The following is a 121,896-nucleotide window of genomic DNA, read 5'->3' on the forward strand; positions in this document are numbered from 1 at the left end:
CCAATGTCAAGGTGTCTCGCTAATGAGCAGGATTTAACAGTCACAGTCAATCATGACCAGAGAGGCTCTCAGCTGAGAAGAAGAGCTTGTTAATGGATGATTGGGAAGCACGCAGCACATATGTGGGACAGAGCAAAATTAATGGAATGAAAAGATTTAAGTCTTTTTTAAAAAATGGCAAGTAATTGACTGTAAAAATCAGATTAAACGTTTTTTGCAGAAAGAAAGCAGGAAAACAGAGGAATAGTTAAGGCGGACAGAGAGAAAAAGAAGGAGAAAGACAGAGAAAGAGACTGGAATAAACCAGCAGAGAGCTGTGTGCCACTGTGGACCTCTGCACTGCCACGGTTCCCCAATCCAACAGAGCAGTTAAGCATTACTTGCCATACAGATGTATAACTTGTTTGTACTGTGCTATGTAGGTGGAGAGGTGCGACTGTGAAGCAGTGTATGTACGTCAATTTGTGTGTACGTGAGACAGAGTGAGAAACAGAGAGAGGGGGGAAATGAGAGAGGGAGTATGTGTGGTTAACTTGGAATGTGGGTGGCGGGGGAGGTCGCTGGTTTGACCGTTAAAAATTCCACACCTTGAAATAACATATGGATTGCAAACAGCTTCCACTATATTCCCTTGCTTATTTCAATTATAGATACCATATTTAAAATAATTAAATAAAAATGGCACTTAAATATTCAGTTTAAATGAATGTATCAGGAGCCATATCACAGAAACTTCCCATCTTAAATCTTAAGATAGAATCTAAGATAGGACTTTTCCTAATTTGATATTACAGATGCAAAACCTTACTAACTTCAGGAATCTTATCTTACTTCATCCTATCTTATCTCAAGTTATGAAATCCTAAATACTTAATCCAACATCATTTATTAATTTTGATGTTTGTTACCTAACAACCGTTATTTTATTTTAGTCATTGAAACATACTGAAACATACATTGCAAGATACAAAAACTAGAGCAAAAACAGCATTAACTTCAAGAAAGATGATGACAGTCTTGACCGCCATCCATTCTGTAAAAGCATTAATGGAGCAGCCATGAAGATAAATCACTACTGTTAGCTACTGTTAGTTAATACTACCATTAGCTTCTGTTAACAACCACTACCAGTAGCTAGTTACTAAGTTAAAAGAGAGTTAGGAAAGCTTAACGGTTATTCTTAAAGTTAGGAGAGTTTATTTAAGATTTTGGGAAGTTAGGATGCATGTGTAATACACTTTTTACTTTGGGAACTGTTGATCTGTAATGGCTTTTTAGTCCTAATCCTAATTACCATGGTCACCAAACCGTTAAGACAGGATCTGCAAATTAGGACTTTTCTGTAATACAAGACATATACAAGTTTCCAGACAAGGTCTCCCAACTTCTAGCCATCTGCCTTAGAAAGAAAATCTGTCCATTTAGTTCTCAAGACAAACCAAAGCCTGTTAAAGATGCCTCTCTGCATGGTGCGTCAATGCCTGAGGGGGTCAAAACTCCAGCAGAGCAACCGACCACACAGTGAGGTCGAGCTATATGAAGAGAGGAGGCTCCAGAACCAATCGTGGATGCTTTTGATCCCCAGCTGAAGAGGATGTCCAGTTTGAAAGTGCTGAGCCCCACAACATCTTTGACTGATGTTCCGCCTTCATGCAAGCCACAGATCAAAGGCTGAAGGTCAGCCTTAAAGGGTGAGGCACTCTAACTGCACTGTGACTCCACCACACACAACACGCAGCATGACAGACGCAGCCCTCTGCACCCGGACGCTAAACACAGGCTGCGAATATTGACATATGATAGGTGACCATGGAAAGAAAGTTCACCGGAGAGCTTACATAGTCTGCATAGTGAAAAACTCTGAATTTAATGTTATTCAAAACTTCTAATTAGCACTCACATATTCCCCAGAAACACACCCTGAGAGATAGATAGCGAGTGTGGTGACTGATTGAGACAGCTGCCAAACCATGCCAAGCCACAAAACACTTTCAGGAAAATAGATTACAGGCATCGCAAGTCGTAACTGTTTGCCTGCTACGGGGAGTTAACCACAGCGCCACTTCAACCCAAGACTCTCACATTGTTCCAGCTGGTTGCAATAAAATGACTGCTGTGTTAAGTAGCGTGTTGTGTGGCAATAAGTGAATTTGCAATCTGATTGTATGTATATAAAATAAGGCAGTCAAAAGCTTTGATACTTCAGTACTTTTTCAATACCACACTTAAAACAATAAAATATCCATTAATTTTTTGCCATTGGTAATTTTATTTTTTTAATAGTTTAAAATTCTGGTATCATGACAACTCTGGAAGAAAAACATTAGTATTGTTTTATTTATAGAAGTCCTTGGTGCATATTTAGAATTTTATGAATAATGTAATAATGCAGCTTGGTCTGCCATAGCCAAAAAGATCCATCGCCAATAAGCTCAGCAACAGATCATGTCTAATGCTTAGTAGGTTTGTCCTTCATTGATATACTGATGTCTTGATTTATGCTTTATTTTCCACTGTTCTGACAGTTCAGGACTGCCTGTTCTGGAAAGTGTGTTATGTCTGCTGTTAACTGGAATGTATACTACCAGTTTAAAAGCGTCTGGCTCAAAATGTGGATGAATGATAACTTTTTTTTATAGGCTAAGTCATTAAAGTAAGCCCTTTATAGGCTACTCAATACTGAGGCATGTAGTCATGGATCATCTAATGTCCTGTTACACCCTTTTACTCATTGAAAAACCCACTTCTCTGTGAAGACACTATCAAAGCAGCCAGTAAATCTCTCTTTAGCTGCTCTTCAACTGGGTAGGGGCCTTTTCTCTTGTCAGTGGATCGGGGTGTGCTGTTTTTCTTTTAAATATAAGTCGTCTGACAGGGCTCTGCGTAACATCCAGTAGCACTTTGGAGCAGCTCTACCTGTGCACTCTCAGGCACATTGGCGCAGTTTCCACCATTTTTTTCTGCCTTCTCCCTCTGCTGGATGAGTTTGAATCCTGATGAAGAACAGGTGAATCTTGATCCTTTAAATGCCTACATGTTGAGGTTGGCGAACTCTCGTAAATATGATGCAAACACAACATGTGGTGCACCTGCAAGCAGTGGTCTAATGGAGAAATAGTACCCCACTTGTTGCTGTTTCACCAAGGCTTATTTCCACTGTCTTGACGAGCAAGCCTTTTTAAATAACAACGTTTCCTTTTCCCAAGTTTCCTGCTGGGATATTTGAGTATTTATATTTGTTATGCAAATTAATGAAACAGGAGAAGCTGGTTGATTCACATGGCTGTTGAAGCTTGAAGAGGGATGTGTCACACAAAGTAGGATCATTTTTAAGACATTACTAGTGATGGGATAGTTTAAGAACTTAATAATACTTAACTTAATAATAGAGCCTATTTGCCAAAGGTGTATCCTCCTATGTGCTATAGAGATTTTCAAACTTTTTCATGTAAACAACACTCAAAATAGATGTTCATTAGACAACAGACTGTCAGTTTAAGAGGATTTGGTCTCAAGGAATGATAGTTCTTTTTAATTTTAGGTTTTAAGATAGACTAAAACTAAGATCACCAAAAATTACAATCAATCAGTGGCCAACCCTACCTCTTCACTTGCTTCAACTTCCAAAATATTCTAAAAAACATTGAAAAACTGGAATGGACACATCACTCTTTTCTGACATTTAATAGACACCGAAGGCCTAGATTAAACATGACAATTAAGTTTAGTCTTTGAAATTTACCGCTAATAAAACAATTTGTGCAGGGGCAAGTAAAAATTGACTTTGGGCAAGTAGATTTCTGACCCACTTGCCCAAGTGGGCAAAAACCACTGACCTAGCTCAAGGGTTCCCAAACTTTTACATGTCAAACTTCCAAAAAATGTGATAAAAGTTACAATATTCTGTTCCTCCTTTTGCTGGGGACCACCTAAAATCTAAAATGTACTCAAAGACCCCCGGTTGCCCCTGTACCACAGTTTGAAAACCACTGGCCTATGTTACACCCCTAAAAATGGTGGAAATTATAGTAGCAGTATGCTAGTTAGTAAAAACTTTTTTTTGTTTTTGTAAACTTTGCTAAACTTTGCTGTGATGGTCTATACTAGTTTTTATATTCAGAACACCTCCAGTTTGATAGAGGGGTTTCTCAAAATTTAAAATCAGCTATGGACATTATTAACTGTTGGTCACAAAAAGAGGGAAAGACTGTGACTTACTGTGCACCTTAACATTTATCATCCTGATCGCAGGAAGATTGTTTCACCTGACTAAATATACTGCCTTTCTCACAAGGGGAAAATGAGCTCTAATTCCCAGTAATAACATACAATGCAAGGACCATCCAGAAAGCTGCATACAGGTAAAAACGGTCAAGGTGTGACAAACCCCAGTGTGCTAAATTAACGTTAACAGCCTGTAGCAAACACAAACACATGGGAACACCCCAATAGATGCAGAGCACATACCCCTTGTTTGAAAGGATTATCTTGAGGAATCCTATCTGAGATATTTATTGCTAAATGTTGGGTTTGCAGATAAGCCTTCCTTGTCAATCAGTAATCAAACTAGGAACACAATGGACAACCCTTCTCCCTCCAAAGAGTGTGATAAAAAAAAAAAAATAATAAAAAAAAATAAATTCTCCTTTTGCTGGGGACCTCCTCCAAACCCACTCAAGGACCCCTGTTGGTCCCCAGACCCCAGTTTGAAAACCACTGGGCTACTTTACACGCCCAAAATTGGTGATTATTACAAAAGTAAAGTACTGGTAAACTTTGATACACTGAAGGTTTAGGGTAGTTTTTGTAATTAAAAATAAACTTTAATTCAATAAAGGGGGTGATTTAGCTGTTATTTGTTTATTAAAATTACCTGCTGACGTTATTAACCATTGGTCACGAAACGGAGGACAGGCGTTACGTTACATGTGTACGTTACCATCCTAACGGCAGGGAAATGGTTTCATCTGACAAAATGTGTCCTGCCTTTCTCGCGAGGGGAAAATGTGCTCTTATTCCCAACAATCAACGGGCCACGCAGTAAATCACGTACAGGTAAAAAAAAAAACAAAAAACGTCCGTTTAATTAACGCTAATAACCTGAGGTAAAGCTGAAACGACGGTTGGTACCGCGGCACAGGTACAGTCCAAACGTCACGCGCGGATCACTGCGCAAAGTATCGCCGCATAGCATCCACTCCACAACTGTTATCCGTCCGTTACCGTCAAACATACCTGCTGGTCTGCGCGGCTCCTCTCCGATGGCGTCCTCTGCGGCAGGATACGAAGACTAGGACATACCGAGTTAGCCAAGAGAGAGGTGTAGCCCAGGTTTAACGCCTGTTAGCCGCTGGGTCCAACGGCTGGGGTGAAAACGGTCCTCTATCCACATACAGTACAGAGAGGTTGCGTTCAGCAGCCTTGTACCGCTGCCAGCTCTCTAGCCATGAGTTAGTACGGAGATATACGCCCCCTCCAACCGCTCCATCTCTCTCCACATCGCTCCCTCCCTCTCATTTTTTTTTCTTACAAGCGGATAAACACGACTGCCTGCCTGCAACCTACAGCCTGGCACGTCTGTTACGCAACAGCAGTCCGGCACGCAGGTTCAGACTGAGCACCGTATCACTCACTTGATCTACCTTTTTTCAGAGAGCCTGTTTGGACAGTGCCCAGTGGATCTATGACGACACTGGCATTGACATCATCACAGCATGCAGCGCCACTATGCAGGTTCTGGGGTGTTTCTCGCACATTATAGCTGATAATAAACTGCCATATGCTGGAAACTGTGTTGTTAAAGTGGTGTGAAAGGAGTGTCATGTGGGGACAGGTGAGGAAGGCACTTGACATTTCTGGCAGAGTGGTGCAGCAGGAAGGAGGACAATAAGGCTGGGAACAGAGCTGTGCATGAAACCCTATCTTCCTCTCCTCCCCTGCCCTCCAACCAGGGTTTGTAAAGGGGATGGAGCCTGAGCTACTGTTTCCTCATGCTGCTGCACCTTGGCTCTGTGCCTGCCTCCTCTTCATCCCCCCATCTGATTGTTTCTCTCTGTCTTACACAAACACAACACTCCAGTTTGGACATGCTGCTGAGGCTGCAGCTCTGCCTCTGATAGATCCCAAATGCAGATATAAGTTCACAAAGTATTTCTAACTAGGAACCCATCTCACTCTGTATCTTTATTTCCCTCTTTGTGTCACTTTCATTAGATTGTACTCACTGTACGGCTGAGTCCTAAAATAACCTGTGCGGCTCAGAGGATTGTCCTAATGCCATTACATTACTACTGAGCCAGCAGGAGGGACACTGAAGGGTTTGGACAGGAGGAGCAAGAAGATGGTAATCACATTATTGCATATGGATTATGACTAATATTCTATAGGTAGGGGATAAGTGATCAAACCCTACATATTTAAAAAGAATAGGGACAAGATGTCATGTAATGTAGGTTATTAGCACATGTAAGCATTTTGTGTGTGTGTACCCCCTGGTTGTTTATCATATGAAATGATCCAGTTATGATGCTGCTGTAATAAGATTACTGTAATCCAGTGTACCAGAGGGAGGTCTGATTCATATCTGACATTCTCAAACAATAAAATGTCGCTGAGGAATCTCTTTTGCGCAAGTACGCTCTACTCTTCTTGTCTGAATGTTTACCAGGCATTGTTTGAAATAAGTGTGAGTAGCTCAGCAGGGCCTGAACTCTGGTGGTCCCATGTTCCTTCCTCCTAAAATTAGACCTTTTTTTTTTTTTTTCAAAATTAATGCCCTGACATGAGGTGTCTTCCTCTTGTCCCAGTTTTCAACAGTGTTCCAAATTAGTCTTAAGGCAGGAGCTCAAACCTACCATTTTGTCAAGCAATTCATAATAGGTGACTGTACATTATGACACAGAGAGGCCTCACCGGGTGTGGTCCTTCTCCTGAAGTGTAAACATACATTTTTCATGTGATTTTTAAAAAAAGTCCATCCTGTATGGCAGTGTATTGCTGCCATGCCAGAAAAAGAAAAACAGATGATGTAATAATGTGAAAATTTTCTTGTTATAACAAAATAGTTTTATGTTATTACAACACAACAACATATCACTTTAAACTTGTCATATAGTGTTTGTGACGTTATAACATGAACTGTTTCATGTTATAACGTGATAACATATTGTTATAAGGTGATAACTGATATTTATATAACAATATGTTATAAGAATATAAATTGTCATGATATAACTTGAAACTTTTTATTGTTATAACAAGAAAATTTTCTTGTTAGAACGTGATAAGTATATATTTGTATGTTGTAATACCATGAAAATATTTTGTTTTATACCATGGTCAGGATGAACACTCTGATTGGCTGAAAGATGTGCATAAGTTCTGATAATGGACATCTACGAAGTAGTTCCAGTGAAAATATCTGTTCACTGTTCCAAATTAATGCGCAGTCTCTATCTTAAATGAGTAACCATAGCAACAGGGACACAGCCAAAGCTGCTGTTTACAATTTACTGAAACTCTAAATTTACCACGCTGATTGCCTCATCTTCTGACATAAACAATCATCTGACATCCTGTTTGCCAGTTGACATTTTTTCTGTGAAAATCTTGATATTGATTTGAAGACACTGACATGGCTGGATAGCTGGCAAGGGCCTCCATGTCATCCATTAATCCCTGATGACACCTTGTCAGGCCTTATCCCTTACATAACAAATATATCGCGTTATAACACTATAATGTGATACTAATCCATTTTTCCTTTTTTGTTTTGCCCTCTGTAGTCCTGAACTAGCTTGTTCTACTGACACAAAAAAAAATTTGAATTAAATAATTAAAAAATTCTTGTGTGTTTACATGCCCCACTTATCTGAAATTAAAGCCTTTCAGCCCATTAGCTTACACATATATTGCGTTTGACTGACAGCTCCTGATTCATACGGGAAGTTTTTTTTTTTTAGCAGGCTTTAAATACAGTGAGAGGGGAGCAATATTTAAAGATTGCAAAATGAACAAATTCTTAAAAAGGAGGGAGTTAGCTGCACTGACACTGACACACACCAAAACCACACATGGAACTCATACTACCCCACACCCATATCCATATATACTATGGATAGTGTTTCTATACCATCTTTGTCCAGGAATGTGGTGAATACATTCCACTTAGTCATTTGAATTGATCGTAGTGGGGGCTCTGAAATTTAACTCTGCAGCAGACGGAACCGTTTCTTTCTCCCAATCTATAAGGCATTGAACCTTAATCACAGCCAGCCACGTGGGGATCCTATCAGATGGTAGAAAGTATTAATTTTCTCCACAGAATAAGCCTCTTTCATTAAGAGCAACCAAGACCTTCATATGCTAACGTCCGTCCTCACACATATGAGTCAGAAAAGCTTAAGATCTATAATGGCTCTGCCAGCTCTGTGCTCTCTGTCCTTCTCTCTGTGGCTTTCCCCTCACCCTATGGTTGTCTAGACACCAAAGAATAATCTCCCCGACTTGAGGCCCCAAAGAGAGACTTCCATGTGGGGGCCGCTCTCCCCCCGTCCCCCATGGCTGCCTCCAGCTGCATTGGGTTTCACCACATCCAAGGTGAATCAACACAAGTCTCTTTAAATTTTATCCATCTTAGGTATTGTATCAGAAACTGTTATATAATACATCTGTAACTATTCAGGAATAATAACATCCATCATTTTAAGTAGCAGACAGAGTTTGGATGTACATAGAGAACATTTTTTGGGCTCACAGGGAAGAGAAACCCCTGAAAGAAACTGGATATGAACAAGGATAATATAGATATTAATAATAAGGCAGACGCTATTTGCACCTGGACTGGAATAGCCCACAATGTTATTTGCACCCAGGGTGTAAAAATGAAAATCTATCTGACTATGAAATCTATATGACTCAGGCACAAATCATGGACACAGAAATGTCAAAGTTTTAGTCCCTTCCTCATTCTGATGTATCTCACATGTCCTGTGTTTTCCTGGAAGTTACAGCAACTAGTAACTACCTAGTAATGGCTAGCAGGAAATGCACCATTACCTTGAATAAATTACAGATTTCTCTATGTATTACTATAGTGGAAAATATCTGGGATAATGTAAGCACACAACTCAGCAAAATATATAACGTGTCTTGTGTTTTTAGACATTTTAATGCAAAATGTAACACATTATTTACCTTGCAAGGCAGCTGGATTTGCAAGATCATGCGAGAATCCATCTTACCAGGCTTCAAGTTATTTGTTTACGAAGCAAAAGTGGTGCAGTCAGTCAGCGTCCTCTGAGGGACTATGGCAGCTACAGGCTTTAACTTTGAATTTCTTTTTATTATTGAATATCTTACTTAGTGGGTTGAATTTGGTCATGCAATAATGTAAATTACATATTGAACATATACTCCAGTATTTGCCATACTTTTAAATTCCCGTTGTTTAAATTCACTGGCCACTTTATTAGGTACACCTGTGAAATCACAGGCAAATCAGTACAACTGTTCTGCCATTAAATCTACTTTGACGAAACCTATGATGACCTGTTATTGTTGACACTGTCATGAGGTGTTAATTAAATTGTTTCAGTATTGAGGTCATAGTGGTAGTGTTGTACTGCACTGCATTATATGAGAGGTGTTTCTAATATTGTACATGCATGTCTTTCTTGTAGTTTTGCTGTCATGTATTTCATATAAGTGTGCATTCTTATTATCTCTGTCCTCCTGCTTTGCATGTTTAAGTTAGCATCTAACAATGCAGCACAATGTTTTCTTTTTGTCATTTTATTTGTTTTAAAAGTCTTGCATTGTGGTCCTCTTTGTTGCAAATTTTAAATAGTAGCTGACAATGTCCTGAAAGTGTCCTGCACTAAATATTTTCTTTTCATATTATTGTACTATTATTCTGCATACTTATAAATTATCTTAGTAACTTTGTAATTTCAATCTTACATTCTGTTTTTAGTGCATCTTTGTAACATCTGTCTAGGGATTACAGATTAAAAAATAGCCTCTTGGCAAACTCTGGCGCATTCACAGTAATGTTTATTAATGTGCAGTCCCTGTTAAATAAACCAACAAATCAATAAATAAAATATTCTGCCCCCCTTCAGGTATGTAAATAGGGAGCATAAAAAAATGAAGAGAAAACTCTCAATTTAATGCATTCCAGTACAACACTTTAAGGAATGCCTGCAATGCGGCCTGGTAGCTCAGTTGGTAGAACATGCACCCCATGTACTGAGGGTGTGAGTCCTCTGCAGTGGTCGTGGTGTCCACTCCTGACATGTGTCCCTTTGCTGCATGTTATCCCCCTACTCTCACTCCTCATTTCTAATCATATCTTAAGCTGTCCTAAGTTTGTACCCACCACACATGATTTCTTTTATCTGGAGAACAAGCTTTTTAGGCCAAGTCATCTATGCAGCAATAAAGTACCTCATTATAATTATAAATACACTTGGATTAGATTTATTATTAAATTTTCTATTGATTGATAAATCTATCTAGCTCACATTTATATCATGGTAATGACCTCTTTATTATCTCTTGTTGTCTTAGTCCACTGTGGGAATTGTTGCTAATCGATGAGCTGCACTGCTATATGGCAAAACTGGATTTTCTGCATCAGTGTGATGACGTATTTGTCAGAGATTTAATTCACTGGACTAGCCAGAAACAAAAATAACCATCTTGTTGTTTTATCCAAAAACAGCTTTCTGATTTTTGAAAAATTTAGCAGTATCAAAACATATATATCAATATACTGATTCCATACTGTGATAGAGGATTTTATGTCTATCAGCCATTCCAGGGGTACTTAATTTTGAGAGTACATTCACACTCGACAATCGGACCCGCACATTTCTCTCACTCAGCAAAGACAAAGCCACCTCACACATTCTATCACTTTGGGACAAACTAATTCAATCTTCCTTCTGCACATCTGGAAATAGGCAGAGGCCTTTGTTCACTGCTGGCGCTCCAGAGGTGGCGCCCCCTGGTGCCTGCGTGTGCACAAAGGGAGATGTCCTTTCAACTGCACAGTTCCTTAGGGCAGAACACAAGCTGAGACCCATCTCTTATGTAATGCAGAGGCCACTGTTGTGTTGTTTTAGTCTTTGTATGTCAACATGCATGCGCACATGGCTTTTTCTTTAAAATTCATGCCCTAACCTCCAGCACACTTTAACCTCTCTGTGTCTTTTTTTTTTTTAACCCTCCTGTCCTCTCAAGTCTATTTTTACTCTGCTTTTCTTCTTCACCATGACTCTGCCCTAAAGCTGGGCCCCAGCTTCTGTCCAGCTCAAACTGGAGTGGGGATGAAAGCTGACTCACATATTCATTAACATGCATGGCTGCACACATTTCCACAAATAAACAACTTCTATGGATGTAAGATGTGCATACAGACACAGAGCGCAACAACTGTACACAGAATGCACCTGTGCACTTACGTCAATATGACAGAAAATATGTGCTTCAAATTAGAGGTAGAAAGAGGTTTGATAGCCATGCAAGCCGATATTTCTCCATATGTTTTAAACAAACTAAAATATTGCTCGGTCATTGCCCTAAAGGGACAAAAATAGGTCAAACGCCTCAGAGAAGCTGTCACCAGAGACAGTCATGCTGGCCCCCAGAGGTGACAGCAGATAACTGCAGTCCCTGCTATAAAAAGACCAGCTGACACAGTCAAGTAATGCCTATAGATAAACATACAGACACCATGGCACTCCACTGCCACCCAGCTAAACAGCTTTTTATGAGCCAACACACAGTCACACTATTTTAATGCAGGGAATGCACTGAGGAAACACAACACACCATTTTGGTGTCCGATGACCTTTTCAGACATGCATACACACGCCCTGACGTGTTGGTACGTGTTGTAACAAGAGCCACAGGGCATCACAGACTGTATTCACCCTGGGAAATAATTAAATTTATTCTCAAATTAAAAAAAAAAGGTTGACTTTAGCAAATAGCCTTCTATCTGACAGAGCAATTTCTTTTAATGCATACTGCCACCTAGGGGACTTTTCTGGCAACATTTAACAGAAGTGAGAGCCAGTATGGGCTCAGATGTAAGTTCGGATCACCTGCTGTGATGCTGTAATCAGTATTTAAATTAATTGTACTTCATGTTCACCTGCATTGTGAATACGTTGAGTTTTTAACGAGAAGGACTTTTAATTAAGTGAAACATGAGTCAAATTAAGATACTAACACTAAGTGAGTTGGGAACTTGGATCACGGTAAAAAATGTCCACTGCACTGGTCTCGATGATTGTAGTAATGTGGGCATTTTTATCTAAATACATACACAGAAAATAGTACACGTTATTTTTATTGTAGAAAAGTAGACACAGTAATCAACATAAACATATGTAAACAAAAACCCTGAGAAAAACGCTTTGTTTTATATGATATTCCTAACAAATTCTTTTATCATTTCATTCTGGTGGATTTCTCTGCACAAAGTTTGTATAAAAATAAATGGTATTGTAATCTGATGTCAGTCCTCAGGTAAAAGGTGTGTTTTTACCTCATACTACTCTCTCATTCTCGACAGACGTCTTTGCTTTCTTGCGAAATGCTGCCTTAGTTTTCAGTTTCTTCACAGTTCTGTTTCCTTCTGTCTTAATTTTGCTTTTCTTGCATATTTCCTCTTCAACATTTTCCTCTTTCTTTGGCTCCTCCAGCTGTTGCGTTTCTTTCAGCTTCTGGAACTTCTTGAGATCAGCACAGAACAACACCTAAAACAGGTAAAGACTCTGTGGTTACTACAGACAGGCTATAAGAGACAGAAACTCATGGGACAAGTACTGATGACAGCACTCACCGACTGTGCCCAGCCAGCATAAGGACCCCACAGCTTCCTGAAAAAATCCCCTGTGTAGAAATATAACATTGGACGATGTTAACAATTACAAAGAAGAAATCTTCAGTGTTCACAATCAGTGTCACACTGTCAACTGATGAAGTGAATAGAGTCCAGCTGATACATATGGAAAACTGATATGAAAACCTTTTTTTCCCTACATAATAATGCAGAAAATGATGCTTGGGTTGAGTTAAATTTAGCACGAGGGGGAACATTTATGAGGATAAGAGAAGCTCTCTGGCAGGTGTGATGCTGAGAAGCAATGCTTCTTGTTTTGGACCTGCCCCTATTGAATAAAAATATTAAAGCATTCATAATTTGATTGATACTGAACAGTACAGATGGTTATTAAGCTATTTATTTTGTTTTTATTTATTCTTTATTCTCTCAGTTTTCATCTCTAGAATTGGTTGACAGTTGTTTCATATTGTAAGAATATTTAACTTAAAGTTATTTGTTTAAGAAAGCAGCCTTCTCAGTATATTTGCATAGTAACATCAATGTAAAATCCACATAGAAAAGATGTGCTTTCATTCCATCTCAAAAATTCACTATAACAGCAACCATATTGGTAATCCGTGACTTTTTTCCCCATTAAAATCAGTATTGTCTAAAAAATCTCTTATGGGCCGGGCTCTAATGAATACTAACCAATATCTCTGTGAAGTTTATCAGTGATGCTCTTTTGTCCATTGCCCGAAGCATAGTTGTAGTCACGTTTAGCGATCTGCCACACGTGTGTGTCTATGGGCACAGCTTCTGCCTTATCCAGGGACATCAGACATACACAGTCTGCCACCTACAGGGAGACACATAATCTTAATAATTACATGTAAATGTTACAATTTCGCTTTTAGGAGCATATAAAGGGCTAACAAGGTATTTTCCTTCTACCTTGGTGCCCACACCAGGGAGCGTATGCAGAGCATCACGGGCCTGCAGATACGGAGCACTGCGTAGACCTTCAAGCCACTGGAGTCCGTGTGTGTCCAAAATCTGCTTAGCACTCTGCTGAAGGAACCGAGCCCTGTATCCAAAACCGAGATCTCTGAGACACGCCTCCACACTGCTGTCTGCCAAATGTAGAAAACAACACAATTATGATGACAATAGGTAGGCCTTGTCTGCTTGATAATTAAATTAAATTCACATTCACCAACCATTAAAATATTTTTTTATTTGGCTACTTTGCTCTATGTTGGTTTAAGATTTTTTTTTTCAACATTGGTAAATTGGGAAATGTCACAACTCCTCTCAGAAGTGTAGGTATCCAGCTGCATGAAGAATCTAGACATTTGAATGAACAAACATTATTGTTTGACATAAAACCTGGACCAAAATGCATGTAACACTCTGGTATCAACAAAAGAACTGAACTTATTATTCTACTTCCGTATGATGGAGGCTGGATAGTAGGGACACCTATGTGAAGTGTGGCTTTGCACCACTGAATTGAAGACATTTGTTTTTTCTTCTGCAACATGACTGCAACATGAACATATTGTTCCATTGTCCAGGATACAAATCAGGGTCTCCTGGTAGGTTTCTTAACCACTGAACCAAAAGCAAAAGTGAAAGATCAATTACAGACTGCCTGCACACAGCAAACCCTACAACACTGGTAATAACATTCTTGAAAGATTATAAACAGGTCTGTGCAGAAAGATTATAGCACCTGCAAGTGCAGATAGGGAAGGGAAGTCGTAATATGAGGTTTGATCCAGTTGACTCAGTGGGGCACCGAGAGCCTGGCATAGCCTCTCTATCATGCCCTGGATGCGAGAGATGTGGTTGTTGGAGGTGCAAATGAAGGAGAAGAGGCATTCAGTGGGGTCCTGACGCAGCATCCGCACACCTGAGGAGAGACCAAACAATATATTTAAGACAAATATTAACTCAAGCATCTTACTGTGTAATAAGTGATATCATGAACACACATACACACATACCTGTGAAGATGTCTGCAATGCGCTTGAAATGGGGGTCTGCTGCTCCCCACTTCTTGTACAGGTCCTCCAGGTTCACATTCAGCTGGAAGTAATCTCTCAGCATCCCTTCTTCCTCCTCAGTGACCTGCACTGAGGTCACAGCCACTGGCTCCTCTTCCTCCTTCAAAGCTCCTTTGAATCTCTTCTCTGACTTGTGTTCCATCTGAAGAGAAACACCAGCTCTCCTCTTCCTATCAATTCCCTCCACATGCCTGTCCTGGCTTTTGTAAACGTGGTACCAAAGAGTGTCATCTGTTTGAGTCAGGGTCCAAACTCGTCCTCCCATCACCCCAGTCCAGTGTCCCTCTGCAGTTTCTCTCCAGCTGGTGGTTGAGAGATTAGTTAATGCAAAGACACATAGGATTATCTATAACACTAGTTGCCAACCTGATGGTAAAAAAAAAAGGCATCAGAGGGGGTCAAAAAACCTTGTTGTTCAAAAGTTCCCCTCCTCTCAAAAAGATGTTTGTATGTATCTTCTTGTTCCCAGCAAATTTGGATTTGAGCTGCACTTTGCAGAATGATATCTGTGCAGAGTTTGACACTAGAAGGATGTTTTCACATACATCTGCTCATGGTGTGCCGACTGAAAACCCCATCACAAATAAACCATTCTGAACAAATGTTCATGAAAATGTGATGTGGAAGTGCATATATACTGTGAATAGAATTTATTGCAAGTTGAAAAAGTTAAATGTGTAGATTCTGGATTTTTTTAACTATGGAGAAGAAGTATTTTTAAAGATGTAAATTATATTCAGAGAGCCTTCACTCTTTGCTAAGTAGCATCATCCTGCCTTAAACGTAGACATTTAAAATAACCAAAGAGCTGACAGAACAGTTGCAAAGAGTCAGGGTGAAGAAAACACAGAATTTGTGAAAAAAGGAGCCTATTAAGTATGCATGGTTGTTAAAAATAAAAACAAAGACAATGCAGAGAATTGCATAAAAAGTTCCTAAAAACGACAGAAAAAATAATCTCTTATGCAATATCCAGATGAATCAATCTGCGTTCCCATTTAGGTTACTATTTTAATTAATTAATAGTTCATCCGTTGTTCTGTTTATTGCTATGCATTGATTATAGCTAATGTCAAACATTCATAAAATATGTCACGTGGTAAACTGTACCCTATTTCGTCCGTTCTGTATCTCTCCTGTTGATCATGATGCTGACAGACCACCTACCGAAAAGACTGTCCGCAGGCAAGGGTGAGGTCCAGACGCAGCTCTGATTTTGGACAGGCCAGAGATCTCCACAATTTCGCCCCCGATGACAGAACTGCATGTTTGGCCATAACTGTTAAGATGCTAACAGTTAGCCTGCTGTCTACTAAGAAGTTAAAACAAACGTATACGGACCTACCACAGTGCAGTGTGTATTATACAGCTCATTGTGCTGAGATAAGTGTTTGTGTCAGCTTAAAATATACCACGCATCTCTGTAAAGTGATTTTACGAGGAGCTACAACTTCAATGTACATTTCATAATAATAGCCGCCGGGCAAAATAACTTTCGCGGAGTTGTTTTGGCTAACGTCGACAATAATGGACAACCATAATCTTGCACTGCGTTGCGAGATTGAAAATGTTTGAGAAGAATAGTGCTCAAAAAGTGAAAACTTTTGGTATTTGTATTTTAAAATATTATTTAATATTAACAATAAATAACTATTGTCCGCATTTCATGTTAATAATTATGAGAAACTACTGAAACATCAATCTGATGCAATTTTGCTCAGATTCCGGTTGCCCCTCCCTTACCGATGTCAACACAAGTGCTGATTGGCTCTCTCGCTCGTAGTAGGCGGTAACTTCAAATCAGCTAATAGATGATTGGTCAATGTCTTCCGTACCTACGTTATCCTATTGGCAGTTTATTTTGTACGTCATTTTTCCTTTGCGGTGTACAGGAAACCGCTTCCTCTCTCTGAGAAGAAAGCTGTGTGGCGGTGGCGTGTCTGTCTGGCTCCGAGCAAGCCGGTGAATAAGGTGGAAAAATGGCGGATACGTTGGCACTTTTCACTTCAATTGGGCTCAGTGAGCAGAAAGCGAAGGAAACGCTGAAAAATGAAGGGCTGAGTTCCACGTTAAAGGACGCAGTTATTCAGGTACGAGCCAACGCATATGGTGAAACTCAACTTCCTGAAGGGGCAGCTGTGAAATGTGATTGACGTTCACTTGTGACTTACATGTACTTACTTTTAGCTGGCCTGTTGTGTTCATCCTTAGTTATTCTCACTTTTTAAAGGTACTGTAACTATGAGTTCAGAGGCACATACTTATTTTACTTGTGGTTGACTTGTGTCTCGTAACTCCTGAGGAGTTGTTGTGGCAGCGTCACTAAACTGTCACTTTCACATTCGTAAGGTTGTTTGGAGACCAGCCTCCCAGGGTCAAGATGAGGGAAACAATGACGCTGTTTTTTCCTGTCTGACGTGATATTGTCTTCTAGAGCGTAAAACATAAACAATCAGCAAATCCTCATATTTTAGAAGCAGGAACCACCAAATGTTTGATATTTTTGCTCAAAATAGACTGAAATGATTAATCAATAACCAGAATAATAGTTGGGAGTTAAATTTCTTGTGATCACTAATTGATTAATTGACTAATAGTTGCAGCTCTGTTCTTGACATGCACACATTCTGAAGGGGGAAACAATTAATTCTGATCTTTTCTGATTGGTTTCAACAGGCCCAGCGTGTCCGTGGGGCATCAGGAGTGGACAAAGCCATGGGTACATTGTTGTACAGTATGGCATCTCGCCTTAAAGACACCAAACGCCTGGGATTCCTCTCAGACAGTATAGCTCAGAGCAAAATCTGCACAGAGCTACAGCTGGCAGGTAATTTCTGACATGTTGGAACTGGACTGATGACAAAGTGAAACATCTAATAACATGACATATGTGAACATTAATCTTTTCAGGTCTTTCTGCACACCCAAATTTGTTGGGGTATAGAAGACCATTACATTATTTATGTCAACATGTTATGCCATCTCTTCTCTTTATTTAAGAAGGAACAGTTCATATTAATTAACATGAGCACTTGGGTCATCATGTAATTGTGCTAGATTTAGACAGAGAGGCTCATTTTCATCTGCATTCCCTGGCAGTTTGATGGCAGATAAAAAAACATTAAAAGCACAGAAACACAGACAAATATAGTAAAGCAACGACATAACCACATAGCATATAAAAACATTTAAGAAAGCACACAAACACACATAAACACAGACAGTTAGCAAAAATAATGACACACACACTACTTCAGATTATGACAACAGTTTGAATTTCTAGTTACCACTGTTTAATTATGATCTGAAGAGAAAGAAAGAGATGTAATATTCTCAAGTTCTGTGAGTGTAGTGTTCCAGGTATGTGCTGCTTGATAGGGAAAAGCTGACTGGCCCCTTTTTCTTTATGGTATTTGAATTTAATGGTGTGCTAACAAGTCTGGGCTACACCACACTTAATTTATATAAATACACAGTGAAAAATATGCTGACAACACACCTAATGCATATTCTGAAGGAGGTTGGATAGGTGGAAGGTGTTCTTGTTCAGGCAGAATGAATGAGTGCCAGCCTGATTCTATGTACTGATTAAATGAATGAGATAGCTGTGTGGACATGAGTGACTGGTGAAAATGACTTCTGTGCCTGCCAGCTCCACAAATGTCTCCTCCCTCTTTTTCTGCAGCCGCACTGGACTTTATCAAGAGTCATCCTCAGGACCCCATCAATCAGAAGGAGTTTGAAGAAGCGTGTGGAGTCGGCGTGGTCATCACACCAGAGCAGATCGAAGATGCCGTAAGTGCTTATGCTGACCAGAAGTATGTCTTTTTTTTTTTTTAAAGTTAAGATTTGCTGTGTGTGGTGTGTTCAGTGACATTGGTGGAATGTTGTGCAGGTGGAGACAGTGATCAAGAAGCACAAGGAACAGCTGTTAAAGGAGAGGTACCACTTCAACATGGGACTGCTAATGGGTATGACTTCACGCTTGATTAGTTAAACATTTAAAGCCTCACAAACAGACAGAGTGACTCACTGACCTTTTGCGTCTATGGCAGGAGAGGCACGCGGTGCCCTGAAGTGGGCTGATGGAAAGGTCATCAAAAATGAAGTGGACATGCAGGTGTGTTTTGAAAAAGAGAATATCACAATTAGTGTCTGTCATTGTCTATGTTTACATGCACACAGATTTTCTACTATTATTCTCAACTGATACAAGTTATATAAACAGTATATCCCATTTGGATATTCTGAATTAGTTCTTGTTCCAACATTTTCTGATGAAGACATGTGGAATATGCTGATATTAATTGGGTTTTAGACGCATTCTTTGGACATGTATACAGTGCATTGGATGTTCATCATAAGGCTAATCACAGTATGCATGTCAACAGGAATATTAGTTTAATTTTTATTTTCATTATCCATGTAACGGCTTACTAGGTATATTGTCTTTTTCAGACTAAAATCAAAGCTTTAGATGGATGTAAACATCGTCATCATGCTTGAATTTATCCATCTGTAGTTATTAGTTTATTCCAATTGTAACTAACACTGTTTCTGGTCATAAAGGTCCTACACCTCCTTGGACCCAAGACAGAGGCTGACCTGGAGAAGAAAGCTAAGGTAGTACACCTCTCATTATTTTAAGTAATAGTTAGACATTTTAGGAATTGCACTTACTTGCTTTCTTTCTGCACCTAGCTGAGACATAGTCAGCACATAATCCTCTCTCAGGCCTAAATACATCACAGATTTACTTATACATTACAAAGCACCCAAACCCCTCAGGTCATATGAGGCAGGCTTATCCGGTGTTTCCAGGATCAAAGTCAAACTAGATGAAGCAGGTTTTTCATTTCTGTGCTCTCACCTGTGGAACAAGCTTTCTGAATACCTGTGGTCTGATACAGCTGTCACCCCATTTAAATCAGGGCTTACATTATTGTTTATTGCATCATCCCAGTAAAGTAGACATGTAACTTCTTGTTAAAATAATCTTTAGCTATTTATTTGTTTGTTTTCTTCCTTTTTTTATTGTATGTTAAATGAAATTTTCATGTCTTCTTAATGTCTTACTTTTAATGTATTTCTGTGCTTGTGTCTGAATGGTATTATATAAATAAACTTGCCTACAGAATCACAACTTGAGGTGCTGTTGAGCTGATTTTGTTACAATTCGTAGAGCCATGCTAGCTGTTCCCCCTGTTTCTGAACTTCATGCTAAGATAAGCTAACCAGCTGCTGGTTGTAGCTTCATATTTGTTACATGTTATGAGAGTGGTATTGATCTTCTCATTGAAGTCTCTGCAAAAAAGCAAATAACTTTATTTTCTAAAATGTCAAACTATTTATTTAGTTAGACTCTGAATGTTTTCAGTTCGTCTGTGGTTAATATTTATCTATTTTGCAGCCCCAGAAAGTTAAAGTCACAGAGAACGAGGCAAAGGCGAAGAAAGAGGAGGTGGCAGTGAATGGTAAGCAGCAGGCAAAATGGATAGCAGACGGGAGTGTATTTAATTGTTTATGTTTGTGTTTTTTTAACTGTGTTTGCTGGATGTTTAGGTGAGGTGATGGGTGGGGAGGGAAAGTCGCTGATGGAGCAGCTCAGAGGAGAAGCATTGAAGTTCCATAAACCAGGTGAGAAGGAATCACCTAAAACGTTAAGCAGCTTTTACACTGCGTGGTATGGTTCGGACTCTGGACTGATAAGTGAAGCTGCTTTCAGTTTACATGTGTTTAGTAGTGTCACTGCAGTAAATTCTGTTAATATTTAAGCAGAAAAACAAAAAAAAGTGTAGATATAAAGTTGATAGGACATAGTCAACAGATTGAAGTAATCAGTGAAGTTGCACTGCTGTGCACACAGCATCACTGGGCATACCAACAGCCCAATCCCTAGTAATCGGTATGTTAATTTTTATGACCCACCCAGTTATCCAATCCACAGATTACCTGCAGTGCCCATGGTTTGTCACTGCGATGCGTGCTAGGGTTGGGCCGACGGATGACCACCAAGCCTTCTCCCATCGTCACATCATGATTTAAAAGCTCCCAAATGCCAAATGCAGAAAGACTTTCTGTTTACTGTGTAAAACCTTGTGAGTAAAAAGCCAGTAAGAGTGATTTATCAAACAATTTAGCACTTTAGAACTGATGAGTAAGGATTGTCAACCAGAGAGAGGTAAAATGAAGGATGGTTTTATTATTTTAATTATTATTATAGCTCCTCACACCCGATTTACTAAAAAAAAAAAACAGCTTGTTTAATCACACTTTTTACTGTGCAGTGAAACCGTGGTTTAATTTAGGTGCAGGCATAAAAATTATTTTTGAGCTTTGTTGCATTGTGATGCTTTACTGTGGACATCATCATATGACACTTTGGTAGACGCCCAATCCTAGTTAGTGCATCAGTAGTCTGCACTGTTTTCACATCACCTTGTGGTTTCGGCTCAGCTCACTTGGATCCTCGATTTAGGCGATACCAAAAAAGAACCAGATACTATCCACAGTGGAAAACAAAAAAAGAGTGAGTAGAACCGAGCCATACCATGCAGTGGAAATACTGCTGCTGATGCTTCATAGTGCATGTAGAGAAATTTAAAGGATTAACTGTTTGTTGATCTGTCATTCTTGTCTTCCACCACACAGGAGAGAACTATAAAACTGAGGGCTATGTGGTCACACCGAACACAATGAACTTGCTCAAAAAGCACCTGGAGATCACTGGTGGACAGGTACGAATGTTATACGTATCACTTAATCTTGTGGAGAAGAAACGCATTCTGACTGACTGTGACTTGATTTTTCTCCTTTCCATTTACAAATTCCTTCAGATTCGTACTCGTTTTCCTCCTGAACCCAATGGTATCCTTCACATTGGACATGCCAAAGCTATCAACTTCAATTTTGGCTATGCAAAGGTACAGTTCTGTCTGTCCTCTAGCACCACCACATGAGCTATTAAATGCTTTCTGCTGCTGCTGTTTTCTGTAACATTTGTCTCTTCCTGTAGGCAAACAACGGAATTTGTTTCTTGAGGTATGATGACACAAATCCAGAGAAAGAGGAGGAAAAATACTTCACTGCCATCAAGGACATGGTAGAGTGGCTTGGTGAGTTTGACTCTGTTTTTACACTTTTCTGATCTGATGAAAGTTTTCATTCATGGAGATTCTTATCAGTATTAACTGTACTTTATAGGATACAAACCTTATGATGTCACACATGCGTCAGACAACTTCCAGCAGCTCTACGACCTCGCTGTGGATCTTATTCGCAGGTGAGTGTGGAATCTGTTTATGGGTTTGTAGACTTCCACAAAACTTGTAGATGGTGTTTGATTTTTGTCTTTGTGTTCCTTTAGGGGCCATGCGTATGTGTGCCACCAGAAAGGCGAGGAACTGAAGGGCCATAACGTTCCTCCGTCTCCCTGGAGAGACCGACCCATCGAGGAGTCCCTGGTGCTGTTTGAGAGGATGAAGAAGGGCCTGTTTGCTGAGGGAGAGGTGACGCTCAGGATGAAGATGGTCATGGAGGACGGGAAGATGGACCCTGTGGCGTACAGAATCAAATACACGCCGCATCATCGGACAGGAGATGAATGGTATGAAAACCTGGACTGTGTTTCATTTAAATACAGTATCTTTGGCACAACAAGCTGTGTGTTTTACTGACACACGTTTCCATCTTTCTCTGCAGGTGCATCTATCCCACATATGACTACACCCACTGTCTGTGTGACTCTATTGAACATATCACACACTCCCTCTGTACCAAAGAGTTCCAGGCCAGGTATACATGAATTCTCCTGTGACTAGTTAAAATTCAGCTCTATCATAATCTTTCATGGAGGCATGTAAATACATCGTTAATGTTCATGTTTGTCCTTGTTTTTGTTTCTGTGACAGGCGCTCGTCATATTTCTGGCTGTGTAACGCTCTGGATGTGTACTGCCCCGTGCAGTGGGAATATGGACGCCTGAACCTCACCTACACTGTCGTGTCCAAGAGGAAAATCATCAAACTGGTGGAGACTGGCATTGTCAGGTAAAATAGCATTTCTTTTAGTCATCTGAATCCATTCTATTAGTTATTTCTTTTAGATAAGAGAAGATATGTATGTTTGTTTATTTGTTTGGATAGCTGTGCCCTAAAGCAAAGCTTGTCTAAGATAATTCTTTATTTGTCCCACAATGAGAGAATTTGCAGTGTTACAACAACAAATGGGATAGAAAAATAGAAAGACGTGTCATTAAATAATAAATGACTAAACGAGCAAGATACAAACAGGAGGATATATATGAGAACAATATAAAGAAGAATTGTAGTCAGTTTGTCAGTTTACGTTGTATTACATCACATTACAAAACAGTCTGTTATTTTAATTATTTATTTTTTTTTACAGTGAATGTAAATAGTGAACTTTTAAAATACTTGAAGCATTTGTCCACCAGTGCTAAGAAAGTCTGTGGTTACAAGCAGCGGCTGAAGGATGAGAATTTGCCCTATTACTATAATATTGGATTTGTCAATGTCATTCTAAAAGTGGGTCTTTCTGCTATCATTTACATTCATAAAGTCATAGTGAGCTGCCAACTCTGGTCTCCTTCTATAAAAATTATCCCAGCGAGTTCAATGCGGTGCAGTATACAGGGTTTAAATTTGGAAATAGAGAGTTCTGCTGTAAGACCGGAACTTGATATTTGCAGATACACTGAGTTGAGATGTCGGGAAAGGTCGTATCAATCCTTACCAACTACCCTGTTTTGTAGTTTCTGTGTCCTGTGTTACTTTTAAAATAAAGCACCTGGAGCTGAAACGATTAATCAGTTAGCGGTCAGCGAGTTGATCATTTACCAGCCATTTTGCTGGTGGACAAAAAAAGTTCATTTTGAACCCTGGTTGTGGACAAAACAAGATATTTGAGGATGTCATCTTGGGCTTTGGGAAACACTGACAACATTTTTCATAATTTTCTGACATTTTATAGACCAAACAAGTAATCGATTAATCAAGAAAATAATGAACACATTGTTCGACATTGAAAATAATTGTTAGTTGCAGTTGTTTACTTAAATATGAGGGTAATTTTACATGTTGGTCTCGTGACTGAACAAGGGCTTGAGTAACCTTTACATTAAAGTTAGAACAGCAATCTTACCAGGTCAGATACAGTAACATGTATGCTACACTTTAAGCACAGCACAACCCTGAATGAACAGTGTGTCTTCATTAGAGCTAAGAGAGAAAATATCACAACATCACATTTATATCTTCCGGGGCAACTGGATAAGAAACTGCCTAATTAAACTAATGCATACAATCTGCACGTAGTGAGAAGGGATCGTTTTTTGTTTTGTAACTGCAGAGACTGGGACGATCCCCGACTCTTCACTCTGACTGCCTTGAGGAGGAGAGGTTTCCCACCAGAGGCCATAAACAACTTTTGTGCTCGGGTATGCAGAGTGGCTGGAAGGATGAATGGCTGGATGGACGAACCAGTAATTACATGTATGAGGACTTTGGTGCTGTGTAATAATATGTTACATCTGCTGGCAGGTCGGAGTCACGGTTTCCCAGACGACGACAGAGCCACACCTTCTGGAGTCGTGTGTGAGGGACGTGCTGAACGACTCGGCACCCAGAGCCATGGCTGTGCTGGAGCCGCTCAAAGTCACCATCACTAACCTCCCTGAGAGCTCAAAGGTATAAAAACCACACAGAGATTACACATTAAACTGTTCCCTGAGGACTCGTAATATCCTGTTTGTTGTGGGTTTGTGCTGAATCTTCCTTCTGCCGTCCTCTTCTGTCTCAGTCAGACATACGAGTACCAGACTTCCCTGCCAACGAGGCGAAGGGAAGCCACGTGGTTCCATTCTCACGCACGGTCTTCATTGAACAGAGTGACTTCAGAGAGGTTAGAGAGAAAAATCCAAAAAATAAACACTCTCATTGTAAAAGTATTGTCTGATTTTTGGGAAGTGGACAGAAGATGATGATGATGATGGATGACTCCTCTTGTTCGTAGGTGATGGAGAAGGGCTACAAACGTCTGACTCCAGAACAGCCTGTAGGCCTAAGGCATGCTGGGTATGTCATCTCCGTCCAGAAGGTCATCAAGGTAAGACTCCAGATCAGGCTTTAATCTTGGGAAACTTTGCTTTTTAACTTTGAATGATCTTTGACTTTATTTGGTCAGTTAATTCTCTTAGCTTAATAGCTTTACTTTGAAAGCACCAAATGACTTGTTTTAAAGGGACAGTTCACTCAAAAATGCTAATTTTAATTTAAAATTAAAATTAATTTTAAAATTAATATTTTGCATCAAGTTATGTTTTTTTTGGGTAAGGTACCATGTAACAAGTGGGATAATATACAGTTAGCAGGTCATTGTCAAATAAAGCCCTTCAGAAACCTGTTGGGGTTTATTTTGCAATAATGGCCGGCTCACTGTATATTATCTCTTTCATAACATCTGATTTAATGTGATGAAGAAGTAAAATAATCACTTTGAGTGTATGTGTGTAACTATGTGTATAACTGCTTGAATTTAACTTTTGAAAAAGGTGTAGGAACCCTGAATACAGTGAGCAGATCATCAGATGTTTTACTGATGTTTACCTCTGTCACTGTCCTAACACTCACTGCATCCAAGCCGAATCCTCCCTTCTCTCTGATGGGCTTAATGCTGGAGAACACAAAGGAGAAAGCTCTGCACACTATAGTTAGTCTCCAAATAGTTTAAATCTCTTAATTAAACTTATTTGGAGCCAAAAGTGTGCTGACCTTTCTCCTTTTTGTCCCGCAATTTTGTATTGCACTTGATTATTTTCACCAGGGTGTGTGCATACTTGGTCCCTGGAGAGCCTAATGACGTCGCCTGTCAGACATCTGTCTGATTGATGTGGGAAGAGAAAGGGAGCATAATTTGCGACTACGAATCGCCATGTTCCTCAGAAATTAATGGGGAGCAAAATCCGTTGTGACTGCACCTTCACTGAGTAGCTTGTTCATAATGGGTGGCTGTGGCTCAGCTGTTAAAGCGGTTTGTTCAATAATCACAGGATTGATCCCTGGCTACTCCAGTCCATGTCAGAGGTTGCGTTAGAATTTCTTGTTGTCTTTTAGCCTGGCCCAAAATCTCTGCCACAATGGTCATGATAACACCGGCTCCTGCCACTGATGTAGCAGCTCTTGCTCTTGGCCCGGTAAGGACTTAGTGCCACTCTGGAACCAGTTTTCAGGGCTGAGAGGCGGTTTGTTAACTGTCAAAACACAGAGAACTGGTTCAAAATTAGTCTCTGAACCAGCCCTGGAACCACTTTGGTTGAAAAAGGCTATGAGGGTGTGTGTGTGTGTGAGTGACTGAACAGATGAATGAGCGCAAATTGTGAAGCACCTTGGGTAAAGGCACTATTTAAATACAGTCAATTTACCATTTAATGCAGTCCCAAGTAATGTTTGAACATTTCCTCGGAGCTCATTGCAATGAAATGTTAACCAAATGTGTGATCTTGGTATTCTACTTTCTGAGAGGCGTTTGCTCCCCTCTGTGGGTGTCTTAACTTCTGTTTACCTTCACATGTGCTTTGTCTTTCAGGACGGTCAGGGTAAAGTGGTGGAACTGGAGGTGAGCTGTTGCAGCTCTGACACTGCAGAGAAACCAAAGGCCTTCATCCACTGGGTCAGCCAGCCACTGGTGTGCGAAGTGCGCCTTTATGAAAGACTGTAAGTCACAAAAATCACTTGCTGTCATTCATTACCAATACTCCTTGTATGAAAGCCCTTTTATTGAAAACCTACTGTCTGTGCAGATTCCTCCACAAACATCCAGAGGATCCATCTGAAGTGCCCAACGGCTTCCTGAGTGACATCAATCCGGTGAGTTCCTTTGCGCTCCTGCAGGCCTGGTCGGATTAAATGAGACGTTTCAGTGGTCATAGTGATTTTTTTGACGTATTTCTTCTTTTTGCCATTCAGAATTCCATGCAGACGATCAGCAGTGCCTTAGTGGATACCTCAGTCAAGGGAGCAAAACATTTTGACAAATTCCAGTTTGAGAGAGTTGGTTACTTCTCTCTGGACCCCGACAGCACCGCAGACAAGGTACAATAAGATTAAAGAACTCTGAAACTGTTTTTGAGTTATGTATTACAAGTGTTTGTTGGTGGGAACTTCTGTTTTTGGTTCATTTGAATAATTAATTCTGTAATCTACTCTGATTTAAAAAAAATTTGGGGTGGGAAACATAACTGTAATCTTTCTTTCGCTGCAGCTCATCTTCAACAGAACGGTCACCCTCAAAGAAGACCCGGGCAAGATCTGATTGACTGAGATCAAGCTGCACTTCCTGCTTCCCATGAGCCCACAGATACATGTTCAAATTGTTTGCATCTCTTAATGTGTAACATTGGTGAAAACACATACTGATCAGACTGAGACTGACTGATCAGATAGTTATAATGATGCATCCATATTCATAAGAGAACTGTAGCAAACAAAATTACTGTACTATCACTTTGCTCAGTCTCAAGCTCGATCAGTCAGTGTCAGAGTCCGCTACATTGTTTTTCTATATCTGCTGCAATAATAATTCATTTACAGTGTTTCCGCTTTGTTGAATGTATGCAACTTTATTCATTGTTCAACAACGACCTCTTGTATGCTAATTTAATTTTTGGCTCTGCGCTGGTGTTACACGGAGGAGATGCTCTCAAATGCCATACATGACTTTCTTACAAAGGTGGCGTGTCACTGCCAAACCACCATATGTTTTTTAAGACTCAGAGGGGTTCATGTGTGTCCTTTTGACAGGAGACGAGAATAAATATTACTCAAAAAAAAACCTGTGACGTGTTTTTTGTGATCAGCTTTGTATTTTATTGAATTTGTTACATGAAACTTGTACACGGAGTATGAAAGACAAGGGTTTTTATATCCATAAACAATGTTTAACACAAAATATATACGTCACCATAGCCTTGCAAAGAAGGAGACAGAAAAGGGAAACAAAAACACAAAATAAATGTAATACTGCATGAATGGGTTTCCTTGTTATAGCAACAGTCTGCTATACCGAAATAACAGACCTTAGAATGATGTAACTGACCAATCAGAATCGAGTATTTAACAAAGCCATGTAATAATGACAGAGTAAATACTGGGCAAGTGCCAATATTAGTCAAAAAGGATGCTGTGCATTGATGCATAAATCAGAAGTTTTGAATATAAAGAAAAAGAAAAGGCAAGTTATAGGTTGTAAAATAGCTTTCACCCTATGGATATAAATCTGTGAAAGAGAAAGCCATGCCCTCTCCTCCACTTTTCCCAACAAAAGTAGCAGGCATTTGATCCAAACAGACACAGGGTGGGAAATGCAGACCACGCTGAAGTGTAGCGCGTGGGAATTAACCCTCAACTGCCCAGAGCTCCCTGAGCACCACCCAAATATTCGCCGCATCTCCGTTGGACCACCTTAAAAGATTCAGAACCCAGTGAACCACTAGGAGCGTCTGTCTGGCATAACAGGGTTTTAAGGTGGACTGACATCTACCTCATCTTGTGTGCTACTTTGCCTGCGTGTGTCGCCTTTAACAGACAATACAGCTAGCGCCAGTTACCGCGATATCGTGTCGTGGAAATATCGCGAGAGCGCACCAGAGTTACAAATCGCTCGCTCATTGGTCTGAAGGTAGTGTTGTAAGATGGCGCCCACAGAAATATGAGTGGTCAAGAAAAAGGGAAAATAAAGCTAGCCATCTAACGAAAATCAGAAAAAACAAAGAATAAACCACCCACAGAGAAACATCAATAGCACTTCACTTCCCTGCTCGTTGGAAGAGGAGCGACGTTTGGAGGGTAGAGACGCGGTTGTGGGCGGCCTGAGCCTCGGCCCGGTTGAGGAAGAGAGGTAGCTAACGCGCCCGCTAACGGTAGCATGCTAGCTCCGGAGATAACAGAAAAATGTAGTCGATGCAACGTTACCCACCGGAGAGTCACTGCAGTTCCCATTGTTTTATGTCTATATGTCACCCGCTACACCGCTAATATGCTATTTTTATACACAAATGCATTGTAACGCTGTCAAACACAACCGTAGCTGAAATTTATTTGCAAACAACACGCGGCTAGTTAGCCGCGTACCTGGCTAACCTAGCTTGTTGTGTAATCAGCTGTTAGGTTGGTTGTTATTGAGCTAATGCACCATGCACATAATCGTAACTTAATTCGTGTGTAAAACTTGCATGTTTTCATTATGTAGCCGTTTCCATCGCTGCTTTCAATACTGCATCTGATTTGGAAAGTGGCCGCGCTTTTGTCCCTGCTCGTACACACTCAGCTAGAATTAACCCTTTCCTATTACCATCTGTCTGGTGCGCCCTGCCAGTTATCTGTATGTCCGATTGCAAACACACTAAAGCTTTAATTGATGCCAGTTTTGTCCTTTTTATTACAATTACAGAAATATACGTTGCTGTCTTTTTGGTTTTCAGGTGCGTTTTGGTTGTTAAAAGGGCAGTTCACCCACATTCAGTGCAACCGCAGTGAACTGTCCCTTTTACGTTGTGACAGCGTTATTAAAGTGTGATTCACGGTCATTCACTGTTGATATAGATAAGTTAAAAATGTTAATCTTAATTGAATTCTGCCTTTTCTCAGATCCCCAAGATAGAAGAAGATACTGTCAGCTGCGATGAATAACTCCCTGGATGGTACAGGCTCCTATGAGGAGCTTGTGAGGCAGAAGGCTCGGAGCATCCCTCAGCATCGCATGAAGGAGTTCCTGGAGTCTTTGGCCAGTAAGGGTCCAGATGCCCTGCAGGAATTCAGCCAACAAAGCGGAGATACTACAACCACCACCACCACCATGGTCTACCAACAAGAGGCTAACTGCATCTACACAGACAGCACAGAGGTGGCGGGGTCATTGTTGGAACTGGCTTGTCCGGTAAATCAGCTTACTAAATGATCACACATATGGCTGCGTGTAGTGTAAAAAAAAAAAAAATAAATAATAATATTATATCCTATATTTAATTTGATACCCATCATTTGAATGGAAGCATTCCTTCAAAATGCATATATTTTTATTAGTCACCACAGGCATGTAGTATAGCCATTCTGTCAAACCTTTTGTTGACATCTTACCATACTAAATTGTCAACTTCATCAAATGCCATGTGCTCTACCTCACCACATGACAGACTATAGATGTAGCCAGGGGTGGCAGGACAAAATTGGTTCTTAGATGCATTGCATTTGACTATTGCAAAATTATGCATCGATGCAGAGAAGGCAATAATCGGAAATTTAAAACCCAGTTCTCTACATAATGATTACCTCTAATAAGCGTGTAAGACTGTACTGTATGTTCTTCAGGATGAAACCAATTTGATGTTGGTTTTGGTGTTGATGGCTGAGCATTAGCAGCTGCAGATGGACACAATCCAAGCCGCACACACTAGTGTGTGGAGACATTTTGCTGGCTATTAAGTCAAAGGGAAAAAAGGAACTGATTAAGAGCCACAGTGTATACAAATTGTGTCTATCTAAACTGATTATGGAACCAGTGTTTCCCACAGAACTACAGTTTACTTGTAGGATTTTATAACACATATGTGTTATTAATTAATGTATTAATTAGAATAGAATAGAATATTTATTAGTTTATAATTATCCCATTTCCAGTAAGTTATTTCTTATTTCACCATTTTGATGTACTTCACCTTATTTTAGTGTTTATTCAAACTACTTTATTCTGCTCACCTTTCTTTTCCCTTTTCTCACAGACACACTCTTCTGGTCTCATGCTGCACACAAACACTGGGGCTTGTCCCGCCCACACCAATGTATATATCTGACCGGTTGACTTTTTTCATCAGCACTTTGTTTTATAAAGTTGCACAAAAACACAACTCTGGTTTTTAATTTAATTTTTTTTTCACCCACTGTACTGTTTTTACAGCAGCTGCTGAGCTGTGAGGAGTAGGCTTCTTTTTAATGACATCACCAATTAAAATAATGTAAACCAACAAAAAAGAAAAACAATCTGTTTAAGAGATCTGTCTTTAAAATGAAGCTCACTGACATACGCTGTCCTTTGATGCAGGTTCAGGTGCAAGTCCAGCCACAGCAGCAGCAGATACAGGAGTCGACGTCTCAGCAGCAGTCTGTACAACAGAGTACAGAGCAACAGATAGTGCAGGTTTGTACCTTTACTTACGCCCCTGTGTGATGTCCCACCCATGTGTTTATCACTTAATTCTGTTCAGCTACATCCATGGCCAACTAATTTTTCTCTCTGTTTTCTCCATATCTGTCTTTTCAGGTGCAGATCCAGGGCCAGCAGCAAGGTCAAATGCTGGGTCAGGTCCTCCAAGTGCCCTCTGGCTCCCACCAGCAGCTTCAAGGTGTGACTACTGCACAGCTTATTCAGCCTGGAGAGCTCACAGAGGAGCAGCACCAACAGGTACACATGACCTCAAAACCATGGCAGAACTGCAGATTTTGTCATCGACCAAAATTTGAATTTATTTACCAGTTCATTGTTTCCCTCCTGTGTGTTTTAGTTGCAAGCCCAGCTGGTGGCAGCCGTTGCAGGAGGACAACAGATTCAAATCCAGACAGTGGGGGCTCTCTCTCCCACACAGCAGCAAGACAACACTGAGAGGAGGGTACTGGGAACAACCGTTGCCACATCACAGGGAGCAGGCGTCCTCCAGCCAGCCAAGAAGCGTAAGGTGGACATGCCCATCACTGTGTCCTATGCCCTGCCAGGTCAGCAGGTAGCCACAGTCTTGGCTATCCCTCAAGGACAGGGCCAGCAACAAAGTTACGTGTCCCTGCGACCGGACCTGCTAACTGTGGACAGCTCCCACCTTTACAGCGCTACAGGCACTATCACCAGTCCCACAGGGGAGACCTGGACAATTCCTGTCTACTCTGCTCCTGCTGGCTCTGGAGGCCGTGAGCAGGTCACACACATTGCCATCCCCCAGGAGGCCTATGGGACAGTGCAGGTTGCGGGGACAAACACTACAACAATGACCACAATGCCAACACAAGTTACTGTTGAAAACGACAAGCTGAAAATCCCTGCCAGTCAGAGTCAGACAGCACAGGCGGTCTCCAGCATAACCAGCGCTGGAGGAATGGGAGGCCAAGAAGAAGTGGTGCACACGCTGGCCGCAAACACGCTGTTTCCTGCCCAGCTGATGAACGGAAACATTCACATCCCAGTGGCAGTGCAGGGATACTCCAATGCTACACAGTCCCTCATCTGGGATCCACAGCAGCAGGTGCTGCACACACAGGGGCTGTCGGGACAGGACGCGCAACAGCTACAGGTATGAACACTGGAGTTGAGCCAAAGGTGTCACAATTTTAATTCTAAATTGTAAATTGATCGAAATGAGCTAAATCGATCAAAATCAAAACTTCGAATGCAGATTCTCCCAGTAGTTTTTCTCTCTGCTGGAGTTGCAGATGTATCAGATTCTTTGGTTGAACTTTGCTCTTCGTCATCACTGCGGTAATATAGCAGCATTTCATAAAACCCAGTTGTGAAAAACGAACCAGGATGCTGCAGTAACATTGTTTGAAGTGTGACTTTTTATTTCTGTTCTGACAGCACACACAATACTTTAAAGCAACTATTATGCTTATCTCGTAACTAAACTTCCCCTTAAACCATGCAATGATCTGTTGATCTTTATAAGTCCTGACTCAATATGGTGCAGGCATTGGTGCTGAAAAAACAATGCTTAAATCAAATTGGATCAAATAGTGACCTTTAAAATTGAAAGTCAAATCAGACTGTGGATTTTGAGAATTGTGACACCTCCATGTTGAGCTGTTGGCCTTTTATTGTAAGAATGGATATTAGTGTTGGTGTGTTTGTGTCTGTACAGGGTCAGACAGTGGTAGCCGAGGTAGATGGACAAGGCCAGCAGCAGGTGCAGGTGCAGGAGCTGCTGCTTCCTGCCACTCTGAAGCCAGAGGAGGGGCTGGATGTGTGGCGGCTGTGGGCTCAGCGGAAAAACGCAGAAATGGACAAATCAGACAAAAATAAGCTGGCCCCAATTGGCCGTAAGTGCACATATACAATGGTTCTTATAGTGGTAAAACAATATAATGCCATTGTCTCTTCTCTGTTTTCACCTGTCAGCCCAATCGCTAATACGTGTGTGTGTGTGTGTGTTTTAGGACGCCAGGCACTGCGTTTCCAGGAGGACTTGGTGTCTTGTGCAGTAGCAGAACTCTGCATGGGTCTCTCATTAATGACAACAGAGGCCCGGGGGCTGGAAGGGGAAACTTACGAGGCTGATGTTCTCTACTATGTATTTCTCTGCATACAAAAAGTAATTCCCTTTGCTCACACACATGCTCTCTATTCAACAAGCGTTCCATCTTTGTTGGTACTTTTTGGTTTTGATGTGCAAACACTGTTTGACTGCAGCTTTTCCCCCTCCAATTTTCCCTGCAGTATCTGTTTGATAACGGTCGTGTGGATGACGTTTTCTCAGATCAGTACTATACTCGCTTCGCTCACAGTCTGCACCAGATCTTGGAGCCGTGGAGACCATCTATTCATCCCTTAGGTATGGACAAAAGTTGTTTCACAAACTTGGAATTAGTGCACAGAATTAGCACCAGCCACTATGGTTTAGTATGTTTTGTATCATGTGAAATTGTCCAGCAGATGAAAATAGCAACAGCCAAAATGTCCAGTGTAAAAAAATGCCAAATAGACCATATAATATATAAAAATACCATATTTACAATTAATTTGAGTGAGTTACTTTTCAATTCAGTATTGATGTTTACTGCGCACAGAGCTGAAATAAACAGTCACATGGAAGAATTACATTAATTAGCACATCTGGCTGAGTGGTGCTATACACAGTACTAAAAGGAGTGGTGGGGGATTTAGCATTTAACCTTTTGCTTTGTTATATATGATCAAATCTCCTACGTCCAGATGAGGAAAGGACAAGGACATGAACTTGACACATAATCTTTTTTTCTCCAAGTGAATAAATAGGGTGTTGTCAGTCCATGTTTTTTTTTAAAGCGCTTAATAAGAAAATGTGACACAGACTTGCAGTCCTAGCTGAGAGACAGGCAGACATAGCGAATGCTCATGTGGACTGTGATATTTCATTGTATGGTCAGTTCTAATAGTTGACTGTTGTGCATAAACATGGTTAAATCACCTCAAATGAGACACAGTTTCACTGTGCATGTAAATGGCTCATAGTTGGTGACTGGTAGATTTGCGTCACTGACCAAAAAGAAAAACAATGGTAATCTAAGAGTGAAATTTGAACGTTCACTGACAGTTGCTTGCACAAAAATGAATGCACAAATCATCGGTGTTGGTTATCTGCCCCCATCTCAATCCAAGCTGATTTCCCTAAATCAGTGTTTCCCAATCCTGGTCCTCTGGATCCCTGTCCTGCATGTTTTAGATGTTTCCCTGCAGATTCAAATGATGAGCTCATCATCAACCCTCTGCAGAAGCCTGATAACAACCTGATCATCCGAATCAGGTGTGGTGGAGCAGGGAAACATCTAAAACATGCATGACAGGGATCCAGAGGACCAGGGTTGGGAAACGCTGCCCTAAATAATGCAACAGTGTAGTTCAAGAACATACTGACTGTAATGGTCTGGTTTGTATAGTATCCCCCAGTGTTTTTTGTGATATTCATTGGGAGTTGAATGTCAGTCTTGAAGTTTGTGGGCTTCAAACAGTGCCAAGGATTTTCTCTGAATGAAATTAAAATGTTTAAATTCAGTTTTCACTAACTTTGAGACTTCAGATTCATGGTAAAGCTGCAGATTGTAACATTGTCACCATACATAGTAATTTAGGATGCTGACTGCTACTTATTTGTTGGCATCACTCTGTGGCTAAGTTCAGAGAAAATTGTTTAAAAAACTATATATGTTCTCTTTAACTGATAGCAGTTGTCATTGATTAAACATGAAGTGATGATTTGTTTTCCTGTAACTTCATAATCTGCTGTTTACCTCCTCTGCCAGGTTATGTTATTCCCAGCCATGTGACAGAGGAGATGCTGTGGGAATGTAAACAGCTGGGAGCTCATTCTCCCTCAACGCTGCTCACAACTCTAATGTTTTTCAACACCAAGTGAGTTGCACTGCTTTCTTACTTGTTTAATTCTGTATGTACTACTATACGGCCTTACTGACACATACTTTTAGTAGTATTTTATATAGTCATTACTCACAATACAATAAGTAGAAGCAGTATATAATAACAATGTAATATACACATATATAAACAGTATAACATAGGCTGCAGTGAAGTTATTAAGAAGTGACTGAAAAGGCCTATGCCTCATAGTTTACCAATTAAAGCTACCCTCATGCTATAACAAAAGTGATGATGAAAAAACTAATTCACATTTGTAAACCTCAGAAATGACTTTATAATCCATCCTTTTGAAAACCAAAAGTGAGTTACACATTCTTAAGTTTCTATTTATTTGAATTTCTGTCATTTTTGTAAAGTTGACTACCAAAAATCTCACATTTGTATTGTACTTAACTATATTTGTATTGAGGGAAAAAAGCAAACTTTTGCACAGTCTGGGAGTGACTTTTAATTAGCTCTGAACATTATTTGTTGTTGTAATATACCAAGTCATTTAAGTGGGGTGCACTATTCTGGAGCAAGATTTATCATTATTTAACAATTAAATAAAACCTCCTTCAGTGCTCCTTCAGAAGATTTACATCGGATCAGATGTTTTTTCAGTGCACACACAGAACAGAGAGCTAGAGGACTGTGTCTGTTCACTTTGATAAAAAGTTTTATTGGTTTAGAATAGCACTCCCCCCTTTAAATTTCATAGCATGTGATGACTATGTGATCATAGTAATCAGCCATAATAATATATAAGGTTTGTTTTTGTAGCAGTACTATTGAATTTATAGTTGTAGCAATAATGTTTGTTATATACATCTGCACATAAGAGCATATATTAATCTGGAGCACAGATAATTCCCAACCTTTTTTTATTCTGTATCTTCCACATATGGGTTTCAATCAGCATGCGCTGGCCAGATCAGTCGAAGTATTTAACATATATCTTTTTAACAGGTATTTCCACCTGAAGACAGTGGATCAGCATTTAAAAGTGGCCTTTTCTAAGGTGCTGAGACACACCAGAAAGAGTCCCAACAACCCCAAAGACAAGAGCACCAGCATCCGATACCTAAAGTCAACAGAGAGGTTCATAGGACAGAAAGGTAAGAGTGAACACGAATTGTATTTGTACTGTTGATGTGTGAAAAGAAACACAATTTTTGTAACGTCTATATGTTTTTCTTTGTTCAGTCACAGATGACATGTACTCAGAGCAGCTGGAGGACCCAGAGAACCCGCTGCGATGCCCCATCAAGCTCTACGATTTCTACCTCTTCAAATGGTAAATATAAAACCAGGAAGGATGAAAAGGGATATCAATTAAAGGGAAAATACATTTTTATCAGGACTGTAGGGATGTTGGACTCCAGAAATGTAGTGGTCAATCCCAGTATCAATGAAATTCAACGATATTCAACTATTCAACAATAAAAAAAAATTTGGTACTTTATTGCTGCATAGATGACTTGGCCTAAAAATTTTGTTCTCCAGATAAAAGAAATCATGTGTGGTTTGTACAGACTTAGGACAGCTGAAGATATGACAGGAAAGGGAGGGAGAGAGTGGAGGAATGACGTGCAGCAAAGGGCCACAGGCAGGAGTTGAACCCACGGCCGCTGCAGAGCACATGGGGCAAATACTTGACCACCCGAGCTACCTGGCCACCCAAAGTGTTTCTTTTCAACTGAAAAGTTCAATGGCACCGTTTTCTTACTGGCTTTTATGAATTTTTAAGTAATCCCTGACAATTCACCTCAAACACAAAGTATTTCCATACATGACAAACAAGTTCCATCATGATTTCCAAATTCTGGCATGGTCTTGATACTGATGCGTGTGATGAAACATGGCGTATAAAACATGTAAAATTGCCTCCTAATTGCCATATAGTGCTTTTGCCTCTGGCCAGGGTTAAGGTTATCAATTCACGATAAGAGTCAAGAGTTTCTCTTTTGAGGTGGTGCTGCTACTGCTCCCCTTTTAAATAAAAATCTTGTGTTTATGTTATTGACATGGGCTGTGGAGTGCACGTTGCACTCAATGTTCAAGTGATTAAACTTGTGAGAACACTGTTGCTAGGCAACTGACAAAAACATGGATTCTGTTTATAATAACTCTTCTTTTTTATCCTCTCAACCACAGTGAATGATTTTCTGTTTTCTGCCTCTTATATCGGGAATAAAGGCAACTAACTTCTTTGGCCTCCACTATTTATAAAAGTGTCAGCGTCCTTCATGACTTGTGAATAGGGAGAAAAAAAGTCAGAAATGCCACAAAGTGAATAAAATGCCAAATGGAAATTGGTTTTGCAGTGAGGGTGCGCAATATAAACGTGAACCGTAAAAATGACAGGACGTAGTCCACCTGTGAGAGACACCCAATACCATGGCATTACACACACAGACAGAAGAAATGCAGTAATATACAGAACAAACCTGCAGTGCAAGTACAAGAAATCTGTCATATGAACACACAGCAATAAAACTGGTCTTCTTTAGTCTTTTGTTTCAAATTTAGCTTTTTCTATCAGTCCTTACAGCTGCATTTTATTCAGCAACTTAAATGTTAAGATTGTGGAATATGGTAACATGAAGGAGGCTGCATGTCAGTTAGAGCTGAAATCATTAGTCAATCAATTATTTTGACCACTGATTCAGGGTTGCAATTAACAATTATTTTCATTGTTAATTAGTTTGTAATTTATTTTCTCGATGAATTGATTAGTTGGTGGTCAGTAAAACATCAGAAATTTCTTATTTTGTCGAAAACCCAAAGATACTAATTTAGCTTTCACCGTCAGTCCTTTAATCTGTTCAATTTTCTCTTTTATTCAGATTTTGGAAAAGTAACACAATTAGACCTAAAATATTTAGTTGATTGACAGAAGTCGACAGTCAGCTGTTTTGATAACTGATCACTTGTTTCAGTTTTGTTCCCAGCAAAAATGTCAGACATTCACTAATGCTGTTGGTCAAAGAAAACGCACAAAGACGTAATCATGGGCTCTGAGAAAATCCTCCCAATTTTGGGACATTTTGTACGTTAAATGATTTATGGAGAATATGCAGATTAATCCATAATGAAAAATAATCGTTATTTGCAGCCCTGAGGGAACGAAGGACGACACTGGCAGAATAAGTGACAGATTATAAATACTCTGAATATTCATTGGCAAGGGACTTGGGGGGGGGGGGGGTGGGGGGGGGGGTGAATGTGTGAGGCAGGAGTTACTGAGTGAGGTGGGCCGCACGCCTTTGATTAGACAGTGTTACATTCTTTTTTGTATAAATGTTATCGCATAAATTGTGCCAGAAATATCACATGGTGATGTAGGAACAAATGTTCATAGGAGCATTTGCAAGTGTTAATTTTTGACATGTACTTCTGTCCAGCACCTAGTATTTATCATGTTTGGGTGTGCATGCTTTTGTAAATTTTTTGCATGGCATAAATTTGTCTTAACCAGTTAACTCTATATCAGCATTGGCCTTCTAATGTGTAGATCCGTTTTAAAATAATAGATGGCTTGGCAGTGCTAATTTTTATAAATTTGTCAAGAAATGTTGATATTAACACCAGCATCAATGTGTTTTATCACAGGACAGTTATATCATTTAGATCACAGCTCAAAATCATGCTGAAGTGTGCAGTACCTCTTTAAATGGCTAGAAATATGATATTGGCTACCTTTTCACTGCTCCTCTCCCTCAGTTGCATTGCATTGTGCGCAGAGACGGGCTAAAACTATAACTTGAACGTCTGTGTATCATGAAAATGTGCTCATGCTGTGTTCTCTTTCAGTCCACAGAGCGCTAAAGGTCGCAATGACACCTTCTACCTGACTCCTGAGCCCGTGGTGGCTCCCAACAGCCCCATCTGGTACTCGACTCAACCAATCCCAAAAGAACAGCTGGAGCAGATGCTCGCCCGCATCCTTGTCGTCCGCGAAATCCAGGAAGCCATTAACATGTCGGAGAGCGTGCACTAGTTGGACCGGAGGAGAACAATAAACGGACTAGAGACTCTTCCTCTTTCTCTTCACCCAGCCTTTTGATTGCTCATTATCAGTAGTTTTCTATTCTCTCACACCCTCTTGTGGTCTTTAAGGGTGGCATGTATATGTTTATACTCATTATGTGTCAGCATATCTTACACACAAGGACTGTACATACACATACAACCAGTGCAGATAATAATTTGTCTTACTGAGGCAATCGCTCAACCTTACCATGTGTTTTTCTTTTTGTTTGGCCAAAGGATGTAGTGTCTAATCTTTCTATTGGACCTGAACTCTAATTTAAATGTTATTTTAACTGTTGGTTGTCCTCACCAATAGTCTGGAACAATTGTTAATTTTCTTTCCCGTTTTTGTTTTAATCTGTAATATATTTCATATATATTTTCACTGGGGTTGGCCTGCGCTATGCTGCTTTTCATAGACATCCCTCTTCGTTGCTCTACTTTTCCCTCATCTGCCTTGGTCACGGTTAAGTCTCACAGTGAATACCTCAGTGGTATTAAGACTGTATTAAGTAGCCAAATGTAGGCTAAAAGCTCCTTTTCAACTTGTGTGAATACTCTCTCTTTCTTTGCATTACACTCTCGACTTTCTTGAGCCGAGTTCACATGCGGACACACCGAGCTCTGGAGACGACTCGCCTGTCTGGGCTGTAGCGCCCCCAGCTGCAGCATTGAATCGCACCGGGACGTGGACTTCATTGCAGTACAGTGCCACCGCTTGACCTGCAGCCACTAGCACTTGCAGAGAAGAAGAGCGAAGGATGCTGATTGCTGCTGGATCCTCCTTCCTCTCCTCTGTCCAACCCCCGAAACTCACCCCGAAGAGGGATCTATTGTATCATACATGTTTATTACATGACAGATGAAAGACTCTAAAAAAAGAAGTGGGTTAGCCCTTAATGTTCTATAATGTATAATACTCATAGCTCCTTCATGTACTGTAATAGGTTTCAGTCATCTAAGGAGAATGGCAGTGCCTGTGTGTTTTTGAAACATGACCTTTTTTGTACAGCCACTACACCATGTGTCTGCCTTTCTAGCAAGTCTGCTATCAACCCTGCACATCACACATCCTTCAGTACTGACAGCCTGCACTGTGTGATATGAAGTGATGCACAGTGATTATTCAAAAAAACAAAACAAACCTAAATAAAAGTCATCTCACATCACTTCATCTGTAATAGGAGCAAACAAACAAAAACAATGATTTGTGCATTGAACAAAAAATGTAAATGCAACATATTTGTTTTTGCTCTCATTTTTAATGGGTTTTAATTAGTTGAAGTAAAAAAAATGCCGCCTTCTATTTGCACAAAAGGTTTATTTCTCACAAATTTTGTTCACAAATTGGTTCAAATCCATGTTATTCAGCACTTCTTTTACTAAGATAATCCATCCACCTGACAGGTATGGCATATAGCAATAATGATTGAACAGTTGCTCTAAAATGTGCAGTTTTATCTTGAGAAAAGTCATTTATAAGGCACTGAACTATGGTTATTTCATATAGGCCTACAGAAACCAGTTTACACTATTATTGGGACACTGACACTGATTTTCTTACCCGAACCATCACTCCTCATTCCTAAACCCAACCAATGAAGGCAATGAGGAATTAACCTAATAAATGTCTTTCTCAAGATAAAACTGCGCATTTTAGAGTGTCGTTATTTTGTGACACACCTGTGTAACAATCATGCTGTGTAATCAGCATCTCCACACCTGACAGGCAGATGGATTATCTTGGAAAACGAGAAGTTCTCACTAATAACAAGCTCATGAACAAAATTTGACAGAAATAAATCTTTCTTGTGCACAGAAGAAATCTCAATTTTTTACTTCAACGTGTGAGTAATCGGAGCAAAAACAAAAGTTTTTTGTTTATATTTCTGGAGCGTATTTGCTAGCTGTGCACCATGTACAATTTGGATTGATATGAAGAGTGTTTTCTGTTATACACAGTGGTGGAGCAGTACTGAAAATCTTTACTCAAGTACAAATCTTATGTCTAAAGAAAATGCAGTTGTAAGGTTTGGATATTAATTAAAAGACCTTTTCACTGTAGCCGCTTTATATGAAAGGTGAGACTAATTAAGGTTCTGTTCCGTTCTGGTCAAACACATGCAGGGTGCTGCTTTTGTGTATTTCTGCTCACTGGGAAAGCTTTGCCACACTAAATGGAATGGGACCTTAATTAGTATCATAGGTAACACCTGTGTTTATCTTTCTATTTCATATCAATATGGCTGCTGTGAAAAAAGTATTGCAGGCCTACTCAGAAGTGAATTATGACTTTAAACATAGTGAAGTAAATTATTTAGTGCAGTGCATACTTCAGTTAGAGCAAACTTGTTGGACTCGAAAACATACTGATAAACTATAAGTACCCTAAAGAATTAATTACAGTAACACAAGTATTCGTAGCAAGGGTTGTCGTAGTTCTTGAAGATGTTTCGCCTCTCATCCAAGAAGCTTCTTGAGTTCAGAACTGAAGAAGTTATATGAAGAAGAAATATGAAGGGGAAGTTTTGAAAATCGCCTGTAAGAAAATAAACCAAGTAAACATAATTTAAGGAAATGTTCAGAAAATATTTTACAGGGAATGCTGACGGGTGCTGAAAGCAACACCGTACCATAATGGTAAGGAATGAAAAAAAAAAAGTTACTGTTTAAAATTGTAATCACATTTATTACAAAGCTAATGGAAACTGGTCAATTGTACAACAGTTTAAAAATTATGCCATATGAAATTGAAAAAAACTTTGTCTGTATGTTGCCCTCAGTTGACATTGTGCCACTGATGAACAGCCAATAGGAATTAATGTGTTAAAGAGTGTCGGCATTTTTATCAAACCAAACTCCCAAAACACTCCTCGAAACAAGTCAGTGAGTCACATTTCAGTGTCGTTTGTGTCACATTTAAATTCTTCATGTTTTCCTGATGTACAGTATGTTGCTGCCATTTGTTGTGTTGCTGTCATCTTTCACTCACTGCTAATGAGTTAAAATAAATAGTTACTCATGCTTTTCACACCATATCATATAATGGTTGAACAGTATATAAATTTAAATACACATTACCAGAATTGTCAAGGTGGGAATCCATAATGTTACCTCAAGACAGCAGTGGCATTTGGACAGTTTTCCATTAGTTAATTATCAAATAAAGAACATTAATTAAAAAGTAAGCTTACCTATCAATGTGAATCCATTTTTTTTTTTCAGATTTTAAAATTCTGACCATTTTTGTGAAGAGAGATGATGGAGCTGAACCATGTGAGGAAGGCTGCAAAAAAAGGGATTCAGAGTCATGTGACAAATTACAACACTGCTGTTAGCCTCCTGAGGGCCCTGCCTCTTTTTTTAAAACGTTCTGCACCATAGTTCATGCTTGCCGACATTGAAGCTTATAAAATAGGTAACAAAATACACACAAAGTACAACACAACTGCCTTTTTTTGTATTTTGAATAGTTTTAATTGTACTTTTAATTCTCAGGAAAGAATACACAGTAATTTGTCTCTTGCGTGAACTCGTGTAAATGGCAGATTTTACAAAATGCATGCCCCTGTCTTTTAAAACTTTCCTTAAGAAATGGGAATTCTTCTCAGGAACTCTGGTTTGATGTAGCTGTGCTGTTGTCTGAGTGGAAACAGTAGACTTTTACAGTTTTATAAAGCTCGTACAGGCTGTACAGCAGTGATACTCAACTCCCCTCTGCCCATTTTCTAATTCATTATAAAGATAATTTGATTCACACTGTTCCTCCTGGGAAGGCAGGACAGATATGGTGGTTTTGTATGATGGAATAGATTAGGCCGTTAGTGAGACGGCTGATTTTTACACGAGTGTCTCTCAGGCTGTGCAAAGTGCAGCAGGATCAGACAGTGACCTGCAGGGGAAGATAACTATTAACTGAAGAGGAGCAAAACTTACACAAATATTAAGAAATTTCTGATCCCCCCTAAATGTGTATTTCATAGTAAAAGAGCTTAAATATCTGAATTATGCTGTCACCAGCAGGAGCAGTTTATTGTTTTTGTTTATTAATAATTTCAACATTTCAGTGATTGCATGATGGAAGAGGTTCCATATGTATTTAATATTATGTTAACTCTTTCAAATGTTACCAAAAGATTGAACTAAAATGCAGTTGCAGCTATTAAATGCAGTACAATATCTGATTTGTATTTCAATCCTTGCACAAAGTTAGTTAACAAGTAATTCAATGTGAAGATAAAGAATTTGAAAAAAGATTAGTCATAGGCCTTTCGATGTTTATTGATTTTATCTGATAAATAACATTATTAATGCCATGGTGCAAGAGTGTCCCCTGGTCAAAACAAGTTGTGCGTCCCTGCTGTACGTTGTCAAAAACAGGCTGTGATGATGGGAAGGTAAAAAAGGTGTGAAATTTTGACAGACATTGGGGAAAATATGGGGGAATTGTGAGGAAATGGGGAGAGGGAAATAAAAATCGGGAGTCTCCTGGTGAAATTGTAAGGGTTGGCAATTATGCCATAATTGAGGATGTACAGAGTAAAAGGCAGAAAATGGGTCTGTTACCAGTTCTACACAGAGACCAGAACATTTGAAAGAGTTTCTTTTGCAGCTTGTATCATGTTGTATAATACCTGTACGAACATTGTTCTCATGAATCTCACAGCAGAGGAACTGGTTTGACCTGAACAGCTGGTTCTTTCCTTAATTTCCCCCTCATGTGACACAATACAAACTGCTGCGCCTGGTTTCTTCACCAGCACGTATTTGCATGTTGTCAGGCCAGTTTTCCTCCTGCAGGGCATACGTGGCATTATATCTGCAGTCTCTCTCCTTCCCTCTCAGGTACTGGAGGGCATTTTTGTACCCAGCAGTGTGTGTTACTTGTTTCAGCTGTACAGTGTGTGTGAGCTCAGGAGGTGTGTGAGCCTGAATTAAACAGTGATGAGGAAGGCAGCAGCCTCCTCAGCAGGTTCCCAGGGTGTAAAATCTGCTGCACTGTGCTCTGCGGTTGGTCCGATGGAGGTGTCTCTCGATGATGGTGATGTCTCCTCCTCCCGGCTCGGTTTCCTCGTGCCGAGGAGCTGCAGGGTCGATCCTGAGCTCGGTGGTTAATGTTTGAACTTGCTCCGTGAGTTTGTGGGCTGCCGAGAAAGAGAAGACACCTAATTAAAATGTCATCATTCGTTACAATGAATAATAATATGCTGCCTGTGCTGAAATTGAATTTGATGTGTGTTGGTGCTCGTTGGGAGTTTATTTCTGTATTCTCACCATGCTGCAGTTCCTCCACTGAGCCAGTGCAGCAGACACTGATGAACAAATATGTACTGCTCCTGAACACACACACAGGAATGAGCAGGTAATGAGGATGCTTCATCTTATTCATACCAAACAGTCCAGAGCAGACTTTATGAGTGTGGAGGTGACTTAGGAGTGTTAGAAAGAAAGAAATGGAATACATGTGAGTGAATTACAGCACAATACCCTTAAAACAGTCTGAACAGGTGTATATTTTAAAAGAACATATTGATCAAATATGAAAACGGATGATCAGATTGTAATATTGACATAGAAGGACAGGCTACAGGAACTTAATGTGTGTAAGCTGCTTTTCATACGTTATTTTTTTGTTTGTTTTTTGTCTTTGTTGTTATTTTGATTGTCTTGTTTGCCTGTTTTGGTTTGTTTTGTTGTTGACTGCTAAATATGAGGGGCTGTTAAAAGGGTAAATGTTATAAGCTATAGCTTCAGCCTACACCTTTTTCAGAAGTGTCTAAGTTGTGTTACATTAATTTATTGTAATGTTTTTCACTGTATGATGCTATGCATTTATTTACATGAATTTGTAGATTTACACACGATGTTCTTATTTTTATTTGCAGACTGAAATAAATGCTAAATATTCAGCAGATTTCATGTTTCAAATAAGACTTATTATGACACCAAGCAGTGGCGGGAAATACAATAATTAAAGTGTGATTATGACTTAATATACTTCTTAAGTAAGCCATATTCTACCAATAAATCCACATAAATTTTAAAGTGAAATATCTCAGCAGTTCTTTGATCACTGCCGGTGAGTGTCAGTACTAACCACTAACCAGATTCTGGACCATCCACATTCGATGTAGCCGCAGATCCTCCACAGCCGCTCGGATATCAGGCCGGATGCCCCGCGCACACAGCTGCATCAGCCACAGCAATGTCACAAATGTCCCTGAACGCCCCACACCTGCACTGAAACACACAAAACACAGGACTGCCTTTAAACTCATGCACCATCTGATAACTCCGCAGGGTTAATACTGAAGGGCACTTTTTTTTTTTTTTAACATAAGTGAGTGAAGTTTTTTCCTGAAGGAGAGGCTGACGGGCTGAAGGTCAGACCTGCAGTGCACCACAGCCGGCCCCAGGCGAGGAATAGCTTCCAAATTCTGCCGCACATGCTCAGTGAAGGCACAGAGCGAGGATGGGTCTTTAGGGACGCCCTGATCCGGCCAGGAAGGGTAGTAGTAGTGTGTGATTATCCTGTCTGTTGGACAGTTTCTCTGAAACACAAACGCTTTCTTTGATCCAACAACAAACACTTCTTCATCTGTGATTGATTGTCGTTACGGTCAGTGCACACAGAAACAAGACAGCAGCGGTTTGAAGGTACCAAAGGGGACGATGGATGTGTCTTTCACTCACCTGTCTGAGGTTAATGGTGGTGATAAAATAATCTGGACCTTGTCTGCGGGTCACTGTTGTCACTTGGATCAGTCCATGATAAACTGTCCCTCTTTCCAGAGGCCAATACTTATCACACAACACCTGCACACATAGAAACAAGGGACAACGCCACATTTTAAGGACTTGTAAGCGGGGATGTAACAATATACTGAATATCACAATATCATGTTAGCACTGTTTTTGTTTTGCAGTTGCACACACATAATTCAAATATTCAGTGCCCAAGACAATCCATGCCAACTTTTTGCACATACTTCATGGCTGGTTATTTTTATTTTATTTTATTAAAGAAGGAAAACAGAGGCACTTGAAGTTAAAGGGGACAACAATTCTAATACAGACAAAAAAAAGTTGCCTTCTTTGTATTTGGGAGATTGATAGGACTCTCATGTCTGTATGCTAAATATGAAGCTACGGCAAGCCGCTTAGCTTAGCTTAGCACAAAGATCATCAAAATCATATGTATATATACATTTGTAGCCAGTGAAAGATGGCAGCACTTGTATGTGGGATATGTTTTCCTTCATTTTTGTACAACGGGAGAGAGTGGATAAGAAAAATATAAGAAAACAGAGGAGCTGTATCTGTGTAATCTGCTGGACTACATCTGGTCTGGTTGCAGTAACTTCCCAGTCTCTGTTGGTTGCCTGGCAACCTCATAGTGATGACAAGGTCCTGCACATAACCCCCTTTAAAACCACAACTTACGATATTTACATTTCAGTTTTCCTGTGTATTAAACAAATGAGATACAAATGTGTTAATTAACAAAATATGTGGTTTATCACTGTGCAATGCACACCAGGTCTCCGACCGCTGTGAGAGGCCTTTCAGTCAGTGAACAGAAACATAACAAAACTGAAACGACAAAAGCTCTCATTTATGGTGGGAGGACGGTATTGAATGATGCTATTTACAGTCTTTATGCTAAGGAAAGTCTCCTAGCTGTAGCTCCATATTTAGCATACAGACATGAGAGTCATATCAATTGTCTCATCTAACTCTTGGCTAGAAAAAGAATAAGCATATTATACCCTTATGTCCATCAATTCAAATATGTCATCAGATGAATCAGAGGTAAATAGACATTAGCATGCAACAGGCATACACACACACACACACACACACACACACACACACACACACAAACACACAAAGTGAGTGTGTGTTTCTCACTATGTCCTTGTGCTTCAGAGCTGTCACCATGACGATTATCCTGACGTTTTGCTCCCACACCATCCTCCAGAAGTCAGCCATGGTGTTGTTCAGAGGACCCTGGGTACAGATGAAGTCTCTCTCTGATCCTCCACCCTGAATACAGACACGCAGTCATTAACAGACGCAGACAGCACAGAGACGGACAGAGACAGACAGATGGTAAAGCAGGAAGACAGGAAAATGAAAATGAAAATCACAGACAAAATAAACTGATTCCTTACAGGCACAAAATTTGCGTTGATGTAGTCGGTGTGTGGATGGGAGTTTTGAACGGACAGCCTCACCCGACAGTGATCATCTATAAACAGATTTGTTCAGAACATGGAACACAGATGAATGACAGTCTCATGTGTTTAGGATGAATATCGCCACACGTTTGTTTGTATAACGAGCTTTGCACTTACATGGCAGTATGTAGGGGTATCTGTTCTTTTTTCTGTTGGCCTCAGACTCCCCCGCTCTGGTGGGAAGGTCTTTGCCAACTTCATTTAGGTCCTTCATAGAACCAAAGACATTAATAGCAAACACTTCTAGCTTCACAAATCAGAAATCTAATCCAACATCAGTTTATAAACACACCTCAAACTCCTGTTTAAGTCCTCTGTTGTCATAGGCTGCAAGTTCCTGACATCGAAGACGAAACTCCTGCAGAATTTGCGCTCTTGGGACAGTTTGCACCCTGTGAAACATGACTGTATGACATTAAACTATTTTAAGACTGTTGATGAACGTATTCTTTTCTAATTGTCAACAAATGAAAGGACAGAAACCAACAATTTACTGATCCTAATAAGAATTCACTGTGTGGCCAAAGCTTCTTATTCATAGGCATAGATTTTGGGGGGATGCTATGGACACATTTCCCTCAACATTTAAAACAGGTGCATTTGGCCCCCGTCCAAGAAAAAACTTGAGCGCAACTCATAAACTCACAGATGTAACAATGCCTCCAGTAAAGTTTTTGGTGGAGCTGTTTGTTAGTTTGCTAAGTAAGCTTAAGGCAATGATGGTGCATAAAAACACACCAGAATTATCACTTATTAATGAGCCATAGTGTTGCAATGGCCGACTGTATTTATTTTGAGTTGAACCGCCATCCTGCTGTCATAAATACTAATGTACCAAATTTCCAGCTGGAAATAGTCCCAGGTAAATTCTGTCTTTACTTAAGTTTGAGAAACAATTTCTAACTGCGGAGCACAGCTGGTTTCGGATATTATTCAGCCTTTTAAAATGATGGAAGTAAACACTCAGCTGTCTGTTTACTAGGTTCACCTGGCTAAAACTAGTCTAATACAACACTCCCGCAAATAATCGTAACTTCATGAAGATTGTAATCTTGATTTTTTGTTGAAACTGTCTTAGAGAGGTGTTGATTCAACTTCATGGCCATTTTGGAAGATGTAGTTTGAGGTGGTGCAAACTTGCAGATCCCCCCCCCCCCCCCAGATTAACTGTTTGGTGACCATGGTGATTATGGTTAGAAAGTGATTTATGAAATATTGTTTTTTTTTCTTCCGACACATGTTGGACATTACAAGTAGGAGGGCTGAAGAGGAAAAAATACTTGATTTTTGATTCAATTATTGAACGTAAAAGCTCATTTCAACTGGGACTGCTATCTCAGTCTATTCTGCTTTTTTCACAAGTTAGCTTGTTATGAATTTCCCAAACACGTTTATATTTCTCTACAGATGTTACCAACATCTATAGTTAATGTGTCTTGAAGTGAAGTGTCCATCATTGTTTTTGCACTTTTTTTTTTGTTTCAATGTGTGTTTCAGTACTTTTAGAAAAACAGTTTTTCAGCTCAGCAAGATGAGAAAAGTAGCATCAGTTGCTAGGTAACAGACATAAAAGTTGATAAGTGATGCTGTGTTGAGCATTTAGGATTAGATTTGATAAGATGGACTGAATTAAGATAAAAAAAAAAAGATTCCTCAAGTTTGTTAGAATTCCTCCTGTACTACCAAATGGGGAAAATCCTTAGAGGTTTTCTCCCTGTCTTAGTATCTTATTTGTAATGTGGCTCCAGTTCAACTGTATTGAGGTGTTTCTGTTAGTTAGATTACGTTTATTGCTGTGAATGGGGTGGGCAGAATAATGGACACACCTCTCAGCATAATGCAGTAGAATTCAGCAGCAGAAAAACTTCATCATCCAACATAACCACCAACATCTCTCTAACACAGTTTGAACAAAAACTGAACATTATGAGGGTAGGGTTGAATGCAGGATGTTCAGCCTACATTAGTTTTCACTCGGTGTATCCAGTAAACAACTGAAGATTAACAGCTTCAGTAATGAGTGTTACAGACAGGAAAGTTGGAAAATGCTGAAAGAAAAAGTAACAAATTGCAGGTTGTTGTTGTTGGTTGTCAGCGTGGTACAAAGCATTTTGTCCTTACTTCATGTCTTCACTTGCGCTCAGCCTTGTACTTTAAATCCAAATTTAGTTGGAACTCAGGGTGTTGAATGGTGCCAGGATGACTTCAGTGCTGATCCTGTGGAAAAGACACCAAATCCTGTCACATGAAGTGAACTTTTATGAATTAAATTCAATAAATCAATGGAGAAGAGGAAGCTGATGTGTCTACATCTTGTTCTCCCCTCCCCCTAGCTGTTAAATGGGTATTTTTTCTCCTCCTAAACAGAGGTATGTGACACCAGGAAAAAACACACACACAATTCTGCAGATTAGAGTAAACTGCACGTAATGAAAGCGGGTGTTTTAACTAATTTGTTTGCCTTTGTTAATACCCTGAGGGTTTACTGAATCAAACTAAGAAAATTATACATTCCAACTTAGCTATACCTCGTACAAAACAGCCCAACATTCACACAGGACAATTAGTAAAACTGATCCAACCTGCTCCAACAAGTTCCCAACCCCAAACACCAACAGCACAGAGTGTCAGTATTGCATGTTTGTTTCAGGATTACCTTTCCAAACAGGCCTCTGTTGACTGGTTGAAGTCCGCCACGGGCTGAAGAGAGAGAGAACAGGTCAACGCTGCTCCAAGTCATCTTAAAACTGTCTGGTTTTAATAATTCGCCAGTCCCTCTCTCTGCAGGGAGGAGGAGGTGTAATGGGTGGAGACAGTGGGTGGGGTGAGCAACACTAAACCTCTGTGAGGGATGGCCCTCACCTATTCTTTATGCTCACTTTGTCTGTCCTCCAACAAAATGTCTTTACTTGTTGTGGTATGCAGGTTCAGCCTGTAGCTAAGCCATGTGTGACTGGAGGTCATGTTTTTTTTTTTAATCTCGACTTTACCAACAATGGACATCTGTGTCCAATTTAACACATATTTGTCTTATTTCTTTAATTTTTAGTTTTATTTTTTTTATATTTTGTGGGCTGGTATGCCTTTAATTTATACGACAGCTGAATATATGACAGGAAAAAGGAAGAGACTGGGAGAATAACAAGGGTAGCAAAGGGTCATAGGCAGGATCTGACCACTGCAGAGGACTCACAGCTTCTATACGAGGAGCAAACGTTCTATCAGCTGATCTACCGGGTCATCATCAGGCCTTTTGAACACATGTTAACACACAGCATCATTAAGCAACTCCGCTGACACGTTGCATCACAAACGTCTGCTCCAAAAATGTGTCAGAGTGAGCTTTAAATAGCAGCACGTTCCCTTTAATCACGTAACATCATCTAAGTGATCAGCATTTGATAATTAAAGGTTAAATGTCCTTGTAATTAGCAGTGTGTTTACCATACAGAGTTCATCGGCGGTGATGATGTGTTGGAAGCCTGCAAATGACATAAATGTGAGATGATTTGACTTTGGAACAAATTTGTGAATACTTATGTCTGAATAGTGGTTTATGAGAGTTTGACATTTGACATGGACATCCCTGAATTAGTGAAAAACTTTTTTTTGCATGACTCATATATATTATCTATTTCTGATAACAGGTTAGGTTACAGTGAAATATTCATGATGCTCAGTGTAAATTGTTCCTGATGTCCAAAGAAAGATGCTCTGTTGATGTTTGGGAGAATAACTGTAGTGCCATGTTTGGGTATATTATTAACATGAGCTGTAGAAATACAGTTTTAATAATCTTACCAAAGAGAAAACATTATATGATGATTTAGGACAATTTATCAACTTGCTTGGGACAGAGGACAAAATTCTTTGTTTGCATTGTAATCTACATACACACACGTCCTGATAAAACATTTATTATAATTAGGAAATTATCTATATTATAAAGTATTTTTCACTGATCACTTTTGACTCATATTTGTACAAAAATGCATTGAGGGCAACTGTTTTAACAAACATGAAAGAAACACAGAGCCAGAGGTTCCCAAACTGGGGTTGAGGGACCATCATGGATATTTCAGGATGTCCTTGAAGAAAGTGAATAATAATAATAATAATAATGATAATAATAACAATAATAATAATCACTCTCTCTGTTGGCCTACTGTAGGTCAACATTATTCAGAATTTAACAACCACCCAGCCAACAACCAAGTCTAAATCATATTTTTTGGGTATCACTCACAGTCAGAAGTGGAAGAAGTATTTAGATTGTGTACGAAAGTAAAATACTGATACCACACTGTAAAAATACTCCACTACATGTAAAGCCCTGCATTCAAAACTGTATTATCTACAAATTATCAGCAAAATATACTTAAGTATCTAAAGTAATGTTTTGCATAATCAAATATATACTAGAAATATGGTTGGTGTCTGTCTGTGTTATTTGCGTGTCTTATGATGTTTTTGGATAATTATTACTGTTGCATCAATTTGAATTTGTGTGTTTAACTACTTTATTGGGTAGTTTAATTTCCAGCAATGCATCAAATTATATGAAATCATCATATGTTTATAGTGTTGCTGTCCTGTCGCTACCTTTTGTGTCAGTGACAACGCATTTACCAGTGGATTTTTGGACAGTTTATGTAGCTTAAAAAGCAGAGAAAACAAATCACCAAACTTGGAAATGTATGATTTTCACTGGACAGGAAGGTATGAGAAATAGTAATAAGTGAAGTAAGTAATTACTAAAGCTGTCAGACAAATGTAGTGGAGTAAAAATTGCAGTATTTGCCACTGAGATGAAGTGAAATAGATGCAAAATGTTGCATAAAATGGAAATACTCGAGCAAGGTACAATTACTTTAAATTTGTAGTACTTGAATACTACAAAAACGTGCACTGAGTTACATTCTACCACAGATCAGAAGTCAAAGCCTCATCTGTACTCACAATTGAATTGCGCCATCATTTGGTCAAACCGCACTCACGACCGTAAAATGAAGGCGTCAACAGGTGACGGTCTGTATGCGGTGTACTGCGCCTGCGCAGTCAGAGGAAACGCCTCATGTTTTCATTTTGATAAGACTTTATGAGCGCAGTGAGATCTGATTGGACGGCTGTGGAAAAGGGAAGTAAAAGTATGTTTTCGTTATTTTCCAGCGGACAGCAAAGAAAACGCGGCTCGTTCGTGGACGCAGTGAGACATTAAACTTCAGAGTGAGGCTTGTCAGCACAGTGTAGTGTGTGTAGGAGGACAGAAATGTGAAGATTTGACTCGTCCACATGAACCGTGTACAGTAATCGAAGAAGGTCGCACGAGCTTCCTGGTCTGCTGGTGCGCGAGAGGGAAACAAAGTCCGCGTGCCGCTCACACAGATCGGACACCGCTGCAGACAGACAGGCAGACAGACAGACAGACAGGCAGACATGGATCACACTCCTTCACAGGAGACACACCAAAACAAGGTAAAAAATCTTCTCCTGAGAGTGAGGAGCTGCAGACTTTACTGACGGATGTCTGGACTGTACTGATGGATCGACAGTCACGTGACCTGTCTGCCCCCCCCCCCCTCTCTGCTCTGACCTGATAGATAAAACCTTTATTTTCAATCAGCTAAATCATTCACACAGGCTCAGGACAGCAGCATTAACTGTAGTTATCTCATCATAAATATGCAGTGGTGGAATAGCTACTCAAGAACTGCACTGAAGTACAAATTTGAGGATTTGTACTTTACTTTCTCTTTTCTTTTCATGCCTCTTTCTGCTTCTACTGCCCTGCACCAGCATGGAAATACTGTGCTTTTCACTCAGCTTTAGTTACTGTGCAGACGAAGATCCTTTGCACAAAACTTATCAAGTGTCAATGTAAAATATGATGTTTTGTGATATATTTAGTTATTACATTTTTTATGAATTTAAGTAAATTGGAGGAGAAGAAGGAGAGAAATGGATCATTCCTACTATTCGGTGACATTTAACCATGGTAACTTTACATTAAAAAAAAATTAAAAATTTCATGATTTTATCATTTTATCTGAAGGAGGGCTTGTTAAATTATAAGAAAAAATATATTGGTCAAACTCAGGATATCATATTGTAATGATTTTTGATCAAATTCACAGCACAAGACATGGGCCAAATGTCCACCCTGTTACAGGACATTCTTATCTCTGTTAGTAAGTGTTTTGAAAGGACAGTTATTTACAATTTACATTTCCTAAGAGTTGAAATGTCCCTTACTTTGCCCTTCAAATGTATTTTTAAAAAAGTATTAATAAACATGCATTATCTTGAAAAGAGACATGTTCTATATTAAGGCACAATGTGATTTCAACACATTTCTTTAAGAATAAAAAGCAATTTCGATGAAACTTGGCCCCATTTGAGAGAAAAGTGTTATTTTCTAACCTAACATTCATTTATAATGTAACTTTTGTGCCTACAAAACATCAAAATTATGTAATATTGGTATATAATTAATAAAGAAATATATTTCCATTTCCACACACTGTGCTTTCCCTCTCTCTCGTCTTTTTTTTCTTTTTTTTTTTTTGTCTAACGAAGTTTTATGAACTGTCTGAAGCCCACCACCTCCGATTTTATGGGGAATATTGAAGTTGACTAACAAAAATTTTTTTTGAAATTGTTTTTGAAATTGATAGATTATGTTTTGCATTAGAAATAGAAACTCTACAGTTAAGAAATGCGATTAAACAGAAATGTCTGTCAGTTTAAGGTAATAATAAGGGCATTAAATCAGCGATTGATTAATAATTGGTGCCTTAAATCAGCACATGCAACCTTTTTGAACTCTGTCTGTAAATATGCAACAGAACAGATCTCACAGAATATATTAAGATATGACCACAAGAGATTAAAAGGTGTAATTTTAAGGTCACTCCTGGGTATCACACACACAGACACATGATAAAAATACAACCATGATGAGTTGGTCCTGTTTCCTTACGAGCACCAAACACGTTTATTGTCAAGAAACTCAGTCATAATAATACATTTTATTTTACTACAATTTCGTTCACAAGAGACTGCAAAATGAAAGTGCGAGTGAGTGTGCGACTATTTTTGGAAACATCATATGACTCTCCTCCTCTCTGCTGTTGTTTTCCATGTGTGTGTGGTTCAGGAAGACGTTTCTCTCCCGATACTCCCAGTTGCAAATTAGATTTCCTGGTTTCCATTTCTTGGTTGAGTACTATATTTAAGACTCCATTGTTCAGTTTGAAGTACTTGTGAGCTACTGAGCACTAAAAATATCTAAATTTCCCAAAGAAATGTGCATCAACAATTAGAGCTGCAATGATTAATTGATAATCGATTAATCGGTTTGAGCAATTTTGTTAAGAAAAAAATTTCAGCTTCTTAAATCTGAATATTTTCTTGGCTTTTACTCCTCTGTGACAGTAAACTGAATATGTATAGATCATACTGTATATATATAAAACATTTGAAGACATCATCTTAGCCTTTGGGAAGATTGCTGGAATTTTTCATTGTTTTCTGACATTTTATAGACCAGACAGCGACTCGATTAATCGAGAAAATAATCAATTGATTTATCAACAATGAAAACAATTGTTAGTTGCAACCCTATCAAAAATGTTTGTGCATTATTATTGTGTATTTTATTTGAGGCTGCAACTAGCATTCATTTTTTTCATTAGTGATTCATTATTATTTTGAGGAATCTATTATTCATTTAGTCAATAATATGTCAGATCACTTTAGTGTCACATGAGTAGTTTATCATCAAAATACTTGCCAGTTATTTGTCTAATCAGCTAATTGTTTCAGCTCTAATAATATCACACACCACCTGTAGAGTCATACAATAATAACTGTGATTGACATGGTACTTGTCCTCAGGGCTCCGTGTCGCGGCACAGGGAACACAGTGAAGAGTCTGCAGACAAGAGACCCACTGACAGCTCTACGTCTCCCACTCAGGTACATCCTGCTGTCAGATGTTGTGTCTCAAAATGACTTTTTTTGGACCGTGCGATTGATCTGCTGTCTTTTTAAAGTACCACAGTGTGAAAAATTGGTTTAAACCCATGTTGATTCAGGATGAGAAGAGGCCGATCAGACGAGTGCGAAGTCCCTCCAGACCGAGGGCGTGGATATCCAACTCTTACAAACCGAAGTTTGGAGGGCGGTTCTACAGACCTCGGTAAGATTGACAGCATGAGAAGGTGTTCTCTTTCTACGTAATGGCAACAACTGATCTGTTTAGTTACCTTCCAAATACTGATGATGAGGTCTAGGATGATTCTGGCTGCTCTGAAATCTTTTTTTTTTTTTCTCAAATGATGCATTTTTCCCAGGGATGATCACCACCCATTCTACAAGCCTGGCTTTGTCCACCATAAGTACCACTACTTCCAACCCCGGGCTTACTTCCACAAGAGAGATCACTTCCACCCGAAACTTCATCACATTGCGCTGAACGAGAGGGATCGAGAGAAGGAGAAGGAGCGGTACGAGCAGAGAGAGAGTGCTGATGGGAGTTCACCTCCAAAACAAAACAGTAAGTTCATGTCTGCAGCAAAAGTCAGTGAAAACAATGACTATGTTTACATGCACACTAATTTCCCACCATTTTGATAAAAGTCATATAAACTGCATACTCAGTTTGGATATTCTTAATTAGGCCTTAATCAGAATGTAGCATTTTCCGTATTATTCAGGTTTTTGGAGCGTTCTTTGAACGTGTACAGCAGATACATTAAATGCGTCTCAGCTGTGGTTTTTACTGCAGTTTGCAACACACAGCCAAACTGCCTGTTTCCGGGCAGCTCTGTGGATCGTGAACAAACAAACAAACTATCCAACAGTTTGTAAGGCAGGATTAGACACGCCTGCACAAAAGAAAAGCCTGGTTGAAGGAGAAACACACCTACTTTTAAATATTATGAAAGATTTGAATAGGTTTTTTGTAAGATGTTTACAAATTTTGCAATGCCAGGGTGGTTGAAAGAATGAAAGAGAGCGGCTGTGTTTGTTCGTTCCAACATGCCCATCGCCAGTGGAAAACAGCTCCAGCTACACAGCACACACAATAATACACATAACATTACACACAATGGGCCCTGAGCAAGAACATTTTGGTATTTCATCTTAAGTTTCTCTTATTTTTTTTGCACAAAGAGCTCATATGAGCATGCCACGTTATGTCACGTTCAGCAGATGCTCGTAATTTCAGGTAGCTGTGTTCATGATCTGCCTGTGCATATTTGTGTGCACGTGCATAAGACATGTAAATTAGTATTAACACCCCAATAATACCATATAAGGCTACGCTGCTTGCCCCATATGTCAGGAAGTGTTCATTCATGAAAATGGCAGTCAAAGAATAAAAATAATTTTATGAATTGTAGTTTGAGATCCTGCTTTCAGAGATTCATGAAGGAAAATCTGTCATAAGTGCTGTTAATGTTGTTTTAACCTGAGAGTTTGACTGTCGCTGATATGAAGAAGAAATGCCTCAGTATGAAAATGACTTCACACAAAAAAAGCAGGAAGTTTCCATTAGGGAAATAGTGGACAGAAGAAATGAGGATGTTCCCCTGAGCAGCAACGTCATGCAGTCATATTATAATTTGAAATGTAGTCAAACAAGATAATGTCAACATTATTTTTAAGTGTAATTTATTTTTCAAACTCAAAATGTCCCCAGACTGATGAAATACATCGTCATTAGTAAAAAAACTTTTGTTTGGATAACTGCACATGACTCCTGTGACAGGCCTGGACAACTTGTAAATCGTGTTCGTATCTAAAGAAAAGTCAAAATAAAGGGTTCTTCAGAAATTTTTCCAGGAAGAACCCTTATTTTCTAAGTGTGTACTGTATGAAACTCTGAGTAGCAGGGAGTTTATTTTAAACTTTACCAGACAAATCAAGCAATTGGCTTCTTTTACAGAAACAAAACCAGCTTCCTGTGATTCGTAGAAAGATGATCGTTGAGCCATTCTGTCCTGGAGAAGATTTCTACAGTACTCACCACTGTATCCTGTGTGATAAGTCGGGTCGGTCCTCTCGGCAGAGTGGTGTAATAAACCTTGTTATTTGTTTAACTATAAAGGTGCTGGAAAGCTGCCATGTTACATCTTTAATGATCCTAGATTGGAACTTTGGACCCTATTAAATTCACTCAAACGATAGTCAGTCTTTTCTTTTAGTGCCCCAAATTATCGGAATGATCTTCAACACACTAGAAATCAATACTCTACTAACCTATGGATGATTTAAAACCATAACCTCAGATGTCCCTGTTTCAATCTGAAGCTACTCTAATGGATTTTATGATATTTCATCTGTGATTTCTGTCCTGTTTATATTTAACTTGTCTGTACTGTAACTCAGCATCATTGTAAATGCAGGCACCTTCAACGATTCTTCGAGTTTAAAGGGTAACTTCTCTATTTTCCAAACTAGACTGTATTTTCTCATGTTTTTTTGTCTAAGTGACTGAATTGAACATCCATTCTTGAAACTGATTGAGTATCGAGGGCAAAAGCTGCAGCCGGTAGAAGCCAAACAAAACTACATCATCCTCCCTCCAGGAAACTGTGCACCATAAAGAAAGTCCACTGAAAGTCTCAGACTGTTATTATAATTGTCTGACAAAAATATAAGGACTTGCTAAAAAGATAGACCTTTTTAAAGACGTGTTTTGTTTTCCATAATGTTGTCAGACGCTTACAGTAAAAATCTAAAGAAGCACTTTTAATGGATTTTCTTTGACGGTGCACAGTGACCCAGAGGGATTACGTTATATCTTAGTTTTGCTTCTGCTGGCTGCAGCGCTCCTCCTCAATACTGGACCAATTTCAAAAACCATTGTCCCCACTGGTGACTCAGACAAACACACACAGGAAAATAGTGTCCAGGCTAAGAAGAAGATTTAAGAAGATTTGAAATTAAATGAAACACAAGCCCCCAAATATCCTGATTGAATAAACGCCTTAACAGAAGAACACATTCGTCCTCTCTCACAGATGTGGCGGTTTGATGCAATAACAGAAGTTTTATTTAAAGTATAATAAAGTTTTATACAACACCACAAACCAGGGGCTTTCATAGAGTCAAATGAATAAATTACCCTCTGACACAGTCCCAACAAAAATCAAACTCGGCTTTAACTGACTTATATAACACCTTTTAAACACGCATGCCACCCAAAGTGCTTCTCTTAACAAAATTAAACAACACAGACAAGAAACAGATAAAAACAATGAATAAAACTTTTGCAAGAATAAAAATTACAGTTTAGAAAAACACAACACAAATTAAAAGCCAGATAAAAAAAGATAGGTCTCTATAAAATCATAATTAACAAAATGTTCATGTTATTGTTGCCACCTCCTGTGTGTATGAGCATATGTAAACATCCTGTACAAGCTGTACATGATCTTCATGCACTTTTTTAAAATGTCCATTGGGTGGCAGTATGAGCAAGCAGAGCCACACACACACACACACACACATGCATGTTTTCATGAGCACTTTGCATTACAAATATTTGGTGGGCATTTGCTCATCGTGGTATCTGGTGGTTGATAGGTAGTCACACTCTGGTAGCAACAAACCAGTGTTACATAATGCTGATCACTAAGAAGCTTTACTGAAATCAATACATGGATTATGTCAACGCTCTTAAATGTGGTACACAGTATACACCTCAGTATGTGTCATATAATCTGTGTAGTTTAGTTCCAGGTAGATTTATTATTAGATCCTGGAGAATTACCTCATCATTAGTCAGTGGGAAGAGGCTGGAAGTAAACAGGAGGGTTTTAAAATTTGTTACGATCGTGTTTCCTTGGTTTTAACACTAACTGAAGTCCGTGTTTTTGTTGATCTTTTCCTGGTAGAAACTGGTTTGTTGCCGTGCTGTTTTTAACGACTGAGCTGTTGGTACTGTATGTTTTTATCTTCTCTTGCACTCAGGCACTGTATGTGTGCGCACACTGCAGCACTGTGGAGGTGTGTGTTTGTGTATGTGTGAGTGTGGAACAGGTTTTTTGTGTGCCTGAGTGATGGTGCGATGATGGTGACTCATCGCTGATTTGTGTGTGTATATGAGAGTGAGAGAGGCAGAGAAGAAGAGAGGAAGAGACGAGCCAGCAGTATATAATGAGCCATAACAAAAACTATTGCTTCACGTACTGCAGTACAACACAACAAGGACAAATGCACAAATATCAGCACATTCTCCTTAAACATATATCGATTTTGGACGATGATACTTGTTGAAACGGGAGGCTGAAGAGAAAACAAGAATGATTAGGAAGCTTTAAACATCAGTGGTGATGCTTATAGAGGCTGTAGGTACCTATAGAGATGGTAAACAGAACAAGAAGGCCCTCTAACATGTAAAAAATCTCTCGTGTTGTTGTGTTGACCGTGTGTTTTGTCTGTTTTCCAGCTACTAGAACTTTCTTACCAAGGTCCACCTCCAGCAGAGACAAGGACATGCAGTTCATCGTAAGTTCACAAGCAGAAAGCCTGCTCAGCTTTTCCCCTTCTGGTTTTCTATCCTGTTATGCAAAGTGGAAAAATATCACCAAATCCTTAAAAATGACCTAATATTGTTCCAAATATCGACGTAACGTAGGGCAGCACAGTCTGAATGTTGTTATTATGATATCATGTATAAGAGTTTTTCACAATTTTATCCTGATTAGTAAATACAAACATTTGAAGATGAAAGTGATCGGGAGGGAATTACAGTTTCCGCCATGTGCAATATACAACTTTAAACATGGTAACATTAAAGGGATAGTTTGTATTGTATTACTTACAGTAGATGGCGGTCGACACGCCCCCAGTTTGGAGAAACAGAGAGGAGTATCAGCATGGAAGCTAAGCAATGTACTGCTGTGGACAGGGTCAGCAACAAAATGTATTTTAGGTACCTAAAAAAAATTGTGTACTCCATATATAGAATATTTTCATTGCTTTACCTTGATATCAGACAGCCTTTGCCAATGAAAAAAAAAATATTATATAAGATATTATCACTATCTTAAAATCAGCCAGACTTCTTAAGCAAAATCAGTAATTTTTGGCCAACCTACACTGGTTACTTTGGCAACTTTGATGAATCCAAACTAATCCAAACCGTCGTTATATAAGCCAAATATCAGTCACTCCAAACTGACCAGACTCCATGGGCATCTGTGTTTTTTAAAAGGAAGACTGGATTCACCAAAGTCGCACAACAACACGAACAAACTAATAAATTGAGGCTGCTGCAGACCAGCAAGTCGAGGTAAAATTACTGATTTCGCCAATGGGGTGTAGTGGCTTCAGAGAGAGCAATATTTGGCTTATATAACTGCAGTGGTAAAAAAAATATTAAACTGATGTTGAATTTTTTATTTTTTTTTTTTTTGGTGGACCATTTTTTAAGTGCCTAAATTTCATTATGCTGCTGACCCTGTCCACAGCAGTACGTTTCTTAACTTCCTACATCAGTACTGCTGCTATTTCTACAAACTGGGGGCGTGTTGACCTCCATCTACTGTAGGTAATACACTATATATGGATAAGTACACCATACAACTCCACTTCAAATAATCTGAACTATTCCTTTGATATATTTCCAAACTATTGATTTGATGTCGGGCAGGCAACGTTTTCATCGTGATATGACTTATAAGAGCTTTTGATTAGCGAATATAAACATGAAGATGAAAGTGGCTGGAATGAAAATCCGTTTTCTGTCATGTGCATTATACAACCTGATTAAACATGGTCGCAATGAGGCCTGCAACAAATGAACATTTTCACAGATTTATGTTGCCTTATCTATCTGTTTATACATTCTGCACTTTGTTTTGTTTCTTCATTAGTCATGAGCTCATAGCAGAGAAGGACTTAGCTATAATGCGAACGGTCCAGGTGCTGCAGAAAAAAAGCTGAAATCAAATGATCGCATAAATTTCTTGGCTGACCTAAACACAACAAGGAGCAGAGCAGCACATGATGAATCACCGCCGGTCACTGCTGCAGTGAAGTGAAAGAGAAGAGAGGAGGAGGAATCAAAGAATGACTTTCAGATTTTCACCGTTCTAATCAGTGTTGTGTTAATAAATGTGGCCAAAGCTGTTGATAACATGAGATTTTTAATAATGGCTCAAGGTAAAATCTGTGTGATTTACAGCTCTGTTAATATGAGGACTAGTACAAGGTAACAACTAAATCTTCTTAGCATGGTAATTATTAATTTTTCACTTTAATATTGTCTTTTACAACAGTAACATTGACTAATGTTAAACTCTTAGGTGTGATTTATTAGGTTGAAAATTACTGTCCTAGTTTTTAATGTTTTTCAAATTATCGAGATTTATCAAAGCATTTCCACAATTAAGACACTATAAACTGTAATCAGGAAAACTAATTTTCTCATGTGCAGCACTTATCTTTTTTGGTGCTGTTTTGTAATAGGATCCTTTATGTGTTGCTTTGTAGATTAATAGTAAATAAGAACAATTTTTGGGTTGCTAGCTCTTAAATTAATGTCGATGGCTAATTAGGAAATAAAGATTTTCTAGCATATTAAACTGCAAACTTATTTGAAGGTTACTTAGTAAAAATGAGAATCGTTGCGTTTTGTTACCTTAGAATGAGCTCTTTATATTTACAGAGGGCTTAAGTCCTCTTCCATGAAGGCAGCCATGTTTCTACAGAAGTCCAGAATGGACAAACCAAACACTGCCTCTAGATACGGCCTTTTGTGCTTTGTGTGAGTTTGGTCGGAAGGGGAGGGTGAGGTGAGCCATATTCAGTTGGTTGCAATCTACAACCTCACTGCTCACACTGCTCCTTTAAGTTAAAGTAGCTAACTTAATAAACAGTTATGCAAATTGGTGAAATTACACTTTCTGAAAGAAATCTTGCTGTTTTAATTTTTCCCCTGTCTGCCAGAAAGCTTCCAAGGCTAACCTCTTCCAAGAGCCTTATTTAAACATCCAGCAGACACACAGCAACAGTGTCATTCACTAGAGTTGTGGGTCTGACCAGCTGATGATTGTAACCCCAATATTGATTCTCCTTTTACTCTGTTTTTGGTCTCCACCAACTCCTGAGTGTAGTATCTGTCTCTTCAGCTGCTAAATGCTCAACTATATTCAGCAGCTAAACCTTACTATGTTTTTTGATGAAAGCTGCTGGAAACAAGCAAACAAAGACCTTAAAGATGGAGCTGCGTGGAACCACGTTTGGGTGGTAATTCCTCCATGTGATTCCTTACAAATTACATGCACACATTTTATCCATAAAAATACCAATTACAGCAGCTTTAAAGGTCTGGTGTGTCAGATTAGAGGATTTATTGGCAGAATATGGCAGAAATTGAATATAATATTAATTGGTATGTTTTCATTAGTGTATAATTACATATAAATAAGAATAATTGAGTTGTTCTTAGTTTAGAAAGAGCTGTTTATACCTGCAGAAGATGTGGGTCCTTTTCCGTGGAGGCAGCCATGTTGCGCCGCCATGTTCCTACAGGAGCTCAGAATGGGCCTTTTGCCTTTTTTACAGGTCCTGAAGTGTCTGTAGGTTACATGCTTGGAAGAGGTACCTGTGGCGAAGGGTTATCAGTTGGCTGAAACCTACAACCTCACTGCTAATTCCTACACACTGGTCCTTCAATAAATTTTGTTTTTGCCATTGAATACATGTGCAGCCAGAATAAAATCTGAAATAATAATTCACTTGCCTCGGTGTTACAAGTTGACACGTGAAACTTCACTCCAGTCATCTTCTGGTCATTAGCAGCTCAGTCATCATCAGTGTTTGCACCCGTGTTTTTGGCCAACTGTCTAATTACTACAGTCCAACTCATTTTTTTTTTCTCTTTTGCAGGTTTGTCAGAGCGACAGGAATCAAAGCAGGGAGCGAGATCACAGAGGGAGCAAAAGCAAAGAAAGAGAACGAAGCAGAGACGGGGAGCTCCCTTCAACTGTGAGCCAGACGGTGGCACGAGACAGAGCCATCCAGCAGAAGAGGAGAGAGATAGACGAGGTAGACGAGTGTCATTACACAAACACACTCACACCTTGGGAGAAGGGTTGGTAATAAACAGACGGAGGAGGAGGAGAGATAAGAGACGCTGGGATTACAGGAAGAGTGACAGAGGAAAGATCTTGGAAAGCGCTGGGAGACATGAGACAAGAAGAAAAGATTTGTCTTCTGTAGACTAAACATTAATTTTGAAATGCGGAGCCTGAGGCAACTTGAGTGTCATTATTGTCTGCACTTCTCAGAGGCTGACAAAGACGGTTTTATTCATCGTTTGACTTGACTGATGGTGTTATTTTTATTAGTTTTATAATTGAGCAAAAAGTCAAAGTGAGGCTGTTTATCCTGGCTCACCTGTATCACAGGAGGCTCCGACACGTGCTTTAATGCTGTCTTCAATGTGACAGACGTCACATGAGGCTCTGCTCATCGGCTGTGTGTTTGTGTGTGTGTGTGTGTGTGTGTTTCCACCCACTTGACAGAAAAGATGGCCTCTTGCTTTTCATATCTCCATGGTTGCAGGATTATAGAAGCATTGCAAGAAAAGCAGTCTAGCAACAGGTAGCTGATGCAAAAATGTCCACAAAACTCTCTATATACAGGCTCACACACACCATGGGCTTCAAGCAGCAATATTTTTTTATTGATTTTCTCCTATATCTTCACTTAATTAAAGAAAAAATAAGAATAGTCAACTCCAGATGCACTCATCACTCTTTAACCATCCAAATCTGCTCTTACTGTACCTATATGTGCTGAATGATGAATCCCTCTTGACCATAAATTGGAGGCACATGGCTGTTTGTTATTAGCATAGGTAACGCCCCCTAAAACACTACATAAGAGCAGGTGCTGTGCCATGTGCAAACACTCTGGCACATGCTTAAGAATTGGAGAGATGCCCCCAAAAAAGCAGATATTCTGCAGAAGTGAAATCGACATAATGTTAAAGCTACTACAAGGAGTTTTTAACTGGTTATGAAACCCTCTCAATTATATATTTTGACCTAATTTGACCTACATAAGCACAAGAGACCGTCTGTGAGAAGACTGGCTATTTCTATATAGTTATTCTTAACGCCTGAAGAAAAATCAGATGAAATGAGTGTTTACATTTTCACATGCACAGTTACAGTGAGAAGCTTGTCGGCCAATTAAAAAGACGGAGCAGATTTTTATTTGGATAATTTTATTTTTTATGTTATATTTTGTGGTTGTTACCTTGGAAACACTACCGCTTTTGTCCACAGGGGCCTCTAAAATCAACAAAATACAAAAGTTCCTTGTAGTAGTGTTACATAAAGTAAAAGTAATCATGATTTTCCAGAGCATCAATACTGGAATCAGAGTCCAGTTTTGCAAACACCTGTGAAGCCATCAGAACAGATCCATTACCTGCAATTATCTCAAAATTAAATCTGTAGTCCTTAATGTGAGTCCTGCGACCTGACCTGTCCTCTGCTCCCGCAGCTGTTGATGGACAATGTCGACGTTGTATTTTTCACATTTTGGTATTCTCTATTTTAGCTATCAGCTAGCTTACATCACCATCAGATCAATCAGTGACGCCCCATTGTTTGGCAGGATGTGGGGTCAAAGGTTGTGTTGTAGGCTTTCACACTTCAGACCCTGGTGGCTGATTCGACTTACTAGTGGATTTAAATAACAAAAATACTGCATGCTAATTTCCATGTCTGATTTCTTTAGGGAAAAAAAAAACATATTGTATGTTATGTTATAAGTCTCACCCACCTGCCTGTGCCCGTAACCTGAATTTATATAAATACATTTTTTTCCTGCGAGTTACCTGGTGTGTACTCTAACTGGTGTTATAGAAAATATGTGATGCTTTAAATGGCGTGTCAGCAGAGGGATGCACAGTCACTGCAGTGAGTGAGTGAATGAGTTAAATAAAAAACTTGGAGTTAATTAATTCAGTTTTAATTTGTTTGATCAAGGCTTTGATGGCAAAGGCAATTAACAGCTTTTTCCTCTTTTTTTTTTACCTACTGCTCAGAGCTTAAAGGAAAAGATTTATTTTTAAACGTTTATTTTAAATATTTAATGAACCATATTATTTATTAATGTATTTATGTATGTGTTGTGTCAGTTCCTGGTTTCATTAAACATCTTCAAATTACTTATTTTGTCTGACCAACAGTCTAAAACCCTTAAACCATTAAATTTAACATGATGTAAAATAGATACAATTTGTGAAGCAGGAAATAGATGTGGAAAGACCTGTAAAATATGACTCCTTTTAAATTTCTGCCGTGTGAACACGTACTTGGTGTGTACAGACAAGTCTGATTGTTTGTACTGGTCCAGATGTTCTGTAATCACTCCAGACAGTAAACCTAGGGGAAATTCTAAATATCTTAATTTTTTATTTAAATATTTAAATTATAATTAAAATAATTACAGTACATAATAAATAATAATAATTATACATCCATATAATTATAATTATAATTAAACCACTCCTAAAATTTTGGAACAAAATAAGAAGAAATCTGGGATAAGAACAAAAATAAGAGGAAGTTTGTTTGTTCACATAGCCCTTCCTGCATGAGGCCAAATGCTTGTTAACAGTTTGCACATGAGCGTTTTTCCGCGGATTATTAATCCATTCAGTGGTAATTGGAGACGCATGACAAGACTTCTCACTCATTTGGTGCGCTCTCTTTTGTTCCCTCCAGCACTCCCATTGTCTCTTCTATTTGTCTGTGTCCCCCTGCTCCTTCTCGCTCGGCTCTCTTGGAGGATTTGCCCTAAAACCAAGGTTATGTGTGTCCCACAGGTGTACTATCAAGAATGTGAAGTGTTTGGCCTTGTGGCAAAGATGCTGATAGCCAAGGATCAGTCCCTGGAGGGTCCCATCCAGTCCTCGCTGCAGGAGAACCTCAGGGACATTGGCAAGCGCTGCGTGGAGGCCATGGAGAAATTTATAGAGGACTATGACTCCAGGGAGCTGTCTCACTGATCAGCCACTCACTCAACAGGCCTGTCTTTCTAGCATTGCTCCCGCTGGTAAACCTGTTGGATAATTTTATCCCAGGTGACTGAATGCTGCTTCTCTGTTTGTTTTTGTATTTTCCAGTAGAAGTAATATAAGCTTGTACATTCTCGTCTGCTGCGTGGAAAGAGTCCCGTCTGTGCTCGGCGTTAACCGAGTAACGCTGGTGAACAATGAAAGGGAAACTTTGGTTGTGATTCAATGCTGCTTTTCAATTTTGATAATTTTATGTTGATGTTAAAAAAATACACTGGTTATATTGCTTAAACAGACAGAAACAGTTTGTATTATTTGAAGTGGGGTTGTATGAGGCACTTCCATAGTCAGTTTCTTACTTACAGTAGATGGCGGTGCCCCGAGTTTGTAGAAGCTGCACGAGCACTGGTGTACGAAGCTAAGCAATGAAATGCTGGGCAATTTAAGTGTATATTTACAACAGTTTCAGCTGGTTACCTTGCTGTCAGGCAACCTTTTCTGTCAGGAAACTGCTGTTATATAAGCCAAATACTGCTCTTTCTCATTCAACCAGACTCCATTGGTGAAATCACTAATTTTACATTGCAGAACATGGGAGTTGCTAGTCTACAGCTGCCTTGATCAATAAATTTGTTTGACTTTGGTAAATCTGAACTAATGTTTTAAAATACCAAAGTCACAAAATAACAGAAACAAACTAAGAAATCGAAGCAGCAGCACAACAGCAACTCCTGTGTTCTGCAAGGTAAAATTACTAATTTTGTCAATGGAGCCCGGTTAATGTAGAGCATTGGCTTATAGAACAGTGGTTTCCTGATGGAAAAGACTGACGGCAAGATTAAGTGGTGGAAATATTCTATACATAGTGTACACGTATACTGATATTGATTCTTTTTTTAGATGGGCTTTTTTAAAGTGGCTAAAATATGTTTTTCTGCTGACCCTGTCCACAGCAGTTCATTGCTTAGTTCCTGTCTGCTTCCCCCAGCGTCTGCTGTATGTAATACACCGACTATTGCTAATTACCTCAAACAACTCCACTTCAAATAATCAGAATTATCCATTTAAAGTGCCTTTGTGAAGACGCCAAAAATGTATTTTGATATTGGAATACTGTGCTTAATTTATAATCACTTGCTCTTTAATAATTTAATGTTGTTTATAGCATATTAAACATGGTTAAAAATATTTGCAGACTCATTCATGGCAGGATGGGCAAGAAGAAATCAAGAAGATTTAAGAAGAGGTCATAGCAGGAAATACATAAATAGATCAGTAGGTAATGAGGTCCAAGTTGTTGTTTAGGGTTTAAGTATTTGTAGAAAGAGGAAAAGGTGGAAATTGCTTTATGTTTGATCTAAAGCCTGAGTGATAAAACAGCATGGCCGACAGTGGTTTATCATAGAAGCATAAGTGCATCAGCGTAAATGTCAGCTGATGAATAACAGTAAATTGCAGCAGGGAAATGCCAAAGATATGTTTGAGGTTATTCAGGAACAAACCAGACTGACTCAAGTGTAAAACGTCCTGCTCTGCACAGATCTTTGTCACAGTTACTCATCATGACGAGTCATACTCAAAAACAAACCCTGATCAAAAATAAACCCGGTTATGTCATAGTGATGTCATCAGGGCTGTCTTGGCCTGGGTTTGGAAGTAAGGAGAGAAAGAAAGATATTAACCAGGCATGGGTGGCGGGGTATCATGAAAGATGCTATCCAGTTGCATTGTGGGAGTTGTAGGACCTAGTGTTTTTGGAGCTTGACCTGTAACAGGGACTAAAAGTTGAACCATCTTGGTCTCTGCCGACTATTATTAGTCAATCAGCATCTCCCATCTTCAGGGGACTGACATGCTGCTTGAAATACCACTTTAAATCAACAAATTGTAGGTATCTTCATAAAAAATATTTCTATTTATTTTATATTTTATTTTTAATATCAGATGATATATCAGTAACAGATTTTTAAAATTGTTTTTGATGTCAATATTGGCCCAGTAACAGATCCAGGATCTGTTAAGGCTCTAGTTTGATCACTGGCTAGCATTAGCAGGACAATACCGCTGTGTCCCAGTTCCATACAATTATTTGTCATAGTATACGATAGTTCACCATTAGTATAAACAAATAATCAACATACTTCACCATTCACCAGGAAATGATTCAAAATATGCCCCAACAGATGTCAGTCAAACTGAATGACAGTTAAACTTTAAGAAATATACATATACATAAAATACATATTTTTAGCCCTAAGAGTGGCATGGCTATAGGGATAATAACGTTGCTCCACCACCACAAAATATGTTACAGATACCAGATGAATCCTAATAACTTTGGTTATCCCCTTACTGTTCCTCTAGTTCTGGCAGTGGGTCAGTTTTTTTTTTTTTAAACTTGTCCAATATTTGGTTCATATATTGCATATTTGGACCAAATACCTCCAAAACCCTTGGCATTCCCATCAGCCTCAGCTGTTCTTTATACAAACCACTCCACCACCTCTATCATTGCATACTTGTTCTTCTTACTTTTAATACGTACTGCGGCTGCCTTGACCCTCTTGCTTGTACATCTGTTGCAGTTGGCAGTGCAAAATTTGAAGTAAAAAGAAAAGGTTTGTGATTTAGCTAATATGTCTGCAGGGGAAAAAAAAACATGTAGCATAAAAAGTAACGGGGACTTTTTCGGAGTTACTCTCTTTTCCCAGTGTGCACGCAATACATGCTCCAGCCAACATGTCATACCTGACCAGTTGGAGTTAGAACCCACTAGAGAACTCAGTAGAACTTCGATACAACTTGTGGTTATTCATTGAAGTACACTTTATTTTCAGTATGAGACAACAACAACAAATCAACATGCAAGTCTCCCTATCTCTACATCATGTTATACAAATAATGATTCTTTAGTTACAAAATATATAAATATTTAAGACCATATGTACAGAACATTTACATTACTACATCCATTACTTTATTAAGTTTATTACTATATATACATTTAACAGGTATTGTTCTTTAATAGTATCATCATTATTATTTGCATTATTATTATTATTGTTGGCATCATTATTATTATTTTTATTATTCTTAATCATCTATACTGTAGGTAACTCTCAAAAAACAAAGCATGTTGCAGAAGAATAAAACGGGACCATACCTGACGTTACTGTGCCTGAATGGTCAAGGAGCAGAGGCTGTCCGGCGCTCTGTCCTTGGTAAAGCATGGAGAGCCGGCTATGTAGAGCACAAAGTTCAACAGACTATTTGTACAAGGTGATAACGGGGGCTAGCGAGCCAACACTATATTCCAGCAGCATTTGGATTCCACTGAGGTAAACAATGACATAGCTTGGAATCTAGCACGTAACTTTCACTATCCCAACACGATTTCGGGTTTGTCCACATAGAAGAAGTTTTACAGCCCAGGGCTTGGATCACTGAGCTGCGACATGAACAGTCAGATCACTGCGGTTTGACCAGTTTTTCTTCCCTTTTTCAAACTGTAAAGGAAATGTCCAATCTCTCCGGAACATGGACACACGCACAGACACGCACATACATCATGTTATTTACCTCAACCACAGTATATTTAGTAGTCAAATTCATCAGTGCTTCCATCAGAGGAGTTGTTCTCCATCATTGTAAACATTTCTGTTGTGTAAGCCAGCTGAGCTTCCTCTTATGATTAGATCATTCTGTGTAGGTGTGCACAAACACTACCCGGTGTAGAGTTGTGTAAGCTCACAAGCACAAAAAATAGGCCTGTTCTCTCTTCAACCCCAACACACACTCACACACACACGTACATAAACTCACACACAAAAAACACACTGTTCACTCTGTCTCACTCTCACCTTCCCACTCTCTCTGTTCCACCTCTCTGCTGCTGTAACTGTCTCCTTTCCTCTCCTTCTCTCTCATCTCTTTCACTCTCCTGCTCTTCCCTCACCATCTCTTTGCTCTAAATCTAGGAAATTATGCAGTTTTTGCTCTTCCTCCTCTGACGGGTGTGCAGCTGGCCATGAACTGGTCCGTGCAGAGGTCCGTGATGGCCAGCCATCCCGGAGGGGCTGTAGCGATGGCGCAGCTCCTCGTTGTTGATGTAGCAGAGCTGCACGGGCCGAGGGATCGGTTCACCCAGGAAGTAACCCTCGTCTGCCTCGGACTCGGAGGAAGAGGAGCAGCTGGAGCACCAGGGGTCGGCAGCCTCCATGTAGTTGTCGCCCCAGCACGGCCCGCCCAGCCCCACAGGCTGCCAGCCAGCATTCTGCAGGGTGAGATCAGAGGTGGTGCGGGGGCAGGGCCGGTGGGGCTGCTGTCTGTACCCGCCCGGCTCCAGACCGAAAAACTCCCGAGCGGCGCTGCCAGAGGGGAAGCGATCGTAATCCTCCTGGACACGACGGTAAGGCAGCTCTACCATTTGGGCAGGCCGGTCCGCCACCAGGTGCAGGGCATTATCAGAGCGGGAGCGGCGAGAGCGTTTGTGGTGGCGGCCACTGCGGTTACCATGGTTTCCACGATGGTGTTTGCGGCGTCTTGGTTGTGGCTGCTGTTGCTGCGACACAGATTCCTGCGTGCTGATGCGTCGGCGGGGCATTCTGTCACTCATTGGAGCCATCCGCAGGTTTCCGCTGCTGCCCATCACGCCAATGCGACCTTTGCTGTCAAAGCCCAGCGGCTGCGGGCCATCCCAGTACTGCAGCGGGTAGCCGACTCTCAGTGGAGTGTACATGTTGTTGTTGTTGTAGGGGCGGGAGGAGGACAGCGACTCTGTGCTGTGGAACTGGACTGAGGAGCTGAGAGTGCCCATGTTGCTCTTTTCAGACACATTCACACCTGAGTCTTTACTCAGGTCGGGCATGGAGAATCGAGACAGATGCTCCTGACGCTTAGTGACCCCATCCAGAGAATTACCTGCTAAAAAAAGAAATCGCACAGAGTCACATTTCATATAACTTGGCATTATATCATGTTCATGACAGCAGCCTTGAGAACGACCGTGCCCCCTTTTGGGTAAACTAAACACTGAAACAGTGCCAGCAGCAAAGTAGAAAATACTAGTTTCACCATACTTAAAAACTGCTGCATCACATTTCACATGCCAAACAGTTTTTAAGACATGGACAGTGAACAAGCGTAAAAGAAGAGCCTGTGACTTCAAGCCATCTGCAGAGAGAATTAATTTTTTAAACTGTGGGACCCTGGACATCATGTCCTCTGAGTTAAGAAGAAGAGAAAGGACTACCCAGACTGCTACCAGTACAAGGTTTAAAAGCCAGCATCTGTGATGGCACGGGGGTGTGTAGTTAGTGTGTTAGTGCCTATGGCATGGCAAGCTTTTGGAGCAACGTCTTTTTCAGTGACTTGCTGCTTATTTCAGCCAGACAATGACAAGATACATTCTGCATGTGTTACAACAGTGTGGCTTTGTTGTAAAGGGGTCTAGGTATTGGACTGGCTTGCCTGCAGTCCAAACCTGCCTCACATTGAAAATGTGTGGTGCATTATGAACTGCAAGAGTCCTCAGACTGTTGAGTACCTGAAATCATATATCATGCAAGAATAATGAAGAATTTAATTCTCAAAACTTTATCATTTAGTGTCCTTGGTTCCCAAATACTTACTTACTGTGTCGTCGAAAGTAGAAAAGCTGTACAGTATTCTCATTTTGTGCTATTAAATGAGCAAAGACCTCTGAATTTGCATTTGCTGCCAGTCAAATCAGAGGGGCTGCTTTTACCCAAAAAGGGGCAGGGACATGACACAGGGGAAAAGCACCCAGATTGGCTGCTCTCATCTATTGTATCATACTGTATCATTTACATGACTGTACCTGTGGCATTGGACATGGTGAGGGAGTCCATGGATCCACGAGGAGTCTGTTCCAGAGGAGTGAGGGGCTCGTTGAAGCTCATGGCATTGATGGGGTTCCTCCTGGTCAGGGGGGGTCTGCCGTCTCTCTGGAATCCATGCAGGCTGATGCTCCTCTTGTCAGAGAAGCCCTGGTTCTGGCTAGACATCTCGTTGAAGCTCATCTGGGTGCGGAGCTTGTTGGGCCTGAACTCATCCTGGCTGTGGTGGGTCCAGTTTTCATTGAAGGAGTGGCCCCTCAGAGCAGCCATGGGGGTCCTCTTGGTGTTGCCTTGTTCCTTCCCCCAAGAATCAGGCCTCTGCCCCTGGTTGGCAGGAGTCTGAGCTGGAGGATGAGCATTTGCATTGGGATTGTAGCCCTGCCTGAGGTTACACTGACCCAGCAGATGTATAGGTGCTGGTGTGGGGGAGGGTTCCCGCTGGGGGCCCTCGTAGGCAGCAGGGACATAGGGGTCATCCCGGCTCATCCACACCTGGTTAAGGCTCGGGGCGCGGCTTGGAGTGCGGCTGGGTGTGCGGTTAGGTGTCCTGCTCGGGGTCTGGCTTGATGAGAGGCTTAAACGGTCCATCTGGACAGAAAGGGATTCACCTTCAGCAGACAGACGGTCAGGCATCGGTGGAGGAGCTGACTGACGGGCCTCGGCGTTCCGCCGCTCCTGCTCAGCATTCCTGCGCTCCTTTTTCCCAATCTTGGTGCTGTGGCGGGATTCACGGGAACGGGCGCTTTGGAAGGCTGAGTCTGAGGAGTCAGACTCATCTGGATCCTGGTTCAAATAAAACAATTAAGAACAATTATAAACTGTTTACATATTGCGTTGCCTATGATTTCTCGTATAAATGTACCTATCTATGTACCACGGACTTATGCTTAAGTCAAGAATGTGTGTACTTTTGCCACCTCTGATTAAAAAAACTTTTTTAAAAAAAAAAAATATATATAGTTATTCAGTAATATTGTGATCATATATTTGGTTACCCACCTGTCCAGCGCTGCAGGACCGTGAGCAGAAGATCTGCCCCTGCTTTGGCAGGAAGGGGCGGCCCAGCAGAGAGCGCTTGCAACGGGCACAGCAAAAACATTCCTCAGTTGCGTGCCAGTGCTGCCCATCATACGTCATCTGGCCTTGGTCAATGCCTTTGGTAAAGATGGGAAAAACATAAACTTAACTTTATAAAGTGATGTACCAGAAACAGGTTTATTAATAAATACATAAGGGGTCTAACTTTAAATTCTAAAAAATGGTAATGTGATGGCAGCTGTGTCAAACACCACTGGAAAAACGTGATTCTACAAAGTCTGTGCAGCTAATGAACACAGCCCACAGTCTGATTTTAGCCATTATCCAGTAGATTAAGCTAATTTATGTCAAATATGCCTCTTTGTGCTGAAAAGGAGTAAAAAAAACTGTGTAAACAGAGCGTTTTTTTTATCCTAAAGGAGAACATTTGTTATCCTATGCCCATGCATGATCACTCGATTTGTATGAGAGCACGAATACATTTCACCAGCTCTGCTCCCCAGCTAGAGGAAGTAATCATCTTTCACAGCTCCCATCTGGATACAACATGGGAGCATCCTCTGAAACACACGCTTTCACTGTTACTGGAGCTTGGGATGATAATAACCATCCACATCTCACTGCACTGACTCCACCTCTCCACAGCTGTGCCACACAAGCCTTGCAGAGATGATAACACCCACACTTACAATAAATGGCTGTTGGAGGCTTTTTTTTATGATGTTAGTGAAAGAAAAACACGTCCATGTGTTTGTGTATATCAGAAGACTTAAAGCAACAATAAAACCCAGCAGGAAACATGTCATGATACCTATGTGTTCTCCACATGCGTCACAGTACTCTGCGTAAAGGGACTCGAAGCAGTTGCAGCAGTGTGGCCGTCCGTCCTTCATGATGTAGCGCTGGCCGCCGAGGGTGGTCTCGCACTCGTAGCAGCAGAAGTGCCTCATGTGCCAGTGCCTGCCCTCTGCCTCAGTGCATTCATCAGCGAAGATTATCTGTGCGACCCAGACAATAAATCGATCAGAAAGGATATTCTGTGCAGAGATTACATGGAGCTGAATTGCAGGGTTTGGATTTGGATTTTAACGATTCTGTTTGCATTTCTGATTCTGCTTAGTGATTTCAGTTCTTAATGATTCCAATTCATTGAGTGTCGCTCTGGTGGAGGAAAAAGCATGCTTGTCCAGCCCTACATCTAATATTTGTGCTGTTCACCTGCTAGTAAAGCAACATGCCAGCAGCTGAGTTGATTAAATGACAATAATGCTAAACTCACAATTTAATAAGACAAATGCGTTAGGAGACAGTAGGACATGCATGCATTCAACTTGCATGTCTATAGGTGCAGACAGATAACCAGGTCGATATACAGTAGGTGGTTGTAGTACATAAATCCATTTGAAACTAGCGCAAGTAAAATTTGTGTAGGTTCGATAAGCAGAATCAAAATTTCTAAATAATCTAAATAATTAGACTCAATAATAGTCCTACACCTATTTGCAGAGATGATTTTAAATGTTGCTGTTGAAAAATTAAGATAATTTGGGGTAGCTATGATTTTTAGAGTACCTCTACCTCACTATCCACCGATTTCACCAGCTGGCAGAAATCTTGGTGTCATATCAGCTGATGTCTGTGATATCAGCCGTACAGAACTATTTTCGAGTTAGGGAAAATCAAACAATTTGTATCACATTAAAATGTCCCCCTGGATGAATAAAAATGGACACCTGGACGGCTGCATTTTATGAACAGACCTTACTCGGCTCCAATTAGTGCAAAGCACTAGAGCCAGGGTTGTTATTATTGTTATCTCGGGTCTGTTTGCCACGCATTACAGTTAGAAAACAAGCAGACTTCCTGAGACATGGCAAGAATACTGAGACATCTTTTCTCTCCAGACCAGTTTCAACCACATCCAAGTCTCTGAGCTATGAACCATTCAGCCATTTCCAACCCGAAGGGCTCCAGGCCCAGACAGGCGCACCTCATCACAAGCACAGCAGCGGGGTTTCAGCCTCTCGGCATGGTGCCGGCCACAGTAGACCTTGCCATCCTGGGAGAAGTAGATGAGATCCACCAATAGTTCCTCACACATGCTGCAGACAAAGCAATGCGGGTGCCAGCATTTTCCGTGACCTGCCCTCGCAGCAAAAACTACAATGTCCCCACCGTTAATCTGACCACCACACTGTAGGGGGGGAGAGGAGAAAGAGGAGAGGAGAGGAGGTGAAAGGAAAGAAAAGAGGAGGAAAGGAAATAAAAGGAGATGAGATGTGAGGGAAAGAGGGGAATGAAAAGGATAAAGTAGGGGTGGGAGAAGAGGCAAAGAAAAAGATTAATACAAACTGTAAGATGTGGAGATGGAGAGTGAGAAGATGGTACTTGAAATAACTATTATCTTTTCAAGATTGAAATGTTTTCTGCTTTATATCTGTTACATATATCTGATGAAACATCAAAAAGAAGCACTGGCAAGCGAAACCGAGAATATCATACAAAGAAAACACGGACTGAATTATACAGTTGCAATAGAAAATGAAATTTCTTTAGAGAGAAAAAAACCTTAAAAGTTGTTGGGTTGGCTGTTGAGTGAAATGGATGAAAAGAGGGCAAAATAAAGGAAAGCTAGTCGTTGGTTTTACCTTTTCACAGATGCCTCCATTGATGGTGAGGGGGAAAGGACGGACATTGCCTCTTCCCAGGTTGTCTTTCTTCCGTTGGTTGCTGAAGAGCTTAAGCTCCCGTTTCTCCTCCTCATCCAACCCGTTACAATAGCGCACCTAAACAACACAGTTCATCATCAGGCATCACGACAACTGTTCATGCATAAATGAAACATTTTGTGGCGTGCTATTTTACCTCATTGTCATGTGGTGGCAACTGGTGAAGCAGTTGTTTGATGCGATATTGCTCTCCAGGGCTATTTATATAGGGGACCTTCTCTTCTGGTAAGGAGTTGTAATACTGATGCACCTGAAACAAACAACATCGAACATGTGGTCCTGATACTGCAATATTAAAAAATTAAACCTGCATTACCTGATTTTTTTGGCCCCTTGAGGGAAGCAGAAATAAACAACAAAGATATATAACAAGATATATAACATAGCAAAAGGCAAAGTTAGCAAAGAGCATTTATTTAGCATTTATTTTTAGGTGTGTTTCTGGCTACCTGATGAAACCTGATGAAGTCAAATTCAATATTCCATCTCTGTTTAGCTCTGATTTTGGTCTCCACCAATCCCAAGTTGATTCTTTAGCTGTTCACTGCTCCAATGTGCTAGTTGCTAAGTTTGTCTGTTATTTAAAGGGGTAATATGTTGAAATCACACTTCAAACAAACAGGCTGCAGCACACCACCAGGGTAACAGCTAACTGCTGCTAGTAGCAGTCCTATTTGCTAACTCTGCTGGGAGCTTGAAGCACTGCGGAAATGTTGGTGTTCACACATTTGGCACCCGCCTGATCTCACTTTCGAAGTTTCACTGCCCCTCTGTGACTCATACAGATGTGGACGGTACCCAGGCTGAAACCAACGCACCAAGCTTTTCAAGCGAATTCAATGTAAACTCGTCCACAGCTGTATAAGACCTCCAGAGCTGTTGATGTGATATAAAAAGAGAGAAAGTCCACATATGGAGGAGGTGGGAAGATGTAAGATGCACATGACTTTTGTCAAGTGACCTTCATGTCGCGAGATGCTTCAGGGACACATGATGTGGCATTAATCACGTCATTCTGACTGTGTCAGAAAAGGTCCTATCTGTCTCAGTATCAGACACCAGTGGCAGTGACATGTTATCAGTATGTGATGAGTTGGGATGAGAACTTATTGCTAACACAGGAGCTCTGTAGTGGGTCAGATTCGGCGCCCGGGCAGTGGAACCAGGCTCAGCAACCTCTCAGCCAGTACAGCTGGACCAGACTGAACACAGCCACCGAGACAGATGGAAACCAGTCTGACGCCAGGGAATACAGTCCTGAAGTGATTTACAGCAGCTCCACCCAGCAAGAGAGGCATCAGGTAGGAGAGGTGAATTAAGGAGTTAGTGATTGAACAGTATAAAGACTAACCGAAGTGGTTGAAAGCTATTATCAGACTGTCACCTTTCCAGGTATAATGGGGTGAGGGCCGTAGCTTGCTGGTTAGCATGTTAACTTCAGTAGCTATCTCTACTGACATGACATAATAATGTCAGACCTATTATTACTAACCATTCTGTTTTCAATTTAAGTTATTTTTGAATATTTTAAACTAATATTGTTACATATTGCCCCTTTAAACTTTTTCACTGAACAGCTGCAGAGGATGAAAATGGCGCTTATAAAAGCAGCAAGAGCGAACCAAAACAGTTCATCTGTGGCTGGAAAATCTAAACAATGAGCTGAAAGAGCTGAGCAGCAGAGTTAAGTGACAATTCACTGTGCGTTCAATACAGCAAGCATCACCTAATAACCAAAGATAACTGAGTCATCATGTGTCTGTTCTGCTGAATCAAAGGTTGGCTTGTTAATCTACCGCATTTCATTAATTCAAGTTGACAAACCCACCTAAATGAACCAGAAATTACTTCCAAATGAATTTATCATGGTCTTCATGCCAATAGAATTTGTTTTTGTTTTTCCCTCCATCATCGCTGCCCTTGGAAATTAGTGTCTGGAATTCAAAGTGTATGGCACAATGAGCTCTGTGCTGCTGCAGCACACAACCTTGAAAAGCATCAGGTTCTTTACATTGTGAACAGCCAATATTCGCAGCGCTTAAAGGTAATCTCAGTTATCCATACTGCCACTGCAATTAGAATTCACGATGCAGCAGGACTTTGAAACCATGGCCTGAACCTCCTCTTTTGTATCTGCATGCTAGCAGGTGAAATAGAGAAAACCTTGATTTGAGAAGTAAACACTTAAAGGACAGAAAGCAATCTTGTCACTTGGCTCCGATTTTCAGCAAAACAGCCTTTGACACAAAGTCGTCTAGTGTTCAGTGCAGTGTAAAGATCTATTTTGCTGAAGTTGCTGTGATCCAATTTACATAATCAGTGGGGTGGAGAGTGAGATGGAAAGGCAGCGCATCTCTGAGTGCTGCCCCTCAGATTCTCTATAACCCACCCACTTGTTTTATTCTACACCGCTGAGGGTGAGTGACACTGAGACATATGCCAGTTTTGCAAGTCAGGATAATTTTAAGGGTGAGGAACTTTTCTCCAGACTCTTCCCCTCTGAATGAGGAGAGATTGGAAGAAGAGGAAATTATTAAGCTCTCAGGGACAACTACAAGCACAAGTATATCACTGAATATTTATATTCTCTCATACTGATGTTTTTTCTTTGTTGTCTATCAGGCTGCAAAAATACTTTAATGGTGATAATTTCCTCAATAGCTCAATGTTTTGAGCTCAAACATGATGCCATGCCATGATGTACAATGAACCACGGTTAAGCTTGGAAAAGAATGAAATTATTTATACTATGCAGTATTAAAACGATTTTTGTCCCCCTCAGGTCAGCTTTGCTAGTGCCTGAAGATTATTTAATGGATCAATGAGAGGACATGAGGAAATGATACCTGATGAGGCGAAGAACTGAACAATTTTTCTTAATTATTGCTTAGTTTTGTTGTTTTTAAAGTCAATTGAGGAATATCTTTTCAAATGTTTTTTGTCAATAAAGTACCCTTGCTTACTTTGGATTTGTGGTTGTTTTGTTTGGACTGAATGTGGTCAATCCTGGTGCATCAGTGGCTGACTGAGAGGGCTGCAACTTATTATCACTTTCATTATCAATTAATTTCACATTGTTGATTTTCTTTGTCAAAAATACAAAAATATTCAATTTGCTAATACAGAAGACAAAGAAAAACAGCAAGTATTCACATTTGGGATGCTGTACCAAATAAAATTTTGGCATTTTTGCTTAGAGAATGACTTAAAGGACCAGTGTTTAGGACTTCCAAACCTTTAAGAGAAACTACAGTGTTTCGTTTCTCCATTTTGGACTACTGTAGAAACATGGCGGTGCAACATGGTTGCCGCCTTAGAAGAAGACCTGCTCCCTCTGTAGAAATAAACATCTCATTCTAAGATAACAAAAACCCAACAAATTTTTATTTTTAGGTGATTATACACCCATTACGAATATTTTATTCAATTGCTTCCATATTCTGTGACATAGCCCCATATATCTTACACGTTAGACCTTTAAGCATTAATCGACTATCAAAATTGTTTGCAGCTTAATTTCATGTTGATCGATTAATTGGTTAATTAACTAATACTTTCAGCTCAGTTTCAACTTAAAGGAACCTTTATCTCACTAAATTCTATATTCTCAAGCTCTTAAAATATATTAAACAGACACCAGATGCTACAGATTTCACCCAGGATAAAGAGGGAAAATATGTCTTAATTTGTTGTGTTGTGCATTTATACAGTGTTTTGTTATTTTATCTGCTGAAAAGATGGTCAGTAGTAGACACTTCAGCCCTGGTTACCATAGTTAGGAACATTTTGCAGGAAACTCAGGGAATTAATCACTTCAACATGCCAATCCTGACACAAATTAACCTTGTTGTCGCAGAAAATATAGGGGATTTTGAATTCTGACAGCTCAATGAACTGTATGTGAAATGATGATTAAAATGGGAGTCACATTAATGACGTTGTGTGGAGAGAAACACAAAGTGACAGGCTTTAAAATCATTAGTACATTAAAAAAGCAACAGGCAGCTACAATGGCCTGCACCCCCTGTTGGATGAGAGAAGCTGCCGTCTCTTTCAGCATCCTGTCAAGATGGCTGACTGGAGAAAATGACTGTTATCAGCCCAGCCTGTCATCTGTTAACAGAACCCTGGGAGGCCTGTTGCATCAGAGCGCTGCCCTCACTAAATAAAGACAGTTTGTTTACACAATATAGTTGAAGAGAACTGTGTTTATCTTATGTCAGAACTGACGAAAACAACGGACAGAAATAAAAAATGATGATCTTACTCTGGATGTGCACAATTGATTACATTAGCTTGGTCATGCATGCAATTAAAAGTCATTTTAACTGCAAATGAGTCCAGACAGGGAATTGTGAAACCTGGATGCATAAACACATTGCCACACATTTCCAATTAGATTCATCCAAACATTCACTGACTCAAATTACTTCCATTCCTCTGGGTTTAAATTCAAGGACACACTAAAACACAGAAGAAATTGAGGCTTAGCAAACAGAAAACATCATTAAATAGAAAATTACAATATGCTAACAGTTCTAAAGTGACGTATTTTTCTCATATTTCTTTTAGAAAAAATGGTATTACCATACCAAAAACATTAAAGGGGAAGATTACAATATGTTAATAGTTGAAAAGTAACACATTTCTCTCATCTTTCTAAAAAAAATGGAATCAGCATACTGAAAATATCATTAAATGGAAAAATTATAATTTGTTAACAGTAAAACAATGTGTTTCTTTCATATTTGCAGGACAAAATGGCATTAGTGTACCGAAAACCCCATTAAATATAAAAATTACAATAAGTTAACATTGAAATTTATAAATGTTTGATTATGATTTTTAATAGTTATTTTGATAATCCAGACAATATTCACTTAATTCATTAATTATGTCACATCTATTCTTCAGTCAGCGTGATCAGCTGATGACTCTGTGGTTCCTTTTCATGATTCTGGTTATGGCTGTCGTTCTGTCTGTCTGTGAACTTGGTTCCTACACACTGTCAGCTGTAACACTGACAGCTGAAAAATGTCCTCACAATTATTCTTCCATGAAACGCCTGACAGCTAACTCCGTCTCAGTGATTTGTATGTCATCCCTGCCCTTTTCCATCCTCCCCTCCTCCAACCCAGAGACTAAAACACCATGAAGGGGATTTAAACACAATAATAATCCATTGTCTTGTTTTCAGATCAGTGAATTTTCCATCTCAGGATTATTAGGAAAAAGTCACAGACTTTATCGTTTAAATAATTAAATTCTTCTGACCGATCCGGTTCAATTCGATACAGTCTTGCTGTGCCGGACAGAAATAAGCATAAGCTAATGAAGCACTTATGAGTGGCGGGACAGGGTTGACCAAGGTGAATCTGTGTGACTTGAAAGGGAAGATTGTTGAGTGTGTGTACCTGCTCAGGACTGAGGCCGGGGGGAACCCAGACGTACTCTTCCAGTGCACATCCAGAGTCATCATCAGAGGTGGAGTTCCTCTGGAAGTCGTACATCAGCTTGGTGATGGTCTTTTCCATCTCCAGAGACATGGCTGTCACAACATGCTCCTCTACACAGACCGCTTCAGTGGACACAGGTATTCCTGTCGAGGAAACAGACAAGAGTGTGAGCAAAGAGGCAGAAAGGAAGATTTAAGGAAAGGAAGATTTAAGGAAAAAAAGAACAGGAGATGGAGCAACTAGAGAGAAAAACTAGGAGGAGGCAAAGTCTTAGTGTTCTTCTTATTAGTATTCCAGTCTATATGTGGAATGTGCAGCTTTAGATTATGCGGTGGTAAACATCAGGTGCACCACGGCTGCAGAAAAAAAATGAATGTTATGAAACACACTTTTCTGTCTTGCTCTCACATATTCACAGGAGAAAAATGCATTTTATGGTGGACAGATAATCTAATATCTGTAAGAAACTAAAATGTCCCAGTTTTCACAAGATATCATACTAAGCATCTTCAGCGATTTTATAGACATTCATCATGCTCTGTCCCACTCATTATTACCTAACCCAATATAAAAATGCATCAGATTTGTTTGTTTGTGTGTTAATCAATCATTGTGTTGTTGTCAAGGCTGGTGCTAACATAAGGGGTCATAGGCTATGGCGCCCGTGGCTCTTTCTCACAGGACCTGTCAGTATGCTAATGGTTAGCTGTCATGCTGAAGAGAAAGTCTTTTTTCTTAAGCGCTCCAGGAGACTTACTGTTTGCTCCATAGATTATGTGGCAATGAAAATACTGCAGTCAAGGCATCATCATTAAAAGGTGTGGCAACGCTGACACCAATGGTGCATGCATAAGTGCACACATGTGCACATGCATGAACATACAATACACTTAAAGCCCTGGTTTGGGGGTTTGAAAATATGGTCACCTTTGATAGCAGCTCTCTATGAGGGCACGGTCACACATCCAAAATTACCATACATGAATATTTGCCTCACGTTCACTTCCACACTATGCAAGCTAAGGGACAAATAAAAATTCACTTCCATTGATGAAAGCAAAGCAAACTCACACTTTGCAACATCATGCACTTTCCACATTCACAATGACATAATTCGTATTTCGCCTTGGCAGGCCTCGCCTCACCTGCACTGGTGCATGTGTGAACATGCCCCGAGGCTGTACTTAGTGGGGCTTTGAGCAAAATGGAGACAGAAGGTGCACAACTACTATACATTGTGCTTTGAGCTGAATTCTAATGTGTAAGCATGAGTAACATGCATCTTAGTTTAGCATGTTGAGATGCTACCATTTGCTACAGTAAGCAGCCGTAAAAATAAAGGCTGTTGAAAATGCCATTATTTTTGCAGGAATCTGGTCATAAGAAGTATTTGAAAAAAATGTAATTTGGCCTGATAATGGTGCTGGATGAAACCTTAAAAGGATCCCCAACATAACTACGATTCATCCTGAGGTGGACGTTGCTATCTGTGTCAAATTTCAGGCCATTCCATCAAACAGTTGTCATTTGCCACAAAAGCTCCTTGTGGCGGTAGAGGAAAGCCATTAAAATCAGTCCTCTGGGAACCATGAATTTCTAAGTGGTAAACCGAGTGACGTCGACATTTCCATTCCTTGGGCCACAAAGATATCAGTGGTCCAGATCTGCAAAATGTATTCACAGTACTTATTATAATATGTTAAAAGATCTACACAGTATCACACTCAGCGCAATCCCAGGACATCATTACCAGTAGACACCTCTGTATCTGCATTCACTGCTTTACTCAAACATATAGATTAGAGATCAATTCAATCCTCTCCACCTTCTTTCTGTCTGAGAGGGAAACAGCTGCACACATCACTGACACATGAATAATTAACAGGACTAGGTATCACCTCCACCACTAAAGTATGAAAATGAAATGCAACTCATTTTACAGGCGACTGGAATATCTCGTGAGCCAGCGATGGAGTGAAGAATGAGTTCTGTTTACATCTCATGCCTTGTTATTTTGAAAGCTGATGAGTGGAAAGATATTAGAGTCAATTAGTATAAAATGGAAGGAAACAAACGTGATTTGTAACAATGTCAGAGCCTAATACACATTTTAGAAACTCATTGTGATTATTAAACGGGCAGAGGTTGTTGTAATGTAATCAGTGTAAACATGGCAGCACAGAAAACTGAGGCATCAGATGGGATGTTTTTTCTCGATCTGGAGGCCATGTATCAAGGTCATAGCAGTTCCCCGACATAAAAAAACAAAACAAAACTGCAGAATGGGTCGGTGAGAAAGCACGAACAGGTCCTGACATTTCTGAGCTGAAATGATTGCTCCCAAACCATGAGACTGGTCTTTTCTGGTATTTTCAGAGAGCAACACCATTTCCCATAGATTAGAAATCACAGAAAAACAGAGCTTAAGCAGTGGCCAAGGAACAGCAGACATTTCCACAGACTGAGCCAGTGAGTCAGCCTCCATCCAAGCAGAGCTGAGTACTGTTTATCTCTCTAAGATGGGTGCTGCTGATTTCTTTGTGAGGAGAGATCACAGGTATGTAACCTTGAGCCTCTAGCCTGGCCTGAGGCTGTTCTTCATTAGTGTATGGAGGCTGAGAGACAGTGGGCCTGCTGAGGAAAGCTGCAGCCTGTTGCGCCAGTCAGACATCGGTTCAAACGTGACTTTTGTCGGCAATTGTGGCATTAATATAAAATTCACTGTCCCACCGTCTGGGTCAGTGGGAAGCTGGTATTTGCTTTAATTGTGTAGCTTTTATGGTGCTAAAGTTCACTTGATGTTTTCATCAAATATTTTGGGAAATTTGCTTGTTTGTTTTCTTTCTGGGAGTTACATGAGGATGTCAGAGGTGGAAATTATGAACCATTTTGCTGATTTGAATTGTACCATTCAGTTAATGGTTTGACATTTTTGGCATTATGCTTATTCGCTTTTTTGCAGAGCGCTAGATGAGAAGATTAATTTCAAATCTGTAGACCTAGGGTTATGCTGCCTTCAAATGGAACTTGTGAGCTGGTGGTTACAACATGGGAATTCATATACACAATATGCTTGGCATTCAACTGGTAAAGTTGTTTCTGCAAGGCAATGTCATTATGGACGCCAATACTGTCAGATGCTGACAGTTTAGCAAGCTAGTAGCAGGTAATGGAATGCAGGAAATGCAAAGTCATTATGATAAGGTGAGGACGTTGGGAATATCAACAACTTACCCAGACATATAAAGTTTCTGAGACCATGCAACAATACGACAAGAGGGGGTGTTTGAATGGGCTCTTCTTGTGAAAATGGTAATGCAATCCCACAGTACAATACAGAGCTCCAGCCAGAGGCCGGTTAGTTTAGCTTAGCATAAACACGAGACACGGGGGAAGCAGCTAACCTGGCTCTGTCCAAACGTAACAAAATCCATCTGCCAACACCTCTAGAGCCTACAGATTAACAAGATATATCTTGTGTGTGGGGGTCATGGGGCCTAGAAACAGTCCAGTGCAAAAAAACTAATGAAAACATATTTCCCAAAATGTCAAACTATTCCTTTAAAGTAAAACCATTTTAATTACTTACTGCATTGTTCATTCAGTTTTTGAGAATAAGGTCTCACATCTGCATTCATAAAGCACATGACTACAAACACCAGTGGGATCACATCACTGTGACGTTGCGGTGACGTCCAAAATTGCCTTATTTCCATATCAAGTTCACTATGACAGGACTTTCAAGAGGCTGCTTATACTCACTGGCCCAGTCGCTGGCTCCAATATGTATAAGCAAACTGTGCATTAAGCGTCAGTGTCTTGTTTACACGTGTTAAATACACAAGAGGTGCTTTGAAGACGTTGGGAGACACTTTTGGTAGAGCTCAGTTTCCCCTCTGTCCAGTGCTCGTGCTAATCTGGGCTAAAGATATCACAGAGCTACTTCTGACCACAGAAATTATCTCACCCTCTGACTCCAATTAAAAGTGTATTTTCCCGCAATGTCAGAATATTATTCTGAAATAAATCAAGTATATGAGCAAAACATTAAATTTCTAATTGGCCTTTTCACACATGACATTTTGACATCTCACACCAGGAAAACCACAGGTGTAATGAATGCTATTAACAATGGCTGGGGCCATGGTTTAGTGCATGAAGACTCTGTGACATGTAGCCATGATTAACGTTATGAGTTACATCTGTTTTACCTGGTAAGTCAAAACGTCCGCTACCTTCTTTATAGCAAGACAGTTTCTAAATTACATCTGATCTTATAGGGAGCATGATAAGGAAACTATGAATACTAACCAAAAAATAGCCTATTGGTTGTTTTGTTGTAAAATAAATGAGACTTATCCTCTTTCTCTTCAGCTCAGTTTTAGTAAAAAACCCTTGTGAGGAATGTGACATTTTGCACACACACTTTTAGATGGAGGGAATGACGGTGTCAGTGTGTGCCCCAGTGCTTCGATTAATGGTCCCTTCACACCCCACTTATTAAGATGTACTGTACACTGAGTCTCTACTGTGCATTGTTAAACAAAAACACAGCTTTAGTGTCAAACTGTTTCAATGTAATGAGTAGTCTTTACACCCTAACTTTTTTTTTTTTTTTTGACCGAATGCACATTCAGCTGGTACAGAAGGCTGCTGATGAGTGTGTGACTTTTTGATGTAATACACACACATGCCAGGCCGACTGGTTAGTCATAACACACTCCTCTGTTCTTCCCCAGCAACACAAGGAGAGAAGAGAGACAAGTTGTGAACTTCTGTTTCCTGGAGGAGGAACACTTTTGGGTAATTCATGCTTCAGAGGAAAGTGGTAATATATTTGGAGAGAAAAGAAATATGTCAGTGTTTTCTATTTTATGATTTTTGTAATTGGTTTGCTGTCCTGGAAGTAAACCCCTGTTTATTGCAGCCACATTAAGAAATACTTAACAGAGCAGTACGCTGATTACTGATGGACTATTATAGATGATAATAACTCATGTAGGACAATCAGTCCGTTCTTTTTAATCCGTGATGATATTTTGAACCATTATATTTGTTTTTGTCCAAAGAACACTGTGCTCCATTGATGTTAATTATTCAATGTTTAAATGTTTCTAAATAACCAGAAAGCAGAAGAACAGGAAACATCATTTTAAAAACATTCCTAAAGCTATATCTTTCTAGGTTTAGGCAACAACTTGGTCAGGTCAAGGTAACAAAACTACTCGGGTTGGTTTTGGCATCAAGACTAACTGGTTAGATTTAAGCAACAAAACTACTGGGGTAGGTTGAGGCAACAAAACTACTTGGTTAAGTTTAGCCAACAAAATTACTTGTGTAATTTTAGGTAAAGATCATAGTTTGTCTTTTCCATGTGCGTGTAAGTAGCCACACTGTCAATTCCACCACCACTGTCTTTTATTGCCCTCACTGAAACATTATATTACATTTCTTTAGCACAATGTGAAATGCTGGAAGAGCATTTATATTCATTGAAAAGCTCACTGAAGTCACATTGAGGGATGGGTTTGGAATTTCTCTGCCCAGCTGTGAAAGAATCAGGGACCTGTTATGAACAGCGTGTTAAGGTCTACAGCAGATACAGGCAATCTGGTGCTTTGCAGGACCAAGAGCTCAAACTCTTTCCAGCTAATCGATACTTTCAACCAGATAGCAGGAACTAATCAGTGAAATCACCTGGAGGAGTGAATGGCTCCAGTAAAAAGCTGCTGACCCTCGCCTGAACAAGGAGACCGCAATCATTACAAAAATCCGTCTTGACTTTCCCCCAGTTTCTATTCAGCGTTTGACCTTTAAACCACAATGACACCCTGATTAGCATCAATTATACTGGTGCCACTTTGTGGCTCAGATGTCACTGAAGAGCTAAAAAAATATTTGACATTTCTTTCAGAAGGAGAAAAATCGTACGTGCAGAGGAATGATAACCTCTGTGAGGTCATACTGTGGGCATGAATAACTGCATTAGAATTAGTACAGTAAAATCTGAATATTGCCTGAACTGAACAAAAAAAAAATACTCCTCTCACATGATCTGTCTTCACGTTCACGCACTGATCTAATAAGTCTTTACTGTATATTTTAAATAAGTATTACATAATAGGTTGTCATGAATTACTGTCCTACAACACAAATACATAGGAGTTTTGTTGTGGCTTTTTTGACACTGATGAACAATAATAGACCCTATAATGTCAAAGTGAAAGTGGCTTTGGCCCAATTAACTGTATGAACAGTCCAGTTCGAGCCTTTAAAGCTTGTAGCTCCTTCAGAGTTGTAGGTCTCCTGGTGACCTCCTAAACCAAGTCTCCCTGTTTCACAGTAACTCTACTCTGGGTAGAGTGACCATGTTGCTGTGCCACACTCTTTCCATTATTAAATGATTGATATAACTCTATTAAAAGGGACACTGATTTATAATTTGTCTTGTATCCATCCCCTGAGTGGTTTGAAGTGTTCCTTCAGGATTTGTCACAAAATTGACCTTCCTACAACAGCCATTTTGACATGAATTAGTTTGGTAAATACAGGTGCTACCAGTGATACTAACTAAGATCCTGTTCCATTCAGGTCTACTAAATGGTACAGGTTGTTTTACTGGTGGTTACCCTGCTATTTCATATCAACATGGCTGCCAAGAAAAAGTTGACCTTCCAGATGCAGATGCAAACTGCTTGACTACACACAGGTGATCTCCATTTAACTAAGTATGTGACCTCTAAAACCTATGAGCCGCATCAGTGGTCATTTAGGTGTGTCTTAGCGAAATATGAATTTTATATTTGTAATTAATTAAAGCAAGGAACTTTCATATTTTGTTGACATTGGAGGCCCCTGTGGACAAAATCAATAGTGTTTCAACCATTATAACCATAAAACATAATGTAAAAAAAAAAAATAATGTAAAAAATGTCCTCCTGCTTTTTATCAAGTAGAAAACATACTGCTCACTGCAACTTTTCTGGTAAAATGTAAACATAGACTCTTTTCATCAGATTTCACAGAGATTCCAACCAGGTGGCAGGAGTTAATAAATAAATATAAATAACTAGAAATAGCCAATCTTCTAGCAAATGGTCTTGTGTGCAGTGGTGGACAAAGTACTCAACGCCAGTTAAAGTATAGATACTCCTGGTCAAATATTACTCAACTGCAAGTGAGAGTTGCTCACTCAAAATTTTACTCGAGTTAAAGTACTAGAGTACTTGCTTTTAAAAATACTTTCAAAAGTACAAATTACAAAGTACATTTTCTAATATCAATACATTGCTGTATTGTTTTCACGATGCATTTACAGAACCTTGTAACTCTCTGAAACCATCTAATGATGCACTGACTTGCTTGTTGAACCACGATGCTACACAAAGCCTAAAGAAACACCTATAAAAACTTCAGCATAGAAATGCAATCAAAAACAAAAAGGACAGCTATTGTTATTTTCTGACGTAACTGTATTAAAATCACCATATAAAATTAGATTGAAGCCAATGGTAAGGGGTTCTCCAAGTCTGTTAAATACTTGAGATTTATTTCTGGCTTCAGGAACAGTATATACAGTAATTATGTGGTGTGGTTTTCACCCTGATAAAAACAATCCAACATTAAAAGCCTACCTGGGATTCTTTCTCTTTTTCTAATTATAATAACATCTTGAGATTTATTTTTGAATGAAAGAGGGAGCGCTTGCATGTTCTTATTACAGAGCGCTCCTGGATGACGTATTTCTGCTTTTACATCAATCCCAGTTGAGAGTGGGTACTGTGATTGGTTTCCTTCTGTGAGGAACACAGCATGGGGCCAATTGCATTTCAGAAAAGAAAAAACAGCAACAGCTGACTTCAAAGCTGTGCTTAGCCTAAAAGTAAAGAGTGATGACAACCTTCCTAGAAATGCAGTGTTAAAAGTAAGTTAAAAGTACAATATTTGTCTTTGAAATGCAGTGGAGTGAAAATCATAAGTTTCCAAAAAAAACAAATACTCAAGTAAAGTACAGATACTCCAAGTAAATGTACTTTGTTACTGTCCATTACTGCTTGTTTGCTCATGTAGGTCACGTAGCAGCTTTAAGATCAGTTTTCATTTCTACACTGATAATAATAGTAATAATAGTAACAATAGTAATACTAATAATAGTGGTAATAACGGGAGGCATTGGGTCTTTATTGGTCTTGTCTTGAAGGGAACCCTTGATTTGCAAAATTCTTGCGAAATTTGTGCAAGCTGCTTCCATTGAGGAGATTATATGTTCTAATTACATATTTGTGACATCACTGTGGTTAAAATCTGGGTAAGTTTAGGGACAGACAACTCTTGGTTAGGGTTAGGAAAAGGTCACGATTTGGGTTAAATTGATCACTCTTTCACGCTGTCTTTACCTACCAGGACGCAAAGGGTCACACATTAAATCTACTGTTTCTGATATATTTTGAAGACTTTTTTACAAGCTCTAAATTTATGATCTGTAATCCCTTGTTAACTGCAGCAGCTGCTTTCAGATGACTTGTTTTTAGGTAATAAATAATGAATCATTTTAATTTGAGAAAATAGATTTTGTTTAAATGTAATGATTTGATACAGAGGATTACTATTTTAACCAAGTGCAGTGACTAGTATGTGGAGGAGGACTCATCCAAACTGTACCTCAGTGAGGCAGCAGTCAGCCAACTGACTGTAGGTCAGTTGGAAAAACTCTGCAAGTTGCCGTGGCAACCGATTGGTGTGCAAAGTCCTGAACAACACCCATTTACTATAGTGTCTGATGAAATGTATGATTTTATTGATTTAACAATAAACCACAAGCAGAGAGATATCTGGAATGCATTTTCCTTTTCTACCAGCGTCTTCGATGGGAATCATGAATCTTTTAGTGTTGTTTTTCTTACACACTACGGTACGCCAGGGTTATATAATGGTTAATGTACATGCTGTGGGCATAACGTGTTTTACACATCATAAACCGTCACTGAATCTGAATTTAGTTTTTACATAATTTGCATCTCTCTGTTTCAGTTAGATCCAATTAGCAGTGTCTTAATTTACACATAAATTAACTGAGATTAATCAACATCTCTGTGCCAGAGGAGAGAAGATCTTGGGTAATTGGGTAATTTTGAGAACAAAGAGAAGAGGCTCTGCGTATAAACTCGCAACAGCTCTGATTTCAGCGAGAGAAAATACTCTTAGATACGTATGCTATCTGGAAACAGAAGGAGGGAGAAAAAAATACTGAGAAACAATAGATAGAGGGCTGTAGATGCAGTGTTAAGAGCAACGCTTTTCCTTTTTCACGTGTCATGCTTCACCCACCTCCCTCCTTCCTCCTCCCTTCCTCATGTGCCTCTGACAGGCTCTGTGTGGGTGTGCATGAGAGAAAGAGAAGGAGAGGGAGTGATGGAGAGAAAAAGCTCTTATTTATGTAAAAGCTGACACGAGAGGAGGTGCTCGGCTGAAGCACAGAGCCTGACCAAGGCTCTATTAACTCTTCACAGTGAGAGCAATACCAATCAAAATCAACAATAATCTTTCCATGACAGCAGAAATAACGCAACGCTGGCTTTTAATATCCTCATCTATACCTCTATACACTATACTACAGTAATGATCATTTCCCATGATAAATTCCTTGTTTCCAAATTCTACTGCGTTCCTCTTTAAAACAACACAGAGATAAAGCGGACACGAACATTTGTAATCAACAAGATCAACGAGTGCTTTGAATTTAATTTGAATTTAGACTAAACATTACAGGCTTCAATCTGGTGAAGAGTTTTAAATTGAATGTACTCACTCCTCCATCCCCTTTAACACACAAAAGCAGAACAAAAGATGATACTAATCATCTCAACAGGTTCTTGGTTGTCAGCTAATCTCTGTGCTGTATGTAGCCAATTATTTCATTGTAAACAAACACGGCGTGGAATTATTATTCCAACACACAGTAATTAATCATCCTTTGCCTGTTGTGGACTCAGGCTGCAGTGCTGTAGCAAAAAAAAAAACTGTTCAGGATTTATGAATGCTATTTACTATTTACTATGTGCATAAAACAACGAAAATCAGATACAGCAGATTCAAAATCATATGTTACTCACTGCTCTCTATTAGTAATGGCAGCACTTTACCACTTTCAACAGAATCAAATTTTCAAAGACTCAGCGTGTCCGAATGAAATATTAAAGCCAGAGTACAGTGGGGGGTTTGAAGATTTTTAGCAAATATATTTTCAGCTCACTCTCTCTGAGTGTGTGTTTGTGTGTGTGTGTGTGTGTTGGCTGAACATATGCTCCTAATGTTAAAACAGTGATAATATCCCCCAGAACCCCTCTGCAAAACATCAGACAATTCAATAACTTGCTTCTGGGAGAATTGTGGCAGTCAAATACACAATGCCACAAAGAACATGAAGGTCAATCTCTGAAAAATTGAAATGCAAATTGTTTGGATAAGAAGGCTTCAGTGTAGCTCAAAAGGAGCATAAAAAGACTGAGTGAGTGGACGTTTGATATTGTGTAAAGGATTGGCCCTTGTTTCCTCATCCTAGGCCAGGCCCCGTTCATTTATTCAATCATTTAACAGGTAGTTCTAAGAGAATAGATCATTAAAAGCTGACATTCTGCCATTTTTGTTTTGTTAAAGGTGCTGTAAGTGAAATTCACCGTGACTACATAGTGGAACATCAGCATATCCAGACAAATATACACTTTGTTTACCTGATAAAGTTGGGAAAGAAAGAGAAAAGCAGTGCTGATCAAATAAGCCTATTTGTTGGCTATAATGTTCTCAGAAACATATTTTAGTGTAATGTTGAGCTGTAACACGAGAAATACTGTGATCAGACGGCTGCCATTTTGTGTCACTTTCCAATGGCTCAAAAAAACTCAACTAAAACTAGGAAGTGCTGATCAAATATGGATCAAGATTCTGTTAATGCATTGCTTATTTCTCCTGTAAAATGTTTTCAGAAGCATACTTTAGTGTACTGTTTAGTTGTAATACGAGTTAGATTGTAACAAGGTAGCTGCCATTTTGTGCCAACCTGGCTGAACAAGATTCTGCTACTGCAAACTAAAATGTTTTCTGAAACATACTTCAGTATCCAGTACAGTTTAGGTGTATACCAGATTTTGGGTCTGGTTTCCAACAGCAGCTGCTGAAACTCAAGATCAAACTGTCAAACTAGGCAGTGTTGCTAAAAATATGGATCAGAATTACGTTACCACATTGCCTATTGCTTACCAGAAATGTTTTTTCAGAAACATATTTTAGTGCACTATTTAGTTGTAATATGATAAACTTACTCACCTGGACACCATGTTGAAAATGGTGACCTGGTGAGACACACACACAGAGGGAGTGTGACTTTATTCTCTGCTCAGGACATCATTACCTCACGATATTTTTGCACAGAGAACAGTTGTTTGCAGTGAAGCTGAATGTCGTATATTGCCCCTTTAAAGTTGTTTCTAGTTTAGTCATGCTTCTCTCGTCACTCTCTCAAACATACATGATGAGGAAAACTACGCCTTTTTGTGTCACTAATATTCTCCTAATCATTCTTCAAGCACTCCTAATGGTAATTATCTGCCTAAGTGCCTTTCATAGCTACAGAAAACCCTGGAGGTGTTTTGAAGTGGAACAAGAGGATTTGGATATTTATCAGCTTACAGTTCCGCTTTTACAAAACTAAAACGGTTGATTAAACTGATGTGCTTTGATATCCATTTATTAATATTGGTTTCATCAACTGATATTGGGATTCCTTCATGCCGCCTCCCAGTGCAACACTGAAACTAATTTGTTGGCTCATCATCTCATCCCTCACTTACATAATCGACTGATATAATCAATTTTACAGGACAACAGATGGATGAAATCTGGCATCATCCTCTGCACCTCGACCGGTTTCCTGATGCTTTCAAATGGCTCAGTGGGAGCGGTTTGGATTGACATTCTGGGCTGTTCGATAACACTCCCCAACACAAACAGAAAATCTTGTGGTTAAAAAAAAAAAGAAAAGAAAAAAGGATGATATCCCTGTTGAAATTTGCCTTTCACAAACATTTAAAAGTGTTTTCACAGATTTACAGTGGCACAACAAAGCACTGTGGGCAGGACTGAAACAGTAACCTACTGGTCCACTAACGCCGGCGCGTCAGCATCCCGACTGGACTTACAACAGCCCTAAATGTCAACCCTTGGCCTCTTTCCCCTCCCCTGCTGAACTCACTGTTATCCCTGATTAATAATAAAGGGTTATAGACACATGCACACACACAAAACACTGCCCACACACACACACACACACACACACACACACCTACCAATCCTCAAACTTGCAGTCTTTTTTATCCTGTCCCTCATTGACGTGTGAATTATTTCTCGCAGCAGGGAATGAGTGTGCCGGAGCACAGTCACCCTCCCTACAGGATAATGGCACGGGAGCTGGTCGCCATGGAGTCAGGCTGGTTGAGTAAATACAGTAACCCTTGCCCAAATCTCTGATATGCACACGTGTAATGAAAGGGAAAAAACTCAATAACGGCATGGCAACCGAGCAAGAGGCTCGACAGGAAATATGTTATTAATTTATCTAAATGTAGGAATACAGATGCAGGAGATGACAGAGTAGTTTACAGTATGTGTGTGTGCCGGTGTGTGTGTGTGTGTGTGTGTGTGTGTGTCAGTGTATTTGAGGAGGATGGAAGATTGCTATCTTTGAAGAAGAAGGAATAGAAAAATTCTTTTAAAGCGCAATCTTTCAAGAAAGTTCAGTGTCCTTCATTCCTCCATCTTGTTTCTTAATCTTAATGTGCACAGAAGGGGAGGTGTGTGTGTGTGTGTGTGTGTGTGTGTGTTTGTGTGTTCAATGGCTCTCTGAGGCCTGTGTGGAAAATCATTATCAAGGACACTCATAAAAACAGCCAATACACTGTTAGATCTCATCTCAGCTTGAAATCCTCCTCCTCTCTGTGACAAAAAGAGTCTGATTTTAATGACAAAGCTGTTCATTACCTGATCGCTTCTGATTGGCTGTCAATATGCCATCAAATCCAGAATTATGTAACCCTTCACTTCAATAACAAACAGCTCTCTTGTAGCGCCAATCAGCTCATAATCCAGTTATGAGGATTAAATTCTTATGGCAGCTTATTTGGATCAGGACTAACAAGAAATTAATTGAAAGGGGTTGACCCTATAGGAATAAAGCTCCGCAGTTCAGCTGGCAGAACAGACTGAGAAAAGCTCCGAGTGGGTAACAATGCTTGGTGACATAATTGGGAACATAACACACACCCCAATTGGCTGCCTGTGTTACTCACGCGGCATTGTCATCAATAGCTGGAAGGACATAATTTTCATGTGCTGAATGCTGTGGATCCCAAAAGCACAGGCAAATAAAGCAAAACGCTTAAATGAAACAAATTAAAGCACACACACAGAGACACACACACACGCATAATCTACTGTTCATGTCCCTGATGTGCTAATTGCTGGAGGTGTGTTCCTGAAATCCAAAGTAGGACTCTCTTACCTACAGATGCACAAAATTTCACAAGGACCTGAAAAGCTGTAATTAAAGGGTGACACATTTCTGCTCCTCTCCCACTGTGTGTGGGATGGCCTGAAATAGAATTGCAGGGTTTCAACAGGCAAGTCGCACTCGACGCCGCTGCACAGGCACCATCCTGCGTCTCAGCGAGGGAAATGGATACTGCCTGTGTTCACGAGCCTCCCCATTTTTGTTGTAATTTTACCAAATGACATGACAGACAGGCGTGATCAGGTGTGACGACAGGGAAAGGATGAGGATGAGAGGTGAGAGCTTCCTCAAAAGTGACTGAGTCTGAAATGGCAACACAAACAGATTATCAGTTTCCAGTAGGGATGCAGCTAAATCCTAACGCATAATTTGGGAAAGCACAAATAATGTGATGGAAAGAGATATTTCTTCTTGAAGGGGGTGTGGTTTATAGCAGAAGTCACACAAAATTTTTATTTTCTAACCCAGTTTTCATTGGCAATGCAATTGTTGTACTACAAAGCATAAAATGATTTAATACTGACATATAATTCCACATTCTCATACTGTACCTTTCATTTATCTCTTCCCGTCATTATTTCTAAGTTTTATGAAGTGTTTGATGCTCACCGCCATGTCCCCTTTAACTGGGGGTCGAAGGGCTTCTCTGTGCATCTCTAGTTTCCAGACCAAGATCATGACCTGTGCGAGAAGTGCAGCTGAGCAGGCAGAGGTGCATATTCACCCTCGACTGCTGCTGGTGATTCACAAACTGAGCCTAATTCCCTTTGTGTGATGCCATTTACATCATGTGCCTGCGGGTGTAATCTTTGATATGGGTCCATTATTATCCCACAGAGCCTTATGTTGGGGGGGGTTACACATGTGCTATATCTGTGCAGGAGTGTATTTATTTGTCTGTGTGTGTGTTAATGTGCTTGTGTGAGTGTGTGTGAGAGAGACAGAACAGGAGAGTCTGTTGCTATGCATTTTTACACGTCCTCCCACTGGTCTCTTCACATGAAACATCATGGCAGAGAGAAGTTGAACACACATATAGATGTGCCATTTTCCTGTGATGCAACAACACTTCAGCAGTAAAAGCACTGAAAGCCTCTCCGTGGCATTAGAGGTCGGGCATATCCCTGAGTCGTCTTGATGCTGTGAGGGAAAAGGGCTTGAACCCCTTAAATTGCTTGTTGTTTCGCCAGATTGCTCCATTACTTCGATGGATTCCAGGGTTAAAGCAATGGGGAAGTCTGATGTGTTTTATGGTTGATTCAAAGCACCACTTTATTCTGCAATTTAACCTGTGTTGAAGGGTCATGCTATATAGGTTATTATGCAACTTTTGAGTTATGCAATGGTGTAAAAACTAGGTGCATATTTGAGTGAAGCGACTTCTCCTTTCTCCCACTTATTGTGTATTTTTTTTTGATCTGATGCCCCATCTGTGGGAAACATCATATGCCAATTATTTCAGAAGAAAAAAAAAATGTTTTATGATGCAACAATATTCTGGGCTGGGTGTAGGTTTAGCAAGGTTAAGGGAAACAACGTGGTTTGGGTTAAAATTACTTGATTAAGGTCAGGGGACCTCAGTTGTCATGGTTACAGCAATAAACAGCAGAGTTGTACAAGAATGTGCTAAAAGATTGTGTAAATTTGAACTTGCACTTTTTTTTTTTGGTGTACGATGAATTGAACGTATCTGTGTGACAAAAGACTTAGTTTTATGATGATGTGAAGTAGTGTGGGATCATGGGAGTTGTTTTCTTCATTGTTAAACAACCACCATTGCTAAAAGTCTGACTCAGACAAATTATGTTCACTGACGAGGTATGTTTAGTCATGTTTGCAGACTTTCTTCTTCACTCTCTGACGTATCCTGTGTTTTCACGTTACCTTGAATAAATTATGGATTTCTCTGGGTTTGAACATTGTTGGAAACATTTGGGATAATGTAAGTACACAACTCAACATACGCATAAATAACAGGTCTAGTGGTTTTGGGTATTTTAATGCATAAATGTTACATGTTGTAGCTTTAATGACTTTTGTGCACTGCATTTTACTATATCTGACATGGCGATGCAACATCAGCCAGGCACGGCTAGTGCAACTGACAATTCAGATGCAGCTACCAGTACTGCTGAAACCAGTTCATATGAATATCTGAAGGAGTTTTAGGAACAAATCAGTACAGATTCCACTGGAAAAAAAGTGACAGGTTGAAGCATCCGACAAGTTTTGTGAAATATTTGTGTGTGAATGAGAAATCATTAACAAAGGGTAAGACCTTGAGCCAACAGCGGCTAAGCTGCGCTGCCCAAATTAAACTCACAGCATTTTGTAAAGGACAGGCTACCTTTGTTTCCCAACAACAACTAGACAAACTTGTACAACTAGATTACACCGTAGGAGAAAATGGAAGAAATAATGCGAAGAAGTTCATTTTTAGAGACAGTGAACTCAAAATTCATGAATTATAGTGAATGTGGCAAACTGAACTTGTAGCTCTTGTGAAAAGTGAACTTAAATAACACTGATAATGTGGTTAAGGTTAGGGAGATATAGTTAAAACAAACCACCATTGAATGTTGGCAAGAAACAGGAAACTAACGGCAGTCTCCGGTGTTAAAGACCAACATTTTGTTGAACCATCCATCCAGCCTGACCTCTTGTTTGTACAGACTGTGTTGCTCCATAATAACGTCACCTGGCTCCTGTCATAATTCCTTCAGTTGATAGGCTGCTTTGTTACTTGAATATAATGATCTATGATGTTGAGCAACTCGCTGAAATAGCTGAAGCTGTTGCTCTTCTTGAGAGGATAACCTCAGTCTTTGATTTTTTTTTCAAAACTAACCTAAACAAGTAAATAAGACTGCATACATGTGGATTTATTGGCTTTTGTAATACGTGCAGCTAACATGGTACAACACATGCAGTACAAATACTGTATGATCCTGTGAGGAACTTTGTTACAGGAAAAAAGTGATATAATTATGGATCATTTTAAAAAATGAATCATGTTACTTGGTAATTTCAGGTACCCTCATGAGTTAGGTAGGTCCAGCACTGACATTGACATGTTTAAAACAGCAGTATCTACACACTCCTAATATGATAAATTATAGAAGAGGTAATTTATTAAGCGCTAAGTAAAGAAAGTCTTTTTCTTTTCTGACGTCTATGACTGATACCCACTAGGCTTCGACGTGATAGCACTGTGTGAATTTCACAATCTCAGCACTCTCTCCAGAAATAATGTTATAAATCTCAATATATTTCCATGATCTGTCTTTCACTGGCAGCGAATTGGCTGCAAACGTTTTTTTTAAACCAACGCAGAAGGGCTGACTAATATGTGGATGTTGCCATATGGGAAGCATTTACTGCTCTCCATGCATGTGTAAACTGCAGCACATACGAAAGGGATGTCTTTTTGTCCCTCAGTCTGGAGATAAGTTGTCTGAGCCACTGTTCACGTATCGCTTTCGCGGTGCATCCATGATGAGGTGAATCATTATATAGTATGGGTGGTACACGTCATTATTTCTATGTATGATTAATTAATTATTAATTAAAATGTTCATTTTTCATAATTTGTCTCATTACACATTCTCCAGTAAAACTAGTCAGAATAAGTCCCCCAGAAAAAAAGAACAACCTCCGAGCTAAAACCTAAACACTGAAAACAGCAAATTAGCGCCTGGGTGGCTAATAGTATGAACATAAATAAGCTAGTTGCTGTTACCTTTTCTTTTGCGGTGATGTAGTCATTTCAATGCCAGGGCTCGCCTCCTGGTGTGCAAATGTTACACCAAAACAAACCTCAACACTAGTTTGCAGCAACAGTGTTACTGCATCCTGGACTTAGTGCCACCCAAGAAGTTTGTGATTGGTTTAAAGACATGCAAACGAGGCAGGGTTATTTTTTTCCCTTACAACAGAATGTATATGTGTGGAGCGCTGTGGAGGTCTGGCTACATGAGACTAGACACTGTGTAGCCACTCAGAAGAACTTCCAACTGCAGCGAAAAATTCCTCTTTATCCCAAAAAGCATTTTCCCCATAAGTCATCATTTTAAAAGTGACATCTGGAAAACTAATGACACCCCAAACTGCATACAAGGTCAATCATGACTCTAGAATGAATTTTTGCTCCAAGAATTTTTATATGTAAATTTTCCTGGAGCCAAGAAAAATGATTTAAAAATCTGTGGGCTGAGCAGGAAGTCGCGGACAGGAGAATCACTATTGCGCTTATCCAGTAGGACTCATACTGCAGAAGTAAACCCGAAGCTAGAAACCCTTTTTTGGCGTACGTACTAGGTGAGCAAGTCTGGACTGAATAGGTGCTATGTTTGGTTCCAGTATCCATTTTGTAATAGTAAATCCATGGTTCTGATGCGAGTTGCTGTGAGTGAGCTAATGCCATGTTGTGACATATTGATATTGAAGACTTTTTTTGATAGTTTGACTATAATTGCGCATAGCTCCAGAATCAGACAGCTGGACATCCTGGACAGCTACTTGCACTTTTTAGCATGGATAGCTAAACAGCAGTGGTCAGCATTGATATTTCTTCCTGTCTTGTCTTTTGAAGAAAGAAGAGCTGTGGTCGCTAATGGTAAACCAACACCTGACCTGCAGGATTTTACCCAACAGAACGGGCAAATGATTACACAGGGGGCTGGCTATTTGGCCAAACATGTAAGCTGTTTTTTTTTTTTTTTTTTTTTTGCTTTCCATGCCTACCTGTCTCCTCCAGCAGCAGCAGCAGCATGTTACAATTATCCAAGAACTCTGCTGAAGTATAAAAAAAAGTAATGACCCATGTCCACACCTTCAAAAACCTTCAGCCGGAGTCACACTGACATGACCCTGGATGAGCAGCTCAGGCTACACATCAGCATGCGTAATGTAAAGGTTTACAGGGAAATCTTAAAAGGCCTCATCGATGTGACCTGTCACATTGCCAAACATAATTTTCCACATTTCCTGTCACAATGACTCTTTGTCTTTATTGATGTTATTATGTTATATAAGTCAGTACTGGTTGAACACACAAGCTAGATGTGTCCATTGTTTAGGATTGATTGTGCATTAGCTTTCCTTTGCAGTTGGCTTGAGGCATGTTTGGTGAGTTATAGTCTAACTAATGTAGACTATATTTTGTCTATCAACGTGTAATTTTAACCTGGACTGCTGTGTCAACTGAAGGACGTACAGTACACCACATTGAGGCTACTGCCTACCCAGGCAAAAATTTCACCACACGCCTCTGGTATTCACACTATTTTCTAAGAAACAGCAGATGGAACCAACAGGTTTGATTTAAGCTGAGTGCTGTCTCAAATATCATTTTAGCACTACGAGTTCATGTATCATTGTGCTGTAAACAAAAAGCACAGCAGCTCAATGTGCACTGAAAAACTGTGTACTCAGAGAAAAGAAAAATCAAGAAAAAGTTCTCTAGTGGAAAATCAACCACCAGCTACCAACATCTGTTTGCTACTAAAACCTTGTGTTCAAAGAAAAGGGAACCCAGTCCTGACTGTGGGGAGTTGGGTACCAACCCAAATTCTAAAGAGTGGAGAGAGTAGCCACTGAAAGCATGATTCATTTGACACCCTCCATCATTTCTATAGCGCTTTTTTTTGAAAACCAGTGCTTTTGTGCAGCAATGCAAACAACAATGGACATCTAATGACTCACGCCAGAGTCGTTCCAAAGCGAACAAAGAAATATAAATTGACTGTGACAGTACAAAAAGAAGCAGACAATGAGATGGGACAAATCGATCAGATCTCAATAGATCAAGTCAGAGTCAGAGAGAGATTCTGAAAGGAACCAATCTGTGTATGCATGTGATGGACTGGAGCTGCAGCAGGTGTTCCCTCTGAACATGTAAATCTGTGAATCACTTACACCTCCATGACTGGAAGGCTGGAATTACAGGCTGAGAGGAAAATGATATCGGACAGCTACCGGTAAGAGTATGATTACATATAGACCAGTGGGCGCCACCATTATCTCTGATAGAGCCTTGTTCTTTTTTACTGACCTCTGACCTCAGCCATATTGCAATGGGAGGCTGCAAAAGAGTTCAGTGGAGTTCACCAAGACAAACACCAGCTTGTCTGGGCTGAATGAAGGATGCAGTCAGGCATAATGACAATGCAACAAGTGCAAAAAAGGCCAATTTTGGTGTGTGTGCAGAGGTGATCAGTTACTATTAGCCTAAAAGGCATTCAGCTAACAGCTCAAAGCTGTAGACTTTATCACAAAACATAATTAACTAATGAGAAAAATCTGGTGGCCATTAGCTGTGAATCTGTGCAGCTGGAGGGCAACAACAAGATGTCGCACCTAAATGGGTTACAGCACAGCACCGGTGACGACGACTGTGTGTGTGTGTGTGTGTGTGTGTGTGTGTGAGCAGTGGGCTGAGCTGAGGTGGGATAAGAGGAGCAATTATGATACCCACTCATTTTGTGATAAGAGCTGCTTCCAAGCTGGAAAGAGAAATAAATATATTATAATTTAATGGAGGGTAGATGCCGGAGTAAGATTTGGAGAAAGAAAGACAGAAAGTGAGATGAATATTATGCAGAGCAACATGAAAAAGGATAAAAGGATAACAATGGAGGTGAGAAGACAAGGGGTCCAAGGGGAGAAATGTCTGTTCCTGACTGAACTACAAATGACGACCAATCAGCCTTGAAGTTGTCAGGTTTCAAATTTAACTGCAGCTTCAATGTTGTCAATCTGTCCAGGCCAAAAGACAGTGGAACAAAGTTTATACTTAAAAGAACTTTTAGATAGTCAAGAAATACTTCACTATCAATTTAGTCTCGTGGATGTTAATTCTAAAGCTAATTCTAATGTATTTGTGTAAGTTGAGGTGGAGATGTCAATATTTTACATTTTAGGGGAAGATTATTTCTTTAAAAAAAAGGAAAGCTCAGTCATTGCTCTTGTTCACACATCAGGCTTAACGGGGTCTTATCAGGAAGCGCTGATACAACAGTTCATAACGTTTCATATGAAGGGGTGTGCATAGGACTGCCATGACACAGTCATAACCATGTTTTGTGTTCATTCTCTCACTTATGTTATTTTTAATGCAAAGTTGATGTTGTTCAAGATGTTTTTATTATGGAAACCTGACATTATCAGACTTAAAGAAACCGTTTGGCTTTGTTTTAACATGACATTAAACTGTCATATGTGGTTGGTTTTGACACGTCATGAGACCATTATAAGTGTGTCATGAATATTTTCCTTCACCTCAATTAAAGTGGTACCATTTGTCAAAAAGATGCCATTAAATGTAATGAGGGCAGTTTGACAACAGAGTAGGGTTACAGTACTGGGGTGATTTACAGTAACCAGATGGACAGAAAGCAGTTAGGTAGTTTACTTTGGCACTACTTTTGGTGGGCTAAACGCTGTCTGCTGAACTGTAATTGCCATTAGCTAGTTAGCCTGGTTAGTTTGGTGAACTGTGGAGCTCGCCATCTAATTAGCCAAATCTACCCCGGAATGCCAGGAGCCAAACTCGGGGAAAAAAAAAAAGGGTTAGGATGAAGATGACCGTTTGAGGACAGGGAATACAGTACCAATGTGGTTTTTCTTGCTGGGTTTGGCTGCTGACAATCCTGGGCTGCGCCAGATAATAAGGTGGCTAATGAGCTAACTAGCTTACGCCAGCTACAGTTGAGTAAATTAACAATAAATAAACAAGCTACTGTTATAAAAGCATTTGACAGTGTAATAAAACCTAATGACATCTTTACGACAAATCCAAAATGTAAAAATTTACTTGAGGTCAAGGAAAATATTATTATAAATATTAAAACACATTACAGAGGTTTTATGATGACCACTGTCAAAACCAACCACATAACAGTAGAATATAATGTTAAAACATAAAGATTAATAGTTTCGTTAAGTTTGATACTTTCAGGTTATCATGACAAAGACATTATTAGCTTGAAAAAAAAATGTATTGGGTTTTTCAAAGATAACACATAACTGATACACTTAAAGGTCCACATACACATTGAAAACCAAAACCAAAAAACAAACAAAACACAACAATAAAACAAAACAAAAACCATCACAATATTCTCATTTTGAAGTACTCAGCAAGCATCCTGGTAGGTAATTTTCAAGATATTTAATAAAATGCCCATCCTTTTTAAACCTCTATCCAACTGTAGGTGCCTCAGTGGTCTTCCAGGCCGATGCAATACAGTGTTTAGCCTGAAGTGAGCATAAAATGACTTTTTTATTTGCACCTGACAGTTTATTTATTTATTATTATCAAAACAATGCAACAGGGACAGAGCATTTTAATCATATCAGCCTAAACCTGGTGTTAACTGTCTGGCTTTGTGTATCTTGACAAACTCTCTTCCAGTCATCTTCAGAGATTTCTACATCTACGTGACTGGACCGAGCTCATCTATTGTTATTCAGTGGTTCTTGACATAATTGGCTTGAATAATGTCAAGTAGTCATAACATAGTGGTCATAATGAGTCTCTTAAACAATGTCAACTATGCTTTAAACTTACACAATTGGCGGCATGAAACTTAGTGACACCAGTCATGAACATTAATTAATCCTATGCACACACCTTCAAATAGTGTTACCCAAATTCCCTTAGTAATTAAAAACACAATAACCTAAATAAAACAACGAATGTATTCATGTGTGAAGTAATAATATAGTATCCTGAGCTCATTGAGATTCATTACCCCCTAATTGGTTTTTAACAATGAAGTTCTTGTCCAAAGGCAATGAATCTAGTTAAACATCTGTTCAGCGAAGCCTATAAGACTGCACACAAAATGGAAAGCTCAGTACATGTATGGATTAACAAGTGCTATTAAATCACACCTGTTAAAAAGAGTAAAAGGTACTTAGCTTCTCCAAAGCCATTATTGGATGATTTAGGACTTGCCTGTGCAACGCTCCGCGCAGGCCATGCATGACACCGTTAGCCCAGGAGAAGGGGGGAACGTCCTGCTGTTGGAAAAATCATTAGCTGAAACCTCAAATTCAATTACCTCTTTGGTACTGGATCTCCCCTGATGGTCCTCTGGAAGACTTTGCGGCCAAAATAACTCCTATAACTCCCCCGCCAGATGAGATGGCAGGCATCAGCAGCCGCCACCAGAGGAACAACATAATCTGAGAAACTTTTACAGAGCTGGTGGGGAGCAGTGGAAGTAAATAAATACAAATCAACCCTAAAATGTGGGGGCGGGGCTTGATTTGTTGTACCATGGGACTGAGTGACCACACAGCAGGATAGGACACACACAACAACATGCTTCACACAATGGTCTCCACTTCAAACCAAACCTACACATCTCCTGTGGTGGAAGAAGTACTCAGATACTTTACTTAAGAAAAAATACCAAAAACAACATAAAAAAAAATACTCCAGTACAAGCAAAAGTCTTGCCTTCAAACCCCTACTTAGGTAAAAGTACAGAATTATCAGATAAATGTATTTGAAGTATCAAAAGTCTAACATGATTAGATTAATAATACTGACGCATAAATGTCAAGTAGTATTCTACCATTGTGGCTAGTTGGTCGAGGTGGCGCTAGCTTTAACTGCTTTATTTACAGTTAGTTAAGAAGTCAAAGCTCTGATGCACAAATCTATATTCATTACTATTATTATTATTATTATTATTATTTTAATATTTGCTGTTTTGTGAAATACTAGTTCTACCTCTTTGAGCATCAGTTATTTTGAACGAAACCATCCGTTTAAATGACTTAAATAATTTAAATGATTAAGTGTAAAGATTGATGTTGTATATAAGAAATGGTAAAATGGGAGAGATATTTACATATATAGTTATAGTTGCACATACATACACATACATATATATATATAGTTATAGTTGTGTATTCATATACAGGTGAAGTGATGTACTGCATCTTGAAATTGGCCATTTTATTGTATATTCCTCTTTTTTCTTTGAATTTTTCAAACCATCTTTAATGTTTAAAAACTGTCTAAGAAAATGAAAAAAATATTTGATGGATATGTGGATCTCCAATCCAATAAAATAAGCTAAAAAAATAATAATAATAATAAAAAGTTAAAAGTTAAAAAGCTAAATAGCCAGACAATAGCCGATGGCTTAGAGACGGCATTTTGGCCAAAAAGTTCTGCCTCTTTCGGTCTGACTGCTCTGACAGCAAATGGAAATCATAAGAACTTCTGATACCAATATCTTGTCCCTTGCCAACAGATTCTGTATATTCATATGCCAATATCTGTTTATAGAGATTAACAACTCACAGACATCTGAAACATAACAATTCACTGCTTTTTGTGAGGGGCCACAAGCCAAAAAGGTTGGGAATCATTGGTGTGATCTCTAACTATGTGCTGTATGTTATAAGCCTAACATATGTCTTTTGTATAAAATGAAAAATAATGTGTAACTTTAGTGGAGATGTGAATGAAGTGGAGTAAAAAGTATAAGATTTCCCTCTGAGTTAAAGTAGAAAGCAGCATATATTGGAAATAGTCAAGTAAAAAATACAAAGTTGTTCCCAAGAAAGTGTCTCCTGTATGTGCTTGACTTTCTGAAGTTCACTAACCTGGTCCTTCACATAAGAAAAAACAAAACAATACAAGCAAAAAAGCAAAGATAAATATGTGTATAAAAGGGAGAAAAAGAAAGTGCGAGAGGGAGAGGCATAAAGGCAGTGTGTAGGCTGTGAGCACCTTTCTATACTCTTGGCTTGCAGGAAGCCTTAAGGGAACAGCTGAGCTCTGCAGTGGGAGCGCTGTTGGTACGATCCGGGCTGAGACAAGTGGATTAACAGTGATCTTATTCTGCTTGATGAGGGGGTTGATGAGAGGCAGGTGGTGCAGCGATAGAGAGGATCTACTGGGCAGACGTATTTGAGTGTGTGTGGTTTTCACAAAGGAGGTGTAATAGTTAACAGCTTTGCCCGCGTCACACTCTCATCTCGTCAAAACCGTGTAGAGTGACGCAGGACTTCTGAGAGGAAACCAAAGATTTTGGTCGGCAGCCTCATGGGAGTGGAAGATTTAATGGACAAAGCAGGCATTGTTGACTTTTTCTACATCATCTCTAGGGTGTAGTTTTAATTTTCCTTTTATACATAACATAAATTATCCTGTTAGAACATTTAAAATTCAACCAACTTAAATTATGAATAGCAAGGCCTCTAGCTCTTTCCATAAAAGGGAGGATTATTTTGGGGACAATGCTCTCAGGATGGCTGTGTGTGTCTGTCGGTAGGTTGAACACTTTTCTCCAGCCTTAAATATCTTCAGATCTACTGAATGGATTACCATGAAATGTCATGAAGAGATTCATGGCCCCAAAAGGATCTACAGCCATCCTCAGGTCAAAATTTTTGCTTATAATAATCACTTTTTTCGGTAAGTCATCATAAAGTATTGAGGATCTGCTTAGTAACTACTCAGTATAATGTGTCACTTTACAAGAAGGGACCCAAAAAAGGTAACTAATGATGAAGTAATTAGTAATTAATGAGTCATCAATAGTTTGTGCCACTCAGCAGTTGGTTCGTAGTTAATCAGAAGCGACTCATGAAGAAAGTGGTCAGTACAGTGATTCACAGATATTTCTGAACTAATTATTACCTAATGATTCAGTATAGTAATAATATAGTAAATCCCAGTCAATTCTCCAGCATCTCACCATTATTTACTACAGTTCTCAAATCAGTTTTTCAGGAATTAGCGCTTCATTAAGTATCAGGTTGTTCCTCGTTCATTCCTTGTTTGTTCCTTAGTAACTACTCACATTTTAGTGTACTGCATTATAAAGTTTTACCACATTCTTGATTTGTTTATGACCAAATACCTGCAAAACTCATGACATTCCTATCATCGTATGTTGTACTTTGTCCTTAGTGCTAACACGCTAAACAATGATGGTGAACAAGGTAGTAATTATACCTGCTAAACATCAACATGTTAGCATGCTGATGTTAGCATTTAGCTCAATGCCGAGCTGTGCCTAAGAACTATCCCAGTATCAAAGCAGTTTGTGAAATAGTTCAAAAATGCAGTCTATAGATTCACGTTTTGGGTTGGTGAAACATCACAAGCACAGCAAGATAATGAAGAAAATACGGGAACACAGGCGCAGGGTCTCTGCAGATACAGCCACCACAACACATTTCTATTAAGTCATAAGTGATGATTTTGAGGGGTTATATTAATATGAGCCTGTACATTGTTTTTCAAGGAAACTGTTACATGTTAGTCCTTTAATGAGTCCTAAACTACTCTGATAATGCCTCCTCAACTTATACAAATAGTCTGTTGAGCTGCTTCATCGGCCATACCGCCCTTATCATAAACTGTTTTTGCCAAGATGGAATATCCATTGAAATATAAGAAAAAGTATATCTCACACTGTATCATGCAATCTGAATTGTATCAGAGTTGAAAAGGGCTGCAGGTGAAGTCATGAGACTGATTTGAGGAGAGAGATGGAACTGTGAAAAAGATAAATTCAAGATCTGAAGAGAGAATAATATTTATATTATGATGCAAGTGAAAGCAATATAGTCTCCTGTGAAATCATAAACCCTTATTTCTGTAATGTTTAAAGTTTTTGCATTTGTGGTAGTTGAAATTGAAGAGTGAGTGGAAATGAGAGGTTCAGGGAGATGACACACATAGCAAAGGCCCCTGCTGGATTTGAATCCAGGCCGTCAGGGTGATGGGTTTTTTCCAGCTGTTTATTTATACATCCTTGTCCTTTCGTTTCTCTGTGACCTGGAAATCGATTCAGGTCTGCCATCTTTAAAAACATGCCAATTGGTAAAATGCCTGCTGGATTTGGCAAAGAGCAAGAAACCTTCCAGAACAGCTTGGAGTGAGAAGTAAAGGGCATCCTGTGCATTTTAAACTTTATTTTTGCTTCTTTTAAAAGACATGTTGCTTTACTTTTTGCATAACCACAGACACTAGGTAAATTAACTGTTGGGGAAACTATTGAAACACGGTATTAAACGGGCCCCGGAATGGAAATAGTAAGGACCGGAGTATTGATAAGCTCTGACGTCATTGGATCCTTTATCTGATCAAAAACCAGAAACATATAAACTTGTCAAAGGTGATGTTTTAATCTGTTCTGTCCACCGTCTCATCCATCCACCATGCTTCACACAAGCACAGTGCGTTAGCTTGGTCAATAGCGAATTGTTACAAACAAGCGAATGCTGTCTCTATGTTGTCTAACTGTTTGCACCGAATCTTAAAATGTTGTCAAATAGTTGTAACCTTACTGCTGGGTGAGACAAAGCAGCCCCTCCTCCCTCTGCAGGCAGAGACCTGCAGGCGGTGAATCACATGAGCAGCAGAGGACAGGATGACAGACTGATGTCTGTGTTCATCATTCTCTCTAAACTTCACTCAGTATTGTAATGCCAGGAATCACAAAAAGGACGATTTATTTTTCTGAATATACAGAGCAACCAGTCAGTTCTTAACATGATTTAATTTTTGACATTTTAGATTTGTTGTGAGTTTTAATGAGTTCTAATATAATTTTGCTGTACATTACTAATGCTGCTCCAGAGAAAACATCCATCCATATATATATAATTAGCTATCTATCTGTTATATTATCACAACTGTTTTATTATAAAGTTATTTTTCATCTTTTTATACACCAGCCTGTTCTGATGAGCGCCCACATGTGGAATTATAGTTGTTGACAAATACAACAACAAAGACTTAACAGTTACTTACTAAAATCCATAAATATCACAGGACACATCATATATAAACATATATGGTGCAATTTGAACATGATTTTAACACCCTGCCATAAATGTTATGTCTGTAGTGTTAAATATTTAAGACTTCTGGGAATTAAATCTAAGACTTTAATACCTTCCTTTTTTTAGAAGATTAATTTTGGGGCTTTTTTTGGCTTTAGTTGATAGGGACACCTGAAGAGAAGACAGCAAAGGGGGAAGAGAGAGCGGATGGTACGCAGCAAATGGCCAGAGGCTGGAATCAAACTGGTGCCGACAGACATCCAACAGCCTCAGTATATGGGGCACTGTGAGGAGAAAAGTTTGATAAACCCGTCAACATGAACCTGAACGTAAAACAAAAAGGAAATTTGCGAAGTCTTGGGAGATGAAACATTTTGTCATCTTTGAGCTGGATGGATACTTTTATGTCACATTTCATTCAGCTGATGTATAATTGCATATTAGCTGCATGGTATCTTAATTACTCAAAATATAAGGTGGCTAAAAATGCAACCATATCTTCAGATTTGGCAACAAAAAGCCTGGTTGCCAGCCTGGCAACCACTTTTAAAAATTAGTGCTGAGGCCTGTATCCCCTCCTGAAAGGTGAATACTACTTTCGTACTATTTTAATAATGGTCATGTCCATTAAAAGGGTGTTGGGGAATAAATCATCCAAGCTGGATAAACCTTCTGCTGCTTATATTCTTGTCAGATTGTGCATACTTGATTAATCAGTTGAAAGGCATCAGCTGGCCAACAGGCAAGACATTTTATTTAGCAGTTAGATCCTGCAGCTGATCTTATTGGACTGTCAAAGGATGATAAATCCAACAAAAGACAATGATTTAAAATGTGCTTGGAACGCATTTATATATTCAGAAATTGATTTTCAGTGACCATTATTCAATCAGTCCCTATGGTAGTAATTTGCTGTAGATCCATGGAACTACGTGGTAATAAGTAATATTCCTTGTCTTATTTTCACAACTGCCATGTGACATTAAAGGACATTTATAAAAGGATGTAGCCATAAATAAAGACCCATTATACCAGTGCATTATGTTATCTGATCAAAAAGATCTAATAATACAAAGCAAACTTCTATAAGTCCCTTTACTATATAAAGGCAGAGCTGTAATGTGGCAGTGAAACGTGAAAAACACAACGCTTTGAGGAAAGATGACCTATTTGGCAGGTACATGTTGTGCTAGTTCCTCCATCCTTTCATATCATCCCTGCTATCGAGATGAGGGTAGAGGAAGATATGTCAGTGAGAAAAGGGAAGAACTCATGGTATATACTCCAGTAATTCACTTGGCATCACAGAAAGGCACATTCTTTGTACATTTCACACTTCATAATATGCAGTAGTCACTCATAAATGTAAGATGGAGGTAGTAAAATCTCGTTTTTCTTACTTTAAATAGTAGTATGCCATTTAAAATCATTAAAGTTTTCTACTTTATCTGATCAAGTATTAGAATTATTTTTATTTATTATCATATTTTGTGTGCATCTGTGAGCTTTTCTGTGTGCGTGTGAGTGGGTGATGTGCTACTTGTGTGTGCGCACTTATTTTGGTGAGTAGGAAAAAGCTATTTCAGAAGCCCAGTAATGATGCCATTAGTATGAGGATTGAGTGAATGCGAAACCTCGGGGCACAGCAGCTCCACAGATGATCCCCCTGGAGTTAACTCTCCTCGTATCCATCCGTCAGTGAGGCCAAACTAGCACCACAATCAACACCAACACCACCACCGGCAGCAGCAGTAGCAGCATTTACATTCAGTTGTAACTGTCCCCTGGCAATAATCCATACACCTGCACTGTGACAGCAGCCTCCTGTTTGTCCACGTCTCTCAACTCCTCTCTGGATGTAACTTTTAATTTAGGGGAAAAAGGCTTTCTCTGACTAAGCATAAACTGCATATTGTTCTCTTAGTGATCCCTATCATAAGCCAGTCAGCACTTCCAGGGATACACAAAGATTGGGTGGAAACTGCTGAGTGCGGCGCCGCTAAAAAGAAACGCACTGTGGTGAATCGAGTTTAAACCCGGGGCTTTATGAATTTCTCTGAAGCATCTTCCTTTATTCCTCCAGCTCACCTCCTTTTTTCTTTTCGTGCAACAAAAATAAGAAGTGTGCGGGGGCCATCTTGAACTGGAGGCCTCACAGCTGTCGAACGGACTGGCCAATGAGAGAGCAGAGGAGCAGATGGCAGCAAGAGTGGGTCCAGATGGGAATTTTTGGCCAGAACAGCGAGGTTAGCGCAGAAACACCCTGACACTAAGTGCTGAGGAATCTTTAAAGAACCAAAGTGAGTCAGGACGTTGGTGTTGATGAGACAGGACCACGACTCAGCTTTGGGAACAATTATAAGAAGTTTGCTCTGATCAAGTCACAGCGGTCTCAGCACTACAATAAGCTTTAATGAGCAGGTTAATGATTGGTTTATTCTAACCAATTAAGGGGCTTTAATATGGCGCTTTGGGAGGACATTAGTCATCAGACAGCAGCCAGCCGCAGGGAATCATCCAGGACCCACTTCAAGAAGAGCTTGATTTTCAGTCACTGCACATAACAGTACCTGCTTCTACCTTTAAGGTGTTAGATAAACTTTTATCGAGAAGACCCAGAGTGAAGCTCAGAACACTCCATTTAACAAAACATAGGGGTGTTCTTAGCCTGCCAAATCTTAAAAACTAATATCAGGCAGCATAATAACTATGGATATTGCTTCAGAAAAGAAAAATGACTTGATGGGTACAGACTGAACAAAATTCAATTCCAGACACTCTTCTCTGATCAGTCATACTTTGGGGTAAAAGAATGAAGATTTGAGACAACTGGCTAAAAATGCAAAAAGGGGAAAAGGTAAAAGGGGAGAGGGCCAATTTCTAGATCAAGGGCAACACATCTTCATCGCTACATCATAGAATAGGTCATTTACCGCTGGAGAGTAGCTGCAGCTACAGGCTTAATGGACCATTACATAAGTCACGTGACATAACTGGCGTTCATTACACATGTGGTTTATGTTGCAATATAGTTGTTGTTTGGTTTAGGCACAAAATGTACCTGGTCAGGTTTAGGGAAAGACCATAGTTTGGGTTAAAATAGCTATGTTACATCAAATGACAGAAGTGACATCCAAGACAAAATTTAAGTTACTCAGAACATTAAATAACTCCAAATGTATTTTTTGTTTCACTTTACTTTTGTGTGTTTGAGCCCCCCATCCACACCACCTCCTCCAAATGCACTTTCTCACTACTTATACTTCTGTCATACTAACTACAACCACTAGGGGTCACCGGCTAAAATTAAACTGACATATCAGTCTGAGTAAGCTGCTTGCACAACTGACCAACTGAGGATGGGCTGATCAAGGGCCATGCCAAAACCTGGTCATACAGATTTTCATCCATCTTTGATGTGATGGTGGCTTTAAAAGGTGGGTTGACTCTGGCCTGGTTAATATTTATCACTTAATGGAAGGAGGTTGTTTGAAATCTTTTGCAAAGCTACAGCAGTGTTTTGTGTTGACTTCCAAAGACCTGTTTAGATGCTTTTGAAAAATAAATTATGTAATGACTCACAGCCATAAACTGTAAAAGACTGACAAAGTCTCTGTGAGATCATTGTAAGGTTTCTGAAGAGCTGTTCTGAAGCTCTCGGTGCGGAGGCTCTGGCCATCTCCATCTTGGCAGTACCTAACTCCACTTCACTCCCAGCTAATCCAAAAATGGGCGTAGAGGTGGAGCATGAGTGTAGCTGAGGCGGCCGAATGTAGCAGCTACCTAGCAGCTGGCCATCTGTGATGGCGCCAACCTGTCACTCAAAGTGGGCATGCCTTTACTCATGCGTAACTGCCTTAATATATAGAAATAGGTGGGTTAAATAGAAAATCACCCCCAGTGCAGTCTTCATAAATGGAAAAAGTATCTCTAGAGACCCAAACCAGATTGTCAACATGTTTATTTCTGCTGTAAAGCTGAGCATTTTAACATTGAGGTCTATGGGGATTGACCCACTTTTGAAGCCAGCTTCAAGTGACCACATGAGGAACTGTGCTTTGGCAAATGATATGGCGTTGGCTAAATTTGTCAGCCCCAGAGGTTGCCACTTGCCCACAACGAATGGGAAGCAATTAGAGGACCTACATGGGTGTGGAAAGGTACTTTATTAATATGACAAAGTAATTTAATGGAAATGATTCAGGAGATACCTCTTATATTAAAGACAAAATACAGCAGGAAGCTAATGTGATAAAAGAGGATGGTAAGAGGGTCACTTAAATGGCCATAAGATCACAAATAGTCCTATGTGAGGGGGTGGGGGGGTGACTGGAACATTGAGGGCAGATATTTTAGGAGCACTCAAGTGGTGTTTGGAGTTGTTGGAGAGTCTTCACCATTATTAAAAGTGAGATAAAAATAATTTTAGAAACTGATTTACTGTTGAATCCAGTATATTGTTTTTGTGTTATTGTGTTTGGATTCACCAAAGTCACACAATAACACAAATTAACTGTTGTCTTCTGCAAGGTAACACTTCCTACACTGGTACTCCTGCTGCTGCTTCAAACTGGGGGCGTGCTGACCGCCATCTACTGTTGGTAATACAGTGACTATGGTACATACCTCATATAACCCCACTTCAAAAAAACCTGAACTAACCCTTTCTAGCTATTATGTCAAATGTCAAGGAAAATAATAGCTATTTCATGGTTCTAAAATCACCCACTTACAATGGAACAACGGACTACAAGACTAATACAAGAAGACACAGAAGAAATGACGGCACAATTGCAAATGAAAAAGTATTTTTGCGCAGATTTTGCAGTGATTCTAATTTTGGCTGAATAGCAATCTTCTTGAAATAATGATTTTTTTCCCTTCTTAAGAACTTTAATGGGTATTCGAAGATGTTGGATGAGCTTGTCATCAGGGATCATCTGAGACTGTGTTATTTTGAGACTAAATAAAACCAATTCAACAGGAGCTTGATTGTGTTAATGAACATGTGCCCTCAAAACATTATATATATAGTGAGTCACCAGATCACCTCTCAATGTATCTAGGCTGAGTTTGTTCCTTTTAGCTTGTGGGCAGCAAACAGATGGTCACTTTCCACTCGTCCACAGCCAAGATTACCAAAGAACTTATTAACTTACTGCATTAATTCCTTGTGGCAACATTTTTAAGATATTCCTCAACAGCTGATCATTAGCCAATCCTTCACCAGAATAGTCCAGTTAAAAGACAGGGCCAAGTTATTGGAAAAATCAATCTTAGTGGCTGCTGAGTGTGGTCAGAGTAAAGTTAATAAAGGAAGAAACACTCAATAATCATCAATCTGCTAACTAAAGCAAAGGAGATCGATCTCTCTACACGAGCAAAAAGTTCCACTGCTAATATTTTAAAATCTTTTTTATGAGTACAACCATGTCTGGATTTGATGCTCCCTCCCATTTAATACTACTATTAATGCAGACATATGAGGTACACTAGTTGTTCTTTTAGTCACCATTTTGTCAGTCTTGAGGTAATAGCTCTGTGTCTTTTTTTAAAATGTAAACAGTAAAGCCAACGCTTTCTTTTGAGTGGGATAAAAGCTACGGGTTTTATTGAATAACTTGCGTTTTAACGTCTTTATTTCAGATTATTCAAGTCAGAGGCAGGTTTCTTACAGATTCTGATAGTTTCTAATGTTGGATTTTAAAGGTGAAAGCTGGCAATATTCAGCCCTTTTGTTGTCAAAGAATAAAAGCCCAGAATGTGTTAGGCTGTCTTTCTGTCCACTTTCAGACTTCCCTACCCTTTCTATGGCACCCAGCTACAAAATCATTAGTTCCTGCTGCAAAAGTAAAACTAGATCACAAATAAGTACTTTCTTTCTTTCTTTTTTTTTTTTTTTAAAAAAAGGCTTTACAATTTCCTAAAACAGCTGGCCACTGTAGTTCTTAGCAAACATTACAGTAATCAAACAGGAGTAAACGGTGTATTAAGCTCTGTTAGCATATGACTAGTATTACCTGGGGACCTCTAGTAATTTGCAATAATTATGGAGGGCATTTGTGATCTTAAGCCTGTGTGGATCTGCCATGTCTGACATTTGCCATGTAAAAATTGTCATAACATGACATGGTCACGTGATATTAGTCCCGTGCATCTCAGAACTGGCATCTCATTTGGGGTTGTAATTTAGATTAAACTGTTTTCTGTTGTCAGACAACTGAACAAATATTAAATTTGATTGCAGTTCATAATATGTTAAACAGCAGTTAACAGCTGTGCTGTGAGACTGGCCATATGAAGTGATGATGACAGAAAAGGTTAGGAAGAACAAAAGGTTTTCATACTCAAGTACAGCCACAAAGCATCCGATACTTGATGTAAATAAGCTGTAAATGTGTATTTCTACTTGTAACACTGTAGTTTTAATGCATCTGCTCAGATTCTGAAATGCTAATGTTACACAAAGCCTTGAAGTTTCCATGCAGTCAAAATCTGTGTTTTAAGTTGTTTTGTAGATATTTTCAAGTATTATCATACTTCAGACTTTGTATTTTCCCAGAAAACTATCAAAATCTGTTGATGATTTAAATTTGTGTCCAATTAAACGCTATCTTGCTCATGACCCAGTGGAGAATATGTCCATTCATGGGAGCTGTACAAAAGCACAACTTTATAACTTTATTCACTGATTTCGGTGAATAGGATCACATTTTATGGTTTCCCCTCTGATGTCCTCAGGGTGTTTTGCGTCAACTTAATTACAGAGCTTTCCTGATGGACAGCTTACTTGCTGCTAAAGTAGCTAATGGTTAACTGTTAGCTGCTCTTAGCAGGCTCTGTTAGCACCATGTCTGGGAGATAATGTCAGGAAGTGAAAGTAAAATACAGACTTTCTTGTCTTGACTTTTCTTGTCTGAATGCACTGCATGAAACAGACATGACAGGGTCACTTCTAAATCAATGGGGTCTCCTGGTAATACTAGTTCTGTATGAATAGGGGTTCAGTTGGGGACTATTTTCAGCTGCAGATTTAGTGCTCCAGTGACTATTTACAGCTGCAGGATGGTGTTATGCAGGATTGCTTCAAAATAAACTATAGTGCCCATGTCCATGGCAACGCATGACCACATTACCTGGTGCAAAAATGGAGGCATTGTTCCACAGGTAATACAGTTGTTCATGCTAGCAGGATCAACTGTTACTTTTGTGGGATTTGCTGACAGCAAGAAAAATACAGACTATCTGCAGACTTACCCTTTAACAGTTTTTATTATTTTCCATTTTAGGAGGTAAACAGGTTGTGGCTGAGGATCCTGTGGTTTGCAGTGGATTTATTTATACACTGTAGTCCCAGGTAGCCAGTTTAAAGGTTGGTGTTACCTTTATTATCCATGATAGTGCCTCTTTGTTATTATGATAAATCAGGTTCATGCTGACCAACCGTCTGTGGTATTACAGGATACTTGCTGCCGTTTTTCCTTCTTTCTGTAGATCTTTCGCAGACAGTTTTATTTTTCCCCATTGTGATGCACAAACATTTACTGCTTCGATCTACTCTATGTTGTAGCATTAGTTGGTTTATAGGGCTATGTTAGACCCTCTGAAGACAAACAAGCTTCTTAAACTTATTTTTATTTTGTAGCACCTGAATAATGCGTGACAATGGGGCAGGAAGGCAGAGCTTTCTTTTTTAATGTCTTTACTGAAAAATCTGTCACATTCTCAAGAGAGGTGTACCAATGAGGCGAATAGTGGAACTAAGTACACAGGGCCCCAGCATGGGATGGGCCCTCAAAAACCCTCTAATTAACATTAATCCTACTGACTGGGTTACCTGCAGACTCAAGAGGTATACTTTTTGGCATATCCCACAGGTGCTTTATTTTGTCAATCATTTTATTCCAAAAGACTGTAATTAGTGCTGTTTAAAAATAACCATATACATATATATATATATATTCAGTTGACTGACACCCTTTTAATGTACATTCAGTGGGTTTGTGCAGCACAGTGGCACAACAGTGGCAGAGATGCAAATATTGCAGCACTAAGAAGAACATTCATCGGCCCTGGATGTTATGTAATATGTAATGGATCCATTGTTTTTGGTATTGATCCTATTGATGCTAGTATTGATAGTACTGAATCTATGGGGGACTGAACAAATGCATTGAAGTGTCATTTGCACGTGGTCAGCCTATCTCTCCAGGACAAGCCTGGTTTTAGCAGTTTTTCATTCATTCAATTTTAAAACAATTTATTAATAGATATGAACTCTGCATTTAATTTCTACAATAAAAATCTTTTCAGTTCATTTTAGTTAGATTCCCAGTAACTATCATAGAAACAATTGCTACTTTTGCTGGAGTCTACATAAATATATTTACAAAACTCTTACATTTTCCTCTTCATTGTTTATAAGTGTCCGATTCCTTTTTTTTTTTTATAAACTTACCTGTCTGATTTAGTTAAGAGTTTGAACCATCAAGTAAGGCTGCAGTCACATACACAACATCAAAGTAACGAACGCTGTGGTTGTCGTCATCTGTGAACTCCTCCTCATGCATTTAGAACCTCACAAGTTCACCATGAAAGAATGAAAAGGTACACAGACATCAAAGCGATCTAAAGGTGTCCAACCTGAGGCTTCCAGTGCCACAGTGACTGTGTCCATAAAAAGTAGCAGGGTAAGGGTGAGTGAGGGTCTCAGCACATGACATCATAATGTCACCCCCTTCCAATCTACACCCCTGTGATGTATTGTTAAAGATACTTTTGTGTCATCATCTATGTTGCGTTCTTCACTGAGATGACAGTGTGTGTGCTCTTTGTTCTGGCTGTGTCTTGTGACGGGTCTGCAGTGTGCTGTGTGAGTCTCGGGCTGCGTCACCACTGACTGTAATGGCTGAACACTGCAGGGTGGAAAAATCCCTGCAGCCTGCATATATTTATATCTTTTTGTTCTATAAAATATAAAAAAAAGAAAACACATAATCTGAGACATTTTCACTGAATAAACTGAGAGCAAACAGTCGTTTAAATTAATATTGGTTAGACTCACTAGAAACTGTTATACATTCCTGTAAACAGTCAAATAAAATTAACTGCAACTAACTTTTTGCTGCAACTAATTTGTCAGAGGTAGTGTGCCGTAGAAAGTGTACGACTGTGATCAATAATGTGTACAATGAACACAAAAACATCAACAGCCTGATTTTCAGGGAGCACAACAATTTACAGAGAGCCAGTCTTATAACCATTACCTCCTCAGTGAATACAAATTCCCATTTTAATTTAATCAGGCACAGCAGGACGAGCTCATGGGGTCCTGCTTGGAATTGACTGCGTTGCAAATGCAGGTTTCATTTCCTGTTCACAAGCCTTTTCTAAAAGGCGCTGTTTTAAGCTACTGTACAAATTATCACCATGGCAACCGGAGCTATCCTAAAAATGCAACAAAATGGATAAAGCCACAACACACAAAAAACAAAAAGCCACTTGTGATGAATTCAGCTGTAATTACAAAAATCTTTTATCTGGCGCTCACTGTATTTTGAGTGGGAGGTCTGCTGTAATACACGGTTTAGAAGGGGGTAATTTATCCAAGATTTTTCTTTTCAGTTCCATCTATTTATTTCAACTCTGCACGCCATCGCTCTTATCCTGCTTTACCGACCTTACGTAAGAGAAAGGTCATAGCATATCTATTATTAAATGACTCGGTCATGGTATATTACATTATTAATCACCTCTGTGTAGTCTCTAAACACACACAGCATGACTCTGACTCGAGTGTCATATATGTTTAAGCTAAAATAGGCCCGCAGTCTCAGGACCAACTCAACATTTAATTAGTCGACCAGTTAGGAGGCATTTATGTCAGAGTCAAATTCAGCAAAGTAAACCTCTCCCAGCAATTTGTCAGTGGGCAATGAAGAGGTTTCCTGTGTTTTGTACCATTTGTCATAAGAAAAGCTGAACATGAATGGCAACGCAACCCTAAATACTGAACATGTCCTTTGAGGGAAATGAACAAACAGCTTTTGTGTAGTTGATACAATTGTATAACATCTGACAGAGCCACCTGAACTGTCAGCATATCAGGGCCATAAAAGCAGCACAGAAGCAGAAATGTACTGTGAAAGCACCGCATGGGGCAGAGCAGCAAGAGCTCTGAGACACCCGCCCACCCTTCCTGAATCAGCCGTTTCTGTGGCGACCAGAGTGGAGCGGGGGGGTGGGGGGGCGGAGGGAGGGAGGGAGGTGCTCGGTGAAAGTGAAGAGACAAACATTTGAAGCCCGGTGGGAGCGACATGAAGGGTTGGATGGATGGATGGACAGATATATTGAGGGATGGGTGATAAAGGGATGTGGCAGGGTCAATGGGGAGCTGGGGCTGATTCCTCCACATCACACTCAGTGACAGATTGACAGTCGGAGGCAAACAAACGGCAGCATCCACAACACTGAGGGGATTTTTTTCCCCCACTCTCAATGGCAACCCCAGATCACGGTCATGGCTCAGGGGTTTAAAGCATCTAGACGCTGACAATGTCTCTCTGTGAAATCTCATTCAGCCATATGGTCCTATTCAAAGCCTCGTATTTCTCTGCCCCCTCTGTACGCAAATCATATGGGCTTGAAGAAGTACGTCATGGCAGATTGAAAGACTCACTTCACAGGCAAACTTCAAAAGAAGTGAAGTTGATTCAACAAGTTGTACGGTGAAGGAAATGATTCTGGACCAATCTGCTGCTGCTGTTGAATCCCTGCGGTAAACACTAGTGAGCTGCCATTACGCACAAATTACATTCCAGGATGCAACAGTACAAGCGACAAGTGGTACGTACTAACATGGAGGAGAAGGATCTGGATTCTGAAATGTTTCGTTTAGATGGTAGATCAGAAGACAGGTGTTGTCACAATAAAAATAATGAAGTTTGAGCTTAGTCATGGCCAAAAAAAAAATGTGAAAAAAGAGGTTTAAATAGGATGAATTAATCACTTTTAGATATGTTGTCAAATAGTGGGCATATGTGCAACAAAATCTGCCAAATTAGCAACATTTTGTCTTTATATGACATGTAGTATTACAGAAAAATCTTGCATCACGCACAGTCTTCCTCATTAGACAGATCTATGATTAGGTGTCAGCTCCAACACCATATTATGTAATGGATTACACTTTGAACTGAGAATATTGATACAAGCTTACGCCACAGTGATCGCCTCCTGTCAGTGCTACAAAGACTAGGGATGGATGCAGTAGTTCTCTTGCGCAGTTGAGACAAAAGGCTCACACTAAGCTCAAGAAAAGCAAATGTAAACACCTGCAGATTTCCCCGACAGTTGTCGATAAATTTCTGTGTCCACAAACACTATGAACCGACACGGATGCACAATCTGCATTCCATCAGATACTGTAGAATCTGCCACAGCATCTGCGATGGTACTGTCTTCATCGTCTTTTCTTTTTTTCTGTTTCTAAACAAGATAACAGTAGCAGAGCTGCTTCCCACTCCACCCACTTTCTCTTCCACTCACACATGGATTTACACATGGGGGGAAACGGGGATGAAATCTGATGGATTCACTCCTCAATCAGAGGCTTTCCTCCCCCAAGTCCCGGTGGTCTTTTTCACTTGTCAGTCAAGAGGTAAACAAGCCTTCACACATACAAACATACATGTAAAAAACACCCACATCCATCACATCCACGTACACGCAGAACTAATGATGGATACGCCTCATTTCTTAGGAGAACTTTCAGTTAAATCAACACATTCATGTTATAGATGCACCAAAAATCAGCGAAATTATCATATTAATAATCATATCAGAGGTGTCAAGTCAAATTATCACCATACACAACTGTGAGGAGTTCATCACGAGACTCACCTGTTCCTGTGGCTGGTGTCGGAGTCCTGGTGTGCGCAGGGACTGGACTGAGTCACTCACACTGGACACATACCAGAGGACGGACTGACTGGCTCTGCTCTGCTCTGCTCTGCTCACAGCGCTCTCCTCTTCCCTCCGAGTCTCAGAGACAAACACCAGCTCTGCTCTGCCTCCGCCGCCTCTCCTCCCTCCTCTCTGCCTCTCACACGTACTGTAGCAGCAGCAGCAACAGAGGGAAGGCTGGGGGCTGCAGACTCTGTGATCAGCACAAGTCTTTCTCTCCCTCTCTCTCCTCCAGGCTCTGTGTTTCTCCTCAAGTCTGGCTAAAGGCAACCATGGCTGAACAGAAAAACAGTGACAAAGTGTGTATAGATTAAGTTTGCAAGTATTTATGGTGTGTGTTTGTGTGTGTATGTGTGTGACAAAACGGCGTGCTCTGACAACAACAATGCGCACAGGCAGGCGTGCAAGCTGTGGGAGAGAGCTTTACTACCGCCTCCTGCCTGCTCCCCTTTTCACCACCACCACCACCTACCCACCCATCCACCCACCCGCCCACCCTCTCCTTGCCAGCCCCACACCAGCCTGTTGAAGTGAGTCATCAAGCGATCAGCCAATCGCGCGGTGGCACACAGCCTCCGATTAGAATAACAGGAGTATTTATGCACGCTGTTTTCAGGAGAAATGAAATGGAGAAATGTCTGGAAGGACTTGACATACTTTGGTTGGAGTGGGGAGGATCGGTAACTGGATTTGTTAAAAAAAAAAAAAAAAAAGAAATCTATAATATATTTACTGTCATTTATCATAAAATGATGATCTGATTAAGGAAACATGCTAAATTGAAATATTGAGTTCTCTGACATCAGTGCTGTGGTGTCCTCCTTGGAAATTTCTATTCTGATTTGTAACTTCTGTTCTTGTTTGCCCATTTTACTTTAAAAGGAGCGAAATGTAGTAATTACGTATCCAAAAATGAGTACTGCAGTCCAAACAGCAAGTTGGAGCCACAGATCTCTTATTAAATAGGTTGAATTCCTATTTAATACACGATCTATGGTTGAAGCAAGTTGTTTCCCCTTGTCGCCTCCGACCCAGATGTCTGTCAATGTAAAAAAACAAAACAAAAGCCC

General features: G+C 39.7%; 6 protein-coding genes across 11 annotated transcripts; 3 read left to right on the plus strand and 3 right to left on the minus strand.

The window, feature by feature from the left end:
- Window positions 1-12,439: 12,439 nt before the first annotated feature.
- On the minus strand, window positions 12,440-16,609 carry ogg1 (8-oxoguanine DNA glycosylase). 2 transcript variants are annotated; one of them, XM_084720805.1, is made up of 7 exons: window positions 16,072-16,595; window positions 14,845-15,206; window positions 14,571-14,750; window positions 13,790-13,968; window positions 13,547-13,694; window positions 12,854-12,903; window positions 12,440-12,767 (listed from the first exon to the last, which is right to left on the minus strand). In XM_084720805.1, exons 1-7 carry the CDS (start codon window positions 16,179-16,181, stop codon window positions 12,558-12,560), a joined length of 1,239 nt encoding a protein of 412 aa, XP_084576931.1. In that variant the 5' UTR covers window positions 16,182-16,595; the 3' UTR covers window positions 12,440-12,557. The 2 variants fall into 2 exon arrangements, with proteins under 2 accessions (XP_084576931.1, XP_084576932.1); XM_084720806.1 differs by having other exon boundaries at window positions 12,685-12,785; window positions 16,072-16,609.
- A 190-nt stretch (window positions 16,610-16,799) lies between these two features.
- Window positions 16,800-27,594, plus strand: qars1 (glutaminyl-tRNA synthetase 1). Its single transcript, XM_084720793.1, has 23 exons — window positions 16,800-16,994; window positions 17,581-17,731; window positions 18,590-18,699; window positions 18,800-18,875; window positions 18,960-19,024; window positions 19,474-19,527; window positions 20,315-20,378; window positions 20,467-20,541; window positions 21,556-21,641; window positions 21,741-21,827; window positions 21,920-22,019; window positions 22,108-22,186; window positions 22,271-22,510; window positions 22,606-22,698; window positions 22,815-22,952; window positions 24,274-24,361; window positions 24,465-24,611; window positions 24,724-24,825; window positions 24,937-25,029; window positions 26,509-26,636; window positions 26,723-26,789; window positions 26,889-27,014; window positions 27,184-27,594. Exons 1-23 carry the CDS (start codon window positions 16,884-16,886, stop codon window positions 27,232-27,234), a joined length of 2,331 nt encoding a protein of 776 aa, XP_084576919.1. The 5' UTR covers window positions 16,800-16,883; the 3' UTR covers window positions 27,235-27,594.
- A 277-nt stretch (window positions 27,595-27,871) lies between these two features.
- Window positions 27,872-40,123, plus strand: LOC146325058 (transcriptional regulator QRICH1-like). The gene is made up of 12 exons (XM_084720794.1): window positions 27,872-28,818; window positions 29,568-29,856; window positions 31,018-31,113; window positions 31,237-31,377; window positions 31,478-32,254; window positions 32,819-32,996; window positions 33,114-33,268; window positions 33,394-33,508; window positions 34,956-35,064; window positions 36,040-36,188; window positions 36,277-36,367; window positions 38,887-40,123. The coding sequence occupies exons 2-12, from the start codon at window positions 29,602-29,604 to the stop codon at window positions 39,071-39,073; spliced, it is 2,253 nt and encodes a 750-aa protein (XP_084576920.1). The 5' UTR covers window positions 27,872-28,818; window positions 29,568-29,601; the 3' UTR covers window positions 39,074-40,123.
- A 3,238-nt stretch (window positions 40,124-43,361) lies between these two features.
- LOC146325059 (receptor-type tyrosine-protein phosphatase V-like) lies at window positions 43,362-50,252 on the minus strand. 5 transcript variants are annotated; one of them, XM_084720807.1, is made up of 11 exons: window positions 50,002-50,247; window positions 49,467-49,562; window positions 47,638-47,750; window positions 47,463-47,553; window positions 47,280-47,356; window positions 47,017-47,151; window positions 45,799-45,921; window positions 45,496-45,656; window positions 45,210-45,345; window positions 44,380-44,441; window positions 43,362-44,249 (listed from the first exon to the last, which is right to left on the minus strand). In XM_084720807.1, exons 3-11 carry the CDS (start codon window positions 47,746-47,748, stop codon window positions 44,018-44,020), a joined length of 1,128 nt encoding a protein of 375 aa, XP_084576933.1. In that variant the 5' UTR covers window positions 47,749-47,750; window positions 49,467-49,562; window positions 50,002-50,247; the 3' UTR covers window positions 43,362-44,017. The 5 variants fall into 5 exon arrangements, with proteins under 5 accessions (XP_084576933.1, XP_084576934.1, XP_084576935.1 ...); XM_084720808.1 differs by having other exon boundaries at window positions 49,467-49,583; XM_084720809.1 differs by having other exon boundaries at window positions 47,638-47,737; window positions 50,002-50,246.
- A 2,193-nt stretch (window positions 50,253-52,445) lies between these two features.
- LOC146325060 (uncharacterized) lies at window positions 52,446-66,570 on the plus strand. Its single transcript, XM_084720831.1, has 7 exons — window positions 52,446-52,820; window positions 55,242-55,322; window positions 55,442-55,545; window positions 55,700-55,902; window positions 59,806-59,864; window positions 63,252-63,410; window positions 66,208-66,570. The coding sequence occupies exons 1-7, from the start codon at window positions 52,782-52,784 to the stop codon at window positions 66,388-66,390; spliced, it is 828 nt and encodes a 275-aa protein (XP_084576957.1). The 5' UTR covers window positions 52,446-52,781; the 3' UTR covers window positions 66,391-66,570.
- Window positions 66,571-69,201: 2,631 nt separating this feature from the next.
- Window positions 69,202-121,219, minus strand: LOC146325061 (prickle-like protein 2). Its single transcript, XM_084720792.1, has 9 exons — window positions 120,764-121,219; window positions 81,439-81,623; window positions 76,161-76,274; window positions 75,944-76,081; window positions 75,286-75,489; window positions 74,107-74,293; window positions 73,257-73,411; window positions 72,239-73,040; window positions 69,202-71,322 (listed from the first exon to the last, which is right to left on the minus strand). The coding sequence occupies exons 2-9, from the start codon at window positions 81,568-81,570 to the stop codon at window positions 70,373-70,375; spliced, it is 2,682 nt and encodes an 893-aa protein (XP_084576918.1). The 5' UTR covers window positions 81,571-81,623; window positions 120,764-121,219; the 3' UTR covers window positions 69,202-70,372.
- Between the last annotated feature and the right edge of the window lie 677 nt (window positions 121,220-121,896).

This window comes from Lutjanus erythropterus, chromosome 6 (genome assembly GCF_056507025.1).
Source record: "Lutjanus erythropterus isolate fLutEry1 chromosome 6, fLutEry1.hap2, whole genome shotgun sequence".
Taxonomy (NCBI): domain Eukaryota; kingdom Metazoa; phylum Chordata; class Actinopteri; order Lutjaniformes; family Lutjanidae; genus Lutjanus; species Lutjanus erythropterus.

Excerpts from the sequence above, each read along its gene's own strand:
- LOC146325060 (XM_084720831.1), top strand. The coding sequence starts at position 52,782 with ATGGATCACACTCCTTCACAGGAGACACACCAAAACAAG. Across the intron at positions 55,546-55,699 it reads GGGCGGTTCTACAGACCTCG|GGATGATCACCACCCATTCT; the intron begins GTAAGATTGACA and ends CATTTTTCCCAG. Across the intron at positions 59,865-63,251 it reads ACAAGGACATGCAGTTCATC|GTTTGTCAGAGCGACAGGAA; the intron begins GTAAGTTCACAA and ends TCTCTTTTGCAG.
- LOC146325061 (XM_084720792.1), bottom strand. The coding sequence starts at position 81,570 with ATGTCTCTGGAGATGGAAAAGACCATCACCAAGCTGATGTACGACTTC. Across the intron at positions 75,490-75,943 it reads ATGGAGGCATCTGTGAAAAG|TGTGGTGGTCAGATTAACGG; the intron begins GTAAAACCAACG and ends CCCCCCCTACAG. Across the intron at positions 71,323-72,238 it reads CACCATGTCCAATGCCACAG|CAGGTAATTCTCTGGATGGG; the intron begins GTACAGTCATGT and ends TTCTTTTTTTAG.
- LOC146325059 (XM_084720807.1), bottom strand. The coding sequence starts at position 47,748 with ATGTTTCACAGGGTGCAAACTGTCCCAAGAGCGCAAATTCTGCAGGAG. Across the intron at positions 47,357-47,462 it reads ATACCCCTACATACTGCCAT|ATGATCACTGTCGGGTGAGG; the intron begins GTAAGTGCAAAG and ends ATCTGTTTATAG. Across the intron at positions 44,250-44,379 it reads AGTGGAGGAACTGCAGCATG|CCCACAAACTCACGGAGCAA; the intron begins GTGAGAATACAG and ends CTTTCTCGGCAG.
- qars1 (XM_084720793.1), top strand. The coding sequence starts at position 16,884 with ATGGCGGATACGTTGGCACTTTTCACTTCAATTGGGCTCAGTGAGCAG. Across the intron at positions 19,528-20,314 it reads ACCTGGAGAAGAAAGCTAAG|CCCCAGAAAGTTAAAGTCAC; the intron begins GTAGTACACCTC and ends TCTATTTTGCAG. Across the intron at positions 21,642-21,740 it reads TGGAGATCACTGGTGGACAG|ATTCGTACTCGTTTTCCTCC; the intron begins GTACGAATGTTA and ends AAATTCCTTCAG.
- ogg1 (XM_084720805.1), bottom strand. The coding sequence starts at position 16,181 with ATGGCCAAACATGCAGTTCTGTCATCGGGGGCGAAATTGTGGAGATCT. Across the intron at positions 15,207-16,071 it reads GCCTGCGGACAGTCTTTTCG|CTGGAGAGAAACTGCAGAGG; the intron begins GTAGGTGGTCTG and ends CTCAACCACCAG. Across the intron at positions 13,695-13,789 it reads TCCCTGGTGTGGGCACCAAG|GTGGCAGACTGTGTATGTCT; the intron begins GTAGAAGGAAAA and ends GTCTCCCTGTAG.
- LOC146325058 (XM_084720794.1), top strand. The coding sequence starts at position 29,602 with ATGAATAACTCCCTGGATGGTACAGGCTCCTATGAGGAGCTTGTGAGG. Across the intron at positions 31,378-31,477 it reads CAGAGGAGCAGCACCAACAG|TTGCAAGCCCAGCTGGTGGC; the intron begins GTACACATGACC and ends TGTGTGTTTTAG. Across the intron at positions 33,509-34,955 it reads ACCATCTATTCATCCCTTAG|GTTATGTTATTCCCAGCCAT; the intron begins GTATGGACAAAA and ends CTCCTCTGCCAG.